At 42.0% G+C, this 144,179-nt stretch overlaps 1 protein-coding gene and 1 long non-coding RNA gene across 3 annotated transcripts; one reads left to right on the top strand and one right to left on the bottom strand.

Moving 5' to 3' along the window:
* Positions 1-29,276: 29,276 nt before the first annotated feature.
* Positions 29,277-107,481, top strand: ELOVL6 (ELOVL fatty acid elongase 6). 2 transcript variants are annotated; one of them, XM_027893309.1, is made up of 4 exons: positions 29,277-29,553; positions 80,804-80,935; positions 103,006-103,157; positions 105,073-107,481. In XM_027893309.1, the coding sequence occupies exons 1-4, from the start codon at positions 29,465-29,467 to the stop codon at positions 105,495-105,497; spliced, it is 798 nt and encodes a 265-aa protein (XP_027749110.1). In that variant the 5' UTR covers positions 29,277-29,464; the 3' UTR covers positions 105,498-107,481. The 2 variants fall into 2 exon arrangements, with proteins under 2 accessions (XP_027749110.1, XP_027749111.1); XM_027893310.1 differs by lacking the exon at positions 29,277-29,553 and adding an exon at positions 74,707-74,783.
* Positions 107,482-128,944: 21,463 nt separating this feature from the next.
* LOC114062170 lies at positions 128,945-132,135 on the bottom strand. Its single transcript, XR_003572318.1, has 3 exons — positions 132,055-132,135; positions 131,861-131,929; positions 128,945-129,032 (listed from the first exon to the last, which is right to left on the bottom strand). It is a non-coding gene; the product is annotated as an uncharacterized LOC114062170 (long non-coding RNA).
* Between the last annotated feature and the right edge of the window lie 12,044 nt (positions 132,136-144,179).

A 144,179-nucleotide genomic window follows, 5' to 3' on the forward strand; every position in this document is an offset into this window, starting at 1 on the left:
AGGGGTCAGCACCTTGCACTTGGCCTTGTTGATCCTCACAAGGTTCATATGGGTCCAGGTCCATCTGCATGACATCTCATTCTTCAGGCATGTCAACCATAGTACTCAGGTTGGTGTTGTGAATCTTAACTTAATTCAATCTCTTTAATCTTTATTGAGCTGAGACTAGATCTCATTAAAATACCTAAAAGATATTGACTGTAGTTTTGTCCATAAAGAACAGCTCCCTTTCTCTTAAAATGTGATAGTACAGTGAATTTTCTCAAGTGGAACTTAAGTTCCATTCTAAGATAGATTCTTTTGGGCAGGCAGAGGGAGATTTGAGATTTCTGCAAATGTGATAAAACTGTTCCTGAGAACATAGTTTAGTGCTAAAACACAAGCTGAGCTAGAAAAATAGTATTTTTTACAACTAGTGAGAATTAAACTTTAATTAAATGAAACAGAGTTAATTGCCAAGTGTAATATACAACATTAAATTAGTAACACATCTGGCAAGGATATTCTGAAGTATCTTTGCAATTTTCAACTATCTAAATTGTTATTTCATTATCAAGAGGGCTCAGCAAGATAAAAAGAAGTGACATATGACCAGAAAGCTGAAAGAAAAAAGAGTAAAGGTGAAAAGAGATAGGAAAGAAAAATGAGTTACGCAGCAGCAAAAGAAGAGAAGGAAGCCTCCACCCATTCAGCTGACTACACAGCAGCTTGAAAAAATACATTCAAGGTGTGAAAGACAGCCTGCTATTGGCATCAGCAGTGGCCTTTAAAGACATGAGGGAGAAAGCAGAAGAGCTGTCGTGCATCATCCCTTTCTGTACCAATTCATATTTGCTGCTGGGGACAGCCCAGCTGGCAGTGGAAACCACTTCGGTGGCAAAGAGTTGCTGCTGCGTCTCGTGCCTCTGCCCCTCGTGCTGTGCAATGGTGACTGTGTGACCCTGGGTGTGCTGGAATGAGTGACTTCACTACCACTGAGTGTAAAGTTACTTTCTCCCACGTTTCACCAGGCTCACACAAGTGGAGTTTGTTTGAAGCTTATGGTAAAAATAGGCCATTGCAGGAAACAGCTATTATGTCAACTCTAAGATACTATTTTTGGATCCTAAAACTCTCAGAGTTTCCAAAAAGTATATGAGAGAAGAAGGAGATAATCCTGGTGCTGCAGGATGTGATCAATTTTGCCATCACAGAACTTTCTTCTTATCAACGTCTTTGATAACCTTATTTACAAGATAGTAGTAAAAGTGAATGTTCAGTGTGTGGTTTGAATTCCAGCACTGTCAAGGCATTACTTTTTTTAGCAGACTTGCAGCTACTTTTCAAGTGTTAGCATCAGAGATTCAAGGCAAGTGCCAGTAAGCAGATATTCAAAACGCATACTGGTGTCTTTTGCAGGCTCTGCAAAGGCAGATGTAGCAGTATCAGACACTGATGTGTGCAGAGGTGACCACAGCAGCTCCTGTTGCCCTGCTCTGGGGCCTTCCTTGAGCAGGTCTGCCAGCTCCTGCTCCCATCCACCCTGTCCTTCCTGTTTTGGGGCAGTGGCTGTCCCCTTATTATGTGCTTCTGCTGTCCCACACCATGGGACTGTCAGAGATGCAACTGTGCTACATCTGGAGTTTTGGAGGAAGCCGGGGCGGGTGAGCAAACTTCAACTCCAGCACTTTCATTTAGGGGCATTATCACCTCTTATCTCTAAGCTATATTAAATCTAAGGGCCTCTCTGTCTTATCTGCTGCCAATAAAAAGGGAGTCCAGATATTCTGGCAAGGTTTATAGGCAGGCTGTAGGATAAAATCTGAAGAAATACAGACGAAAAAAGACTATAGACATCATATTACTAGTCCCTTTTTTATTAAGTTGCTTTACTGGAGAAAATGGGTTTTTTTAGGTAATTCTTTTCATTGTCTCATGGACAACAGCATTGCAGGCAGACAGTGGTAGTTGTAAATGCCATCCTCTTCCTTCCACAGATTTAGCAGAAAGGCAGCATGTCTGTTAGGCAAGCACAATAGAAGAAATTGCTAAGATGGCTTTGAAACATTCATTAAGATTGCAGAAACTGGAAGGGCAATGCTTCCACAGGTTCTTTAGCACTATATTACTGCTTCACTCAAATAAATTCATAAATTTAAGTCTGCTCCTGCATCTTGTGCTCAGTGATTGTACCAGAAGGTCTTTGCTACCTGTCTACGTCCATTTTTAGCAGCTGAGAAGTACCTTTCTATTTTGAGTTGGGTTTTCAAGTGGGAAACAGTCTCAAGAGAAACTTCAACCATCTGAAAGAGCAATAAGTTACTTAGTAGTCATGAGATGCTGCTGGGAAGAAAAGTAATCCCCACCATTTAAATATTCAAAACACAGCCCTGCAGTTTTGATCAGAAAACAATCTTTAAATTTTGATTGTGCTTCCATCCAGAGGCACGATTTTGGTCACAAGGGAGGGCTGCAGTTTTGTGTTAGCAGAAGGCAGTTTGAAACAATGCCAAATATTTTACCACACTATTTCCCATTGCTTTTTAATAGGTCTCCATAGGTTTGATATAATAGGGTTGCTGAAATCACCCATGCATTTAGCCAGTCCTATAAACCCATTCAAGGAAACAGCAGACCAGATGTAACTTTTCATACCTTTTGCACTTAGTTGTCTAATAGTAAATAGAATTTGCCACCTATTTTTATCTGATTATATAAACCAAGCTTGCTAGTACAGCTAGGCACTGATTTAAAGCTGAGATAGTCAAGGTCACAAATCCACCCTTTCCTTGTGCGGTCTGTCAGAGGTTGAAGCATATTTATGGGAAAGTGTGGGAGGAAGTTTGTGCATTTCCAGTGACTTGCTCAGACTGTCAGTCAAGGTGCTTTGAACACAAAATTAGTTTTATGTTACTTTTAATCCCATTAATTTCTGCCATGGCAGAAGTGTTTGTTTCTCAGATAAGCTTTTGAAACAAGCAGTTATACCGAGGGGAAGACATGAGGTGCTTGCATTTTTTTGAGACCATTGACCTTCCAGGTTCCCTGTCAGTCACACCAATGGAAGTGCGCAAGGAATTAACCTTGGTTCAAATTTCCATCATACTTCACAGACCTGTTTTTAAATGAAACCTGGAAGTTACTTTGCCCCAAATATCTGTATGACCTGGAAAAAGCAAATGCACCTTCTAACTGATTATGGATAAAATGTTATGATAAGCATCTCTGAAGTTTTTTTTAAAGAGCAGGACTGATAGTCAACTTTCAAATGGAAAGAGCTGGCTGAGTCATACCAGCTTTGATGCCAAGTTCTGCAATGGAAGGAGAAGATACTATTAGTTTCAAAGTATTACTACTTTATTCCTTAATTTACAATACTATGCACATGGGCAAAATTCACGTTCCCCACTAGGACTATATAATAAGAGTCAAGACAGTTTTGTCAGGACAGTGGAGTAGGAACTGTAAGAGCAAAAGAGCCCTTTGCATACTTGAAGCAGCTTGTAAATGTCCAAGTGACCTAAAGCAAAGAAGGTCAGTTGTACCACAGAGCATGTTCACTCTGGGAAAAGAAGAAAAGTGTAGTTGATTTAATTTTAATTAAAAATATTTAACTAACCAATGGTTAATAGTTGTTTACAGTGCACTTAAAACACTATAGGGAGACATTGGAACGAAACAGCATTTAGCTGTGTCTAGTGCAGAGTGGTCTAATGTGATATTCTTCAGCTATATACAGTATCTAGCTGAAAATTGGGAATTTTCAAATATCAGTGTTCAATTTGGGAGAGGAAAAGTAGTCAACAATTCCAGCAATGTAATTTCCCTTTCATTACTCAATCTTGTAATATATTTTAAATTCAGTTAGTATCATATTCTATCTTTAAAACACAAGCAAATATTTGGAGCAGCTCCAAAATGCCCATCTGTAGTCAGCAGAAATGTTAAGTTCCAGACACCATTTGTTTGGTATCACCCAGAGATAATCAGTACTAGCACTCTCAGGGACAGCTATAGGCACTGTCCTACAAGAGCAGCTAATTCAATTGCAGCCCCAATTCTGACTGTTAAATTCAGCTGTCTGCATTAACTGTGAGGAAAAATACCTAATTTTTGAGTGCAAGTTGGAGTACAATATCTACCCTGTGATATTCACTTTAAATTTTTTTTCTGGAAATGGAAATTGATCAAATGACAACAAAACTCGGCTTTTTGTTTAAGAAATTGCTATATATGGAGTTGTAAAGTGCTGGGCATATATATTTCTAAATTGCTAAGGAAGTGTGCTTGAAAGAGCATGTAGGAAGGGGCTGGGATCGCCCTTGGCATACTGCCCTTGGCAAGGCACAGATGGAGCTCCATGACTCAGCTTCCTTCTTCTGCTGAAAAGATAGGACAAGTCCTTGGTAAATCCTAAGTGCTATTCTCGCTGTGCCGAGACAGCTCCAAAGACAAATTCAGTTTGGTAGTACACGCAGTCTTCTGCCCAGAGCACAGTCCTCTTTCCCTACCTACTCACACAGGAGATGCAGCGCTGTTGTGTAACTGTCACCATGTTTTTCCCACACAGCTACTGCCAAGGCAAAAATCGCTACTTATCCTAAGATATAGATTTAGTCCTATAGACTAAAACTGCAACCTGTAACCCAGGGATCTTCCTGCCCCTTAGACTCCTTGAACTGTTTGCTGAAAATGAAATATGTACTCTGTATGGACACGGACATTTATGACTGGTGATACCAAGTCTTCAGAGAGAAACATTATGCAAGCAGATGGCAACTGCTTTCAGTTGCCTTTAACCAGGAGACAAAAGGGACCAGCTGGAATCTTACTAGTGCTTGAACAGAAAAGGCAGCCACTCATTGACACTTCCCTGTGCCACCCAGTTTCCAGAAAAATTATTTTTATTGTCTGTTCTGCAGTGCAAATTTCCAGCCAGGAGCTACAGCCCAGCATGTAGAAAGGTTTTATTGGAAGGGACTGATCCTGATGTTGTCACTGGCTGTGAGTAGAGAAGTTGACTTCCATATAGTAATATGAAAGGGAGCATCTAAATCATGGATTAATTCTTAGCCAGGCATCCCATTGACAGTGGTGAAGTACTGATGAGTCTTCTACACTGAAATGTGCAGTAGTTCAAAAGTAGCCAGTACATGCCCTGTGAAAACTGAACGGCAGCCCATTTTTTTATATGTTACACAGGAGTCTCAATTTTTTTTCTGATGATTTAGTGCTGTTTTCAAACTGCTATGGCTAGTTACAATATGAAAAAAAATACATGGAAAGTGGGATTAGCTGGAATTCAAGCATACAGGTTATTTCCATTCTTTTTTTGAATTTGGAAAGCCCTCTGTCCCAGTTTAAATGGGACAAGGGTCTTTTGCTGAGGATGGATTAGGAGGAAAAGACCCAAACTTCTTTTTCTAAGCAATTATAAATCTGAAATTAAGAGGCTCTGATTGAAGGAAAACAAATTATGGAAAAGGGAAAACAAAAAAATAACATCCCTTTATTAAAAGGTATGTGTGTATTAACAGGAACACGGAAAAAAAAAACAAGTAAAAAAACCAAGCAATACTCCTATACCCACCAAGAATCCCCTTCAAGAACAAAACCGATAAACCGGCAAAAGGAAAATTTAAATAGTTCAATTTTTAGCACCCTTTGGTGCAGTTCCAGGCACAGTCAGCAGGGGGGCGCCGTCGGGTCACTGGAGATGCAAAATTCCTAATGTCCTGTACCATTCACCAGGTGGCGCTGTTGTGTTACTGAAGGTGCAGAACTTGTAGTGTCCTATAGTAGTCACCAGGCAGTGCTGTGAGATCCTTGGCTGCCGCCAGGTGGGGAGGGGGGGAGAAGGGGATGGAAAAACAACAGCAATAAAACAGAAAGTTCTCCCAATGGAAGAAAACTCACGAACTTCAGCTGATTAGGGTCCATTGTAAGCGGGGCCTGCAGCCAGCAACAGCTGAGCTGAGAGCAGCAGCAAAAACTCCTTTCCGACAGGAAAGAGACAAAGAAACCCGGCAGTGTCTGCAGCCTGCAGCAGCTCCCCTCCAGGCCAAGAGACTGAGCTGACCCCCAGCCTCTCCTCCCAACCTCCTTCCAGCCACACACCAGTAGCCCCCCCCCCCAACTCCTCCCCCTTCGTTGCTAGGAGACTAATCTCTCAGCCATCAGTGCACCAGGCCGATTCTTTTGTTCACCTAATGGCCCATTCACAGGGCACACACGGCAGGGGGAAACGAAAGAAAAATTCCTTGCTAACATCAGAACTATGACACCCTCTCTCTTCCCCAAGCATCATGTATGCCAGGGCCAGCGTGGAAGCAAATCCTAAGCCCTTTCCTTTCTGCTTGCAGTCATTAGAAGGACTGCAAGCAATAATTTGGTCTCCATTGAAGTACAAATTTTAAAGTAATTGAACAGATAATTTTGGAAAATTGCTGGTAGAAGAAGATATATGTGTGCAAGAGAATATTGTCAGTGTCTACTTGACTGCTGTCTGGGGAGCAGACTTCTGCTCTACTCTATCAGAACTTGTGAAGCAGGGGCTGGAGTGCTGTGCTCTTCTCTAAAGCCTCTGTGTATTGTGTGCACATCATCACTTGCATAGCCAATGCCCGACTGACCACCAGATGGCCTTTGCAGAAGCAAAAAGTTAAGGTCGAGATTTTTATTTCTGATTTGAAGGTAGACACTCTTTCCAGTCCTGTATAATCAGATTCTCTGTGCACCAGCTGATTTCCTAAGGCATAATGTATTTAGATGTGCAGAAAATTGCTTATGGTATTATCCTCAAAGCACTACAAAGGTAAGCAACAATCCTCAGTATCCTTCTTGTAGAGAGACAGAATAAAGACATGAATTGTTAATCACACAGGTTCTCCATTCATTCCCAACAGGCACTGCAGGGTAATGGTGCCTCCAGCTGGCTCAGGATGGCTTAGTTTGCAAAAGAGCAGATAACATCTGTCTGCTGTACGCACAACATCAGGGACTGCAGAAAGTGCTGCAAAATGGGCTGGAGAAGCTGGATGAGCAACAGAGTGGTTACTTCCATGCTGTGTTTCAGTGCTGCAGCAGTAGCTAACCTAAAGAGTTTCTAACTTAGTACATTTGCACTATTCTGTCATTGCGGCAGTGGTGCCTGCCCAAATGGCAGGGGTGGGAGTAAAAACCAGCTCTTCTGAGTCACTGTCAGGAAGCTAAAAACTGAGCTGTGCATTGGTAATGGTAATGATACTGCACCTCAACCTTTACCTCTGCTGTATGTGGAAAATAAGAGTGTATTCAGGACTACACTGGAAGGAGTTACTTACACATATGGCATCATGGAATCATTAGGGTTGGAAAAGATCTACAAGACCATTGAATCCAACCTTTGACCAAACAACTATATCAACTAGAACGTAATGTTGTCTGTGAACTTACTGAGGGAGCACATGATCCCCTTGTCCAGCTCATCAGTAAAGATTTTAAACAGGGGTGGGCCCAATACTGAGCTTCAGGGAACCCCACTAGTCACCGGCGGCCAGCTGGATGTAACTCCACTCCCCACCACTCTCTGGGCCCAGCCACACAGCAGCTTTTAACCCAGCAAAGAGTGCACCTGTCCAAGCTGTGGGCTGTCAGCTTTTCCAGGAGAATGCCGTGGGAGGCAGTATCAAAGGCTTTACTGAAGTAAAAGTCAAGAACAGGGGTTTTACTTATACAAAGCAATCACGCGCTTTTTGCTAGGTGACAGATCAAAACCATGGGAGGTGTTTATGTTTTTTCCCAGCTCAGTTTGGAGCCTTGATTTGGCACAAAATTAGAACATACCTCATTCAGATCTTTGGGCAGCCAGAAAAATTCACCTTTGGTTTCTGACCCAGCCACAGTTCTCCTCATTTTGTTTCCTTCCCGAAGCCAAGTTTCAATTAGCGCATTATGGGCAGAGACTCGGGCCCCATATGACAGCGTTTAGCTCAGTGTGAAACCACAGGGGATTGCTGAGCGACCAGGACTGCTAAATAGTCCTTGGGAACTAGTGCAGAAAGAATAATTGAGGAGCAAATGAGGAGTTTGTGTGGCTCGCGTTCACACAGGCACACACAAGCCTGTTCTCAGTTGCAGTAGCTGAAGTTGTTCCTACTAACAAGTCTCAGCAGAAACCGTCTGGTTTTATAGTGGACAAAGGGTGTTTGTGCAATGTCAAATAGTTGAAATGTAACATGTTTGGGTAATTTTTTCCCCTCATTTTCAGTGTACTGTAAGTTATGTGAAAACAATCTCTTATAAATCTCCATTACATAATGCTGTTTTAAAACATTCTTAAGCTCCATGAAAAAAAGTCTCTTTTAATTACATGATCAATTTCTTCCCTTATTGTGCTTTTTTTTTTGCATACTAATACCTTTCTTTCTACCACATTATCTTCATGGGAGAATAAAGAATAGCACTATTTACTGTTCTAGGATTACAGTTTCATAAATAAAACATATAGTGAGAATCACCACGTCTAAATAGGATTAGTATTATTTTTCTACTTATTTTTTAGGTGGATTATTTTTATATAATTTATTCTCACCCTTCTTTTCTGTAGCAGCAAAACAGCTTTAAGCTCCTAACCCTCTTCTTCTCTTCCCTGGCCTGCTGAATATTTTCTTAACACAGAAGCTGCTGAATAAAGCCAGGGTTCAGGAACCTTTTTTTTTTTTTTTTTTTTAACTGGAGCTGTAAACTTAAAAGTCTATATGTCTCTTCCATCCTTTGCTTGTGCATCCCACCAGGAAATATGCACTAAATGAAGCAGTTCAAGTGCGGAAAAGTGCTGAATTTCTAGGTGTTTTACAGGCTCTGCCTAGGGCAGGCTGATGCAGGGCTCCACACACACTTGGCTGCAGGGAGAGCTGGGTCATAAGCAGCTGGAAGAGGGTCCTTGCTAGGCTGGATGAGGGTCCTTCCTAGGCGTTGGCCCTAGCTGTGCAGATGAATGCTTTAGAGAGTGCAGCTTGAAGCCTTCATCTCATTTTAAATCCAGGCTGGTGGTAAAACATTTGACATACTCCAAGCAGAAATATTCTCTGAAGATAAGGGCCACAACTACCTCCCATCTCACCAAATCCCCAAGGAGTGGGTGCCTCCACCTTTCACACTGCAGGTCTCCTCTTGGAAAGGGTGTATGAGGACTCAGAGTCGCCACTGAGCTTTGTGCAAGAACCAGACTAAAGGGGCTGCTGGTAGCTGCTTTTGCAAGCATGATACACAAGCAAAAGTACCAGTTTGATTGCTCCACAAAGAGAAATACAGATGCAACTGGGATACTACTGCTTCCAGAGATAGGTGGCAGCTGAGAGAAATCTTGAGGGCACCAACCTGAAACAGGAGGTCATTAGTTATAGTTTCGTTAGACAGCCTCACTGCGTTCACAAACAAGCCTGAGACACTTTATTCAAAAACTTTGTTCAAAATATCCATTAAAATGAGAGAAAGAAGCTATTTTTCTTCCTCAGCAACAGGAGTTTTAAATGAGCTGGCTGAGGACCTCGGTATTTGTAGAACGAATTTTAAATAACTCTTTAGAGACAGAGGCCTCTACCATGCTATGCCAATGTTTACAATCAGAAGATGGCATGACTCACATGCTTTTGACTGCTATTTCTTATTCTGACATTCATTCTGGGTGAAATATTTTAGATGGGATATAATAAGAAAATAGAGGAGAGAATTAATGGGCTTATAATTATTACTTCTTACTCTTTATTAAAGAGCTTAAATGGATGCTTTCATATTTGAAATAGATTGCTAGATAAAGATGGGATAAATTTGGCTAGCATTAGGGATATAATGTGCTCAGACATCTGGTAAGAGTTTGATTAGATTTTATGTGATATTTTTAAGTAAATAAGATTGCAGCAAAATTACCCTAGCACATCTAAAAAAATAAGATGGGTACCAGGTCTTCAGTACACATAAGCAAGTAACCATGAGCAAGCATATGTGCTTTTAGAGTGGTCAGCTGGTAACTGCTTCTTGGTCATTGACTAAGTGCCAAAAACCAGAGGTTTACAGTGACAGCAATGTTGGGCTTAAAAGCCATACAGAACAATGTGGTTCTCTGAATAAACTGAGAATAAGCTAAACAATGTAGGTCTTAACCTGAAGTTTACGAGCTGATCTGGGTGCAATTTATAATAAAAATGAGGTGACAAAATCTTCCTGTGTCCCAGAAAGCAGCATCTCTGTAAAGGATTAAAAGAGTAATTTGACCTGGTGGGGTAATAAGCTTCTCCCTGACAGGGTAGTGTCTAATGCAGTTCTTGGATGTATAAACAGAGGTAGCTCAAATAGCAATGGAGCGACGATATTTGTGTTTGGCACTGGAGAGTGCACTAATGGCATCCTGTGTCCAGTTATGTCATCTGCAATTTGAGAAGGATATCAGCAAACTGAAATGGGTTCAGAGGAGAGTTAAGAGAACAGTTAAGAAGCTGGGAAACATTTATTACGGGCAGAAAATCCATGGTCTAGGAGCTCCCATAAGAGCTTACAAAGGAGGAAAACTTTGGTGATGGCTTTCTGCAGTCTTGAAGCCAGAGAAATGGGACTAGAAATAAGGCACAAGACTAAACAGTGAGGCTTTCATTAAAATGTATGATAGCAATTTGTAAAACTATTTTTTATCTTACAGTTACACTGTAATGAGAGTAAACATGGGGGAGTGCTGCTCGAGAGCCATCCCTGTTGGCCTCAAGAGCCACAAATCTGAGAAAACTATTGAGAGTATCTCAAACAATAAGTGAGTTAAAATTGCATGATCATCCACACAGACACAAATAAAAGCATGAAATCAGGGTCTTACCTAAAATCAAATCTTTACACTGCTTTGAATATTGAGATAATTGTTCTAAACTGCTCAAATGTACATAGAAAACAGGCTCCTTACAGAACACTGGCTAACAAGAGAGATGTGAGAAAGTTCCAGAGTTCGAGGCTGAAATGAAAAAGGAATCCAATGTTGCAAGTGAAAAGGTCTGGTTGGGCAAATAGCATGTGTAAGGCATGGAGAAATGAGAGTAGCAGAGAAGCCAAGTTGCTCCCTACCATGCAGGGAGGTCTGAGAAGAGTGGGGTTTTACACAAACACATGAGGGTGAAATGAATCCTGAAAGGAAAATGGATGAGGTAGGGATTTGTGTTAGGCTCGTTTCTTATGCAGGTGTTCTCATTTATGTGAGAGTAAGGGAAACTGCAGATGATGTGAAAGTATAAGTAACTGCCCTGGAGGAAATGGAAAATAAGAGACAAAGGCTGTAAAGGATAAAAACATGGGCACAGAATAACAGTGTGAGATTCATGGTGAAGATATATAAATTAACTCACTGAGGCAGAGGAAAAGATAGAAATAATCTAAACAAAGGAAAAATCATACAGAGCAGTTATGCTTGAAGATAAGAAACTTGTAAAGATGGGAGTACAGAGCCAGTGAAATGACTCTGCAGTGTGACATGGTAGCTTAAAAGATGACATTAGTTCTGGATTTCAGATATAAAAACACAAGCTCGGAGTCTACACTCTACCTGTAGGATGGTCTGCTCCCAGTTTCCAAGCACAGCATCAGGTGAAGATGCCCCTCTAAGGTTCTGCTCTCCTCAAAGAAAAATACCATGCTGCAATTGCAATATCAGTAATACAAGGCAATTTGGGAGTCACTGAAATTAGTTCAAGAAGGATCTAGTTGTGGGTCAAAGTACACCTGGATCAGAAATTTAGCTGAGGTATTTTGACATCTGTCAGGCTTCAGCCAAACTCCTGTTTGCATATTGAAAAGTGATGCAGATTGAATTGAGGCATGTTGCTCAAGAAGTTATGGAGAAAATTAATCTGAAGCTGATCTGGAAGTTTGGGTCTTCCTTGGTTGTCAGACTGGGAATTTCCCTAGAAAACTTCTAACAATATTTTCACCAGCTTAGATACAGCACTAGCACAACTGTACCGCAAAGAAAAATGTTTCAAAGGCAAGGAGATGGATTAGATGACCCACTAGGCATTTTCCATCTTTAACTTGTGATGACTTTATGAAAGCACTTTGTCAGCCCTTCACTAACTACTGTGTACTTAGGTCTGATCTGTCTTGTCAGACTATCGTTGGGGAAGTTAGATTTCTCTATAAATTCCAATCTGAGCCTCTCTGAAATCTAAAAATAGAATAGTTGAGAATGTACAGCCTGAATTATGGATCAAATGTGTCATTGCCGAAACCAAGGACAAGATGTGTGACATTAAATTGATGTAAAAGAAAAACTACTTGACTATTTCTGTACTCACGGAGTGCATTTTTCATACACAGAGCTCTGTGAAGACATTAGCTAATTAATCATCACAGGATGTCAGGGGATCATTACTCACACCTCCATTTTTTAGATGAAATAGAAGGTTTAGAGAATCTTTCCATATTACAACTGGAGTCAGAAATATGAATATCTTGCCCATTGCCCCATGCTGAAGTCTCCAGTCCATACTGCCACCTAATGCCTGTCTAATACACGTGAAAAAATGCAGCAGGTGCTTTGAAAAGCAAATTAACTAGACATTTTCAAACTATTTATAATGTTAAATAGTTGAAAAAGTATATGATATATACATTGATTTCAGGGAGGGAAAAGGAGAATGTGTGATATGAGGCTGTGGTAATTGCATGTAGAAACATTGCATGTTTCCTCCTATGAGAGGCTGCAGGCAGCCTTCCTGTGCTGGATTGGTACAAATGAGACTCCTAGCAGCACAGTGCACAGCTCAGGTTCCCCCTAGCTTCTCAACATTACCAGTGTGTCACCCTGGTTGGGGTAAGCAGTGCCTGGGAGGAGTTTCCTTGTCACTTAGGGGTTTGGGGATTGATATACCCCATCATTGCTGAGGCAAGCATTGGCTCCATCCTTCTGGTAGAGGGGGAAAACTAGGCCAGCCTGTGAATTGCAAGTCTTCTCAGAGACCTCAGGAGCCCGGGAACCCCAAGCCGTCATTTGTGATTACAGCAGCTGCTTTGTCCTACATACTGATGAGGCCACAAACTTGTCATGGGACCACAACGCAGAATTGCTGCTCCCTCCATAGCGGTAACTTCTATCGCATCATCAGTCACAATTTCATCAGTTTTCAGATCTGCCACAAACAGTTACGGGAGCTATTATTCACAAATTCAGCCACAGCACGGCAATATTCGTAGCTCACAGGCCTCTGTGTGCTGCCCCTGGATTGTTTGCAGCTGCTGAAGCAGACAGACACATCCACACTGGCTCTGGACCAGTAGCAGACAGTTTGCACAGCCATCGACTGCAAGATGCAAGTGTCCTTAATACCAAAAGATGCAGCGTACTGGTTGTGCTGAGTTAACATTCCTAATGTACCTACACTTGAGACTGGCTAAGGAGACGGGCTTGTAACTACAGCATGCAATTAGCCATTGCCCAGAGGCAGCATAAAGAAACTGTACCTCTTTTCCCTCATATTCTCTAACAGTTAGAAAATTCCATTAACAGTAATATTTGCATGGTCTTGCTACTCGTTGAGCAATTTTCCTGTAACTATTAGGGGTTTTTAAGTACTAGTTTAAATAAATCCTGGTATTTTATTGTCCCAACAGTGCTAACAGCATCGCTACTGGAAGAAAATAACAAGGCAAAATGAACTGTTTTTTTCATTTTGTTGCCATTGTTATGGAGGTGAAATTCTCTTTTGCTGTGGTTGAATAACCTTGAAATGGGGGGGATGGGGGGGGGGGAAATCAGGTCTATACAAGCACCCTGTGTTTTCATATAGAATATGCTGAATGTAGGGGATTCCTGACAAGCAAAGGAAGCTTTCATAGTGAAGGCCAAGCTTTTACCATTGGAGAATATTTCTAATTCCCTTTCTGACCATCATTCAGAAATCCTTTATTAATGTGTAAACTTGTCCAAAACAACAAATCTATGTAGAGAAGCATGTTTCTCTGCCTTTGAGGATTTGGAGATTGCACAGTTCGGTTTTGCCCTAGTTCAAGTGGAAAAAACAATTTGAGTCCCTCATGTCAGCACTTGAAGGCATCTTTACTCTTGACTAATGTTGTCTGCATAGCAAACATTACTAGAGCCTCCAGTCCTAGAAGTATATAAATTTTTTTTCCTGCCAGGGGTCTGTATGCCAGGCAGACTAGCTTACCTGGCATCTTTTCCCCAGGGAAGAGAGCTGCCAAGTGACTGGGAAGTGGGACAAGCACGAAACCTTCTGTAGAGATCTTGTTTGTTTTCTTTCTTTCTTTCTAAATTCACTGGCACAGACACAGATTTGCAAAGCATTTCAGGTTCAGTTAATTCGGCAACTTAGAGTGAAAAGAGAATTTTCTCCGTTCTGCCTTCCTGCAGTGGCTCTAATCTTACCAGAAGATGGCTAAAATTACTGAATATTAACTCTCATTACAAAATGTCAAAGAGAAAAATTTTTAGCCTAATTTTTAAAAGGTAATAACTGCAAACTCTCCCTCCGGAGTGCACATAGTCCAAGAAATTAGGTTATTTTCCTGTTTCAGTATCTTCCAAAATAGGCCAAATTCAGCTTGGGAGGAAGTAATTATATTTTACTACAGAAGAATCCATGTTTCTGGAAGGTCAGGTTTTTTTTCCGCAGGAAAGCTTGTATTACTATTATTATTATTATTGTTGTTGTTGTTGTTGTTGTAGGTCAGTGGGGTTTTTTTCAAGGAAACCTTGTATGATTATTGTTGTTATCATAATTGTTATTGTTATTTTTCTTAATTCTGTATGACAGTTCCACTATGCTACGTAATGTAAAAGCACTAAAGAAAAAATACCCCCTACCTCAAAGAAAGTAGATCCTGACCAGACAAGAGCAAAGCAAGGAAAGGAAGGGAAAGGAGATGAGGGAAATCAAAGTTCTTGCATAGAATCATGGGTATAGGCCTTATCACTTCTTATTGGTCATCTAAGTTTCCCCCACTGCCACTCGAGTTTAAAAAGCAGATGTTTTTGATGGCACCCACCCACCTCTCAGAGTGGCACAGTGAAGACGACTGCGTGTCAGCGCTCTGTGTCAGGTTTGCAAGTGCATTCCCAAGCAGCCAATTAAAGCAGACAAGATGGGTACCAAAGGAAAAAATAAATATTCATCAGCTGCCACCTCATTATGGAATCCAAGTGCTTGTCTCCTGTCAGGATCACTGAAAGATTTTTGCAAATGCACAAAGTGAATAAATTGTGTCTGTGAGATTGCAGTTACCATTGCTCCCGAGGAAGCACTGTGCACCTTGCTAGCTTGCTTTCTACATGTAATGGTTAAAGCCACAAGTAAGGATTGTGCAAAATTCAGAGATACTAAATCTAGAACATGGACTCTTACAATATCAAAGGTGCTGCTGCTCTCCACATTTCTTGGCAGATATCCTCCTTGGCCAACTGTTTCCATTCAGCTGTTTACTAGACATGAGGTGGGCTGAATTCAGAAAGAAGCAAAATCCTGGTTTTGCCTAAGAGTGCAGACACAATTTCTTGCCTGCACAGTCAGGTAGATATAGTAGTCACCCAGATGCTGAGACTTAGTTATGTTAAAACCCACATAATTCTCCCTCAGAAGAAGGGTATTAATCCTATGCCTAGGCATCAGACTTCAATTTAGATTATTTATTAGGGATCATCCATAATTAGCATAAGGGTACATGCTAGGCTTTATCACCAAAGTTATGTTCATAATGTTTTTGTATAATAGAAGTACTATGCTTTTGTTTGTTTGGTTGGTTGGTTAGTTTTGTCTTGTTTTGTTGCTGTTGCTAAAACCAGTACATAACAGCGTTATTTGTACTGAAATAGCAACTGTGATGGGTAGACCTCCCCTCTCCCTACTGAGCAGATGATGGGACAGAGGACATCTTGGACTGTGATTTCTACCTTTAAATGCTACTGTTTTGTTCTAATAGGCAGGTTAGGAAGAATGTGTATTTCTGAGTCTGATAAAAGAAGCTGAGATCAAAGGGTTGATCATTTTCTTCTTAGTGGCATTGTTGTAACTAATTAAATTACCTGGGAATGCAATGATAATAGGTACAGAAAATGGATTAGAAATGTTACCAGAATACCTTAAAGAAATTAAAATTTTAAAAAAGTATTTCAGCAACACACTGATTGTCCCTTACAAAGTCTCACACAACAGTTAGTGCACAGTACAGTGCAAAGTACAGGAGGAGGGAGGGATTACCACAGCGACCAGTTTCCATTAAGTAATAAAACCTAACAACTGAAGGTGTTTGCCTCAACTTCACCTTTGATAAGCCTAGATAATGTCAGTAAAGTCTCTTACTAAACTTCAAGTTTCTCAGGTTATTTTAGGGGGCAACAGAAGGGAAAGTCTTGCCTTTGTAAGTTGTTGGTTTAAATATAATCCCAGTTGCTAGTGACCAGAGCACATCACTGTGTGACAGTTGCTTGGTGATATGAATGTCCAGATCCCAGAGGTCGCCATAACTGGCTTTGCTTGCATTTGCAAGGAAGGGCTGTAGCTGCATTTCCACTTCTGGAGGCCAATATGATCATGCACACGGCTTTTGATACTTCTTATCTGGAGGCTCTCAAAGACACAGTGCATCGCTGAAGGGGAATTGCTGGTGCAATAGCAAAGCATGTTTTCCCACATACTCTTTTAACTCTGACTCCTTATAACCATAACCTTTACAGACTGAGTATCCCAAAATAATGAAGTAGGAATAGAAGACTACCTCTACTCTATCAGCTCCAGGGTGTTTTCACGTCGCTTTTAAAAGCCTAGCACCTTCCACAGCAAACCTCTGTTCTGTAAAATGTGAGTTGCTGTTTTTTCTGGCAGAGCTGAGAGAGTTGTTGGCATCCAAGCTGCACAGGAGAACTCCTGATTGTTCTGCTTGTCAACTGCAATGCCAGGATCATTTCCTGCACGCTTCAGTGCACATCTCACAAATTACAGCTGTACCTGTATGCAGGTTCAATTAGGTACGTTCGTGTACAGGGGAGCTGAGCCATTTCAGTGCTGGCTCTGGCAGTATCTCTTCCCAGCACTCTGACGTGGAAAGAAAGAGTAAAAGGACTACTTGTCACAAGAGAAAGCAGAACAGCCAGAAAGGAAACCTACAGTAAAAGTGGTCAGTGCTTCCCACTGTATTATCTACAGCACAGGTTGAAAGATCCAGGCTAGTACCAGGGGCCTGAGATGTGCACAGGCAACTGGAAAAGCAGAACAGGAGTGCCAGTGACGTCGTGATGAACACAGGCCAGACCTGTAGGGCCAGAGAGAAGTTGGGAACAGAAGCAATGAGCTTGAAGCTGGTCGTTAATCATCTGTTTGATGGTTTGTTTGTTTTCTTTTTCCCACCCCCCAAATTAAATGGAACAACAAATTAATATTTCTCTAGTTTTCTGGTAACTGAATCCTTTAATTCTAGTCTTGAGCTGAAAAAAGCAATTAAAAAAAACCTTTTCAGAATGAAAATTTGAACCTTTAGGTTTCAAAGGCATTGAGATGAAATTTTGGCTTATCCGAAAATACATTACAAGGGGCAGAGGGGAGCACAGGATCTAACCTAAATCAGCTGAATGCATGTGAGCACCCCGAGACTGAATACTTTATTATACTTAACTACATTTGCTGACAAAATTTAATCCAGATTTGTTTTTTCTTTTTGTTTAATAATTAAAGTTTATGGTACAACTGTACTCATGCTGTGGCCTAGACAGTTACCACATATCTATGCCTGATATAATATTACTTCTACCAAATTTGTACTCCTTTTTTTATTTTTTATTTCTTACTATTTAAATGAAAATTGTTACTGATCTGAAATACTTTTGGATGATGAAAAAAGACGTTATAAAAATGACACATTGCATGTTTGAAGATTTGATTTCAGTAGGTACATATGAGTTTGGACAAATTAAACAAATCTTGTCAGAAGATCCCTGAAATATTTTTATCTAGGGTGTGAGAGATGCTTATAATCTAGAGAGCAGGATTTGCCCTTGTTTTCCACAGTTAAGGTCCTAATGCCACTTGTACTTATGAATTATTTGAATAAAGGAGATATCAACCAGTTCTTAACATCTGACTAAGGTATTTGCCAGTATTTGTCAGCCAGGATCTGAAAATGTGAACATAGTGAAGAAACAGATGTCGAAGTAAGAAGGTGATTGTTATGGCCAGCAGGAGTACAGGGGCTACAGATGTGCTATAGAAGTCTGAAACCTGAATTTTCATCATCATAGTCCTCCGTACTTTGACTCACTCTTCCCTGCAGCTTGAGCTACAGCACAGCTTTTTGCAGAGGGTTTGTCCTGTTAGAAAAGGAGAGTGGTGACTTTCCAGGCTGGAACCGTAGATGAATGCCTTTGGAAAGGCAGGAGGAAAACTGTCCTTAGTTTCAGCTGTCAAAAATGAAAAGCCTGTCTATGCTAGTCATGATATATGAAGGTATACACAGCGCTGAATTGATCTCTGATCCTACTTCATTTCAGTGTTACAAACAGGTTACAATATACAAAATGCTGTTTTGTTGTGCATTACATTGCCTTTTACAAAATACCTAGGAGATATTTTACATTGAAGGCTAATTACCTTTATTATTAAATGTATGGTAAAGTAAGTTGCATAGTTGTTTAAAACACAGACATAGAAAAGAAATACACAAAACCAGTGTTGACAAAGTTGAACGAATATAATTTTTTAATAATTTTTTAACACTCTCCCGAGAATAATTCCCCTTTTACTTCTGTTTCCTTTCTCACCTCTCTTCATAGATCTCAGTAGTTTTTGTCCCTGCTATTTGTCTTCTAGTTCAGAGCATGGCTTCCCTGCAGAGAAAACACAGATGAAAAGAGTTTTGCCCTTGATTTCAAAAGGGACTTGATTTGACTCGAGGTCGACTTCCTGGCCATCACAACAGAAGAGTAAGGGCTGAAACACAAAGACTAGGAGCTTTTATGGAAATTCAGGGCTTTATTCTAAGTGCATTCAGGTATAGCGTTTCACAGAAAATTTCCAAAGGACCAGCCAGACGATAAAAATCAAAAGTACAGTCTCACAGCCAGTCTGACCACTTTGCCTGTGACTGAAAATGATGAGCATCTCCTTTGAGCAGTGCTGATCCCTACAAGTGCACTAGCCCTTTGAGGTTAAATGTAGTCTGTGTGAAAGTCAGTCATTAATATCGCTGGAATTATGGCAAAGATGTATTTATGCCAAAATGCTTAGAAAAATCTGTGGTGTAGTACAAAATGCCAAGCCCAATTGAAAGGTTTTGGGGCATGTGTGTGCAGATGGGTAGAAAGATGTGATTTCTTTCTGCTCTGCTTGGTATTTGTTTTTTATTCTATTAAATTTTTGGAGTAGTAATTTATTCCATGCAGTTTGTAGTGCTGTTTGTCATCTCTATTCCCTCAACTATTCCAAAAACGAGGTTTACCGGTTTTGGGTGAATTGAGAGGTGACAAGTTTCAGGTCAATAAATCAGGAAATTAAATGAAACTGGAAAGCCTGTAGAAGGAAATCACAAGGAAAAACTCCCAAAGGACTGCTATTATCCAAGGATTTATGAACAAATATGGAAAAAAATATGCCTGTGTTTACCATTTATCCGAGGAAAACACTGACTGTGAGCTACATAAGCTGTGAACAGGACAAGGTATGTTTGTCTAGACACCAACCACGGTATGGACATATACAGTACTTTCTTCGGGGCTCCTGAGGGAACGTTTTAAGCAGTCCACAGCAAGACAGTGTGGAAGCTTTTGTTTAGAGATGCCAGAATGCTAATAATATTTTCCAGTATTGCTCTGCAATTGGATTGAAATCTCTCCCATCACTATGCGTAGATCACAGTAATTGTGTGTGTGCATGAATATTAACTTTGTTGGAGTACGATTTCCCAACCTACGAGTCTCCCCTCAAAAATGCTCAGCTATTCTAAGGCAAAATCAAGGTGATCTCATAACCCTTCTTGTACTTGAGAGAAGAAACTATCCCCAAAATGCAGATCATGTGTACCAGTGAAGGCATCTCAGAATGAATAAGTCAGTAGCACATGTTTTATTATTCATTTTGGTCTCTAGGGGGTCTTCGTAAAAGCATTAAATGAAAACATGATTTGGGCTGTTTGCACTGGATGTGAAGGTGAAATAGAGTCCTTCCCTACATTGCTGTCAGCAGAGGAAAAAGCTGTGATGGAGTTAATAGCAGAATTGGACCAGTTGAGGTCAACTGCCCTACCGCTGCTGATTTCCACCCAGCTAAAATGGTTGATCGTCAGTAAAAATCTGTCCCAGTAATTCTGGTCTTTCCCCAAATCTGTCTCTTATTAGCAAATGAGTTTCATGAAATACCTTCATCCATTTTGTGCCTATCTTCCTACCTAACCATTCTCCAGAGGACATCCTTCAGTAGAACACATTTCACTAAGTTAATTCCCCTAAGGTTTATAAATAATAAGTAGCATAAGCAGAGCATCTTATTTGCTGTATTTGCTTCATTTAACTCCGTATGAGTTGTATTTCCCTGAACAGAAGGAAATAGCTTGGAACTACCTAACAATACTCAGGACAGTATAAAAGATGGTACTGAGTAATGAACTCAGCACAGCTCAAATATCCAGGGAAGCTGTGACAAAAGCCTCCCACAGACCACAGCTTACAGACCCAACCTCCAAATTACCTCTTGGTGCAACAGTCTTGATTCTCCCTGCCAAATAGAGGAGGAAGCACCACAAAAAGCAAGGTCAGCAGCTGGACCCACTTGTCAGGGTTTCCCATTCCCAAGACTGGAATGCCTCTATATTAAGTGCAGGAGAGAGATGGAGTGGGCACTGGGGAAGAAAGCCTGCTAACAGGCTGGAAATTCCTGTATAGACTGTAGGAATTAATTAAACTCCCTCTAGAGCAGAGAGGATCCAACAGTGAGATTTCCTGTGCCCTAGACCTAAAATTTACCTGGAAGCAGGACACCAGAGCTCAGGTATCTGACCTCTAGGGTTTTTTCAGTGTCCATCCCACATCCAACGGTGACACCTTGCAACCAACGGGGCCTTAAAACCTGCGTGAGAGAGCCCCATCCCTGAGACAGCAGATTGGAGTAGCACAGCATACCCGGCCCTCAAGGGCACACGCTAGTGGGAGGGCAGCTGTGGATGACTTACTTGGATTTTAGCACTGTCTGGCCCCTTTGCCAAAGCCTGGTTTTGGGTCTGGTCCGTACCCAGCAGTGTCCCAAACGCAGGCTCCAGCAGAGGGCACAGCCACCCAGCGCAAGCGGGGAGTTGGGGCAGTGGCAGAGGCAGCAGCAGTCGCAGGATGTTCCTGGGAGACCAGATGTTCCAGCACTCAGCAGGGCTGGTTCCTGCCGACCCCAGCTGCATACTAAAAGGAGCCGGGGTCCTTTAAAAACACCCTGGTCCCTGCCACTTTCAAGAGAGGTGCAGCGTCCACTTTTGGCACTAGGGGACATGAGTGCCTAATCTGTGCAGGTGAAAGGAAGGTAGCACAGCCAGAATGTTGCTTTTTTTGCAATATTATGTTTGATCTTATATTGGATATGCGCATCAGGCCAGCTTCCTAAGCTGGCAGCTGAGGGTTACCATTTCTTCCCACTGATATGGTACTGGATTTAGGGGTAACTGATGCAAGGTCAGAATTTATGACTGAGATGAGAATTTGGCCCTCATTGTCTATTTGCAAAAAACTTTCCACTATTTTGGGGGTTACCTGGTCAGCAGTGTGCTTGCTTTGCAGGAAACAGAAAACCCTCTGGCTCTAACCCATAAGCTGATAATTTTTGTCTAGATTTTGTGCCTAGTTCAACAGTGGGGCAGAGGTGGAGATGGGGGCATGGAGATCTTTATTCTGAGCTGGGATAACTCTGATCCCTTTTCCCTCCCTTAGCCTGCACAGCATTTCAAAGGGGCCAAGAGGAGGAAGGGCATTCCTCCTTTTGAGCCAATATGTGCAGAGAGTCTGATATAGTTCCTTCAGTTACAAATCAGGAGATGAGCTTTCGTTATGCGAGGGAGAGCTCAGGGACCGCTTCTTCCTCGAAAGCCTCCCAATGTTCATTTTAGCTCTGTGTTCTCCCCAGTCAGGGCTCTCCCTCTGCGGCATGACTAAAAGCACACTTGAGTTCTCTGTTTGTCTCAGGAGATCATCATGGCAAGTGCAATCCTCATATTATACAACATGAAAACAATTAACACCTAGTTACAGCACTATGGCATCTAGGTCTTTCTTCACTGATGGCCAAAAATCACAGACAAGCATTTATGCTATGAACAGTATGGATATGGCACATTCTAATTTCGTGGACTATGTATGTAACAGACAAGCAACATAACAATTATGCTTTGTACATAAAATAACATTTTTCTTCTAAGGCTCTCCCAACTTTTAACACTCAGTAATGACTTTAGCCTTGCTGTATCCCCTGTGATGGGCGAGTCGTTGGTTTTGCTCTTCAGAGAGAAAATGAAGCAGAGAAGTGACTAGTCAGAAGCATGTTGGAAACTCTGTCACTGACCCATTTAAGCTCAATGAATAGAAACCTTTAAGTTCACAGTTTGAGGATATAGCCATAAACCATGTTTGTGCATGCCTGCTTCTGGGGCCTGACTGAACTCCAGCAATTATTCTGCTGATGTCTGTAATTAAGAATCAGAACTTGAACTTCTGGAGCCTATGCCACGAGTTTCTGGTGACACACATTATACTCATGGGAAGTAAGTGATGAAATTTCCTGTCTTCTGAGTGATGGTTTGAACAGATGAGGTGCTCAGATAAGAAAGGCACTAGTTCACTATCCTTCCTAAGGAAGCTCATGAAGAGCAAAGAATCTTCCTTTGGTCAGTTCCCCATGGGGATCAGTGGTCGTACCTGACCTATGTATATTCAAACTTTCATCCATATGAGCATGCTGGAAAACTGATCTCTCTTTTTTGGATTGTCCTGGAAAAGGGAGAGGGAAATGACTGGAAAAAGAAGTATGAGATCAAAGACAGTGGTATACTTCTGTATCTTCCTGTGGGAAGGCAATTTTTATCCCTGGAAAGAACTTTCCCAATATCTGTACACTTAAAAAGGCTGCAAAAAAATTATTGTTCTAGATTTTACCACCCTCTTTTTTTTTTTTTTTTTAATATAGTCAATAATATTTACACGGATATATTCCATTCCTACTTTATACTCATATGACAACTTATGTATGGCCCTAATACCAGAACTATGAAACCTCTCATTTCCAAATCAGGATCTAAACCTCATTTTAAGCAGAGCCCTCTTCCACATTGAGCACGAGTCATCCAACCTGAGGAAACCTGAACTTGCCCTTTTCTGGTCAGAATAGTTGGCCATATAATAACCTATTTCAGGCACTCTGCTTCTGTTAGTGAGAAGTTGTTTCTGTTGTAAGCTTACAGTCCGTACCATCACACACGGGTTTACTCTCGGACAACACCCGGCTGTAACAATATGCGTTTCCCAGGTTACAGGTTGGTAGACAGATGACCACTGACACAGTAAAACAAGAAGAAAAACAAGCAGATAGATGAAACCAAAAAACAACCCGTCTGCTCAAGGATATATAAAACCCAAAGAGAACTAACACTTCACACTTTAGCACCCTTGCCATACTCAGTAGGTGGTCTTTCTTCCCCTGGGCTGAATGCACCATTTCAAGAGTTGGCCACTACAACCTGCTGGCTTGCTTGGCCCCTTTGAGAGAGTGGAAGGGACCATCCCAGCTTCAGCTCCAACATCAGCCATGCTACTCACTCTCTCCATGAGCCAGACTGACCCTTCAGGGAGCCAACACAATTCACTACATGAGTTATCAACCTTTTTTATTTTGGATGACTTTAACATCCACTGTAGTGAGCTGAATCAGCTGATGGAGTGACCAGGGGAGTGTCAGGGCTGCAGAGGAGTGCATGACCAACTGGAGAGCAGGGAGCAGAAACTCCCCTTCTGTGGCAAGTAGGCTGGCACAGCCCATCGACCCACTAAGTGTCTCCCTGCTAGTGTGGCAATCAGTTGGAGTGCAGAGAGCAGGATGACCTGTTAATTTGGAACACTCCCCAAATAGCATTCATCCTCCAAAGGACTGGCATTCCTGTGGCTCTTCTGTTGGAATGCAAACAGCTTGTGGCACACAGGCATGGTTATGTACCCAACTGCAGATGTCTGCTTCCACAGCTTGGTGGGCTAGGGTATCCCCCATTCCTGGGGTTGGTAGATGGGGCTTGGGATTTAGGGGAACAGCTGCTGGAGGCCAGGAAGAGCATTGAAGGATGTCTGAAATAGCAGTACCACACACCCATCTCTGAAAATTAGTTGAGAGTGAAGTGACTAATACTAGAGTCCTCACTGATGACACAACACAGCTCCAACTACACTGATAAAACTGTCTGGGAAATGGGGTACTCCAAGGCTGGAGTAGCAGTGGTAGAGCCTGCTCACAGACTTCCTCATACCTCTGAAATAGTGACAGCAGATTTTATATACAGTTGGGTAGAAAAGCTTACCGTTGACCCCACTAAATTCCTACAAAAATCCTGGTAGCTTTATTATCATCTTAATTTGTTCCTCTTTCTTCATGTATTCAATCTAATGCTATCGCAGATCACTTTTTATGCCAACAAAAAGCACTTATGAAGCAAAAAAAATACCTGTGCAGAAGATGTACAAAGATGTATTTAAAAATTAAAGGCAGCCCTTTAAAAAGAGATCCTTTGTGCAACTGTGAAACTAATTTCCTATGAAACATTTTTTTCTTGTACTCTAAAGTGCACGCATCTCTAAACTGCAAAATAAAATTCTTTTATATACTATTTTTGCACAGATTCCAGATGGCACAGAGCAAGTGACTTTGCTATGCAGATCTAAAGATTTTAGAGGAGGTGACTATAAAGATTTATCAGTTTTTGTTCCCCTTTCCTCATTGACTGCAGGATTTAGTCTCACTGATAAAGTGAATGAACAAGAGAAAAACTCAGCAATCATTTCCCATTGTCAGTCTTGAAGAATTAGCCTAGGCATCATTTGAGTGGTTTATTTTTTTGATAAATCCCTAAAAGAGCATACAATCAAAATTTGCACAGTTAAATGCCCCATTGTTACATTGAAGAGTGAGAACTTCTTTTTCTCCTTTCTAATCAGTGAGCCTCTGTGCATACCTGCAGCAAGAAGATTATGAAGCATAACTGATGACTGAGTCCTGTCCTTCATTTTCCTGCATGGCATTTGTGTTGCACATTCAAATTTGATTTAGTAACAGTAGAAAACAATAGTAACCTTAACTGGAATAGTTAAACAATAATTAACAGGAATTAATCCTGTTATTGCCTTTCTCTTACAAAGAAAGCGCCCAAGTGATGGTTTACATCTTCAAATAGGCAGCAAGTGGGCTGAGCACTCTTTTGAAATCCTATCACTGACTCCATTACCTCAGACAGCAAGTGTGCCACCACATCTAATCCCTGCTGAGGTCAGCAGGACTTTCCAGAGCCACTGCAAGATACAGCACAAAACCCTGTGGCAGAATCACTGTCTGTATGTAGTGCAAGCTGAAAAAGTTGGGATAGAGCCCATAAGCCATTTGGCAATACCACTGTTGCATTACCAGTTTTGTTTTTTTTTTAAGACGGGAGGGAACTGATTTGTTAAGAAGAGATAGCATTATCAGTTGCGTTGGCTTTAGAAGCAGCTAAACCTGCACAGAGCAGAAGCAGATGAAGAGTCCAGGCCTGCTTGATGACACTTTCCTAATCAAAGTTGGCAGGCAATCTCACTGCTAGAGGGTGAAATTGAGAAGAGAAAAACCCAACCACATGATTTTCAGGGTGCCCAGTACTTGGCTCTACAGCCACTTTATCAAAGTGCCTGTCAGCTTTTTGCCCACTTTCCAAGATCATGAAATATGCAGGAATAGGCTTTCAAGAAATCCAAAGTATAAAAAAGCATGTAAAGTTAAGGTTGAAGTACACACACTTGTTGCTGTGTTTATATCTTTCCACTCATCACCCAAAATATACACATGCCCACACATAATACACACGTGTAATAACAGCACTAAACACATGAAGCTTTCTGCTTCTGTGGCTCTTTTGTACTGTAATGTAAAATTAAAATAATCTTTAGAACGTGATTGCACAAACCCCATTATTTCAACCACCTTTTCAATTTTTACCTTAGTTCAATTAAAAAGTAATACATAGGAATGTGATGAAAATATATGGATTAGCCTCAAATACCATAAGTCAGCTCCTATTCCAACCCCTACCACAGACCTTTAGCATGACCTCAGCATGCAAACTTAGGTAGCTCAATACAGGCATCCAGCTCCAAAATGATGTGCCTGTATTTGAACTATTCTGCCTTTCACTTCTGCATCTTGCCTCCTTGCCTTACAAAACAAATTATTTTTGTTGAGCTCTGAGCAATGAAAGCCAATTTATTTCCTCTCACATTTACTGATATCATCCTGATATCATGATTTGCAGGCCTGAGTTGCCAGGTAGACTTGGGCTGCCAATAAACATTCCTTGGCTATTTTTTGTGTATTGCCCTCCACCTGATGAAACCTCTCTCTTTGTTAGGACAAGTCAAGACCACCTAGTAGTCCCAGGGAGATCCCTTATTCATTCTTGATATAACTCCCTTTACCTTATCCAAGAGCATCACCCAATTGCTTCTAGATTACAACGTATATCAGAGAACCCTGTTTTCCATGCCTTCCATTACTTGTATGTTATTTTGCTTTCAAGTATGGCAAAATCACAGAGAGATAAACCTTTTAATCCATTAATTGATACAGCTGGAAATAAGCTTTTGAGCACACAGGCCTCCTTCAAGTCCTTGTGTATTTTAGTAACTGATGTTATGTTTAAATCACAGTGTCAACTCTCATTGCCACTTACCATACCTTATGTTGACTTGTCAGCAGTATAGCATCTCATTTTCCAGCAGCTGCTAAGAGTTTAGTTGAGACTCAGCTATACATCAGTACAACAAACTATTCAAAATTACTTCTTACAGCAATAGAAGCCTAATGTTTTTTGCAATAAATTAATACTGTGACAGGGTGGAAAAATATTTGCTTGGTAGCAGAAATGATAATGGTAAGGTGCCCAACCTGGTTAGAGAGTTATTTGTAAATCCTGAATGAACCTGCTTTCATTATTCAACCAAAGGGGTCTGGGTAAATGGAAATGGCACTAACATATATCTGGTAGAAAATGTACCATTTAGCTGCTACGCTTCCTACAGAGCCTTAGGAGAGATGCTAAATAAAGGGAATAAAAAGTAATGCTCAATAACTATCCACTTACTGAGTGAGATAGGCACCCCATAAAAACCTCAGCAATATAGAGGTATGCACATGAATGTGCACAGAGGGACTAAGACTGTCTCTTGAAAATTTATCATTCTCCCCACATGCTTTCTCCTGAGAGGTATTCACTACTTCAAGTTCGTGCTTTTATGTGAGAATTAACTAAAAGTCTTCAAAAAAGTTCATAAAAGTTATTTCCCCTTAAAATAGATCTCACATTTTTGTTTATTTTTCTGAACTGCAACTGATACAATCAGCTAGAAGCACAGCTTACGAATTCCTCAAGGCCAACAAGGGTTTTATATGCTCTTCCATTGTTCATGCAGATTTTGACAACAACCCCCAAGCATGGGCATTAGCTTGCATATAGTCACATGTTAGAGGAAATTTTCAGATAGCCCCCACAAGACCAGGACAGGAGAGAGGTAGGATTCAGTGTGGATTGTTTAACCTACGTAGAAGTCCTACATGAGCTATAGGAAACCTGGAAAAGTCCCTGGTGAGCTTTTGAGACTCACATGAATCCCAGTAGGGTTTAGCGTTTCCAGGTTATTAATGTATTTCCTGAAACTGTTACAGTTGATTTTCAAGTGTTGCTGTGACTTAACCTCTACGTGATGTCTTGCACAGTCAGCACTCCAGAACGAACACTGAATGCCACATGGGTGATTTGCAAGTCTGGATGGCAGCTGAACTCCTAGGTATACAGAAACCCTGGGGGCAATTGACAAACTCATCTGAAACCCTACGGCCATCCTAACCCTAAAGGAGCCCTTGCCATAGCATTTTATAACCTTCAGCTTCATCCTCTGCACCTCATCAGCTCTGGCACCAACTTTAGAAAGCCACCAGTGTAATGGAGCGGATCTCTTCCCGTCTGGCTAACGTGCTGAAAAACATGATTCTGAAGAGCACGGTAGTCAAAATGCAAGCAGGATCACCAGACTGGTTAACTGCTGATTTCCCACAGCTTTAGGACTCTCTTTTTTTATTTTTATTTTTTATTTATTTTCTGAGTGCTTGGCCTTAGTATTAAAGACTCCCATGTCAGTGAGAACTAAAATCCAGGAGAGTAAAGAGCAGGCTGACCTATGCCAGATCTGCTCAATTACAGCTGACTTTTTTGACACGAAAGCAGTTTGCCTCCTGCCTTCAGACTGCAAGCTCAGTGGGGGCTGGGACCACTATTTTAGGTCAGCTTGTACTGTAACGCACATCCAGGGTGCTGGAGTCGGAAGAACTCAACTAGACACATCAGCAAGTGGCAAATGAGACAGGAAGGCAAAATTAAGGCTACATAAACACCATGTGACCCAGCTGTGAGATGAGCTCAGCAGGTGATAGTTAGACTCGGGGTCTCTGCCCCATGTTCCACCAGCTCCGTGCATACCGTAACATCCAAAAGTGTGTCTGCGCACAGCAGGGAGCTCGAGGCAGCTTGTCTGTGGGACAGTGCCCCCCACATGGGGACACCCAGCTGCAACCCCTTCCCCTGCAGCACGCCGGGCCCCGGACAGAGTCCAGTCCCGCGGGGTGGCAGCAGCCACAGCAGGTGCACTGGGATCTAAATGCAAAAAGGACGTGTAGGGAGTGTGTGTAGGCTTCTTTTGGAGGAGTATATGCGTCTGCCCTTCTGCCCAAATCTCAATTCATGCTTCTTTAGTTCCCGGGCGGCCGGGGAGGGCGAGCAGGTCGTTGCGGCATGGATTCGGCCCAGGGGTGGGGGCTTCTTATTTTTGTAGTTATTTTTGACGGCCTGGGGCAGCAGCAGGGGGGAGAGGGAGGTGTCCCTCTCCGCCAGGAGCGCAGCCCCGCAGAGGAGCGGTGCGGGCTGTGCGCGGGGCGGAGAAGGGCGGGTACCCCGGGCGGTGGCGGTGGCGGGCGGGCACTAAGACCGCGCCGCCCCCGGGCGCTGCGCGGCGGCCGCAGAAGAGGAGGAGACCGGCGGGCCCGGGAGGAGAGGCGCGGAGGGGAGCGGAGCTATGCTAAACCCGGGGTACCGCTGAGGCGGGGCGGGCCAGGCCAGAGGCGGGGGCTCTCCGGCGGCGGGCGCGCAGGGGCCCGGCTCCCGAGGCGGCGGCAGGCAGCATCTCGGCGCGGGGAGCGGCTCCGCAGCCACCGGGCCAATGAACATGTCAGTGTTGACTTTGCAGGAATACGAATTCGAGAAGCAGTTCAACGAGCATGCGGCCATCCAGTGGATGCAGGAAAACTGGTGAGTGCCGCCCCCGGGCCCCGCCGCCCGCCCGGATCGGGGAGGCGCTGAGCCCATCCGGGTGCGCGGGTTGTGCCCGGCCGGCGCGGTGCGGCTGGGCTCGGCGGGGCTCTGCTCTGCGCCGCCGTGCGCGGGCACACGGGCGCTGCCGCCGGCGCTACCTGCGCGCCCGGGCGGGGACCGACCCGCCGGGTTACACAAGGCCGGGGCGTCCCGCCGCCGGCGCCGTGCGATGCGGGCCCCGAGCCCCGCCGCCGCCGCCCCGGCCCGGCCCGGCGGCGCAGAGCCGCACACGTGCCCCGGCTCTGCCCTCGGCCTCCCCTGCCTCCATCCCTGCCTGTCCCTCCCCGTCCCTGCCGCTCGCCGCGCTGCGCCCCCGTTCAAACAAGTTGCGCGTTTGCCCGCGTTCCCCGTGGAGCCCCTTTCTCTTCCCCTTCCCCTCCCCCAGCTCCTAATAAAACTTCATTTGCAGCCATGCGGCTATTAACTTTCCCGGCGTGTTCATGTGGCCGGGGAGCCGGGGCGAGCCCAGCCGCGGCGGGACAGGGGCTGCGCAGAGACCTGTCGGGGCTTCCCGGGTCGCGGCGAGCCGGAGCGTGACGGACCCGCAAAGGGACACACGCACGCTCACAGCTCGGGCCGCCGAAGGGGAGTGGCTGTGCCGGGAGCCTGCTCTCTGCCCGGCGCTGCCGCGGGAGCATCCCTGGGCCCTGGCTGTTAGCGTGCTGACAGGGATGGAGGGAGAGCCCCAGCTGCCCCTGCCTCCTCCGTGGAGTCCACTGGCCTGTTCTCGGGACCGGAATCTCCCTCTCCCATCACACCTGCCCACATCTTGCCCCAGTCCTCGCCCTAGCTTGCACTGGCCTTGTGTTCAAGGCTTGCCCAGGCTCACCTGCGCCTTACTGCTGCACCATCCTTGACCAGCCTCGCCTGGTGCCCAGTCTTGCCCTTTCTGCTGCTCCTGTAGTCTGTCTCCCAAGCTAGCCCCTAACTTTCTGATTGCCGGCATGCCCTCCCTTGGCAGTGCTGCCTGCCCTTTTGGGCTTCCAAGTGAGGACCTTACCCATGCCACCCTCATGTGACAATGACAGGATAAGACTGTCTCTGGGCCCAGGATTTGGTGTCCACATTTGCAGGGCAGATTGGTCCGAAATTGTAGGTGGATGTCAGCCAGGGATTTGCTAGAAGACTCTAGTGACTGGTGTGGGTACTTTTAAGGGCAGTATAATTAAAATGACTGCTTAAGTGCATGTATGTTTCCCTCTGTTCTCCTCCAGGTGAGCTCATTAGCTCTTGAAGAGTGCCTAGTGTCACTCATGTTTCAGGAAAAGGGAGACCACATAGATATTCTTGGGCTGGGAGTGTTGGATGCTTCCCATTCTGTCCGTGTTCCAGAAGAAAATTGGCATCAGAATAGAGCAAGCTGGTAAAAGAGGATGGAGGGGGTGATACATGAGTGTATATAATAGCCAAATAACTCAGGAGAGGTGCAGTTTAGATTAAAGAACATGACTAGCAACCACCACTCCTACATCTTCTTCTTGGTTCTCCTGTGCTTCATGATATGACCTTGGGAACATTACATAACTTCTTCCAGGCCTCAGTTTCCCCAGCAGGAAAAGACCAGGGGAGTTGGGGATAATAATGTTGAAATGCCCTTATGAGACGCTTTAGTGACTTACGTAATGTTTGCCGAGTGCCTTGAAGATGTCAGGTACTATATAAATGCTAAGCAGTGTTATTAAAATATCCCTGGCAGTTTCATGTGCTGCAGAAGTCGCCAGCTGGACTCCGTAACGCTGGGCTCCCACTTCCCAGATTCAGAGGAGGAGACTGTCAGTGTTACGCTGCTGCTGTACAGCAAAAGAAATGTGGTCATCCGTGTGCACATGCGTTCCCGTCTAGTTTCCCCTTCTCTAAGGGAACTGATGAATTAATACCTTTGATTCACATGACAGTAAAGGAGGGTGATCTGCTTGTGACCTGGGAATGTTTCTGGAAATGAAATGGAGCTGTGCCCTCTGAGGTCTCTGTTGTGGCAGGCTTTTCCTGAAAATGCTGAGGACGACTTCCGAATTTCAGGTTATTGTGAATTTTTATCTTCAGGAAATGCACTTGCTTAGTGAGACAGGTCCTGTTCAAGCACTTGAGTTTTGCAGAGAGCTTAACTGGTAAAATACAGCAGCTAAGGGCTACACAAGAAGGCTTCCTTACAGCCTGTCAGGGTGACTCAATAGGTTTGTGTATGCAAACATCAATGGCAGTACATGGCTTCTACACTTTGTAGGAGTAGCCTTAATGTACGCATCATTAACGTAAGAGCATTCTACGATGAGGTTGTTAAGTAGTAGCTTGCAGGGATAAACATGTTTTTTCATTCTTTGGACAGCAAGATGGACTAAGGAAACACTATGACAGGATTTCACTCTGTAATCACTATTTAAATTAGGATGCAATACTATTACAGTGTCCAGCACAGAGTGAAATAAATTCTTTAGGTGTGGCATTTATTATTTTACTTCATCTCAGAAACATTTCCTGATACCTTATAAAACAAAAAAAAAAAGGCTGGGGGATCTTAGGGGGGATGAAGTGGTTCTAAGGAGTTGACCCTGACTTTTGGATTAATTGATGCGTCTTTGGAGCCTGACTACATTGCATATGAAAATGTAGCCTAGTTTGAGGATGGACATGAATTCTTTTACATACCTTCTGACTTCTGAGCTGGTTAAAGCACCAACAAGCCCTTTTAATTAAAACTGCGTAAGGCTAAAGCTGGAAAAGCTTGAATGCAAAGCCCAGGGGTTGTGGCATGCCCCTAGGTACTGGTATGGTTGGTCAGGAAGGATCATGGTACAAGGAATCAAGTGTCTGGGTCAGCCAAGGCTTGTCCCTCCTTTTCCTCAGTCCTCTGAGTCTACTCCCAAGCTCCATCATTACCTGGGGAAAGTGCATGTCCTCTGCCCTCTCCAGTCGCTGGCACCCAGGCTTTTCTTCAGCATACCTTCATCCTAGGGCTTGTCTCTTCACTGCAGTCTGCCCCTGGAAATCATCCCTCTGAGTCTGATGTGAATGGAGCCCATCTGATGGTGTACTGGTCTAATGGCAGAATGAGGACCTCCTTGCGTCATTCCAGATGTTTCTGTTTCACTGTATGGAGGACCCCATCCTGCAAATTGCATCACACTGAGACTTCTTTAAAGCTTGGTCCTGGATTAGCGGTGCTGTAAAGAGGACACAGAGGAAAAATGTGTTTCTTTTTCCTCTGTGTTTTGACACAGAGAAAAAATGAACAGTCTGTTGTCTGATACCTATAAGCTGATGCATTTCATGCCTCTCTGAGTGCTTGGCTTTATGTTTATGCACGTCTTTATGGTATAGCCCCCAGACTGCCGGATTCTCCTGCATGGAGAGTGAGCAAAGTTGGTGGCTGCAAAGACAGACCTCAGGCCTGCTGGTCTCTGATGTTAAGAGCTGCCGATTAGTTGTTTTCCCTAAACAAGCAATGGCCGGTTTTCAGGAGGTTAAAGAACTAACAGGTCCATTTACTGTCATGAAACTTCTTACACTTTATGCTGCAGGAAAGCTGTTTTTGATACAAGTTTGTGCTATCGAGTATCTTTCAATATAAAATGCAGTATCACTTTAAGATGCACTATCATATTCTGCTGAAACCATGGGAGGTTTGATTTAAGCATGACCAGGATTAAGTCAGATGTTTATTACAATAATTACTTAAAATGATTTCTCAAATCAAACACTCCCAGCACCTCCTCCCAAACTTCTTCAAACAGGAAAGTGGTATGAAGTAAATAGTCTGCAGAGGTTTTTTTTTTTTTCCTTAAACTGCTGTATGAGAATTAATGCAGCTTTAGTTCTTTATCTCTCATAGGTAAGTATATTATTATTTTTGCAGAAAATTCACAGTTCTGTCAGGCAGGCAGAAAAGAGGGTTGTAGTGCCAAGATCCTGATTCCCAGCTGCAGCCAGTGAGGCAGCAAAAACTGTCTGGTGCTTAGGAAAGCCGAAGTGACAGAAATGCCTGGATGGAGCGGTGACCGCTGGAGTCCTTCTCCGTCGTGCTGCAGAGCACCAGGTTCAGGCATCAGCACGAAGTGACAGTCGTTCCTGTTATAATTGTCTGGCCAATAATAATTATCTTCAGATGTCTGCTGACGAGGGGCTCGCCAATGGGGAGCCGGGAGGCCTGTGCTGACTGCGCCGAGATTATCTGGGCGAGGTGACGTCACGCCAGGGCTTGCCTAAAATCACAGAAACTTTTCGGCTGCTGCTCTGCCGGCTGCTGCGGCGCTCGGGCCATCCCTGCCCTGGTACTCATGCCCTCCCGCCAGCTGCTGCTCCGGCAGGCTCTCCTCGATCCTCTCTCTTCTGCCTCTCCTGTTTTTCTCCCTGAAAAGCCACGGTTTAACCCTTGACAGTCGGCAGTGTGCTTGCAGGAGCTGAGTAGGAGTGGAGGAGGATGAGCAGGATGAAAGCGAAACTGGTTGTTGCCTAAAGATGCTGTGGGGCTCTGCTGCAGGAACAGACTGGTTTTGTTATCATTAACAAAAGTAATGATTAAGTAAGGAGAGAAGCAGTGTATAAGGACTGCTGGGCATGTTTTGGTTTTTAAAGGGCTCTGGCAACTCAAACTCGATTCTGAAATTAACTTTGTGAACCTTAGATGAGTATACATGTTTGTGTATTTGAAAGAAAACATCCGTACAGAAGGTTATTTTTAACATTTTGTTGCCAAAACTTTTATGTGGCAGAGGCAGACAGTGCAGCCAGTGCTGAAAGCAATTTATCCTTTGGTGTGATTCTCTTTCAATCAAAACTGCAGATAGATGTGGAAGGGAAGATGGTCAGCTAATTTGGATTTGTAAATGCACTTGCCTTTTAATAATTCACAGAAGCATCGTCCTAGACAGGTTTGTTTCCTAAATGCAGGACAAGCTCTCCTCATCCACTTTAGCTGCTCTTACTTCATGCAGAAATCAAGAGTGAGAGGCTGTGAGCGTATCTCTCCAGGCATATGTGCATAGCAGCCAAAAATGATGTAAATTACCTTTTTTTTTTTTTTTTTTCCCTTGAGCTCTTGCTAGATGCCAGGTGAAGGATGTGGAGAGGGATGCTGCAGTCACCCTGTCCTTTCCTTGCTGTGCTGCAGCAAGGACTCAAAGGGAAGATGTATGAGTTGCTCTTTTCAATGGAGAGACTGTTTTATTTGAGCAGAATTCAGCTGGCCCAAGAATTTAGCCTGCCTCCAATGTCATTCTCCAGAGGGGATTTTTGCTGCTTTCTTGTGCAAACGGGCCACCAGTGCACAGCAGCTTTGGTGCTGCAGAGATTACCCACCTCTTTGCCTTCATCCCACAGGCCTATCTGAGCAAAAGACTGATGGAGTATTGTAGGGCTTTGGCTCCTTGAAAATACAAGAACAGAGTCTGTGTGGAATAACAGTAGGTGTCCTTTCAGAGTTCAGGTATTTTCAGTCTAAGTGTGGGCTTGGGGAAAAAAAAAAAAAAAAAAAAAAAAAAAGAAAAATCATGTGGGCCCAAAAATGTCATCCTGAAGATAAATACATCAATGCCTTTTGAATTCAGCCTACTACTAAAACATAGACCTTGGCCTTTTGCTTACTCTTTCCCTAGGATATGAACACATCTGTCATCATGTTGCTTCAGTAACTGTAAGCCTCTGAGAGTGAAGACATCTTTTCTACTATGTGAAACACCGTGTGCTTCTGGGAATAATACTTCTGTAATAATGGAGCAAGGAGTAATTTAGGAGCTTGCCATCATTTTTAGAAGTAAATATGGGCATTTGAGAACATTTTAGTTTAGGATGAGATGTAGGATTCTGATTTATTTTAGCTCTCTTGAAAAAGTAGCTCATATCCTCAACTAAGCATGCATTGTGAAACAGAAGGGTGTTTGTAACAAGCACAGGCTGAGTAGCAAGTGGTGGTGTGAACCCTTGGAAGCAGCGTGCTTCTTGTCGGTGGGCAGAGGAGTGATGGGAAGAAGCTGATTTCCCCCAGAGACTGGAGTGTAGAGTGCCCAGCTCCCTCCCTCCTCCTCTGAACGCCCTGGCCCTTCTGAGTCTCATAGAGTTTTTTGCTTCACCTTGAGGAAATAGCAGTTTATATGCCAGCACGTGAGTTGCTGTTGGCTGTTCTGCTGTCAGGTTACGTGTGCTTCTAAGCCCTTTCTGAGCACGGCAACAGCATTCTTGTTCCAATTACTGAGTTTTAGTCATATCTGGATGATGAGCCACTGTTATTAAGTTGATGTTTTTTCCTCCTGCTAGTTACGTGTTCATTGTCCCTTGCAACTTAGAAACATTAAAAAAATGTCTTCTTTAAAATCAGTGACTAAAATTTACATGACTACAACTTCCATGTTCTTTGCCTCCCCTACATGGGCACAGTCTGGTTGTCCATAGTCTGGTAAAAGAAGTGCTGTAGACAGGCTACAATAACTTGTTAGATCTCTTTCTTTTAATGGACTCCATGCTGGTAGTTACTGCCTTTAAATGGGCTTAGGGAAAGGAGGGAATCACTGTTTGTAACTCAGAGTATGATCTGCAAAGCCTTACATAGCTGGCCTTTTCCCTGACCCCCCTGTAAAAGTGCAATGAGCATTCATGTCCAGTACATCTCCTGCTCCTTTAAAAAGTCAAATGTGGTCACATTCCCACTGGTCTCAGCAGAGAAAGGTCTTTCAGAATATTTAACTCTCAAGTTTATGCACTGTGTTTCAGCTGCCTATAGTGGTATTCTGAATAAAAGGATGTTTTGTACTTTTTTCTTCCGTTATGTCATTGCACAGTCTCTACCCCTTGCTGCAGAGTCTATCCCAAGCCCTTTTCAGCTGACTTTGATGTTCTTACTCTTTGGAATAAATATGGAGATAAAAAGGGGGAAAAAATTTAAGGGAAAGGCTTACAGAGCTGGTAATGTTGGAGGGTACAGAGCTGGGGTTTGTGGGTTTTTTTGTTGTTGTTTTGTTGTTGTTGTTGTTGGTTTTTTTGCTTTGAGGGTGAACTTTTGTTGGTGTTCATGGAGCTTTTCACAGATTTGAGAATGATTCTGTAGCACAGGGTCCGCTGGGACTGCACAAGTCAAGATGATGTAAAACGCTTTTTGGAAAGCTTAATTAAGAGTTCAAATACTCCTTTTTTATTGGAAATGGGCAGAGGTTAAAACATATTATTAATTATTTTTAAATGTAAATTAGCATAATCTAAAATATAAAATAAACTTTTCACTGACTCAGACTATATCAATGTGAGATGTTTGTGTAACCACATTACGCACATACCCAGTACTTTTTTTTCTTACCAACCATTTTGTCAGCCCACTTGAGCCCTGTCCCAGGTTGAAGTAGAAGGGGGTTGCCTTCTATTGTGCTGCCCCATCCCTACCCAAAGCACTCTAGACAGCTCTTACTACAAGCCGTGCTGTTCCTGTTCATGCCACGGCATCACATCCCCTGGGGCTCCCTTGGTTTGCTGGGTAAGGCTGGTGCAGCCTGGTGGGGAGCTCCGCAGGGACACCCCAGTTAGTGTTTTGCAAGCTGGTAACAGAAGGGGAAACAACCAGACTGTGGTCAGACCGGGGCTAATAAAAGGAGAAAATTGTATCAGTTCTTGTGTGTGCTTATTCTTGCTTTCAGATCCAAAGTAGCCAGGGTACCTGATACTGCCCTTCATGGTGTGCCCTGTACTGTGTGCTTCATTGCAAAGTCAATTGCAAGTCTTGTTGACTTTTGTGAGGAGGTCTTACCCTTTGATTGCTGTCAGTTCTAGTTACAGGAACAAGGAACAAGGTGGAAGGATTCCAAAAGCAACATGACCTCGGTATGGCTAGAGAAGGGACCCAGGTCCTAGAGAGAGGACATGGCATGAAGTGATGGGCAGATCTTAACATTTGCTGAGCAGTCCTTGACCTCCTGTGGGGAGGAGCTGGTATTTGGAGTAGGGAAGAAAAGGAGGAGATGCAAGTTAGTGGTTTGCCTCATGCCAGCGGACTTGGGACTTTGCAGAGCACGTGTAGTGGTTTATTCAGTGCATGGCATGCAGGGGGCTGATACACCTCTGAGGATGTGGGGAGTCTGACTTCAAACCAAATGCAGCCATAGCCACCTTGTAGAAGTTAGGCATCAGTAAGGTGCTTGAGTCCAATGGTTTCAATGGAAATCAAGGACCTGTGTCATCTGCAAAAAGGACTCTGTTCCTCAGTTCCTCATCTGTAACATAGGTAAAATTCCTCTCTGGGGATATTCAAAGTTGATTTTCTACCGTGTCGAAAAGGTGATCTTGATGTGGCAAGACTCATATGAATAACTACATTAAAACAACACAGAAAACATAGCTGTCTTGCACTATTACTATGAGGCTTTATACTTGTACTAGCACTGAAGAATAGTTTATTCTTGCCAAGGATATGGGACAAAGTTTGTCTCCTTCATTAGGGTAACCGAGGACTGAGAAGAGCTGCTGTAATGTTAGAGGCAAGGCAGTTGGTACTATGTGATGAAACTGCAAAAGTCCCGGCCATTTTTAATTGCAAATTTATGAAAGGAATTGTCCTTCAAATAGTCCAAGAAAACTTCAGACTATTCAGCATCTAATGATAACTTTTAAATAGAATTTTTAAAATTTGTTGGTAATTAATTTCAGTATACAAAGTCTGCAAAAAGAGTGAAAAATTTGACATCATCCAGGTTGTGAGCTCCTCAAATTGCATGTGTTGATTTTGATGTCTGATGTCCTCACTTACCCCTGGACATAAAACTTAGGTCAGTCAAGAGTGTTATTAAGGACAGATGTCTGCCCTATATGTCTTGAGCCATCAGTAGTATAAATACACCTGGAAAGAGCAATCACAGGGAGTGCCAATTAATGTTTTAAGGAGAAGAAACAATGGGCCAAGCTAATTTCAGAAAAAGTACCAGAATGCTATTATTGAGGAATCTGATCTTCTGACTAATAAAGATGGTTTTCTTTTTTGGTTTTTTTTTTTCTTCTTCTTTTTTTAAAATTCATTTAGAGCCATTAAGAGCTACTTAAGGTGACAGTAAAATCCCTTAAGTATAAGCAAAAGCAGGATGCCAAAGTTCTTGCACTGTGCCTTTCAAATACTGGGTTTATTAACAAATGTTTATGAAGTCTGGCTTTTTCCTTATGTAATTTTCCTTTTAGCTCTAATTGGGAATTTCCTCTCTAGGTCTCCTGATGTGCATCTTCTGAATGCAGGTCCTCTGTAAACATTAATGGGAATTTTCTTGTTTCCAACATATGACATCTCCAGGCAGCTAAAAGCCCTGGGTTTTCCTTTTTGTTCTCCCTGGAGGAGCTGACTGTCCAACTTGTTTTCAGTGTCTTTGCAGGTCACAACCAAGTGAAACATTGGTTATTAGCAGGAAATTATTTAGACTCCTTACATTTCACCTCCTTCCTTCTTGGTTCTTCATCCTCCTGATTTTGGCAGTCAAGCGGAAAACTCCAAGCTATTTTGTACACCACACTGATGTCTAGATTGTCTTGTCTACCTCGATTTTCACAAAGACTTTTGCTCTGTTGATACAGTAACTCTGGAGCTGCCCCATCCCATGTTACACCTCATCCCCTCTCCCAAGTGTGGACAGGGATCCGGCCAGTGTGCTCAGGCATCTTCTGTGCTCAGGCAGCTGGCCCAAACCCAGCAAAACCCACTGGTGATTTCACTGCCTTTGCTGGGCAAAAGCAGAAGCTGTGAGGATGTGCTAAGTGGAACTGCTGATGAGACTGTGCAGCATTGATTGCAGACTCATGATGAAACAGGGTACTTAACAGGTAGAAGGATTTCAAGGTGCATAATGTTGTCGTTATATTATTTTGTGAGGACATTTCCCTGTTACAGTTTTTCATAAGATATTGCTGTTGGCCACTGTCTTAAACAAGATACTAATACAACCTAATACCACCTCTGGTCTGACCTGATCTCTCCTGTGTGCTTAAATATCCTTTTTTGATCACATGACTGATAAAGAAAACACTATTTTTAGTCACACAAGGACTGTCTGGAAGTGACATTCTCTCTTGCAACGGCAGTGTACACAGGCAATCAGTTTATTTTGTTACATCATTATTTGTTATTTTAGAACTCTGTAAATACTGTGGAGTTAAATACATTATTTTTAAATCTTGCTTGGGAACCTGATGCTTGGCAGGATTCCTTCTGGGCAAAGCACTGCCTGTGGACGCAGTAAAAAACTCTCGTCTTGCCTCTAACAGCTTTTGGGTTTAGTTTAAGACTAGTAGCCCAGGCAGACAAAACTTATTACTTTTGAGAAGGTTTAGATAAATTATCGCATGTACTATGAGAGCCAGATCTGTGCAGCTACATTGCCACCATCTCTGCAACCCCAGTGGGGAGTTTTGCTTCTGTCCCAGCAGAGGGAGGATGGCTCCAGACAGCCAAACACCATGAAGAAAAGTCATCCTATAGCACTGGAAGGAATCCTCAGCTAATGTGTCCTTGTTCACTGACTTCTAGTATTGTGTCTGAAATGTACATTTTTCGTTTTTAACAAATTCACGAGCTCTCCAGCATTTTTCAAGAGCTCTCCTCCTATATCAACATGTAGACCATAGACAAATTTAAAAATTTATTTTGAAAGGTAGGATCAACACCACATATTCCTGTTGGAACAGTTGGAGCCAGACTGTTACAAGGCTGTTGTACCCAGGATGCTTACCCTTGTTAGAAAATGAAAGAAAACTGCTGAAAGAAACATTTTGAAAACCTATCCCTCGATGTTCATGAGAGGTAGTCCTTGTGTAATGGTTCCCCTGCATGAAGATGGTAGTTAGAGTGGGTGCCCTTTTCCAGATTCCTTCATGCATGTCATTTGATGCTGCTCAGGATGTTTGCATGTCTGAGATCCTGGTATTTGGTGATTATGGACAGTTTATGTTAGTGTTCACTCATCCAGTCCTTGGAGCACCTTGCAGGCACTGGTGATGGCATTTGTCTGACCTTGTATGCCTGCATGTAAGGTGTCTGAGTCATCTCATACGGAAATCGGGAGCTGAGAGAAATAACTTTTGTTCTAAAACCACTCCTTTCTCTTTAACAAATGTAGAGAGACTCCAGGGAGCTAAGTGGACCATAGCTATTTCTCGCAGTCGTTCCTTCCTTCCTTCACCACCGTGCTTATTCTTCTTTTTTCAGATGCCTGTTTGATTTTTACTTGTTATCACCCTTTGCCCCTCCCTCTTTTGTTTTCTGTATGTCTTTTCCCGTTTAGGACCATTCAGGTCAGCAGCACAGGTGGCTGTATGCTTCTGTAAAACAACCTGCAGGGTGGGACGCAGCTGGCCCGTGTTTGGTGTTGGACTGGTGGAGCTGAGCCGTACAGACCGGGCCCTGAGCTGTCTCTGGATGAGCAGAAAAAGGGCTGCATCAGGGTAGGACCACTGCCACCTTTTGATTAAGTCACTTGGTTCTTGATTTCTAGAAAAGGGCAATAATAACTGAAGAAGAGTGCTTACTTGTAGGTTTCCACAGCACCCATCGTATCCTGATATAAAAGGACCGTCTATTTTGAAAGCCGCTTTCCAGTCACCAAATGGAAAAATCCTGAATAAAGTCTACAGTAAAAATTCTGTTGCCTTCAGTGTAAGAGATTTAGTTCCTAGACTTGTATGGCCAAATGTAAGGTAGCATCTGGTATGTAAAATGATTATGACAATTCACATATTTTGAAATGATCATTACTGTAAATGGAATAATTAGGAAAGATGCTAGAAGAAAATGAAGAGAAAAGAAATTGTGTTTGCATTTTGGAAAAATACACATCAGGCTGATAATGTGGGCAATCTAGAGATTAGAGAGAAATTGTAATTGTAAGAGCTACCACAGGTTTTCATTGTGGGGTGAACAAACAGAGCTCTTCCCTGTGCTTTCTGTAGTAGTATGCCCTTGACTGAGAAGAAAAATGGACTAGGGTAACAAAAAAAGGATCTGTTAGAATCTATCAGGTGTCAGCATTAAAGCTGGGAATGCAGATTTTGAGCTCAGGCTTTCCAAATGCTCTTCTTGGCTTGGCAGTCCCCGTGACTTCAGCTGTTGTGGTGTCATGGAGCATCTTCCCTAATGAAATGCTGGTGGCTCCAGGGTAGGCATGCCAAGTATGTAAGATACTGAGGGTGGTCCTTTGATGTATCTCAATGAACTGTTGGAAGTACTGTGAGCAGTTTTCAATTGCTTCCCTTAAAATGGCATATAGGATTGAGGGAGGCTTTTGACAGACCACAGGTATCTTGCTTACAATTATGTTCCAACATTTTGTTTTCATAGGCTGTGTCCTGATGACCTTAGTTACTGTCCATATTTGTTGCAGACAGAGAGTTAGGCCCCCTTTCCATTAAACTAGATAGTGTTGTAGCTGTTTACAGGGGACATGAATTTGATTTTAGACATCTTTAGCCCATTTACCTTGTTCAGATTTTCAAGAATTAAGCTTGACTTGATGGAGTTTCAAGTAGCTCTTCTGTTGTTAAAAAAGCTGTACATCTTGAAAGAGGGACACTTGTGTTCACTGTATTACTGTGGAGAGTTACAGTATTTTAGTATCTTTTTTCCCTTTGCTAAGGTCCAGACAGAATTCCAGAGTCACATTCTTGGTGAGTTAGATGCTTTAATGACAGAAAGTTCTATAATGTAACCATTCTAAGAACAGGAAAGTGATGAATCTGCACCACCAGCTCTGAGAGCTGCCTGAAGTCATTGCAAATCGAAGTCTTACCAAATGAAAATGGCCAGTTTCTCTGACTTTTGACTGAGGTCTCTCTTCTTAGCTCCCAGGTCCTATGTGACATTTAAAGAAAACAAGACTTCGGTTCCTAACACTGTTGAGAGTCTCTCATTGCGTGTAAAGACATAGGCTTGGTACCATGTGCATTTTACCTGGCTACTGGATCAAATGCTACGTCTTGAATGTCAGCCAGCAGATGAGGCAAGAGGGACAGCCTCCCTGTCACCCAGGTTGCACAAGGGGGTGATGTCAGGGTGGGTTACCTTGGGTTTGCTGGCACTGGAGTGTCTTCCCAGGGCTGAACTTTTGCCCCATGCCACGCAGATGCGACCACTGCTACAGCTGGGTGAACTGAGCTGCATGTCATGGCTTCTCCTGGGACCATGATCTCCTGCAGTGGAGCCGAAGGGACCAGCAGAGGCAGAAAATTGTCACACTGCTCCACCTGCCTTACCTGGAGGTTTCTGAGAGCAGTCCCGGAGACAGTAGAGCATGGAGGTGATGTGTCCTAAATAGTACCCATGATGGCTTATATACAGAGGTATTCATGGCTCGTGTGCCCAAAATGTTGCACCCATGCAGTCATAGCTGTTTCCTTCTAGCTGCATGAGTAGGGACTCTTAAGTTGTGAATTAGACAAACGTCCCTCTCAAATTGGATCTTGCAGTCTGCTGTGATAACAACCTGTGGTATGGTCCTTAGACTATCCTGCTCGACCTGCTTCATTCAAAGAGTGGATAAGGCACCCATCTTCAGGCTTCCTGCAGACTTTTTGCAAAAATACTGGTGAAGCGGGTGCAAATGCAGGATCTGGCTGTGGAGTGAATGGTAATATATGGGGCGTCACTAGAAAGCGTGAAGATTAAACTGAAAAGGGCTTGTTTCACAGAGACTGGCTTACATGCAGTCCTTTCTGTGCAAGTGCTCCTCTTCCAGAATGAAACCACCCATATCCAGTGTTGAACCAGTTAATGTTAGCAATGGGTAAGGGTGCCTTCTCCTCTGCTCTGAGGTAGTGGCTGCACATTGCAGGAAGCCTTACAGAACAGGAGGGAGAAAGATGTCATTTTAAGTCAGGCTGCATTGACTCATAGGAGACATTCTGAAGGTTATGGATATATGTTAAGCAGGTATTAAATAGCCTTGGCTTTATAAATATCATTTACAAAAGCAAGTATCCTTCAGGGCACCAGAGTGTATAAGAATATGAGTTAATTAGAGTCTGCGTTTTCAAAGCAGCGGAACAACAGGATTTAGATCAGAGGAACTGCAAATAACTTTGCTGGTGACTTGAAATCCAGTGATTTTTGTAAAACTTCCCGGCCTCGTGCCTTGCTTTTTCTTCTCCCGTACTGCTTTCTGCAGCTGTGTCCATTGGACTTGGTGTAGTGGTTTGTGATCTGTGTGACTCCAGAGAGGGGTGGTGCAGCCCCACTGTCCGATGGCTGTTTGCAGAGGGGCAGGTTCACTCGGTGGTGGGGACAGGTCACAGCACTGCTCAGAGGCACTCAGTGACTTGTTTTGCAGAGAAATGCGTGCTGGCAGGAGGAAGAGCCAGACCACAGGCTAATTTGTAAACAGGCTCAGTGGAGCATTTCATGGCCTGCAAAGTGACCAGGCTAATCCTGGCAACCTGCAGCCTTTATCATGACACCTGACACAGCAGGACAGCCAGCCTCCTCAGATTTACCAGATTTCCATGCTCACACGTCTCCGTCTTTCTAAACATGGCACAGATTTTTTCCTTTCTCAGGCTTAAGATGGGGAGCTGGGAGGGGGAGAGCTGGGCAGCAGTGGAAGAAATCTACATTAAGCCTTCACAAAACCAGTATGAAAATGCAAGGGGTCTCCTTAAGGAAAGGACCCTCACACTGGGGTGGTGCGTTGTTCAGGTTACCGAGGCTGTGACTTTGCAGCGTGAGCAGCCTCGTGGTGCATTCAGAAATGCTTGCCTGACTAACGTATTGCTTACATTTGCTGACTCATTCTTGCACCGCCTTTTTCTTTCTTGTTCCCTGGATGTGTTGATTTTTATCTCTGTTACTAGGGCTGTGCCCCAGACACTGTATAATCAGCGTGTTTGTGTTTGGCTCCTATGTGGGTGGGAGGTATCTACATTTGGATACAAATGTTAATATAATTCACCCGCAAGTGAATAATAGCAACAAAATACAGGGGTCTGAACCCCCCTGGCGTGGGAGGGAGGTCAGTGACACACTGCTCTTGGGGCAGGGCCATCCCCAGAATCATTGCCTGGCATTTCGCACCACCACCTGTGTTCAGTCTTGCTCTGTCTTCAGGTCCTGCTCACCAATACTGTTTTGGCTGATTAATTTAAATTCAGACTCATAAAATATTCTGAATTGGAAGGGACACACAAGGATCACCAAATCCAACTCTTTAGTGAATGGCCTGTAGGCAGCTTTGTGCTTTTCACCTGTAGAAGATGCTAACACAGGCAGCCTGTGTCTGGAAGAGCTTTCAAAGTGGGAGCCATACCCAGGCATGGCTAAGAACCACAGCAGAATTGTTGGGTCCCCTCTGTCCTGCTTTTCTAGGGGAAGTGTGGGTGTTCAAAGGCCCTGCTTTCCACATGCACTGGTTTGTAGGGTGCTCCTGGAAGGGCTTCTTTGGCTGCTCCTCTCCAGCTGTGCTGCAGCAGCCCTGTGTTCTCGCAGCCCAGCTTGCTTTCCCACTTTGCTCTTTCACCCGGAACCATTAAGTATCTTGCCGCTTCAAAGAATGCCTGTTCTTCATGTGCAGTGCTCATGTACTTCTGGAGGTACAGCTCATTTCAGACATGTCTTCTCAAATACCAGTGATCCTAAGCGATGGTCCTAAAATGTTTGAAGATCCAGGTTAGTATGCAAGGACAAGGATGTCTTCAGGTTTTCTCCCTTTAGAGCCCAGGCTCCTAAACTTTGTGTGTGAGTATCACAGATGGTTGCAACTATCTTGTCTTCTGAACAGGCCACCATTTATTTTTCTTGTCCAGCTTGTTTAGGTCTAGTTTGAAGCCCATCTCATTAAGCTGCCATCACATAACACCCCGTCTCCTGTTTTAATCACATGATGTCCAGTATTTTCACAGTAGTCCACATGTGAGGATTGACACTGCATGGCCAATTGCCAGGAAACTAATTAGCAGACAGTTTCTTCCCTCATGGTCCAAAGAGCATTATGTGTGCATTCCCAGGAGATCATACCACAGAATCACCTTGCAGCAGCATTGCTGTAAACGAAATATGCTTTTTCCCTCTGTGCCTTTTCATACTTACTACTTTTGTGTTAGATTGGGAGCAGACAGGCAGCGCTCCCCAACATCATCAAACAGAATCCAGCTTCAGTGTTGAAATTACAGCCTCCGTGCGCTGGTTCTGCACAGCAGCAGCTGAACAGAGGCAATCTTCTGAGTGCCTGGACACTTGAAGGAACTTCAGCCTGGAAAAGGCTGCCTTTTTGGTTCTTTTTAGGCATGATTGCTTTTTTCAAGTTAAATAGTATTTATAGGATTCCTTTTTGCAGGTTTCAGTATTCCACATTCAGTGAGATCAGTGATATTTCGCATTTGCAAACAGAAATTTCAGAAAAATCTTGGCATTTTTGACTGTGACTTTTGTAAGTGCTGGAGGGCATTAAAGATGCAGCTTCTCTGGTGTCTTCTGTTAGCTGTTCCTTCATAGTGGAAATGACTGTCAGCTTCTTGAATCAAGCTCTGAAAGCCCTCCAGGCATTTCAGTGGCAATGCTAAGGACTTGTGACCAGCCTTACTCACCTTAGAATTTACATTTTTGTTATTGATTTTGAATCCGTAATGGACCAAATATATATTCAAATAATATCAGGACTTTATGTGCTTGTACACACACCTTTGTAGGCTTATTAATGCATTTCTCTCAATCCCTTTGGCAGCAGAGTGCTGGCTACAGTTTGCTTTCACTTGGAGGGCATGCAATACACCTGAAATCAACTGCCCCAGTGGTGAAAATACAGCCCTGCCATTTGCCATGGACTTACCTAGACTGCACTGGAGCAGGATGAATCTCTGGAACACCTGCAGTACAGTGATGATATTGTGTGGGGCAGTAAAGCTGATTCAGTTTTGGGGAGAGGGAAGAAAATTGCCCAAATCCTTCTGAAAGCCACTAATTTTTACTGACTCTTAAAAGCAGTGCCTGGCACCTTGAACCCATGCGGTGAGAACATATTGATTTATTTTACCCAAGTGAACAGAAATCAGTCCCAGAACAGACAATAATAAGAGAACTTTAATAAAGAGGCCTTATCTTTATCAGTGGTAGCACATATTCTGTTGAGATACGCTCTACTGAAATATATCTTCATTTCTATCGCCTAAGGTGTGCAATAAGCTTTTTCTTCAGCATGATACACTCTCACAGGACTGGGTGAGCACTTGTAGTGGAACAGATGAACTCTTCTCCACCTCCAGACTGCAGCACCTGCTCCCAGTAACATTTTTATGTCCCCTTGTGCAGCTGGATGATGAATTTCTGCGATGAAAAGCTGCTTCAGTGCAGAGTCTAAAATGGAAACCAGGACTTTACCACCCAGGTTTCAAGCGCCCTTTATCAGAGAGTTGAGAAGAAGGCTTCACTGCCTTACCAGAGTTCCCTGTAGGCCGGAAACCCTAAGCCTACTCCCACCCTGGTTGGTGGACCCTTCAGCTTTGAGCCATATCCTCTCCTCAGCCCAAAGCTGAGCACTTGACTTTTTCTGTAAGAAATAGAAAGAGGTTTGTATCCTCTGGAAGATGCTTTGGGCTGCGGGCAGAGTAAAGGAAATATCCATATATTAGTTATATGGATGGATAGATCAGATTTTCCAGCTGTTTATTTTACAAGCATTTTGAGACATCTCAGTGCAGTTAGATGTTATTAAGTCCAAGTTGTTAAGTTAATTTTAATTACTTTATTAGGCCTTTAGCATTCATGTTTAATCTAATACTACTTATTGGCCTACACGGTATGTTGATACTTTTTAAAGCTTCAGATTTGGCAGGACTCTGAAAGAGTTCTTGTATTTCCCAGATACTTGGAGGGATTTCTTTCTGCTGCTGTTAACCAGCATAGACTTCATTTCTGCATTTGGACTGAAATTTAAAGCCATCTGCAGAAAGGAGCCTGCTGTCATTGTAAGCGTCATCACTGGCTGATTTTTAAAATGGTGCCTATTTGTGTCTGCCAGGGAGAGGCATTGGGTGGAAGACTGATGGAGAGAGAAAGAAACAGATTTGGTTTGGTTCAAATGAGGCATAAAACATTGTACCAGCCAAGAAGGTCTGAGAAGCTGCCCAACAGACCATGCGACCTTGTTCACTGAAGTGAAGCCTAGCACAAGATGCTTTAGCCCTCTTCAGATTCCCTGGGAAAAACATCCTGCTGGCTACAGCACAATAGAATAAGTATCAGCCACCACTTTTTTCTGTGTTGTTTCAACATCTTTTCTTTTGTCATAGAAGTGCTTTTTCACCAATTCAATTTTACATTTCAGAGTTTCTGGACTACATTAGCGTTTAATCTCCCTTCTTCTAGTTGGCAATTTCTATCCTGATCTGCAGTGATTAAAAAGTAATTTAGCTAGGATTTGGTGGTACTTCAGGATTCAGGCATTTTTATCTTGTAAGTCAGGTTTTAAACTAAACACACATTATATGTACACCTGCTTTATTTAAAAAAAGTTTCATTCAGTGTTTCGTTTTTCATGTAAAGACTATTGATGATTTCCTGGTTCATTCAGAATTGCAGATGTAAAACTGTAGCTACACAATGAGTGAGTATCTTCCTATTGACTGTTCATCTCTTCAAAGGGGGCACCTTTTGTGACCGGTATCAAAAAAGTACTAAAGCAATTTTTAAGTCTCTACCTGGGCTGCTATGTTTTTGCTGTTGTGTTTCAGGAAGCAAACCCAGCCCTGCCACATTTTGCTGAGGCAAAGCTTCCGCTAATGCCATAGGACAAGTTTTTTCCTATACCATGACCAGATGTAAAAGAATGCTAAGGTAAAAAGATAAGAGATTCAAGGGTATATAAATACCTGATTCTCTTCCAGAGATTATCCTTATGCAATTTTCTTAAATATTTTTTCAAGCTTCTCTATGTCTTGTTTTCTTTAGCGTATGTTGTCACTAAATGTCTGCTGACCTTCCTTGCGCTTCCTTGCGTTCACTGTTTAATAACTCAAGGTAATGTGTGCAAATCCTGGAATTTATATATTTGACTAATTTATGAGTAATTCCTTCTCAATGTCTGTTTAAATCTGCCTGAGCCTTAAGCAATGCTGATGTCGATACCCTACAGATGTATTGCAGTTATATTGCAGGTACTTGGATATGATAAATTTTATTTATTAACTCTTCTCCAATTATGACAAAGTACCAAGTAGAGGCAATGATTTGGGTGTATAAGAAGGGTGTGGACCTGTTGGAATGAGTCCAGACGAGACCTCGAAGATGATCAGAAGGCTGGAGCACCTCTCCTGTGAAGACAGGCTGAGAGAGTTGGGCGTGTTCGGCCTGGGAAAGAGAAGGCTCTGGCAAGACATAATAGCACCTTCCAGTACCTGAAGGGGGCCTCTAAGAAAGATGGAGAGGAACTTCTTACAAGGGCATATAGTGATAGGACGAGATAGAACGGCTTCAAACTGAGTGTAGATTTAGATTGGATATAAGAAAGACATTCTTCACTGTGAGGGTGGTGAGGCACTGGAACAGGTTGTGCATGTCCCATCCCTGGAATTGTTCAAGGCCGTATTGGATGGGGCTCTGAGCAGCACAGTCTAGTGGAACATGTCCCTGCTCATGGCATGGGGATTGGAAATAGATGATCTTTAAGGTTACTTCCCACCCAAATCATTCTGTGATTCTATGATTTTCCATCAGATAAGTGTACTTTTTAAAGAAGTTGTACTTAACCTGCAAATACTCTCTCGATTTTGTTGTGTTTGGTTTCTGGGTTTTGTTACAAGTGCACTTTAATTAGCATTCCTCTACATTCTTCTTGGCTGCTTATTAGTTCATGAAAGGCTACACAGCACTTTCACTGGTTAAGTTCAGTGGTTAAGCATGTATGATGAAACCCATCAAATATTACCAAAGCTGTAGTCTTTGGTTCCTGATGTCAGTGCTCTGTCCCTATGGCTTTCATGACTTGCCTCTCACTTTCTCATGTTGTGATCTGTTTAGCTTAAGACATCTTTTGATCTCTGTCTTGTAAACAAAGGCAATAACCACTTCTGTAAAGTGGCCAGGGCTTTGTAGAGAGAATTGCCCTGTTGTGCCATTAGGCACTGCTTAGTGAAATAGCTTATCCCAGTACACATTGAAATGGGAATCCTGTGTCTAACCCAGGTTAGACAAATAACTATGTTTTGACTCCACTGAACGTTTATCCAGTAGGCTGCAGTCACCCTAATGTCAAACATTGTTCTACACGTGAGTAGAAAATAGTAGCATTCTTGAGTAGCATCTCAATTTTATGGCACTGCTCAAAAGCAGATGAGTGTTGCTTTGTAAAGACTTACTGCACCCTCAACCACTGACACATGGGGATAAACCCCTGTTACCATTTCACTATGCATTGTGTGTACTCTTGTGTTTTACAATATCACATTTTATTTGGTACCAGCCTGGACTGTGGTCCTGCATGAGGTAGTACCCTTTCTCTCACTCTGGTAGCTGCTTCCAGTTCACCTCAGAATGAAGATCCAGCAAGTCTGCATGCACAAAGTGAAAGATTCAGGCCCAGGTTTAAACTATACTAGAGTTTTTGAATATTCAAAATCTCTGATTTTGATTTTTTATTCATTTCCTGCAGTAAGTGTGAACTAGGTCTAAAATTCCACCAGGCTGTACGTTTTAAAGTTCAGATGTGTTCATTTCACTGAATCCAGAGAAGGTTTCAAACCTTCCAGGGTTACTTTTTCCAAATATAGAACAACCACTGTTACTATTCTTTTATATATAATTCTGTTCTGTAACTTTTTCAGTTATGGTGTTGCTTGGATAGCCATCCTAAGTGTGGTAAGAGGTTAATTTGGGAGACCTAATTCTTAAACTTGTGTCATTTTAGCAGTGTGGTCTGGAATATAGTAGCAGAATTTTCAGCCTTATACTTTAGTCCTTTTCTGCCAGTGGATTCATAAGCCAGGACTAAGTTTTAAGTTAAGTAAGTAGGAAATAAAGTATCAAATCCAGACTTCCAGAATCAAAAAGCACCAGACCATTTCACATTTTAATGAGATGTGAAATGTTTTCACCTGGAGGAAAAAGCTCTCCAAAGAAAGATCGCTTTTGTCTTTAGGTTATTCTGCGGGTAGAGTCATATTTTTTCTACTAACAGCTAATGTCTAATACAGTTACTGTTTGGTTATAAAAGAACAATTTTGCTTGAGGCACCACAGCTTTCTTCTCTTGCTTAGTATATCTACTTTCTGCTCTCCGTGGATGAGACCATAACAGCTGTCCTACTATACAATAGATGTAGCAGACCAAATACAGGCACAGTAGTCCTTTCCCGAAATAAAGGTTTTCCGACGGATCAAACAAGGCAAAATTAGGTAGCCGAGTTCCTGAGAGCATTGAAACTTCAACATGTGATGTGTGTGAATCTGGGTGCTCAGCATGGGACTTCACATCACAGTTAACTGTGGGGACAGATTCCGTATTTCAATGGTAACCTTTTAGAAGGTGATAAAGTAATATCTGAAGTTTAGCATAAGCTGTTCCTCAGTAACAAAGGGTAATGCAGTAACCTGCACAGGTTGGTGTGACCAGACTAGAGCATTTGACACAGCATTACAATAATGCTGTTTCTTACCACCTATTACCAGTAGAAGAATAGTGGACAGCCCCAACTGCAAACTCACACAGACCCTGCATGCTCTTTCCCCAGTCCCGTGCTTGCAGAACTGTGTAGAGATCCATCTGTTCTTCTGTGCACTTCAGTGTCTTTGTGGGGAGAGAAAAATCACAGGTTTACCATGTTTTTAAGCTCAGTCACAGTCTTCACAGAAGGCAAATTTTGAAGTCATTTTAGAAGATCATAATGAATGAATCAGCCTGCCCTGTACTTTTTAGTTGTTCTTAGGATTATCACATAATTCTATATTAGATTTAGTTCAATTTGGTACAGTTTAGGCAGTTAAAATAGCTGGAAAGTAAGCAAAAAGACTGGAGAATGAGTCCGGGAAACTTCCTGTTCAACATCTCAAAGGCTTAGAAAATTAGCTTATTTTCAAGGAACTTCAAGCTGCCATTTCCTGTAAGGCCAAAACGAATTTACTGTATTCTGTCTAATCTTTCTGGATCACTCCTCATAGCTCCCAAGTGTAAAGGTGACTAAGCATAAATTTGCTTAATGGTGAGTAGAAAAGGGCCTTGTATTTTTAAACCTCTTCCTTGGGAGTCCAAGATGGAGAGAATTTGAAAGAGAACATTATGGTCTGGACCTTTCTTTGCTGACCTGATTAACCTGGGGATCTCTTAGCAATTATAGGATTTGCCTTTATAGAGTCCCTTCAGTGCTGGGTTTCATGTAAACAGGAAACAATTGGAGATGAAATATTGTACTCTATTTCCATTGCATTTCCTGTGCAAAACTATGGGCTGAGCCATTTGGGAATTTCCCTCTTAATTACACCCTTGGTTGTGAGAGGTGTGTTGATTGAGGTTCAGCGAGACCAAGCACTGGATCCTACACTTCGGCCACAACAACCCCATGCAGCACCACAGGCTGGGGAGAAGATTGGTTGGAAAGTGGCCCTGTGAAAAATGACCTGTGGGTGCTGGTTTTACAGTGGCTGGAACGTGGGCCAGCAGTGTAGCAGTGTGCCCAGGTGGCCAAGAAGGCCATTGGTGTCCTGGCTTGGATCAGCAATAGTGTGACCAGCAGGACCAAGGCAGTGATTGTCTCTCTGTGCTTGGCACTGGCGAGGCCACACCTCAAGTGCTGCGTCCAGTTCTGGGCCCCCTCGCTGCAAGAAAGACACTGAGGTGCTGGAGCGAGTCCAGAGAAAGGCAACAGAACTGGTGAAGGGTCTAGAGAGTAAGTCACGTGAGGAGTGGCTGAGGGAGCTGGGGTTGTTTAGCCTAGAGAAAAAGTGCTCAGGGTTGACCTTATTGCTCTCTACAACCACCTGAAAGGAGGTCACAGCCAGATGGGGGGGTTGGTTTCCTGTCCCAGGCAGCCAGTGACAGGACGAGAGGAAATGTCCTCAAGCTGCATCAGGAAAGGTTCAGGTTGGACATCGGGAGGAATTTCTTCACAGAAAGGGTTGTCAAGCTTTGGAACAGGCTGCACAGGGAGGTGGTAGAGTCACCATCCCTGGAAGTGTATAAGAAAAGACTGGACGTGGCACTTCATCCCATGGTCTAGTTGACTTGGTGGTGTTTGGTCAAAGGTTGGACTCAGTAGTCTCAGAGGTCTTTTCCAATCTAATTGATTCTGTAATTCCGTGATTGACTTTACCTGATGCCCGCACACACACACCTGCCAGGATCTGATTCAGGCAGATTGCCTTGTGTAATAAAAGGTGTTTCAACTCAGTTTGCTCAAAAAAAACCTGAGGGCTGGATTCAGTTCTCAGTTATGCAAGAGGAGTTGCAGAGAGATTGTGCCCCTCTTGCTAGCTGTGGGAGGAATATGGCATGGTATGAGCTTGGCACCGTCCTCCTTTCAGGCATTCCCAGGTTAGTATCATCATGATTATGGCTTGTGCTGGTTGCAGGTAGCCACACTGCATGATTGGGGAATGCAAACTGCCTGCCCCTTCCCTTTGGTCACACAGGAAGTTGTGTATGATGCACAAATAAACATTACCATGTATAATCCTCTGAGCTCTGTGGGATGAGCTGCACTGCTTGCCTTGGGGCTTCCTGTTTGTTGTCATGTCACTATAGTAATGATGTACCTTCAAATCAGAAGAGAAGAAGAGCATCTGAGGCAGGCAAGTCCTTTGAAAATTTAGTTAGTGCCAGCAAAATGAAACCAGAGCATCAGGGTATCTGTAAACCCTTGAAAGTTCAAGGAATTTGTGCATAATTAATAGCAGTAACCAAAGCAGAGCAGCAGGTGAACACTTATCTCGGCTTTCTTTTGGCAAACGTATGTCCCTTCTCTTGACTGAGAAGTGAGACCAGATGCACATTTCAGTGCTGTCAAACTCTACTCAAGATGCCACTGCTAAGTTTAATTATTGGTGAAGGTCCCGAAGTTGTATCGTACTTTCGTTTGGCCTCAGAGGTACATTAGCTCTGAGGCATCCAGTGGAGGACTTTGACTGCATATACAGAAACCTGAAAGCTTCTGCAATTGCCTAAGATGGCCAAGATCTTTCCAGAACTGTGTAGTGCTAATTGAGAGCAAGGCACAGGCAACTGTTCTCAAAATACTCCTGTAAGTCTGCAATTACAAACTATAGGGTTTTGTGATACTTGCTGGATTATTTGTCTGGGTTATCCAGAATATGTGAATGTGCTGTATGGATGGATGCGTGCCTACATGAAAACTTTTGAAAGGCAATTTTTATGGAGAAAGACTGAAATTACACAATATGGGGATGACTGCCAAAACATTCTTGATAAGCCACAGAAAGTTAAGTAAGACATAAATACATGTTCTAACTTAAAATCAGGTTTTTTATGTTTGTTTGGCTGGTGATACATGTGCTGTTTGGCAGGATGATTTTTCTTGGTATGATTAAGGTGTGTGCATGAAGATACAGTGATTGGGCTTAGAAGTTTCTGTGTGAAGTGCCAGTTTGCTTCTGCCCCATAAATTTTCATTAAAAAGAATATTATTATCATCCAACATGAAACATGATATTGAATTGATAGTATATCTATAGCTGTAGGAAAGAATACCTTTTGAATCTATGCACATAGTGCAGAATTCATCTTTTTACATAGTAGTATTGAAGGAATGGTATTTGAATTGCAGCCTAGAATAATTACAGGAAACCAGGCAATTACATTTGTGCATCTCATATTTCAGAAGTTGGGTTTCTTAAATGTATTTGCTGAATAAATGTCACCTCGCTGGAACTTGCGCAACCAGGTGATTTGTTCACTTGCACAATCAAGAGCAATTCAAACACGCAAGAGGACAAAGATAAACTTGGTTTTGTAATGGTAACGCCAAAGGCCTTTATTTTTGTGCAATTAAAATTTCACCTTAAAATTGCGTAGTGAGTTGTTTGAATAGCACTTCCTTTGATTCTTCAGCCATCTTATCCCGAGAAGGACATGTAGAACATGTGTTAAGCAGGTGCTGCGCTGCAGTTTGTTTGGGGCACTTCTGGGCCTTGGTGCTCACTTCTGATGAGGCAGTGGTTAAGGTCTTAGGTGATGCTTTTAGTTGTAGCCATCCCAAGTTTTTCTTCTTTGATATTTCTTCCCAAGGGCTGGGAGTGACCTCCAGTCAAACATTTGTGGATAGCTTAACCATTTTGCAGTTTGTCTTGTGCTGCTCAGCCTCTGAGTGCTTTGGTTTGTTTTTTTTTTTTATAGCCAAGAAGGAGGAAATTCCAGCTCCTCTTGATTGTTTTTAATCTTTGGAGAAGCGCCTTGTAGAGAAATCAAGTGCACACAGCCAGTGTTTAAGGGTACACCTGGTGTGCTTGGAGGTCCAATGATTTGAAACATCTCTTTTGGAGAATATGCTGGTGCAGCTCTTACTGTTATAAACAGGTCAGGTGTTTCCTCGCACGGAACATGCTTGAGTGCATGTCCAAAGAGACAAACATGAAATAAAGGCAAAAAAATTATTTTGGATATTGAAAAAAATTTCATGCATGTATCCAACGTGGACAGTGTTATTGTGAAGATTGGAAAAGTGAAAGAACTCACAGATGATGCAAGGGCCAGAGAAGATGCCCTCTGAGGAAAACTGCAAACGTTTATCTGGTGATTTAACCCAAAATCATCATGTTAGCACCAGAAGGGAAAGAAAATAACTGAGCACTGAAGAGTTCTTCCATCTTGTAAAGGGAGAATGAACAAGGGTCTGTGCCTGAGATGTGAAGCCCTGTGCACGGCAATTGTGAGTAGTAATAAGTCTGATTCTGCATTAGAGCAAATTAGTAACCTACATAATGTGACTACTGTAAAACCTTTTGACACCTGAGAAGATTTTGCTCTTTTCTTTAATGTTTTCTGTCAGTTCTTCTTCTATCAGTTCAGATAGTTACAGCTTTAGAAAAAAGCATATATTGTTATCAGTCCCTAGGTAGAAGCTTCAGTGTAGCGTTTCTAGAATTTCAGTAGTGAAACAAGGCTAAAAACTTACATTGCTCTAACTGCCACGTCCAGTTCTTCATTTGTACCACTTCATGTGTTACTGGTGTTGATAGGGGCATCTCTGGGAGTTAAGGCTCTTTGTCACATAAACAGCTGCTGGAGACAAGATGCATCCTTTTCTTTACTTTTGCTCCTGTGCTCACAGGGTCAGCTTAAAGGTGTGTTCAGTCTCTTGCCTGCATAGTTTTATTACACGCTGTGGATGTAACAATACTTATAAATACCATTGCCTTTCATTTCCCTCTGGATTATCATGTTCATTTACTTATACCTTTGACCAAATTAATCACCCAGAAAGTGGAGCTCTGAAAATGAGGAATCCAAAAATAATGAGGGCAATGAGCTTTGGTTTTGGGTAACAAACCATTTTTTTTTCTGAAAAGCAGAAGGCGTTGTCAGTGAGTAAAGCTAGAGGAAGACACAATATTTGATCATGTACTGCTGCTCAGAGTTGCCACTTGGATTTCAGAAACCAAACTTTCAGATAAAATAGAACTAAATACTTGAAAAGAAAATGATTAAACCTTTGCGAACTAAGTTTGCATCAACATGTAATTTTCTGCCCGATAGCTTAAACTGAATTGAGTGCTGCCTAGTTTTTCTTCCATAAGGCACCAGCTCTGAGAGTTTAATGATAGCAATTTAAACGCATAATTTGCTGATTCCTTTGTGGGCAAACACAAAAGAGGTAGACTGGGGTCATCATGTCTGAATGCTGTCTGCCATCAAAGGTGTGATGGGCTGAGTCTGAGAAAGCAGGTTTTAGGTTTGCTAAAACTAAATGCCCTCTTCTCCCAGAACTTCCCAATATCAGTATGCACACAGTATGTATATAGAACGTATGTATTGTTTTTTCACAGTGTAAGAGACACAGATAGTAAGGTCCAGATAGTAAATTTTGCGAGCTCATCTTTCCTAAAGGCCTGTGTTATTAGAAAGCCCATTATTGGCTTCTTCTGGAGTAGAGGCAGAACAGTTCATGTTGGCCAGAGGAGAGGAGCCTGCCTCTTATGTAAAAGACATTGCCACGGTCCGGCTCAGCTCCAGGCCATCCCTGCGGGTGCTCTGATCTAGCAGCAAGTGACCTCATGCTCTCTGCAGGGACACAGTGACTCAGTAGCAGACAGATCCCATATAGACACCACAGCGCTCATTGGCGAGCACTCAAACACAGCAGCCAACGGGCATTTGAACATAGTATCTGCATCTGAGAAAAGGAATCAGAGGCAAAGAAGAAAACTACCCTAGAGTGCTAGAAATTAAAAAAAAAACCACAACCAAACAACCAGCAACCAAAACCAAATGCCACATCAACCTTAGCACTACATTGATTTGCTTACTTAGAGATGTCTGTGTCTGTCTCTCAGTCTATCTTTCTAGTAATCTCCTCCAGTGATACTTGGTATGTATGTCTGAGTTTTGAAAGACTAGGATTGCTTTTTTAATAAGAAACTAATAAAATCACAATGTTAGTTAGTCAATTGTTGTGGAAGCAGGCTGCTTATTTTAGTTTATTGTAGGAGTAAAATGTGCTGTTAGGTCAGCAGAGACTAGCTAAGCCTTGTAAAGCTGCTTACATTGTATTAGAGAACCTGTAAAGTAAGGGGAGGCTCAGTATTTCTTCTTCAAAGTTATTTCAGGAATGTCACTATGAAGTGCACAAGATCCCACTTCAGAAGAATCACAAATACTTAAAAAAAAGAAAATAATCATTGCAACCAGTAAAAAGATCTGTCAGTGGTACAACAATGCCATAGCTTGCTGTTTGAGGAAAACTATAAATACAGAGTAAAGTGCCCCATTTCTAGGGAATCAAAGCTTTGTATTCAGGCAGTGCTATTAGAAATGCACCTTCTTCCTGCTGAGTCTCTGAATTCAGACAAAATTGGTTTTGCTACACTGAGGTAATCCTTCTGTTGCCTTTGCTTCGTAATATCAGTAGTTGCCATCCAATCTGTTTAGATTAAGTATTAAAGCCAATAAACAAATAATTTGAATGTGATTGTAGTTAAGATGACAAAACTGATGGTGTGGCTTCATAGATAAAAGTACTAGCCACTCATCAAAAAACTGTAGTTTGTCAAAGTTTTTTTGGTTGGAGCCTTTTTTAGTGTTGAGGGTTTTACTGAGAGAGTTTGTTCATGTGCAATCAGGAATACACAAGGGCCATAGAGGTGACTCCATATCCCAGCTGGAGAAGAACAGGTGAAAGCACGGAGCAGTTGGGTTATTACTGAAGGTTGCACGTGTAACTTGGGCAGGAGCCATGTTTGTTTATGTGGTGTGGGGTTTGGAGGATTCTTAACTAGTTAATTAATTATTTGTTTGGATCTTATGCATGACATTCATTACTGTGCTGCACATATTTGTGTGAAAACTGGAAGTGGTGGGAAAGGAGTGCTTTGTGAACAGGCAAGTAACTATGGAGTTAAGGCTACAGGATGCAATGTGAAAGTTTCCCTTTGAAATGTGCAAGAAGTGAGATGATTAACCTTGGGTATCTACTCCGTCTGGAGATTTTCAAAGTGACTAATGGTTATAATATCTCCCCAGTAGGTTCCTAGTCAGAAACACCATATGAGAGTCTGCTAAAGGTACTAAGCAGCTTCACTCTGAAAGCCAGACTGACTGCCAGGATTTTGGCATCTGAAAGCTGCAGGCATGTATAGTCACTGTCCCCTGTGACATCTTAGACAACACTACTCAATAATTTGTTCTTGGCTGTTTCATGTATTGTCAGTTGCTGATGCCCAGTCATATATATATGTAAATGTAAATATGTGACAACTGCCCAGTTAGATGAGTGACTGATTTTTACCCAAGCTGCAGTCCTTTAAAAAAAGTGTAAGCTGGAATTACTATCTTATATGATATGACTGAAAGCTAAGTCTTGATCGTTATTTTTAAAGATTAATGGAATAACAGGCCCCTGCAAGCATTTCATTTATCCTACATCTGCACAAATGGACATTTGAAGACCATAGCCCATAACTACAACTGAAAGAGCGCACCATCATAGTACCGAATCCACAGAGGCCTGGGTGCCACAGAGCAGTTTTAATTTCATTTTCCATGGCCAAAAGAATGGCTAGGGTTTTTGAGATCTCCCACCAGTAATCTCTTGCTGCAGAAGATAATCTGCTCCAAATAAAACTATATTCTTAGGAACTAAAGAAGGGGAAAGCTAAGGTAAGCAAGGGAGTTGCTTTTATTGCATACATTGCCTATTGTTTTAAAAAATCAATGCTTTAGGAGGGTGCTTGTTCAGGATTCATTATGCATCTGTGTTGTGACTCAATGTAAAGGCAACGCAAGGGAATGTTAGATGGCAATGCGAGGCAACGTGGTGCTGAAGGTATCATCCTGTTAGTGAGACACATAACCTCTGTCAAACCCGTGTGCAGTCATAAGAGAAGGGTTGCCAGCTTGAGTGCAGTGATTGAATTTCTGTTTGAGTAATTATGTTGTACCTACCCTTCCTAAAGTTCCCTGTGAAAACTTAATAAGTCCTAGTTCTTTTAAGTCCTTGAGTAAATAATTTTATTGCATGTGCATGTCACATTATTTACTGTCTGCGAAGAGGTAGCAATATTTTTTAAGGCTTGCACTGGTGGGCTGTCAAGATGAATTTATTAATTTTGGAATGTGCTTATGTATGGGCTGAATTATATCAGTACCCAAACAAAAGAGCATAATTTTTTAAAAGCGTGGATGCAATGTGTTGGCCACTACTGAAAGTCATGTTTAACCTTTTGGTTTGCTGGATTGGCAAGAGGGAACAATATACCAGGAATAGCATGGTTCGCCTTTGAAATGCTTTTCTGAACCTAATGAATGATTGGCTAAAACTTGGAAAGACCAAGTATGATCTTTTACAGGTTTAGTATTTATTTATTTTTCCTGTTCTCTTTACAAGTGTGCTTAAAGCAAACAATCTGCGACAGTGAGTCAGAGAGTCTAATTGTATCTTACACAGAAAATCCCCAAGCTTTTTCAACTCAAATTGTTTCTCGTCTGCTTTCATTGAATTCATTGCTGGTGAAGGATGATGGGTGAACAGTCCTAACAACTGAAATTTTCTGACCGAAGCTGTGTGAAAGTAGCACACTGCAGTGACCTTTCTCTGCTTTGCTTTTCTGCTGAGAGCAAATTATAAGGCTGTTTCTTGCTAAGCTTGGGCTTAATGCTACCAGCTCGTCTCACGCAGATTATCAAATAGTCTTCAGGTAGTAATGACCTTTGGTCATGGTGGACACGGGCCAGATCTGAACAAGCAAACTGTAAAAGGATCTATATCCCATTACTGAACCACTCTCTGGTCTTACTCATTAACATTTTAGTGGCAAAAGTTCAAATGAGTTATTTCATTAATAGTCATGAAACTAATTACATTGAAGTGCATCTGTCAGTGGTAAAGGCAACTGACTTCTGTGCTTCTGAATAAATTCAGTCTGTGTTGGGAAATGTTATTCTGCTTCTAAATGAGAGAAATACATTGCAAATCATGAAGAGGTATTAAAAAGGAGAATGCAAATGTGTCCTAAATGTGATGTGCTTGATGCTGCAGTTCTCTAATTCAATCAATTAATTAAATGAATAATCAGAAGTGTGTTTGAGTAGAGAAAGGGTCTTGGGCAATATTTTGTGCCTTTTTGTCTCCCTCAGGCGCCAAAAGCTCTGCAAAATAAGAAAGGTTGTAGGAAAGGAGGGTTGTCATTGACTTGGATGAAATCAAACACAACCCAGTATCAAGACTAGCTTGGTTACGTAGAGATGAGACCTGAGCATACCAAGGAATTCTGACCAGAGCCCGCAAGGTTCAAGTGATTTCAGTAGGAATTTGGCATCTGATTGTGACTAAGGACATGGTCAGTTTTATTTTGCTCAAGATCACAGGTAGGTTTGTGATTGAGCAGCTCTAGTTTCCTGAGTTCTAACCTAGCAGCCCAACACTGCAATGACTCTAGTTTGCTCAGAGTATGTGAATTTTTCCACCACATAATTTCCATACCCAGTATAGCATGTCAGGTCAGTTCCTTTCCCATGTCTTCCTGAACCTGCATGTGCTCCACAGGCAGCATGGAGGTGTGGAGGTCAAAGCATACACTTTGGAGGTATCTGCTGCCTTCAGGAATGAAAAGCAAAGTTGTCCTTATCATGTGGTCATTTATGGTTCCCCTACAGTCACAGATTGGGAACTGGCTGGTTTGACCCCCAAAGAGTGAGGTCTTTGCTAAGGATCATCCAAGAACACTATATTTGTGATCGAAGACCCTATAAGAAGTTAATTGCTCTACAGTCTAAGATTTATTTTTCTCTTTCCTAGAGTGAGCAAGTTGAGGAGGAGAGAGAAAAGGGAAGAAGCATTAAATATGTTTCTGCTAATTCTTGCCATTGGACAGCATTCCCCCACAGAAGGGACTCAAAAGAAAGGATAGGAATATGGCCAAATCTATTTTTGTAGCACAGACTTCTGTCTGTAAAATGGCCCTAGCCTGTTATGGGGTGAAGTATAAGGGTGTGAGAAGAATGTGAGCAGTAACAAGGTAACACAGGCATTTAAGGTAGATGAACCACTTTATATAGTAATTTATGGCCTGAAGTCAGCTGCCTTTACCAACAGTCCACTGTTAGGAAATGTACTGTTTATGGGTAGTTATTACTGTGAATCTATGCATATTAACATGTCTTTATGTGACTCATAATGCTGTGATATTTTTCACAGGTATAAGAAGTTAGGGGAAAAGGATAGTTTTCCCTCTTGGTTTTATTATCTGTGATCTTTGTGTTGTTCTAGGCTCTAGAAAACACAGTTGTGTTACAGATGCATTGCAGGGGGTGGGAGTCTCCAAAGTTTAAGACGATGATGCAGACATAGAAAATATATATTTATTTTATTCATAAGTATATATTTATTTTATATCTGGACACCTAAACTGAGATTCTTCAAATGACCTAAAATGAAGTTCATGAGGTGGTACTTTGTGTACTGTATCCAATGAATTATTGTAAACCAAAGATGAAGCTCGGTTACCTTTGCTCCAGTAAGTTCTGGTTGTATTTCTGTTCTTCAGACATACTCTAGAGAAACCTGCACTAGAGTAAGTGTAAGGGAGTTGTACAACGCAGATTCACAATGCAGACAGCCTGGCACCAGTGCAAATACGGTCGTGTAGTACTGGCACGAGTGCCAATGAAATGAACTCTAATGGGCTCAGCTGGGTTGGGCAGGCCAAAAATTAATAGAAAGAGACAAACTGGGTTTTTTTATTTGGTAGAGTGCAACTTACTCTTACTTTGTATGGAATGTTCCTCAGCAGCCTGCGGACTTCTCAGTTTGTCTCAAGAAGAAGCTAAGCTGCAGAGGGACCAGGGATGTCACCACCTGTGTTCAGTGAGTGGGAGTCACAAAAGGATAATCCCCCAGGAAGCATGAAGGCAAGGCTGCAGTGATATCTATCCCCCTCTGACTCCCAGCAAATGTCTGTTGTGAGGATGCAGAGATTGTAAATGTCTTGAAATGACTCCTGCAGTTGGCCACAGCAGGAACACCGTCAGACATGTAGTTCCGCTCTCGAGAAACCTTTGTTTAACTCACTCTTGGAAGCTGGGCCACGCGAATTTTTCAGATGAGGAATAGCTTTTTCAAATGTTTCCTTTTCACTTAGTAAGCGATAATGATATAGTCAACACACCCATATAGGGAGTGGCACTCTTGCCAACCAAGTCAGAAAAAGGCAGAGCTGAACACCTTGGAGGTACTGCAGGGAACCCCAGGGAAAGGGAACAGACATTCAGTGCACCTGTTCCTGCAAAGAGGTCGCAGAGAAGGAGAGATCACTGAAAGCTGATCTGTCCCTTAAGAAAGGTTGCTTACTCAAGAAAAAATATTGGATTAGGGCCTTGGGGGAATAAGAAATCAAGTAAGATTGTTAAAGCTGTTGAGTTTTGCTGTTTGGCTTAGGGGTGGAAAATTACAAAAACAAGAGTCCACCAATTAATATGCAACCTCTCCAAGGTGCTCTGAAATGTAGGAAATTTTCCATTATTGCCTCAGAGCTCTAGCTGAGACCTAACTGTTTCTCTGGCAGTAAGAGAGAAGTGCAGTTTCTCCTTGCTTCTATGAAGCTTCACCACATAATTTGGCAGTGTCTGGCCTCTTCACTCTGTTATTTCCCACTGGACCTGTGCAGATAAAGAGGACAGGATACAACTATGTTTGTTATTTTACAGGCAGTAGAGCAGCTTTGCCTGCAGAATTTATGTTTGGCTTCGAGTTGCTGAGCTGTATTTCTCAGCTGTAGAAATGGATGCTTTCTGCCAGCTTATGCCCTAAGCAAGGGTTGTTCCCTGCCCTCACTACCCAGTAAGTTGCACTAACCTAAGAGTGTGTCCAAAGAAGGGTAATGAAGTTGGTGACACAAGTCCTGTGAGGAAGGTTGAGGGAGATGAGGTTGTTTAGCCTAGAGAAAAAGAGGCTCGGGAGTGGATCTTCTCACTCTATACAACTAACATGAAAGAATGTTGTAGCGAGGTGTGGGATGGTCTTTTTTCACAGAATCACAGAGTGCGTTGCATTGGAAGGGACCCCAGGAAATCATCTAGTCCAGCCTCCGTGCTCAGGCAGGGTCCCCTAGCACACATTACTGAGGACTGTGTCCGGATGGCTTTTGAGTATCTCCAGAGAAGGAGACTCCACAACCTCTCTGGCTAACCTGTTCCAGTGTTCAGTCACCCTCATAGTAAAGAAGTTCTTTCTCATGTTCAGATGGAACTTCCTGTGTTCCAGTTTCTGCTCACTGTGTCTCATCCTGTTGCTTGACACCACTGAGAGGAGTCTGGCTCCATCCTCTTGACATTCTTTCCAAGTAACAGTTGATAGGACAAGACAACATGGCCTCAAGTTGTGCCACTGGAGATTTATATGGGATATTAGGAAAAATTTCTTCACAGAAAGGGTTGTCAGGCACTGGAGCATGCTGCCCAGGGGAGTGATTGAGTCACTGTCTTTGGTGGCTTTTAAAAGACATGCAGATATGGCACTTAAAGACGTGGTTTAGTGGTGAACTTGGCAGTGCTGGGTCAACTTGATGGTCTTAAAGGTCTTTTTTGACCTAAAACGTTCTGTGATTCTGTTTTTTCTTGATGCGTGCATGGCCGTGGCTAGACAATTACGTGGAAAAGCACATTTACAACTGGGAGCAAACACCAGCTTGGCAGCCCTTTGTCCCTGGTTACAGGTTGATTAGTGCAGGTCTCTCCACGTCACTTCAGCTGTGACCTGGGCTGACTTGACCTGGAGTGGGAGAGTAACTCAGTTAATTCCCCTTCAGCCCTTTTGGCGTCTGCTGCAACAATAGCTGAGCTGCCAAGTGCCATCAGTGCAGTGCAGTGCTGTCCTTCAGGAGGTCTCTTGGAAAGGGGATTGAAACTACAAAAGGCTTGTCAGCATCAGCTGGTAAAAACTTCTGGTTACCAAGACTTCAGCTCAGATAAATATTGTTATCTCTAAGAGCCAGGCTCCCTTTCTGTCTCCTTTCTGCACACACAGTGTAGGGCCAAACCCTGAAATCTTTATCCTCTTCTTATTCTGTAGTGATACCACTACAGAATAATGCCACTGATCCAAAGCAAGCCAGGAAAAAAAGTGGTCTTATTACAAGTGACGTATTTGCTAGAAATGGGCTAGCAAATAGTTTACTTTTTAGTTCCCAGGAACACAGTATTGTCAGCCAAATCAACACACTGATGCAGCAAAGCATTTCAGCAAAACAGGTGAAAAGAAGGAAGAGGAATCTGTGCATGGGTGCTGTTTGGTGAGCTTTTCTGAGTGAGGTGTTTAAACATTTGGCTGAGTTGCCTTCTGAACTGGAGTCCTTTAAACTGTAGCTACAGGGATGTGGTGTGCTGAGTAAAGCTGGGCTTGGCTTGGGGAGGTGTGGGAGCCTGGTAAACGTCAGTTCTTCATCGTTCTGCTGCAAGGGAGGCAAGCACATGGGGGAAGGGAAGCACAGGCCAGTAAAAGACTACACTTCTGCTATGAGTCAGCCCCAAAGGAATCTTAATTTTAATTTATTTGTTTTGGGTTGAGCTGCCAGCTTTTATCGGTGCAGCCAAAACCCCTGGGTCTACAGAGCACTGTGCTGGAGGAAGGCTGGATACCTTGACAGGGACCACGTTGGGATCCCTGCTGATCCCACTGCTGGAGCAGCTACAGCCACTCCAGCCAATATCAGGGTCCAGACTAATGAGACATTTTCCAAGCCACCTCACAGCTCCTGGTCACTGAGTCAGAGGGGTTTAAAGACAGCCCTGGGCTTCAGGGCCCTGGGGATAGAGACCATCCTTTGCCACTGGGCTACAAGGATGCAGAAGTGATGCAAAAGAGGATACAGCAGCTGGGTTGACTCTCACTATATGGCTGTGCAAGGGCAGATCTCTCTGCCTCTTAATGCTTTCAGAATTATTTTTCCTTCATTCCTTCTCTGAATTACCCTTCCTTGCTGATAACTCTGCAGCTCTCCTCAGGAGGTGGCTTGTAGGAAGTTGCCTGCTCAGAGGAGGGCTGTATATTGTTGTTTCGTTGCTTTGGTGCTGTGCAGGAGACTCAGTCAGAGTTTCACTGTGTACATCTTGCTCAACACGTCCCAGCCTTGCAGCCTGGGGGTATTTGCGTTGGCACTGCAAGTGCCGGAAGGCAAGGGAGAAGCTTTTGCAAATTAAAGGTGCCAGGTTTATGTGCTTCTGTTTGCATCTTCTCTTTTGTAGGGTAGAGGTGAAACTTGTCTGCCACCTTCACATGTCACACCCTCCTGTACCAAGCACCATTGAGCTTTTCCTCTCCTGGATCTGTGTTCTCAGGGATGGCTTTCAGTACAATAATCCAGGAAGTGATGGGCTGCAGGCAGGAGTACCTAAGCCCAGTTTTATTTTGTAAGGGATCTGAAGGGTCATGCAGCCCCTCACCTAGTCTTTAATTATTTTCTTCTCCCAAACTTGCCAAGCCCCATCTTTGAAGCAGGCAAAAGTTTTTGCACTTGGAAAGCAGAGTATCACAGAGTTTGGATGTCCTGATGACTGGGAGTCATCTTCCTGCTTACACTTAGGGCTGGCGTCTGCGGGTTTGTTCTGGTGCCAAGAAAAGTGGAGCGATTATGTACCTTCCTCACCTTCCTCCTTACATGAGAGCAAACTCAACCTGCCAGGTTCCTTTAACAGGCATGCAGTAGGGCAGACTTGTGTGAGCCTATGTAAGGCATCAAAAGATCTTTAAAAATAAAATAAAAATTAATGCATGTGTGGTTAGCACAGGCTGAGGATCAAGATAGTCTTTCCGACCTTGTGAGATCAGCCACCCGCTGTGTTTGTTGTGATAGATTTGCCCCAACCTGCGTGCTAAGAGACTGTTTCTCATTGTTATTTTGTTAGTGTTTATCATTTAATATGAATGCAGAAATCCTGAATCATTTAAGACACTTGCTTGTTCCCCTTCTCCCTGCCAAATTAAAGATGGCTGAAAAGTAAAACTAGAGCAGAGAAAGCAAAGCCTTTTCCCAGTATTAAAAATGAAAATGAATTGCGAAAGGCAGCTGCGTTTTGGTTTGGGGTTTTTGTTGTTTTGGGTTTTTTTAATGCAGGGAAGCATATTTCCTTTTCATTTGTTAATTATAAAAGAAAATTCACTAAGGTGAGTCTTGTTAAGCAAGTCTGGCATTGAGGAGAGAAAGAAAGAAAGAAAGAAAGCAAAAGGACCTACCTTCATTCCGTATTTATATCTGAATTTAGTTTACTTCAGTTTTTTGTTGCCATGTTTTTCCTCCATTTTTTTTTGACCAGTATTGACAGCTTCAGAAAGGACAGCAGAGCCCTTTATTTTTTCCCCAAGCGTACCATGGAAACAACAATTTAGAAAGTTCACAAGGTTTGCTGGGAAACCAATGAAACAGTCAAGGATCTTTTCTTGTGTGAAGGAGCCGTAGTCCTGCAGGGTACATGGAGCCTCAGATGCCAAGAGTTTTCCAGGATCGCTCATGCTGTCCAAAATGCATTAGCATACAAGAATAAGCAATGCCAGGACATGATGTGACAGTATTCTGTCACTTTTCAGTTATATTGACTGCAGGATGATTAAATTTAGTACCAGGAATTTCACATGTTAATTTTGGATGCAGGATATATGCCAGGTGGCTTTTTAGTGTGCCACCCCTATAGTTTAAACAACTGCATGGTTTAAAATGCTTCAGAATACTGTGGTGAGGAAGAGAAGGAGCTCCTTGAGAACATTTTTGCCTTGATCTTTTGAATAACTGCAGCCACTGAATTCACATAGGCCCATCATTAGCTGCTTTCTCTTGGTCTCAAGGAGCTCCCAAACTTTTGCTTGTTGATACATCCTGTCATTAGTAGGTTTTAGGAGGTCTAATAGAACCAATTTATGAGCCTTCTCAGAAAGTCTGAGCACTAAATTTCTCCAAATAATTTGAATATAGTTTTACTCAAAGTTTATGGTATTTCTGTAAATGCAAATGTAGCATTGTGGTTGGGTTAAACTGAAATTAAATGGTGCCACATTATCACCTGTTTTGTGAATAAATCCATTTTCTTTAATTATTATTTAAGAGGATCATTTGCATGTTACCAGTAGTAGTAGTGTCGGTAGTATTTGGTTTTTATCTGTAGTGCTGGTATTATTTAACAGGAGTGAGTGGGGAGTAGAAGTGGGGTTTATTCTTCTGCCATCCAAGCAAGCAGCTACATCTGAGACATGAATAAAGTGTTTTATAGTGCTATAGGGAATTTCATGTATATCAGCACAATGTTTAAACAGACAGAAGAAGAAAGAAGCACAAGCCGATTTAAGTAATAGGACTGGTAGTGTTGTGACTAAAGTCTAGTTAGATCCACGATCTGGTTTGTAGCCATGTTAATATCCTTGTTTTATTCAGGGTAAAAGCTGCCAGGGGTGGGGCAGGATGGGTGGAGTGGCAGCTGTAACACAGAACCAGCGCTTTTCAGAAATCTGGATGAGAAGTGCAAAGTTGTATTTATAAGAATTCAGTACCCCAAAAGAACAAACTTCTACAACTGCAGGTTTGATATATCTTTGAACAAGTCACCAGTGTCCCATGAGATTGCTAAACATCTAAGTGGGGAAATGTTGATTCTTTTGGCTGGTAGACGGATAGAAGGACAAAAACATAAACTGTAGGCTGAATTGAATAATTTGCAATGAATCATAAACTGAATGTGTTCTTATTTGGCCAAGGCTGTTGTACCAATGGGACTGAAACTGCTGAGCTGAAATGTATTTTGAACATGGATGTTGTGCCTTCTTGGCAAAGGACAGAGGACTCGAATATTTTTCTTCAGAGATTTCTCTCTACCACTCATCTCTCTGCACTTGCAGAATCACCTCTGTGATTCAGGCTAGTGGGAAGGACCAAAGTGAAGGGCTGCACTGGACATCCACGTGAGCCGGTGCACCCCTGCACTGTGCTGACCATGTGGAGATAGAAGCTCAGAGACCCAAAGAAGCAAAGCAGAGGTCATGACCAAGACCATTGCCCTGGCTCTCAGTGCAGGGGCAAATTGACCTCAACACAGCAATACCGCAGCCAGCATGCAGGCAAACACAGGGGCTGTGTTTGTCAGTGGGCTGTGTTTGTCAGTTGGTGCAGGTCAAGGTCTCTAAATATTTTTGTTTTCAGTGGGCCAGAATCCCAGTGAGCTGGAGAAACCAAATAAAATAGAAAATCCCTTGCAATGGGACAGCGGGGGGATCACTGGCGTAGGTCCCTAAAACATAAGTAAACTCTTGTCCCTTGATGTTTTCAATTCCAAGACTCTCTGCCATTTGGAAAACATGCTGGAATGAAATGTTGGTCCAGATGCAGAGTAATTCTTGAAGTCTTTGATATGCATTTATAGTGTGCTTTCACTCATGAATCTCAAAGCAGGCTACAGCTAAAGAAGAAACAAAACTAAAAGCAGTAAACATCAGTAAACTGCCGTTTGTTCTAGAGTATCGTGGAAGTGGAAGAACTTGCTGAATACACAGCATTGCAACTTTTTATCTGGGCACTTAGATTAACTGGGTGGAAAATACGCCATTGCATTAATCATTACCAACCTCAAAGAGACAGCGTTTAACTTCCCCGAGGAGAGAGGCTCGTAAAAGCAAGCTATTGTTATTATGTACTTAATGCCCAGAAACTGGAGTGCCCCGCCCATGCAGACTGTGGTAGGCACTTGGATCACGTGGGCTCAGCAAGAAGGCACTGAAGATGCCCGGTCTTGGCAGGTGTGAGTTGTGTGATGGAGCCACCAGGTGCAGTGAGAGTGCCCAGTGCCTCAGCAATTCTTTTGGTTTAGCTGCTGGCAAGGGCTTTGGTGGGAGAGTTGCAAAGCACTGCAGCACCTGGGGCATCGTCCGAGAAAACAGTATCTTTGGGAAAGTCACTTTGTTCCTCCTCTCTCTTGCCTACCAGATGCTGCACACAGGGGCCAAGGGACTCTTGTGTTCCCTTTGCAAAGGGAATAGAGCATCCTTGAACCAGATACTGATGTAAACATGTTCATGTATCATCTGATCATAACACGGCAGAAACAGTGGGCAGATACAAGAGGCAGATTTACTGCTGATCTTACAACAACTGCAAGAAAAAAAGGTGGTAAGCATAGGTCATGAGAATAGAGGGTATTCTATATTAACTGTGATACAGAAATTAATTTAGGAGTAGCCTGGCTTTTTGCTAGAACAGATTTTTTTTTTTTTGTTACCTCTTTATATACCAACCATAAGTTAGCAAATCTGCCATGGAGAGAAATTTGAGCGAAATCCACAAGTTACAGAGGTAATCAGTGGTGGACAATCCAATTAGGAAAAAGAATAGGAAGTGGAGTATGTTTAGAGAAGTAAAACAGATTTTGGTTGTATGACCTTTGGGGACAAACAAAGGTCAGGTATGTTACTCGATTTCTCTGCCTTCATGAGAGCCTGCCTCCTGTTTGAAAATAATCTGAAGCAGTATCACTGACATGCTAACTGGCTTTATTATTCATTTAAGATAATGTAAGATAATATTTTTCTCCTTTTTGCCCCTAATGATCATAGCCATTAAGTTCTATCTGTTGATATATGTGAATTGTTTAAAAATGTGTTCGTATTTATGGCCTTGCTTTGCTCCATTTGTCCACGTGTCCAGAATAGCTGGATGTCAATCCCTGCTCACTCCTGGTAATGCTCCTTTTCCTTCTCGTGAGGTCATGTATGCAGCCGCTTCCCCCAGAGTCAAGATTCATCACCTTATTTGTCTGTGATTTCTTTACTTTTGGCATCTCCTGTCTTTCAGCAGGTCCCCTGTGACCAAGATTTAGCAGAGACTAGGGCAAGCAATTCTCTTGTATATATAACACTTTAATGTTGTACTTGCTAATCCTTTAGTAACCTGTTCTTCTTATACTGCGATGGAAAGTGAAATACTGCTAAGCAGTTTAGTATCCCATCTGATTAGGTGAGGGGGTGGCTGAGGGCAGAATGCAGTCAGCCAAACCTTCAGAGCTGGAAGCCAGAAGACCCAAACTCCTGAGTTTAGGAGACTGGCAGGTCCTGCCACCTCGAGAGAGAGACAAAGGGGCCTGTGCCAAGCATGAAGCTGTAGGCACATGTGGAAAGGCAGAACAAACTGTCACAAACATATTGCTGACAGGATAGAGATAAGCTACAGTAATGCCATGTACTTTGTACTGCTTTGTGCCACTCCTGCTGGTTTATTCTGATTGTTTCAGGCTAGTTTAGGACTGCAAGTGGGATGTCTGCAGGAACAGCCAAAAAACAGCCAGGCTATGATATTTAGCTGAGGAGTGGGTGTTGGTGACTGTATAGTTTTTGCTATGTTCCTTTCTCTCATTTTTTTCCACTACAGGTTTAGGAATGTCATCCTGCCTCTTAAATTTTGTCTACATCAGATCCTGAAAATTCTGCCAGTGATCAGAAAATTACTTATACTGGTTTATTGCTTGCAGTATTTCTCATTGTGTTTAACGTACTCCTCAAAGAATTTTATTTGGATTCAGGCCAGTTTGCCTCTACCTTTGAAAGGGTCTGACTGATTTCAAGTGAAACAATTCTGGATTTAATGGAGAAGCTATAGGTTATGGTTAATGACATAGGAATTGTGACAGGTTGAAAGTACTGGGAAATTTATTAGTAGATTATTCTGGGGACTGAAGCTGCCACTGGGAATGAAAAGAAAGAAATTTTTACAAAAGTAGTGGTAAGGTTTATCTCATGATTGCCATTTGTTAATGGTTACTTAGTCAGCTAATGCTACCTTCTCTGCCAGTGGACTTGTTGGACAAGTGGCAAAGCATCATGTTGAAAGAAGGTAGCAACACATAAACCTGCCTCCTAGCTACTCTGAACTGCTTCCTTTTGCAAGTTTAGAGCTCCGCTGAAACACCTTTGTATCTGTTCTGACCTGATTCCCAATTGATTAAGAAGGTAAATGGCTGTTGGGTAGAGCTCTTTGTTTTAAAGAGGTAGTTGAAAATACTATGACAAGATTGCCCTATTTTTTTCTGGTTTCCTATCAGTCACGAGTTAGGTCCAGGTTCACCACAGCATTTCCTTTAGCATCCTTTGTCACTTGCTCTCTCAGCAATAGATAGAGGTCAGACGTCCTTGAAGATTTTATTAGATACATCAAGCAGTGCTTGACATCATGCATCAAAAAGTACTGTGGGACCAATCAGAGAAGTTGTTCTCCACATGGCCTGATTTTTCTTCAGTAAGGGGTACTGGAAGATATTCTTTCATTTGCTTCTCTACCCAAATGTCCTTTTCTATAAATTTGATTTGCTTCCTTCTCTTCCATAGGGCACCTGAGCATTCACAGGGTCTTTGAAAGCAAGACATTTTATTCCACATCTCCATTACTGCAATGTCACTGGTACCAGCATCCCCGTTTAATCAAATAGGCCACCGATTGTATTCCTGACTTGCTCTGATCTGTCTATATGATTTTAGGTCTTTAGATGGGTAAGAGAAGGGTGGTAGGTATATATCGTATATTATTATGCTTTTCAGGCACTCCCTCAGTTTGATTTCCTCCGGGATAATTTAATTGTTTTCCAGCAGTGAAAGTGTTATGGAGTGATGTTTTCCAGGTGGTCACCAAGCCCTAGCTGTAAGGGATTACTTGTACTTTTTGCTGCCTTGTTTCTAAAATTGTGCTGTGCTCCACAGGAAAATCATGCATGTCTGTTTTGGCTGTGAACACTCTCAGGAAAATTAGAACAGTTTTTATTTGTTTGTGTTTTGCAATCCACTGACAGTTGTATCAACATCATTTCCTGAGGATGTATTGCAGAAGGCTGGAAAGGAGCAACGTCTGCTGGAATGTCTTGTAGGGCAGATAGGTAGAAGAATAACACACTGGTTGCAATCCCTGCATTTTCCATGTTTTCATTTTGAATGACTACTACTTTTTTTACTTGAATATTTTTTGAGATCAAACAGACATTATTTCCAAGACTGCTTAGAAGTTGCATTTGCAATAGTAGAGAGACCTGAGCATGCCACTGTGATGGATAGGCTTTCTGTAAGTGCAAAGGTAACTTCACTAAAGTATTCTTATTGATCTGTTACTTGTTGTGTTGTGTCATGCTAAACAAACAAATATCTATCTGCTAAGCACTTTTTAAAAAAGCAGCACAGCACTTGTCTATTTAAATAACATTTATGAGTTTCTTCAGGGAGCTTCCTGGAGCTGAAGGACTTATGTACTTGATGTACTCCTTTAAGTGTAAAGTTATTAAATGTTGTAGTCATTGATTGATTTGATCAGATAAAGTAGATCAAAGGAGTAAGGTAGTTGGAGATTAGTTATTTTCATGCTATGGAGATTAGTTATTTTCATGCTATGTCTGTATGACGTACTTCCACCAGCATCTTCATTAACTGCTTTCAGATGAGATGTAGGAACAAACAGAATGACTTCAACTTGGAGAAATGTAGGTTAGTAGTCCCCAAGTTCACTTGCAGTTGTGTTTACTAGCTCCAGGTTTTTACGGTGGAGGCCAGGGGTTTACATTTACATTGATGAAATTAGAAGTGAAAGTACTGTAGCTTTTCATCAGAACTCCAGTGCCCATGACCTACATTAGCTTCTCTGCTTTCTGCCATCTCTTCTCTGACTGCCTGAAAGCCTCAGCAAAGCCTGCAAAAACCCATGGTGGGTCCAAGGGGACATTGGGACATCCTACTTTGTTATAACCCCAAGCCTTTGTCTTAAGAAGTAGATATGTTGTCAGAGTGATATGAATGGATTTAGGCAAAGCTCCCAGTAGAGAAAGAGTTTCTCTGACTACACTGACCTGCTGTAAAGGCTATTAACAGGGACAGGGATGGTCATAATTTTCCCAGTAGGCTCCTATGACTCCTCTTGGGCTAGATTCAACTCCTACCTCTGAGTGTAAATCTTGGGAGGGTGGTGCAAAAGTGGTTGTTACATATGATCAGTGTCAGTAACAGCAAGGTCAGATGCTGGCCCATCCCTGGGGATGAGTGGGGGTATTGAAGGTGGGGTGACGCAGGCTTTGGCTCAGGCTGAACCGTGTCACCTGGGGTGCCAGCTAGGTAGGAGGTTATGGTGGGGCTCATCCCAGCAATCCAACCCACTGCTGTCTGTGCAAGGTGAAAATTCAAGGGGTGATTGTTGTCACTGCCAGCACACTATTACCTGCTATCTCCACACTGGGTGTGTCCCCATTCAAAGCATAATTTAGAAGTGGAGGAAATGTGGGGCAGAGCCAGAGATGAAGACGATTTTCCGTCAGTGATAACAAAATTTTGGCAGCTTGGTTTCAAAACCCAAAGTTCTGGAGCTTGTTTGGTTTTGGTTTTGTTTTTTTTTTCTGAAGTACTTTCTATTTGAGAGATTCTTTTCTCTTGTGATGATTTTCACCTCAGCTTATGAGGTTTTTATGGGTTTATGGTTTGTTCCATCAAGCCTATATAAGGCTTATAAAGAGCAAGGGACTTTATATGCTTCAGAGCTGAGTCTGCCTCTTCTATCTGAAAAAAAAAATTTAAAAAGTTCCCAAATTTTAACTTTGTTTTCTCACCCTTATGCTTCTCTTACATTTTCCCACTCACAGAAAAAACAAGAAAAATTTGCTGCTGTTTTTGTCCCTAGATGCACACATTTTAAGTACTTGGCTAATACTCTGTAACGTGTATATTCTGCGAACATGAGTGTTGCAAACTACTGACAAACACATTTTACTAGAGCAAAGTCAACCATCAGGGAGGTGCAGGACATGAGCCACCTTCTCCCATGCCTCCACTCTGCCATGCCCTTGTTTCTCATCTGTAATTTTAAGGCTGTTTCCTGCCCTGCCAACACAAGAGTGCTTCCCTGTTCCTGGGTCTGATTCAGTGCAGTGTGGGCAGAGGCTCAGGTGGGCACAGCCGCTTGTTTCCCTGGGAGGGCAGCAAGGTGAGCGGTGGGGAACTGATACCATCTCCGCTGGACCAGAATGGCCTATGACCTGGTGATATACAGCACAAAAATAATTACTCTACTCTTAAGAAGCTGCTGCCCCTGCAGCTCTCATCCTTCTCGCTCGGACCTGGGCAGTGAGGGACCTGGGCTTTAGGCTGTGTCTCGGCTCAGTTGTTAGCACTCATGGAGCAAGGAGTGCACATGCAGGTCTTGCTCATCCTCCATCCTTTTCAGCCAAGTCGAGCTTCGGACAGTTCCCACAGCAGTCCTTCTGGCAGCCTCCCAGCACCGTGTTCCTTTCCTTTCTGTGGCTTAAGGAGTTTGGGCAATGACGCAAGTACTGTAGATCAGTAATGACATGACTTGGGTGCGGGGAACAGGATTCTAGAGAGAAGGCAGATGTGGGGGAATAACAGTCCCTCGCGAGTATGTCTTCTGAGGGCCCTGACTCCTCTTCCCTTGCTCCCAGCAGGGAGAGGAGTGTCTGGAGAGCTGCTCCGGCACTGGGGGAAGCACAGACCTGCGCATCCAACAGTACCTGTCATGAGGAGGCTGAAATGGTCTTTTGAGAGGCAGTCTTTAGAAATCAAGGGATCAGATGATCGGTATGAGATACATCCCTGTTTACTCTCTGATAGCTTGTTACGTCAAAGACCATCATAAGTGAGTCACCTACACGTGTGTGTGACTGTCGTCATTGCTGCACTAAATATAAATGTCAAAGGATATTGGGCTGTAGGAATAAAGCAGAGGGTGTTGGCATGTGTATATCCTCTTCTGTGTGTCCTTCTCTCTCCCATTATCAAGGCTGGTATGGTCAGTGGGAAATAGCTGCAGAAACTCAAACTAAAGCCAGGAGTACAGATTATATTTTCATATGCAGATCTGAACATATCCACACATTGGATCTCTTCTTGCTGGTTCTGTCAAAATTATATCAGTGTAGAGAGAGAGAGAAAGGTTTGTTTTGACAGCATTTCTGAGGTAGAAACACCGAGAGACTGAGAAGCATTTTCACACCCTTTTTTTTTATACAGAATCTGTTATTTTTAAATAAGCAGCAGAGAGAATGTAACTTTGCAAGGCTGCCAGCCATGCCTGTAATCTGCAGACATGGATATGCCATGTGATTCCCATGGGTTCAGGTTAAACCACTTTAGTTATAGACTCTCAAGTTAGCAGCTTCAATTATAAACGCAAGTGATTGTTGTTGTTTTCTGCTGAAAGCTGGGAGAAACCAGTAGGAAAATTCCCGTATATTTCATACAACCAAACATTCCTTTTTTTCTTTTTTTTTTCAATAAGCCTATTTTTTTACATCAATAAAATGGTGATGAAGAAGGCCAAAAGAAGAACATCAGGAACCTGAAATTGCACAATTAATTACTTGCCAGAAGCACTCTGCTTTGGCAATTGCAGAAGATTTTTTTTTTTACCTGTTGTTCTCTCTTTACAGCATATGGAGAAGTTGTAGTGAATTTAAAAAAAAATGAGCTTGGCATGTGCATTAATTCATGATTAAAAAAAAAAGTTTAAAAAATCCTATAGAAGGTAAAAATGGGGGGCTAATACTGCTTCATTTGACTACTCATCTTCTAAATGTAGGTTATCTCTTATGGAGATAATCCTATATTACATGATAGAAGATAGTTAAAAGATCTGTGATAAGGTTATCCTTTCAGAATTTCTATAAGGATTTTTCCTTAATGATTAAGGAAAATCCTATGGAAATAGTCAATTTTATAACATATACATATGTCTGTTTCAGTTTACTCATTAACATCAGAGAACTCTACAATAATGACTCAGTCTGCTATTTTCAGGGGGGAAAATGGCAACATTGCATCTGGGCTGAAACCACCTCCTTCAGCAGCACTGCAGTATTCAAGGCTATTTCACTTTGCATCAGAGGCACCGGGCTGTCTCACGCTGCTGTACATGAGGCTCACTCTCAGGCCTCTTATTTTAGGATACTGTGGTAGTTTTGGTATTTTCAGTGTTTTATAAATAACGTGCTTCAAGGGGAGTCAGGATTTCTTACTCCTGAGCCTTTTTTTTTCCTCTCTGGATTATTCCCAGTGTTGTGTTTTCCTGCCTGAGGCTTGGGTGGCTGATCTGCCCCTGTCACTCGTTTTTACCTGATTGGACTTTCTCGGATGGGTCTCCCTGTCTGGAAAAGAGGATAAGCTTTGTTCCTGGTGGGTTGTGTTTCCTCTGTCTTCCTTTATCAGCCCCAGTTTCTGCTTTCCTCTTCTCAATTATACTTCTTTTCCTTTTCTTCTTTCCTGTCTCCATTCTTCTGCCATAGGTGTGCCCATGGATGCAGGAAGCATCCTTCCAGGGGCTTCAGGAGAGAAAGGACTTCAGGCCTCCTTCCCTTCCATGCTGTCCCAACTTCACATCTGTGTCATGGCTGCCAGCTGCCCTTATTTGCTGCCATGCTTGCCATTTGTCCTTCCTCTTCTTTCTCCCATCTTATCTGTCCCTTTGCCTCATGATACAGGCACCTTTGTGCTACTGATCTGGAAGATCTGTCTCACATCTCCAGCCTGTAGCCCCAGGCTCTTGCCTCCCTTTCTAATACTAACCCACAGACCAAGTAGAGCCTTTTATAAGTTCTCCAGAAACCTATAAAGGGGGAAAGAGCTGGCAACTTTCATCAGGGAAACACAGAGTTGTATTCGGTAGAGATAGTACTTAGTCCCTGAAGTCTGAAAATGTAGGAAGGTGGGAGACAACTGTGAGAAGCAAAAATGCCAGAAAAATGTGGAGGATTTGGCAGCCCTCTTTTTATGTCTACTGTGTTACCCTGCAGAACAGAATGGAAGACAAACCTATGAATGTGCTAATGTTGAAGTTACTGGATGCGAGTCTGCTACTGAATTACTTTGGGGAATTTTATTCTTTTAGTCTCAAGGTTAATTTTTTTGGTCATTGTTCTGCTCTATTTAGTTTCTCTTCATATAACAGAAATTAAAATTTACAGTGCTCCAGAACAACTCCTAACCTCTGCTTTAAAAATACTTGTTTGATATTACTCTCCTTTGGCTAAAATCTTATCAGATATAATTCAGTGCTGTCAGATTGCCATTGCTTTGTGTCACCATCCCAGGAACCAGACTATAGTCGTGAACCTTTGGGAAAATCAGTCATCAAAACTCTGGTAGGAAACTAGTTAATACCAGTGTAATGCAGTTAATCAGATATCTTGAGAGTACATACCTCTGTAACCCTTTGAAACTCTATCACCTGGCTGCCTAATTCTTTCAATCACTGTTATGCTGCAAAGAGGGGAAAATTCAAAGTCCTTTGAATGCAAAAAGTTAGCAAAAGTTATCAGCAGGTGTCAAAACAGAATGATGGAGATAATACTACTGTGTCCCTCCTTGTCTAAAACTGCTTACTCTGAAGCTGCTCTCTGTGGTTCAGATCATGCATGCAGTCAAATCTTCTCTTGTCTGCCACTGCTGATACAAAGCTGTGTACTGGAGGAATACAATTTACCATCATTGTAAATAATACTGAACAAAACTGTTAAAAGTGATCTAAAATGTATCTGTTCTAATTAGTGTAATGTAACTATTGACTTCATCAAACTGACAGAACTCACAAAAAATAGTTTCAGTAATAAGAAGCAAAATGAAATGTTATGTGCTGTAAATATATAGATTATCTGGCTCAGGAAGAAGGAAGTCAAACGGAACACAGACCTGAGCTACAAACTCAATCAAACTGGTCTTTTTTTCTTGAACTAGAACTGAAATCAAACCATTACTTTGAAGTCTTGGCTGTATATGATCCAGAAATTAATTGCTTCTTGTCTGCCCTCCTGCAAAGTTATCTCTAGCTACTTCTCTCAAATCCTGATGCCCTCCCATGCCAGCCTGTGTAGCCTGTTCCCTGTTGGCAGTTGCATGGCAGCACTGTATTGCAGTCTTCTCCCCTGCTCTACTTAAAATGTCATCCTGCACTAATGGGAATGTCATCATGCACTACTCGAGCTGTCATCCTTCACTGCTCTTGGCTGCTTTGGAGTTCCATGCATGGATCATGCCTCTGGCGTGAGGGACTCTCACTGCAGTGTTGTGAGGTGGGGGGTTTACACCTCCCTCATGGCGTGGGGCTGCCGGGTCCCTCCTGTGTGGCCTCTGCTTGTGACCTGGCTCAAGCAGCTGTGCGTGTGTGTGCGTATCTCCATACCTGGTCATGTGCACTGCTGTCTGTCTGCACTGAGCACTGTAAGCTCAGACTTCTGGGGGATTTAAGGGGCAGAAATATGGAGAGCAGGCATCTCTCCTGATGCCCAGGGGCAGCCAGGACAGGACTGCAAACTGCGGGTACAGCCCATCAGACTCCCTTTGCCTTCCCTCGCCCATGGCCAGATTGACAATGGGCTGCTCTGCACACTGCTGCTGAAAAGGTTGTGAGGGAAGGAGATGAGAATGCAGTCCATCCTTATACCAACAGCCTGCTTCTATCTTATAACCCATAAATATTATCTAAACAGTTAGGAGGTTTGATACTAGCAGGTTTGAGGTGGTTCGTCATTACCCAGCCTAGTTAACAAATATTTACTGATGTCTAGACAAGCTAAACTGCAATCATACGATCAAATGTGGTGATTCTGCCCCTTCCCTGACTGTGTAATTCAAGCCCAGAGAAGTGAAAATGAATGCTTTTTTTTTTTCTGTATTATGAGATGAATAAGGGCTTTGTGGTTTTCTGAATCTGGTTGTGATAACCATTGCTGTGGCAATTAGACTCTCTCAACGCAAAAGATGAGAGGTTGCTAGACCTGTGGTCATCCTGATCTTCCTGGGGGTTTTGCCAGCATGAATGCTAAAGCTCCCTCAGGAAGCCACAGGCACCAGGTCCTCCCTTCTCAGTGCAGAGCACTAGGTGGATTTTCATGCGGTTACCTTTTGTCTTGCAACAAAGAGCTATAAACACACCAGCAGAAACTGAGGAGTTTCTAACTGGGCAGAAAACGGCATGCTGCTGAATCCACACTGATACATCTCAGTCTCCTTGGACTTAGTTTTTACTTAGCTTTCAAACTTATATAAAATTCATTTATCTGGAGTGAAGGCTGCATGTGCTTTCTTTGTATTTCCGATGAGATGTGTTTTTCTGAACCTTGCAGGAAGACCCGTGTCCATTGATGGTCTCGTGTTCCTTGTACCAGTTCCCTTGAGCAGGTGCAGGCACACGCTGTGCTGTGCCACACCGTGCTGTACGTGTTGCTTGGCCTTCAGGACTGTGCTGTGCTGTATATATTACTGGCTGTGGGTACTCTCAGCTGGCTAATCATACTTGGAAGAGCTGGGAGGTGGCACCTACTTGGTACCAGTAGTGACACCACAGCACGTACTTGTCTTTATCTTTAGGTGAAGCAACACACTCTCATTTAAACGTCCAGTTGAAAATCCTATAAAAAATCTTTAAGACCACAATCTGGGTGAACATTGTCACCAACGGGAAGCATGGGCAGCATGCCATGACCTGATCACAGGTCTCTCTGCTACTCCTGTATCTTGGGGTTCCAGCATGGGAAGGAATAAAAGGTCTTGTACCTTGCTGCTGCCTTTTCTGGGATGTTTATGAAGTAGTTACATTTCTTGAGAGTGTTTGTCATTCTTTTTTGGTAGTCCAGAAAGAACCAGAACCTCCTGGTGCAAAATCGTAGTCCATCAATATTTGTGAATGTAATTATAGATTTTGTGGAGAAAATTCTGTGCTTGAATAGATGCCCATCCAGTTAGGCTACCATTAATGCTGTACATAAATTAAGTCTTAGTCAGTGTAATACTGTGCTGTGCGGGAAGGAATCCCAGGCTGACTCTATTTTTGACCTCTGATGGTTGATTTACAGTGACTTATAGCAGCAGAGTTCAAATGTTTGGTGATTATTGCTGAGCTGGACTACTATCAGGCAGTTTTAAAAATAAAACTTGCAATTTGAATAGTATCACTGGAGTTCCTTAACAAAACCCTGCCTGACCTTTCAGCAAGTGCACTGGATTTCCTGAACTGGCACACACAGGCAGGGCTTTTTGCTGCAGGGCGATGCTACCCAGCATGGTCACTGCTGCTTAATGGGGCTATTGACCTCTCCTTGCTGGTTCTCTGCTTTTCACGAGGCTCATCATGTTGTGTTGCAGTGCTCATGATCTTTAAGGGTCTTCTTGGAGAGAACAATGTGTAACTAAATTGCCAGGTAGCAAGGATCCTGCAGGAAACAAAAATTCATATGAAAAAGATAAATGACGCACAAAATGTGATCAGTTGATTCAAGTTGGGACTTGCAGAAGTGTGTCTGGGCTCTGTAATATCTATTCTATTCCTCACAGAAGTTCAGTCATTAGAAACTGGGGAAGAATGGAAGCCAAATTTGGGTGTTGTTTTTCAGAACTTCCCCAGGGTCACCTGTGCCTGCACCTGGCTCTGACTCTATATGTAGGCATGTAGACTCATACAGAAATAATAAGCTCAGGTGGGAATGCAGGAATGTCTTCAAAATAGTTTCCTTTCAAGGAAATGCACAAGCCCTTAGCAGTGATGTGATTCTGCTGTGTACCTAAACTAATTCAACCCTTGACAGGTATTTTTTGGTTTTGTTTTGCAGGAAGAAATCGTTCCTCTTTTCAGCTCTGTATGCTGCCTTTATATTTGGTGGTCGGCACCTAATGAACAAACGAGCAAAATTTGAACTGAGGAAACCGCTAGTGCTCTGGTCTCTCAGCCTCGCCGTCTTCAGGTAGGCACTTCTTCACGCCAACTGCCTTTGACATCACTCCACGAAGGGGCTTTGGGGTTCTTCACGTACAACAGCACTGCTGGTGCGACAATAGGCTCACCCAGAAATGGCATTTCTTTAGCTCTGCTGTTCAGGGTTGTATCCTGATCCACTCCTCACCATTGAAATGGTTCCCCCTTGACTTGCCAGATCATACAGCGTTTGAAGAGGAGAGAAATCAATAACCCTCTTGAAGAACAAAGGTGAAAATAAAGGAGTACATGAGAAAAAACGCTTATCGTTGCAATAAATTTACCATGCAAGCTACAAGTGGAAATAAACACATTAAGATGTTAGGCTTGTTCTCAGTAGTGGTATTACATTTTTATGCATTTATATATGGAATATTTAGTCAAGACTCTGATCTCCATTACAGTAAACCTAAAGTCACTGCTTTGATGACAGGTAAATTAGGCCACTGTAATTGAAATCGGAATCTGGCTTCTGGTTATTCCATCACAAATTGCTTGTGAGTGCAGCAAAAAGGTGGCTCCACAGGGAAAGGCTATTTTTTAGTGATGTACATCTCTCTGGCTATGTGTCACCCACTCTGGCTGTGATACCATATCACTGTGTATGGGCAATGTCAGGTTCAAATTCTTGATAGTTTTTGAAGTCAGGAATACAGCTGACCAACCTGAATTCCATTTTAGCTGCTTAATATGCTAATTTTTAATGAGGTTGAAGATAAATGAATGAACAAAAAAACGCTTATAAAAATAGCCCTTGCAAACAAATGAACTTTTGGTACAATTTACTAGTAACATTACACAAGTGACCCAAGGATTATCCTCCATTTCAGTGCCTGTTTGGACTGTAAGTTATAGCTCACTCAACAGCATAGAGACCATTTACAAACCATTATCAAACACTGATACCTGTATCTTTTCCTAATTTCAGTGTAATAATTACTGAATATATTAATTCACAAGTACATAAAACAGGTTTGCTTACTGAGCAGCTGTGAATGGTGCCTGATTTTTCACAGGATGGGAATGGTTTGAGCTGAGAGGTTTTACAGAGTGAAATAAAGCAGGAATGGAAAAGTTTGGCTTTTTTCATGGCTTTTCCATTTTGTCTCCAAAATTATATCACCTTGAGACTTCCCAAAACTCTGACAGGGGAAAATAAATTGTATTTCTAACAGCTAGGACATGCTAATAATAGAAGACCTTTATTTTCAATTGGTTTTAATTGTTCCTCAACACCTTCAAAATATCTCAGAGCAGAAAAAATATTCAGCAATCTAGATAAGTTTGAGAGCAAGTTCTAACACTGTGAAAATTTGTAATTTTCATCTGGTTGCAGATGCTCTACTTCTGGCTGCGTTTAACATCATGTTGCGTTAAGGTCCTGAAAGCAATTGTCATCTTTTGTTCCAGTAATGGCTGAATTTCAGCAGCTGTTGAATTGGTTCCTAGATAGCATTTCATTTAGGGGATCAGTTTGTGAAGTGGCTTGTAGCCAGCAGGATCCCAAAATGCACATTCTGATGGCACTTTCTCATTGTATGTAGACAGTAGAAACTATCTGGCTTACACTGGCTTTGTAGTTTAACTCCCAGTCTGGGAGGAGGTGAAGCATGATTTCAGAACTGTCCTTTGCATAAGATGTGCAGAGCAAATTTAAAACTCATGTTATTTTGAAGTGGGTCTGTGGCTGACATTTGCATGTTGAGGTTTTTAAAACGATTTCACTAGTTAATTTCATCCCAAAGTCATAAGTGATCAATGCAGTGATCAAGGAATAGCATGGATTTACTGTCCAGATGGACTTTGAAATCAACATATTCAAAACTTTCTAATTGTAGTTTCCCATCATAATCATATGAAATAGCTAACTCGTGGCCAGCATGAGCTGCTGAGTGATGCTGGGTGATATAAAAACTGTGGACTTCATGTTTTAAAGCTACAAGTTGCCAGGATCAATCTACCATAGAGAGTGCAGGCACTTGAGTTGAGCTCTACTCAAGCAGATGAGAAGCATTGGCCAGAAGGGCACAGTTAGAAAGGATTCAACACTGCAGGGTTTGCTTCCTTCTTCAGCTCAAATAGCACAATTCAGGGACAAATGTTCCCCAAGCACTGCAGAACTTGCCCTTTCCTCTGTGTCAGGAAATGAGACAGCAGGGTGGAGAGGGGAGAGCTTAATATGAGTGTGAGATGTTTGGCCTACACAGATGCACTGTGCATTTAACATGCTGGATTTGCTAGTGGGTATCAGTTGATTACAAAAATGTTATGACTATGTTTTGCTCTTCTGAGGCGCTGAGTAGTATGAAGAGGAGTGAAATAGGGAAGGGGGAAAAACAACTCCAAATGCTTGCAGTAAGACAGAGGCTGAAACCTTTGTAGCTTCCATAGCAACATGCAATGCCATTCAAACCCCCTTGACTTTTGCCTGGAAAACAGAGGAAATGCCAAAGAAATCATTAAAACCTGTCATGAAGCCTTCTTATAAGTGTTCACTGGAAGATCCATTACCTGGTGCTTCAGCACCACTGTGCTTTCTAGGACTGTTTATCACTCCCAGCTTTACAGACTCTCTTAGCAAGAAGCACTTTGAATGCTGTAAACTTTTCAGGTAACTTGGATCTGTTTTTTTTTCTGGATCCTTGCATAACTAGGTGTTCCATTTATATGCTTGGCTTGAAAGATATTCCTGCTTCCTCCAAAGGTCAATTCAGATAACTTTAGATGCCAATGTTCCACCTGTAAACTTATTATGGATCCAGGAAAATGCTCCTTAACTCTAAAAATACTTCCTCTTTGGCTTTCTGGGATGCTAAAATAATAAGATTTTTACAATACGTTGCAGAAATTCTAAGTAATTTATTTATCTGCCATAAGTGGTTGTACTGAGGAAAGAAAAACCTGCCTGGAGAGCCCTCAGTATTCTGCCTCAAGGTCAGTGTGAGGCTTTTTTCTGGACTACTTGTTTATCTCCCTTCTAGCACTCCTACCATTTTACCTGCTTCAAATGTCCTCAGAAATAGTAACACTTAGCAGAGGCTGAAAAGATGTGTTTTGGTCTTGAAAAAAAAGAGGAAATTGCCTGCCAGGCAATCACATGGTCCTTCTTCAGAATGTATCCTGTATGCTTTGCTCTTGCCAAGATCATTTAAATGTGGTAGCAGCTACAGTAGGAAACTTGCCACGCTTATAAATAAACAAAACAACTACACCACCCTGCTGAGCTTGCTGAGCATTCAGGAGCCCGGTCAAGAGTGAGTTTTGTGTCAACACTGGCAACCAGCAGGATTTCTGAGGAAAAAAAAAAAAGCAGCTTCATTTCCCTTTGAAAGTGTTGACTAGTTTTGAACATTTTGTCTCTGAAACAGGTTACCACTTCTCAGTCAAAACTTCTGTAGGAGCAATGACAGTAAATCTTGTTTTTCACTTGGAAATCACTGTGAAAACATGATCTTCTGGAAATCTTTTGCTGAGAAATTAGTTTGAGAGATTTTTCCTGGGTTGTGGGGTTGGTTTGGTTTTTTAGTCCCTAGCAGGTTTGTTGAGTTGCTTCAGGCATTGAAGACTTGTTGTCTGAAATGTTTCCAGTCTTTTATTTTGTTCTGTTTCATTCTACACTTTAATTAAGTGATTTTGCTTTGCCTGGTTATGTACTGAGGTCGTGGGGGAGCAGTCCTGTGCTGCTCTGTGTCAGTGGGAACCCAGTGTTAGAAAGCTGACACAACAGGTCTCCCTTCAGTCCTATAAAACCTCAAGGAAACCATTGCTGATTCACCTGTATAATCAAAGTGATGGTCAGCCCTGTATTTCTGAATATTTCCTCAGGTTAAAAAACTGCAATCAAACCTGAATTGCCAGTTTTTATATTCATGACATTTTGAGCATGAAGTTAAGGCCATTCATTGCGTGTTTTACTTGGAGTGTATCAAGAGTGTCTTGCTGGCATCTGTAGAAATCAGCAAAGCTGAGGCCAGGATTCATGGAAGGATACAAAATTATTCATGTTTTCATTACATCTCAGATGGATTTTTGTAATTCCTTTAATAGTCTGTGTATGGGTAGCATCTCTATCGAAGAGCTTAAACATGTTTGCCTCATCGTCACACGAGACCAGCAGCATGGCAGCATTTTCATGTGCTCTCCATCCTTCAGGGGCTGACAGCAGAAGTTTCAGGGTCAAGGCACTAACTAATAATAGTAAAAGGTTGTTTTCCTTAGGGAGTACTGTCATATCAGTAGGGGAGGCAAAGAAGCTAAAACATCTAATGTGATGCAATCATTTGTAGGCAGAGCCTAAGCCTGACCGTGGCTGGTGGGTGCAGTGAGAGGAGGAATATCTCTTCATCGAGCCAAACCACACCACCGCAAAGCGATTGTCATCACCTGAGATTGCTTAGATTCTAATTCAAACCCAGCTATGCTTTGTAGCAGTGGTGGAAAGGAGTTGGTATCAATACAGAGTTTCCAAATGTCTTTCTTCTCTCAAAGTCATAGAAATTATTATCAAATGTAGCTAAAAGGTCACTAGAACTGCCTGCCACAAAGCTAAACAGAGCCTCAAAAGCGAAGTATTCCAACAGCAATAGGTCTTATACTTGAAAGTCAAAACCAAACAGTCTCACTAAAAGAAAGTGACTCACTTTGCTTTTATGGGACTGCTGTTAACTGTTTCGTTACTGGAAGCACAGCAGCATGCTGTAAAGGCTTTGCCTTGTTCCACAGAAGGCTCCTGACGAGGCAGTCTAACAGATGTGTTTATGTGAGGAATTCAGTTCTGAGCGGAATTGAATGGAAAAGGCTACACATATGTTTAAAGAAACTATTTCAGTTGCTTGGATTTGTGACTCTGAAATACATTCTAGTTATCATGTTTATAACTAGGAAAAGTGATGAAAGATGATTGAGATTTATGTCCTGTTGCAAGAGCTGCTATTGACAGATACTTGCCATGGAGATTAAACACAACTTAATTTCATATGTTGCTGAGCAACCCATCAAAATCTTAAAATACTCTGAAATTTCATAAGGTCCCGACAGAACATTCAAAGATAAAATTAATTACTGAAAAGAGGAATGTTTACCAAATAACATTAAAATTAATAAGCAGCATTTCAGGTGAATTAATAATCTTCTCGCTTATAAATTTAAAAGCAATTGAACTCCAAGTGAAACATTCCCTATATTTGTGAAGCATTTCTCAGAACCCAAATCAGTAAAAGGCTTAGTGTATACATACTTATCAGTTTATTTCTATAGGACCATGTTCATCTTTATATGCTTACCTGATTTTCTTACGTAACAGATAAAGAAACATCTTTTTAATTACCATTTTGGAGTAGAAGTTGAAAGTTGGGTGAACAGAAGGAATTTGGAATGCTTTGAGAGAAGACAAAAATCCCTTGTGTGAGATTTAACAGCTGAAGGAGAAAAGTTTCTTTTTCATAAACTTAACTGTAATCCCAGTAGTAGAACAAACAGTGCTATGTAGAGTGAATTCAAACAGTGCAAAGCAAGTGCTAGCTGGCATTAAAAAAATAGTATAGAGGTGATAAAAATATAAAGACTAAAATTAATAAAAATATATAGACAAGACCAATAAAGTACTGTCAAGAAGATGCATCTCCAATATCTACCTTATTTATTATAACTATCCCTATATCCAGAATTGTAACTAATGTTATACGAAAAAATGTCGTGCCTATTCTCTTCTAAAATCTCACTCCTTCATTAGCTCTGCTCTTATCGCTGTGGACTCTGTTGTGTCCATCAAAGTAATTTTGAATGTGAATTGGTTTTACCTAGTCAGGCCTGACTAAAAGTAAACTAAGGAGTCACTGTGAGACATGGCTGATTCCAGTTTACTGAGACCTTCCTGATTCCAGGAGATATGGAAAGGATTGGCTAAAAATTATTATGAAAATCTTTTTTTTCAGTGCTAAGCTTGGCTTCCTTTCTTTAAAACTTCCTTTTCTCTCACTTAGCTTGCTTATCTTTATTGTTGGAAAATGACCATCTTAGCAAAGTGAATTCAGTACATTATTTGGAAAACCATTGTGCTCATTTTGCCCCTGTTCCTTCCCCTCTCTCACGATCAGTGGGTGTGTTGACACTCAGCGTGTCATCTTGAATTACACCTTTCTCCTGAGATCAGCCTGTCCCAGCCTATAGGAGCCCTTGCTGGCCACCACTTAGCACAGATGGTACTCAAAACAGAGCCCCTGGGAGTGAGGTTTGTCTCTCAATTTTAAATGGGGAGCAGACTGAAAAGTGTATTTGAGGAATACAGAACATCTGTCTGGTGGCTTAAGAATGGAACTGCTTTGGAGATAAAGCAGTTAATTCAAAAGGAATCAAACCTCCCTTCTCTCTCCCTGTGGCAGCACTTCTGCATTTTACTCAACCTCAATACTTGGTTCATGAGCGTGGTAAAAGAACCTCCTCCGTGCAGAAATCCCTGGGGAACTGAAACCTCCGTGTATTTTTCTTCTGAGTAAGTCCCCAACAGCTTGTGCTTGTTGGAGACAGTGGGAATAAAACACTGAGAGGTGTTAACTTGCATGACCTGTCAAATCCAACAGTTCATGCGCGGACGAGCTGTTAATAAACACTGCCAAACCCAACACTGCTTGCACACAGGGCTCGGCTGCATACGGGTGTTGAGCTGTGGTTTAGCAGAGTCACTGTTTTCTGACAAGTTTAACTACTTCCAAACAAATGTGTGTCCTCATGCCTGTACCATTCAGCATCTTCCTTAGGTTACTGAATAAAAAATCTGTGTTTATTATTTACGAACTGTAGGCAGGTCCCTGAGATCTGAACCTCTCTAGGTGCTCGCAGGAGTACTGCCCTGGAGATTGGAAAAAGGTCAGTGGCTCCAGGCCTGCAGTTGGTATTAAATTTATGGATCTGAGCAGCTCATTACAGCTGTATTATAGCTGTTAGCTTCTTCAAGCCTTCTTTATTCTGTCAAATGCTAGTCTTTTCCTGTAACTTGAATTTTGCTTACTTTGTTATCTGCCAGTTTTACAGCTTTACTGATGGCTGGCTCCATTGGTTGGCTTGATTCTCTGCTAAATCTTTTACTTTATTACTGTTTGGCTTTATTTGCGTAGGATAATTTCAAACTCCTGAATACATACATTTCAGTGCAATACATGACAGTTACTCTGCCAGGTTGATACATTTGATCCCATAAGTATCTTTAATTTATCCTGCAGAACTAGATAATGCCACTTTTTTCGGATTATCATTTAAATCTCTGCAATACTACACTTATTCTAAAATTGCCTTGAGATAATGTTGTATGCTGAGAATAATTTCAGTAGAGACACAGGAACAAGTGCAAATGCCCCTGAAGCATTCATTAAGGATTGCTTAAGAGATACACTGTGCTTATGAATCCTCATGGGCTACTTTAGAAATCCTCAGATGGATTCCTTAATTCATATGAGATTTTGCACCACATGCAAGGCTTAAGTTGAAAATTGGGTTTTTTTTCTTTTTATTAATTTAACCACAGTCCAGACTTGCTGAAATAAATGTCTAAGAACTAGAAAATGTTTTATGACAGAAAACCATCTCACCAGGTATACAGCCTTCACAGGGTTCCAGGGAACTTCAGCTACAACAGAAGTCCAAATATTATTTAGTGATGGAATAGTGACTTATTGCTTAAGAAGTAACAGCTCTCATCAAGAAACTATTCCTGCAAGTTCCTAACCTCCACATACCAGATAATCAGGGAGCAGTGTCAGGTAGCAGCACACTGAGGAGGGCAAGACCAGATGATAGGTGATTACTATTGATTAGCTTGTAAGTGACTCTTGGGAAGTCAGAGGAGATGCAGGGATACATGGGTAGAGCTGAAAAATTGTTTTTCATTCACTTAATATAACAGTTATATGTTTTTTCAGCAGTGTTTGATTACAGGGATGCCCCTGTAAGCAGCTGATGCTATTCTCTCATGTTCCTAGGGTAATGATTGAGTGCAGCTGCCCTTCAGCCTGACCATTGCTCCTTGCTTATCTCTAGCAAAACCCAACGGGCCTTGTGTAGCTACCAAGTACTCTGTAAGACTCTGCATGCGAGTATAACTCCTTTTACCTTCACCAATTATCTTCTCTGTTTTACAGACTACTGGTTGGGATCTGGCCCTGGCATTTGTTTTTCTGCTATGCTTTGTAAGCAGTGCAGGTTCTTCCACCAGCTCACAAAACTTCACTTTATTGATTTTTTTTTTTTTTTTGTACTCTGCTCTCAGGATTGTCTTAATATAGCTATTTGCAATCATAGGGAAGGCAGGTCTAGGGGATCAAATTGCATTTCCTGGAGAGGGAATTCAGGCTCCGTGAGAAGGGACTGGAAGGCAGTAGCTGTGGTAGATTGATTTTTATCCACACATATAAATAAGTCTTACAAATAGTAGTTGCAGCAGTTGGCAGAATTTGTTGAGCTTTCCACTTTAACAAGGGAGTATCAGATGGATTTTTCTCTGCTGTGGTGTTAATGTGATTAAAATCTCCAGATGACAGTGTCCATTGATTGGGGGCCCTGCGGAGATGTCACTGTTTGGGTATGCTCACTGAGGTCCCTGGGGAGAGAAAGAAATAAGTCTAGTTTTCTTTGCACTTTTGTCAATAAAACAGACAAAGAAATGGTTTGGGGAGCCAAGTGAGCTGTGACTAAGAAATCTGCCAGTGAGAGGGAAGGGCTGAAGGGAGTGGACCCACATGGAAGGATTTATTACTGAGGAGAAAAAAAAGGCTGATGCAAGGCACACAGTATCTGCCCTCACTCAGAAACCACAGAGCAAGCTGTCACTTTAATGGACCTCATTACCCTCCCAAAAAATTTATCGCATAGGATACTAAACACCACCCAGGCATGTATGCATGTGCTTATGGGTATATAAACCTGCACAAATGATGTATTATTTCTTAGAGCCATGTAAAATATTTGCACAATTTTTAAATCACTCTGAGCTGGCCTGACATCAGGTTTTGGTCCCAACTGAAAACTCAAATTATTTGCATTTAAAAAGTTGCTAGAAAGGCATCTGGGTCAGATACAGAAGAGGTCTGAAAAGTAAGGTTTGTGAGCTTGGTTCAGTGATGGGAGTCTTTTTTAGAGATGGAAGGGGAATTCTTTCAAATTTTACTTTGGGATTTTGATAGGACTGAGCCCAAACCTCAAAGTAAGCGTGCATTTATGCAAAGAAAAATTCTTCTACCAAAAAGAGTGATTAAAAACTGCAAAGATCAGCAAGAGTTCTGCTCACATTCATGGTACTGAGAGCCAGAGCATCCCATTATAGAACACATCCAGTACTGCTAACAATCAGATTTTAGGATAAGCAAGCACCACACTGAAAAACAACATATTATTGCTCATCTTCCTCTTTTCTTACCTTTTTTTTTTTTTTTTTTTTGACAATGCTGTGGCTTGGACTCCACCTTGAATGAGTCTCTACCACCTTCAAATTGGGCAAAGGACTGTGTGGGTGAGCTGCAATATCCATCTGTTCTCCTTCCCAGTTAGGAGATGGGCAGGGAAGGAGGCTGAGGAGCAGCTGGGCACCAAGGCATCAGAAGGATGGGGCTTGTTAAATTCTTGGTGTTCTCATACCCTTGCAGAGATGGTAACTATTCGCGTAAGTATGTTCTGGAGGAACCCGGTTCTGTTACTGAGAGCAGTGGATTATAGAGACAGAATTGGTAGTAAACATAATGGTACTTAATACGGCATTGGTATGGTTCCTGCTGCATTCTCGACTGCAGCATAAGTGTATTTCCAAGATTTTGAGTCAGTCCTGGGATTTTCTGTCGCTCTGTAAAGGAACCATGTTTGAAACAAGATCCAGCAGAGACGCAAACCACTGTCTTAAATGCCTTTTCAATGTCTTCCCAGAGCAGAGTAGCTGCATGGTGGCACATTTTGAACTCTCTAGTGCCAAGGCTGGCTGGAAAAGTTCCGGCCTTCCGCAGTCTTTGTTTTCCCCGCTGTGTGATTAAGAGCAATGAAATCGTGTTGTTAAAAAAAAAAAAGTGGAGGAGAGACTATTTTATCTGCATCATTCACCAGTCCAGTTAGACAGCATGGCCATGCAACCAGCCAGAGCAGCACAGCTGGGCAGGCAGCAGGGCAGTGGAGGCAGCACCCTGCCTGCAGGGTGAGTGGTGGGGTAGCTCCAGTGCAAGAGGGCCAGCAGAGCTCACTGTGGGATGCATGGGTACAGGAGCTCAGAGCAGATGCCCACTGCTAGTTATCACATACACCTCCTCAAAGAAAGTGAACGTTTTCAAATAATGCATTCCCTCTCCTTTCTCAACTGGAGAGGTAAAATTTTAAGTGAGAACAAAGGCATTAGTCATTACAAGCTTTAGGGGAGTTTGGGAAGTTAAAAACATTTCCTAGTCTAAAACATTTGTCAAAATTGTGCTCTTAGTTAGAATGGTTTAGTCATTATAAAAATTATAGATACCTTGCAGCCTTTCAGACACATGGGCTGAAGAGGATATGTTCTTTTTAAAGAATAAGATTAACATAAGTGCTCTTAAATGACTGGTAATTTTTGAAAACTTGCTTTTAAAGGTGTTCAGTTACCATAGGAAAAAAGTATATTGTGAGACCAAGGTGCTTTTCCCATAATTTTCTCCTGTTCCTGCCCATTGCAAGAGAATAAATAATGGTCCCAAATAAGTCCATATAAATACTAGACTGGGGAGGACACAGGGAGTTCTTGTGCTTTCTATTATCTGCTAGCAACTGAATTGTAGTAACTGAGCACATGATTGTCTAAACACAGTTAACATGGGGTAAAATATGACAGTACAAACCTCCTTCTCTGCTTTTACAGTTTTACACTAAAATTACTAAATCTAGAATGAGCATGTAAATAGTTACTTTAGTATTTCAGCACCAGAGAAGACTCAGTAACATATTTTCACATCTGTGCCCCAACTTAGTTTTCTTAAAGGAAAAAATGAGAAAATTATAGCCAGTGTGATTTTTTTTTCCCAGTGAAATGCATACAATATGAGCAGAAAGAAGTTCAGCTTAGCTTCTCAGTAATGTTATGATAGTACTAAATCCCTGCAAAAACAAGCATTGCAGTCCTCTGCAAGACTGACTTAGAAATAGTTAGATTTTTTCATTTTACAGTGAGAATTTAGGGTTCTGTTTTTGTCCATGGTTGGCTCACTGGTTATGTCTTCAGCCTGTTCCTTCAAAGACTTAGGTGGATAGATGCCTTTCAAAATGAATTTCCCACAGAATCAATTGCTACTGAATAGTATTAAAAGTGCATTTTTGTAGTTTTATCAACTGAAGTCATTAGAAAAAGAGAATAGGAGTTTTTGAGAGTATTGGCATGAATTTTCTACCTCACTAGCATGGCTTTTGTACCTGTTCATGTTGCAAGGAGTTAGGCACCCCCGCATCATGGATTCTGATCTGTGCCTGATTTTCTTCTGGAGTCCACCGGTGCGAGTAAGGGGATCATCGAGGAGCATTAATGCAAGCAATTGCAACACTTAGAACAACTGCAAAAATTCCAAAAGGGAGAAAATCCAAATATTTTCTCCCGTGTTTTAGGTCAGTTGCTGTGGTCTGATCTTACGCAAACTCAAGAGGTGTGACAGTGGAGGAGAGATGCAAGCAGGGACGCTCTTAAAACTCACTCATTCTCTGTGGCTTTTGTCCAGCTTTATCAGGCCAAATCCACACTGGTATTTGCCTAACATATCAAGGGAAAAGAGAGGGAAAGCAAGAGTCTGACTGAGTCTTAGGACTGGTCTTCTGGTTAGGTCAAAAAGTTTTCGAGCTCTTAGTGTTTCTAGGACAGCACAGGTTTGTAAACTTGTACTGTATGTCTCTGCCTACCAACCTGGATTTTTAGGTCTTGAAAGTGTGCTGCCAAAATATCAAATGTGCAGACAATGAAGTGTGTTGTTACGAAGTGTACCAACAGCTTTTATGCCTATAAACTATTTATCTTGAAAGATATGGGTGTACCTTAGGTAATTAAGATGGAGGGTCTGGGACTTGAAGGTTTAAAAAGTGAAAAGAAAATCTGTAGTAGGTTAAAGAGCTATTCCTCCTGAAGAAAATTCCTCCTACTGGAGCGTGTTTACTATTAATTCAGTAATACTGTTTTCACTGATAACAGAGTGAGGGCAGACCTCTTTCTGCTTACATCAAACAGACCTCATGGGTAGGGCACTGAACCACAGCTCGTGACGTTGCACATCATTTCTCATCACAACTCAGACACAGGTTTTTGACAGGACAGTTAAATTTCAGTTTACCTCGCTTCTCTGTCTCTGAAATGGGTCTTATGCTTAACCACCTCATGAGGTTGTCACATAAGTAAAGGCCCTTAGGTTCTGTGAGGTATTCACAAACACAATGCTAAGGGCCTTGGAGATGTCAACACAGACAGAAGTCTGAAGGAAGTTAGGTCTGAACCTGAAGAGACCCCATCTTATAAACAGCTTTATACTTAACAGTTCTTCACAGAGGAACATCTGACCTAAAGCAGTTGCTGGCCTGAATATTATTGAGATGTTGCTAACTCTGGGACAGCCCAAGCTGGAGGTGATACGTCACTTGGCTGTTGGAAAGCAGAGGAAACCAAAATTTTGGTGTGACAAGAAGAAGGTCTGCGACGGGGAGAGAATGGAGGTGACCTTTTCATCTTAAGTGGATTCAGTGAGGAGACAGAGTCTTCTGGGGAGGTCCCTGAATTGGTTCTGGGAGGTAAAACAGAAAAGTGCTTTACAAGTGTTTATAACAACAGTCTTTCTGCAGGAAGAGGTCTCTCTTTCCATCACTAACCTTTTTGTTGCTTGAAAGCACTTCAGAAATGTTGAAATATGATGAAACAACAGCCTAATTGCATTAATTTTCTTTGCCATGTCTTATGAAAATAACAGTTGGTTTGAGTTCATCAGCTCTAATTTGATCAAGTGTCTCTCTAGGATTTCAAGGTACCTCACTGTTAAGAAGTCCTTTCTTTAAATGCTTATAAAATAATTTAAAAATATTACATTTAGATTTAAGAGGGACCAAATCCATAGTCAGTACTATTCTTTTTCAGACTTCATCACTTACATGAATACTATATTGCTGTGTATCCTTCACTCACCAAGAGACTGCTTAATTTAATTTGGAAAATGAAACCCTCTTTCACAAACCTAGCAAAATATTCTTAATAACCAGGTGCAGACTTACAAAGCTGGTTCTTCTAGTCAGTTATTAATGCAAATGAATATTTCATATAGGCTGTCCCTGTGTCACATTGACCATTTAGGATGCTGGGTGCCAGATCCTTTCCCAGGTTGCTTTTCTGTGAGATTAGAGCACATGTCGTATTGCATGACGTGTAGCCACAGGTCTCATTAACTCTGTGAAATCAAAATAAGAGCCATTAATTTAATTTAGATCACTGAACAACAGCCAAATTATATCTTTCAGTCATTATCCACATTTCATTTATACTTAATGATTGGCTTCTTAGTGTATGGTTTCTCACCGTACAGTGCAAATATCATGATTTAGCAATCAAAGATAAGCCTAAAGCAACTGTATGGTTTCTACATGTATCTAAGTACAAGAAGATGCAGAATTTTATGGTAATTCATGGAACTTACGTAACTTCAGTCTTATTGAATATTATCTAGGAAAACTAAGACAGGAGTCACATCTGAGATAACATTTAAGTAGTCTGACAACCTTCTTAGTAAAACTATATATAAAGATTTTCATAGGCTTAATTGATTCCTCCTTTCTTTCAGAAAATTTATTCCATCTGAAAAATCCAACTTTTTTTTTTAATACCGCATCCTCATGTGTTGCACATTACCCAGTGAAGGTGGTGCTGCTCCTCCCCTCCACCTGCAGAGCTGGTTAAGTGTGGATGAAAGTGTACCTCATTGGAAAGAAATCACAAGAGTTAAGAGGTGATTCATGTAAAAAAAAAAAGAAAAAAGGAGTGGAACAGCTGCAATGAAATCTAGCCAGTCCACAAACTCCTCCCAGAGCAGCTTGGGTATCAGAAAGCAGATCAAAACAGTTGCAAATCATGGTGGGTTGCGCTGCTCCTTTGCTACAATCCTGCTCAGGTCAAACCACCAGAAAGTGGGGCCCAGAGGATCCACATTCACTGCCTGTGATACCCTGTAAACATGTGCCTGTGGAGGTGCAAGTTTAAGGAAAGTTGATTAGCCAGGAAACGTATTTATCACTCGCCCATTGCTTCAGTGTTCTGGAAGGTTGGTGTGAGACCAGGTTTCACCAGTCCTCTCCATGTGGTGGAAGGAGTGCTGTCTCTGTCAGGCAGACTCTTAAGGAGGCTACTCTCATGGTTTTAATTCGATTCCCAGCCTCAAAACAGTCTGACATGTCTACTCACAAAAGATTTTGGAACAATAGGCTTTGAATAAGGCACCCAAGCACCAGTAAAAGTTAGGAGACTGTTGGTCCATAATTCTAGTCTGCACAAACCAGACCCTAATATCCTTTTCTGATTTGATACCACCCAGATAAACACTTTAACTTGGACATTCCCTTCTGGTTTGGCTCAACTTTAAAAAGAAACTACCCTCTCTATAGCCATAACCTGGGAGAACTGGAAAAAAATGCAGTTTCATTATTTTTTACAGATAATGAGGGCAGGCTCCCATAAACCTTCTGTTTAGATGCTAAAGTTATGTTTGACTGTCTTCTCTTTTTTCCCTAAAGGTTAGCAAGTTTCCCAGAGTACTTTGCTCCTAGGGGACCTGAAACAACCACAAAATGTAAGGACAGATTCTAGATTAGGAGCAGGCCAATGGTTCTTCCATCTTTCCCACTGGTTTAATAATCTCTACAACAATAGAAATGCAGCAATCACACTGTGATCCGACTACCTCACCTGTCTACACAGATATTAGTTTATATGTCTTCCTATAATACAGCTGTACGTATATATATATGTATATATATATATGTGTGTGTGTATTCATATGTATTTAGTGTGTGGTCACCATACAAATGTATGTTCCCAGAACTCCTGCTCTGTTTGCTAGGTAGGATCTATTCTCCTGTGCTTTCTCCCTGGAATGGGCCATTTCCCAACATTGGTCTGCCAGCTTTATCTGAAGTCACTTGGAAGAAAATAATACTGTGGCAAGCATGGAAAAAACCATTCCCTCTGCTGGTTTGCAAGACGAGTGGCCCCCCTCGAATACCTGCATCTTCCAGGGGTGCCTCAGTATCTTTTGAGTCAGCCAAAAACTATCATTCCTTCTCATGTGGCCAAAGCAGGGTTTTATGGGGGACAGATAGAAATTCCCCTCAAACAGCTTAATTTGCAGCAACAAAATACATGAATTTCTTAAGAAATCGGTCACCTAGCCCTGTCCCTGCTTTGTTATCTGCGTGCTGTACATCATTGATGGGCTGGTAGTCTGGGACCAGGTAAGAGTGATTGGAGAGAAGCTCACCTGTACCAGGCAGAGAGGAAAAGCTCTATATATAACTTCCAGAGAACTGCAAAACAAACCTACCAATGGTGTTGAAAAATTGCTTTGTTACAAACTTATTTTTAGGAACGAGTTGAAAAGAACAGCAAGGAAATGGCTGAAGGATGTGAAATATTCTTTCCCATGGAGATGCACCCACCTTAGTATATGCTGCTTGGTAATACCAGAAGTTTCTGACTTTCTTTGCTCATGGGAGTTTCTTTATGGATTTGACAACTGTCTTGTTGGGAAGTTCAGTGATGTTTGATGAAGCTGCATTTCTTTTCAAGAAACTTTGTTCTGAGAGTTGTTTCTCTTACATGTGCTTCCTCCCTGCATTTCCCCAGTATCAGTTCATATTTTACATGTTTTCTGTTGCTTGGCTAAGCACAGAAATATTCTGCTGCCCCTTTTTACAGTAACTGCTGTCCTAGGTGTGCTCTTGGACTACCCTGCCGCTTGGGCCTGTCAGACCAAGGGGTTGCTGTGCTTCCTGTGCTCGTGTGCCTCAGCATTAGCAGCACAACTCATTCCTCTTTTCTGAGGACTGGGGGTTTTACATCAGAAGGGCACAGAAAGGTCATTTTGTTACATTAGGAGACCAGCTCTTCAGCAGCAGAAGGGAAACGTGGTATGACCACTGAGACACTGATGCTGAACAGAACAGGAAGTTGAACATGGTTTGATTTGTCGTGAAGGAAGGTGTAGGAAGCTCCACATTCTTCACCTGCTGCCCTTTAGAAGTTTCTTTTCAATTCGAAGTACTTCCTCTGTAAATATTTCACATGCTAAAATGAAAAAAAGAAGAGTCAACAAAAACTAAAGAACCTGCTTCCTTATTGCCATTCCAGTATAAGCCGGATGCAGTCAGGGGGCTCTGACTTGCATATGTGGCCATCTCAGCTACTCAGTGTGGCTTTAACAGAGGAGGACCATGTTTTTGCCACCTCTTTGTGCTCCCAGGGCACAGAATCACCTGCTGGGACTCCTGTTAGTCACCATCTAAGTAGGCTGAGGCAGAATTAAGATTTCTTCTCCTTTGTAGCTGGGCCCCAGGCTGGGAGCTGGAGCCGGACCTGTGGGAGCTCTGGCTGGGTGCATGGCCGGCTCGCTGCTGGACTAGCCCAGCACGCCCGAGGCAGAGGATAGTCAGACACCTCAGAGGCTAGTTAAACCAGCTGGGCGCCAGTGGTTTGGGCCACGTTGAGCAGCCTGTGGACCTGGGTTGGGAGGGCGCTGCTTGAAGTCCTTACCAGCCCTTAATTTTGTGCAGCCCAGCTGGGTCTTGCTGTCACAGCCTCCCTGCTGGTGCTGGGTACAGGATGGCATGCTTTTGAATAAATACTCCACTTCTGATCTCTAGCTTGTAGCTAACATATTTTTCATTCACCATAGCTATAGTCAAAACTTTTATCCCCTTCAGTGCCATCTTTATCTAATTCTGCATATACAGATTGCATGGTTTATTTAGTTGATTTGAGTTCTTTTAAAAGATGCAAACCAGAGCAGAGACTTTCCACTCTGTGATTAGCCTTTAGGACATGGTACTGTATTCTGTGCTGAACTTTTAAATTTTTTTTATGTGAAAGTCACATTCTCTGAAGAGTTCTGCAGTGTTGATCCTGGACTGGGATGTCCAGAGGTGTCAGGAGCCAAGTGCAGAGATGGGTCTGCATAGAAAGCAGCTCTAGCAAAAGTGGGCAGTGACCATTGGAAGAGGAGCTGAGCCTGCTACAATGGCAGCTGGGGTCAGACTGAAGTCTTGAGCTGCCCTCTTGGGCTTTTGAGAAACAAGTACTTCATTCCCTCCTGGCAATTAAGATGGAGACAGCAGAAAGCAGCAATAGGCTTCAGCCACTAACGCCTGCACTGTCTTCCTATCAGCCACTCCCCAGCCCTCAGTTTCCCTCCTTAATGCTGTGCCTAACCTGTGCATGGAATGTGTTTTGAGGCCCTCTGTATTGGGTTTGTATGGACAAGTTTAGGTAGCAGGAGGACTACAGGGGTGTCTTCTGTGAGAAACTGCTCAAAGCTCCCTCCATGAATGCCAGCCAGCTCCGAGACATACCCAGGGCTGGCCAAGGCCAACCTATCAGCAATGGTGATAGCACCTCTAGGATAACATATTTAAGAACCACAAAAGTTGCTGCTCAAGAGCAATTGCAGGTGGAGAGAGGAGTGAGAATATGTGGGAGAAACAGCCCTGCAGACACCACGGTCAGTGCAGGAGAGGGAGGAGGTGCTCCAGGTGCTGGAGTGGAGGTTACCCTGTAGTTCATGGTGAGGCAGCTGTGCCCCTGCAGCCCATGGAGGTCCATAGTGGAGCAGAAATCCACTTGTAGCCCATGGAAGACCCCAGCAGAGCAGGTGGAAGCCCAAAGGAGGCTGTAACCCTGTGGGAAGCCTGTGCTGGAGCATACTCCCAGTCAGACCTGTAGACCTGTGGAGAGAGGAGCCCACACTGGAGCAGGTTTGCTATCAGGAAACCTCACACCACAGGGGAACCACACTGGAGTAACCTGTTCCTGAAGGACTGCACCCCATGCAAGGGACCCACACTGGAGCAGTTCATGAAGAGCTGCAGCTCTCAGGAAGGACTCAACGTTGGAGAAGTTTGTGGAGGATTGTCACCTGTGGGAAGGATCCCACACTGGAACAGGGGAAGTGGCAGCACATCTCATAACAGGAAGAAGTGGCAGTGACAACGCATGATGAACTGACCACAACCCCTGTTCCTCATCCCCTCCTCCCTGACCCTCTGAGGAGAGGAGGTAGAGAATTCAGGAGTAAAGTTACAGGCAGGAAGAAGGCAGGGCGGGAGCAGGGACGGATATTTTTAAGGTTTAGTTTTTATTTCTCGTTATCCTGTGCTGATTTGACTGATGATAAAATCATTTCCCCAAGTCAACTCTCTTTTGCCCATGATGGTAACTGGTGAGTGATCCCTCCCTGCCCTTATCCTGACCCAGGAACCTTTTGATGTATTTTCTTTCCCCTGTCCACAGGAGGGACTAATAGAGCATCTTTGGAGGGCACTTGGCATCCAGTCAGAGTCAATCCACCAACCCTTGTTTGAAAACAAGTTTGAGAGGGAAAAGTATTAGTTTTTATTTTACTCATGGATATATTTTGATCATACTATGGACAGTAAAATATCAATTGGGCATTTGTTAATCTACAAGAGAAGTCACTGCCCAAAGGGAGGACAATGTAGGACATTTTGAGTCTGAATAGATGAGAAAGCAGCATTAGCTTGTGCAGTTTGTTTCTGATCAGTCTCTCTAGTTGCAAAAGACTGTAATTGTACAGTAATTCACTGCTACCTTATTTCTAAAATCCCTGCAGATGATTCCCACCAGACAGACTGCTTTGGTAAGCAGTTCATTTCAATGCCTCACAAAAGCTGCAGCAGAGAGCAGGGCGACGACAGAATGAAGCAGAAGTGATTTACTGAGCAAGCAATGTCATCACTCTGCTGCACATCATGTCTTTGCAAGATCGAAATTTGTTGGTTGATCTTACCTTACAGAACAAACAAGATTAAGTGGCAGAGACACAAAAAGCAGTCCTGGCTCTCTGAGTCCAAGACACGTTTGCAGTTGTGCATTAGACCTTTTTCTGTCTCTGGTGGTGCGCACTTGTTGTCAAGGTAGTGTTTTGGCATGCAGCACATCTCATAACTGCTACCTGCTCATGGTGTCTATTTAGGTAATTGAATCAGTTACTTCTAGTTTGCTATCCTGCTTACTCATAAAGCATTCCCTTTTGAGTTACACAAAGAGGTAACTTGGTTTCTACTGATGAAAAATTCAGATTGGTCTGACTCACGCTGTGTAGAGCAGTAACTGGAGTCACTTCTGGAGTCATAGAACTAGAGGAAGGCACCGCCCTCTGGAATTATAGAAAAGTAATGTGTGAGTGTGAATGAAAGTGTGTATATGTGCAGGTGCACTCCAAGGAGAACTCCGCAGTTCTTGCTTAACAGAAAGACAGGAAGAACTGCATCAATATAATCTCAAGGACAGCAAAGGGAGACACTGTAATCCCCACTGGGTACAGGCTCTTTGGCTCTGTTATCAGTCCAGATTAGATCTCTGGGTGTCCATACTCAATCACAGTTAGAGCAGTGTTTGCCTGTTGCTCGAACAAGTGCTCTTCTCATCTGGGTTTGTGTTCAAGGCACAGAATTCTCTTTAGTTTTAAAACTTTATTAATAAATTATTTTTTAAAAAGGCAGTGTAGCTTCTTTACAAGAAAAGGCATATTGCTTGCAGCTATTTGATTTCATAATTTAAAGTTTCCTTTTTTCCCCCATTTTAATGTCAGCAGTGAGGTATTTGCTAATGGGAGAACCAGCATATCATTAGGTATTCTGTCTGATCTTCCTCCACCCAGTTTTGCCACCACCCAAAACATAAGAGCAAGCCGCAGCATGCCCTGGCTAGCCTGAGGAGTTCACTGCCTCAGGAAGTGATCAGATCATATCTCTGTCAGGATCTCCTGTCTTCTTGGGAATGAGAAATACAACTCCTGAGAAAAAAGAAATAAATCTGCCAAAGAGAAGACACAGAATGAGTTGCACCTCATTTCAAAACTCCTCCTGCAGGTTTTGGCACTCTGCTGACTTAAAAGAACTGATGCTTGAAAGATGTAAGAAAAGTGTGCTGAGAGCGCGTTTCTGAAAGGAAACAACCCTTCATGGAAAGGATACACTATGGGCTGCATAGATGCTAAGAATACTGCACTGTGTTTTCTGCACACAGGGGTGGATAAACATGAGAGACTGCAGTAGCTGCCCTGCCTAAGCCTGGGAATGCAGACATTGCTTTGGGCAGCGCTAATGGGAAACCCAGGCTCAGCATACCTGTACCATGCACATAGCTCAAGAGGATTCATCTGGCAATAGAGCCCATGAGCAGCTACCACTATGCAAATAGCAAATAATAATAGTAGCTTCATAAGTGCTCACATTTGTATGAATTTCCTGATGGCACAGTGAAACCCCATGCAATGATTGCCTCTAAAGATAATGGTGGGGGAGCCAAGATGTAGCATTTCTTCCTGGGCGTGAACTGGCTGCAGAGCCCCATCTGCGATGCCACTGACAGCCCGAGGAGCACCAGACAGTGTGGTACTCTACTTGGTTGCAGTGGACAGGGGAGAGCAAGTTGCATTGTTGCTTAGCAGTAGTCAGATTTGACTGGGTATGTCAATGCTGCAGATTTGAAAATCTAAATACTTCGGGCAAATTATATAGAAGTTCAAGTCAGCAGTTTTTATGTTCAGCAGGCTTACTGGAACTTTCTAGTCAGACCAAGTGCCATAAGGACTGCCACAGACCTCAACTTTTGAGGCCGCCTTGATGTTTTTAATACACATTTTTTAAATACTGACTTCAGAAGACAAGGACAAGTAGCAGAGAATCTGTAACTTCAGAGGAACTGTTCCTTATTTGACATACTTTGCATAAATGGTAGCTTGCATTGCCCTCGTGTTTATGCATAAGTTTTAGGTGGCTTGTTCTGCCAGCTGCCAGGCTATAGTTGTGAAAGACAACTAAGCAGAGCAGGGTAGGTCAAGGTCACAAAGAAGTTAGAGGGGAGATACGATGGAGCTGGGTAAAGGGACGAGGACATACCATGTAGACATAAAGATATACTCAATCTCAAATGAGATTGGGTCTATTTTTCTCCCTTTTTTTTTTTAATTCTACTTCGTTCACCTAGTATTCATTAACACCTATGAAGGGCCAACAAGCTACAATGGTAGACAACAGGCAAGCATGTTCTTGCTGTAAAAGTGAGTCAGTTTGTTCTGCAGAGCTCCTTACTGCTGAGAAAGAACCTTTGTTCCTTACATCAGCTGGATGTCAACCTATCCCCTCTATAATTGCACTAATTAATATAATTGCAAATCTCTCAATGTTTCTCATTTACAGAACACTGTTACCTTGCATCTCGCTTTGATGGGGTGAGGGTGAATCTGCTGTTTATGGCTTGATTCAACCAGTGGTTTCCTCTGTTAGCAGTGACCTGTTAAGAGGTGAAGTGTGAAGTCAATCATGTGCACCAAAACACCAGCCCTGACTGAGATGCCCCATCAAAATCTGTGTGTCCTACCTGGGTTTGCCTGTGCTTAAGCTCCTGTGGGTATAAAAAACACAAGGAGACACAAGAGAAAACCTCTGAGGAAACCAGACGAGGGAATTTGTCCTGGTTATTATGATGATACAGCAGCATCGAAACTCTGCATGTTGTTTTGAGCCGAAGTAGGTGTTTCCCTGCTCCTGAAAACTAAAGGATCGTTCCTGTAGTAATGAAATAAAAAACATTGATGTTACCATTCCAGACTTTCACCAGGGGATACAGCTGCAGGCCAGTTTGCAAGTCTGAGTTCAAAATAAATTCCTAGAAGCCAGAAGAGTTGTTTCAGCTTTTAGGCTGTGTAAAACTTATTATTTCAGCACATTTATGGCCTTTTTCCTGTAATGATTTGAAGTGATGGCATGTAGATTTCAAATGTTCACTTAACTTTCTTATTTTCTCTTTTTGTTTTAAAGTATATTCGGTGCTGTTCGAACTGGTGCTTATATGCTGTACATTTTGATGACCAAAGGCCTGAAACAGTCAGTGTGTGACCAGAGTTTTTACATTGGACCTGTCAGCAAATTCTGGGCATATGCATTTGTGCTAAGCAAAGCACCCGAACTAGGTGAGTACCCTCTCTCTCTTTCTCTCACTGTGTATATTTAGAGCAGAAATGTCCATGCAGGAAGCACAAGAGGGGTCTCAGTGCTGTCAAAATCTCATTTAAGTCTTAGAAAAACTGAGTAAACATAAACAAAGCCCAAACTGCGTATTTTAGTCTCTAGAGATTCATTCCAACCTGGCTGAAGTTAGAGCAATGTGCAGTGAATAAGACCATTCCCAACCCAGGAATAAACTGCAGTGATTATACACAGCAGGGCAGTCAAAAGGTAAAAGCAATCTGGTACATACTTCTTCCTGAGCTACTTGTGGGTAAATAGGAGTACCATAATCGTCAGTCACTGACCCCACAGGTACAGAAGTGAAGGGTGGGCTGTAGCAGCTGTGTCAGCAAGCAGCTTTGAGTCAGGTTCTGCCTCCGTTCTGTAGCATTCATGCTTTAATACACAGCTAAGTATACAATTCGGAACAGTAAGGTGCTTCCTCCCTAAGCGTTGAAAGCTGTGGCTGTCTGCTTCCTTGAATAGAAACAAATTTCCCATAATATCTCTAGCTTTTTCAGTCCTGATTCTTACGAATTTCTGTATCTCCAACAGCTTTTCTGGTAAGGATATCTATGATAAACATGCCAAAGGCAACTTAATAGTCCGTCTTAATGTGTTCTCATTCACAACTTAGTGTAAGAAAGGATTGCTTTAATGGAAAGGAGGAGGCAATGATTTAGCAGCCCTCCAGCTTTCCTTTTGGACGATGCCCTTACTGAACCTCAAAGGGCTGCAGCTCTCACTGTATTCAGGTGTACAGCGAAAATAAGACTTAACCTTTCAGCAGATAATTTGATTCAGAAAATTAGAGGGCAGCAATTCATCAGCATGGAAACTAGAAAGAGGCTGACACCAGTTACATTGCTGTGTCAGAATCCCTTGTTTTCCTGCTGCTAAATCACTGCAAACCCACAGAAATGCAGTTGTTAAAACTGGGAAACATCAGCTAGAAGTGCATGGCAACAATAAATTGAACATATGATTAGTTATTAAAATGTGAATCAACATCTTGCAGCTAATGAAGTAAACAGTAGCATTATGGCTCATTATAGACCTTGTGCAGACAGTGCAGTTTTGCTTTCACCCATGACTAATATTCATGATATAGATTTCCTTGGATACATAAAAATCAAAATTTGTCCCCAGATTCAAATCTCAGGGATTTTTTTGGAAACACTGCGTCTATAACAATCCAATTGAGATGCTCATTGCAATCACGAAAATGAGAAGGAAGAAAAAAAGCAGGAAAGAGGAATAAAATTTACTTTTCGACAATAGTAAGATATATTTGCTGAAGAGGATATGCATTTCAACAAAACTCAGTTTTCTTTCCGTAAGCATCTCTGCCTGACAATGACATACCTTTAAGCATTGTAGGTTGCGTATGCTCTAAAGGCTCTTCTGATTTTAACTAGCTTAAGTTTCCATGTAGACATTTGAATCAGAGGACAGTGTGCTGCTTCCTCTTCAGGTTTTCTGTTCTCTACTGAACTGCATTTCTCTTCCAGTGACAGTATATAATGGGCAGTCTCACAGTTAGAGATGATGCACATACATCCGCCTACCTCACTTCAGACTTTCGTGGATTATGTTTGCAGCAAAGGGCTGTCGTGTAAACCTATGGAGTTTTCAAATGGGGATTATTCACACAGGAAAATGTAGATACACTGGTTTTCTAAAGATTGCATAAAGATTAGGAGCCAAACTGGCTCTCGGATCAGACAGCCTCTCAGATCTGGAGCTGAGGTGGTTTTTCTTGCTCCAAAATAGTGTATGCTCCAGCAACAGTAAAGGGAAGAGAGCATTAATTATGGAATTGTTTGATATGTTTCTCATTTCTTCTTTTTTGTGTGTGTGTGTTTTGTTTTGTTACAGGTGATACTATATTCATTATTCTTAGGAAACAGAAGCTCATCTTCTTACACTGGTACCATCACATTACTGTGTTACTTTATTCTTGGTATTCCTACAAGGACATGGTGGCTGGCGGTGGCTGGTTCATGACCATGAACTATGGAGTACACGCCGTTATGTACTCTTACTATGCCTTGCGGGCTGCTGGCTTCAGAGTCTCACGCAAGTTTGCCATGTTCATCACCTTGTCGCAGATCACTCAGATGTTGATCGGTTGCGTGATCAATTACCTGGTCTTCTCCTGGATGCAGCAGGGCCAGTGCCATTCCCACGTGCAGAACATCATCTGGTCCTCTCTCATGTACCTCAGCTACTTTGTGCTCTTCTGCCATTTTTTCTTTGAGGCCTATATCGGCAAAACCAGAAAAGAAAGGAAGGTTGACTAGGGGTAGGAACGAGAAGCCATAGCTCAGGGTCATCAAGAAAAAAAAAAATTATAAGAAAAAAAAGGCACAAGGAAACATATATGTATGGTGCAGCTAAAACTTGGCAGCTTAGGGAAAGTTAGCTTGGTTTAACCCAGTAAGTTTATGATCCTATCATGGTGAGGACTCACTGAATTCTACTCTATCTCAAAGGACTGCTGATGAAAGACAACTTCCTTCTTGTACCTGTCTGCTCTAGAAAAGAAAGGAGGAAAGAAAGACGGGGAAAAAAAGAAAAGAAGAAAGAAGAAAGAGAAGAAAAGAAGAAAAGAGAAATGGAATACTGTTGGGGGGAGGAAAAAAGTATGTTTAATAAGCAGTGTGTTTCCCCAGGGTGGAGGAGAGATTTATATTTAAAAAAAAAAATATTTCTAAATCCTTTCTAATAATTTCTTAGTGTTAAACTTGAACAAAACAAAGGAGAAGTGACAAAAAAAAAATCTGTCTATGATAACAGTAAGATTGCAGAATTAAAATCTTTTCCATAGAAGGTTGATACCTTTAGCCAAAATGAAGCTGAAAAGAATGTTTCCTGCATGGAAACTTGCTGAACTCCACACTGTGGTCATGAATGAAAAAGAGAAGAGATTGATTTCTCTGCTATGTACTCTGTAAGGAGAGCAGATCTGGGACACAGAGTCACCTCCCTCAGAAGGTGGAAAGGAGCAGTACTTCTACAAGAGTTTAATGTGAAAAGATGCACTGTTGCAATACATATCTCAGAGAGTGCATTTTCCAAGTGCATTTTTCAGTTAAAGGCAAGGAATTTCTACAGCAGGATAAGTCATAGAGGGTTAAATCAATCAATAAATATTTGCTAAATTAACAGGGGCTAATAGCAGAGGGATGTTCAGGAAGGAGAGGGAGACAACTCCCCCTCACATGATTTTTAGGAATTATCCGCTACTCTTAATTTAGCCTGCAGCAACACTGAATTAAATGGGGGAAATTGGAAGCAATCCTAGTTAGCGAGAAGAGAGTGATACATCTGCCCACTGTTTTCAGAACAGAGCCCTGTGGTACAATACGGATTCCGTGTTGCAAGGGTGCCTGCCTGGGTTGGAAGAGGTGGCAGGACTGCACGACATTGGGTATCACTGTGCTTCTGCATCTGCCTCCTGGGCAGTGCAAAGATGTTTAAAGTGCCCTCCTCTGGTCATGTGGAGATACTACTACAAAACATACTTGGAATAGGTTTTTCTTGAGATTTGTATAGGAAAAATTAGTCTAAATGAAGTAATTTTGCTGCAACAGCTTGACTCTAAAGTCCAGAGAGAATTATCCTTCATTAAATGTATATCTCTGCAGAATCTGTACTGTAACATCAGACTGACCACTTAAGAGGACATACTTTCTTCTCTGAAGTCAGCTACAGATATAAGGAGAAACATGTTTCACTCTGAACCTTAGAGAGTTAGTTGAGAACAGCCATATTCTTTCAAAGGCAAGTAGATTGCATTATCTGTGATATTTCAGTCCTTACAAAGCCAAATAAAATGTGTAAAAGTTCCTAGTATTTCAAAGACGCAAGTATGTAAACTTGATGTTAAATGTGTTAATGTAGTCTTCTAAATTGTAACAGCTAGGTAGTTTAACTAAAAAATTAGAAGAACTAGATCAACAAAATAGGGACTGCTGTTCTGCATAGGATATACACACACCTATAACTACACCCATATACACATTCTGTGAATTGTCAACAAGAAAAAGCAGCCCAGTGGCAGAGAATCACATTTCCTGGCTAATGCAAAAGATTGTCATTATCTTTCTTGCTTTAATTTGAGATTGTACAGTACAAAAGGGTTTTCTTAATTATGATTTTTAGCTTTAATTGTGCTGTCATTCATGAAAAAGAGCTGCTTTAGTATCCTGTTAAGAGATGACAAGGGCTTTCGGTGTCTCATTATATACAAAAGAAAAACAAATAAAGTTACATTCCATATTATGTGAATGGTCTTACAAATCAAAAGCCTATTCAGGCTAAAATCATAATTATAACAAGCAGAAAATGAGTTTACATTTGTGTTATTTAAGTTATTGATGTGCTGACGTTATTTTACGGTACAAAACATAGCAAAATGTGATATGCAGTAATGAAGCTATGATATTCATTAATAGGACTACTGTATATGTGGAAATATTAGACAAAACCAATTAAATGTGTAAACCATTTTGTTATACAGCTTGGGAGTAGATAATTATAATGCTGAATAAGCCTTTTTCCTCATGTTTAATTTTGCCCTGGCTAAAAAGCAGGTTAAGAAGACCGGTTAAGAGTGGAAAAGGCAAAATTAAAGTCAAGCTGCAATTAGCTGATAAGCATTGGTAGAAGTCCACCATCGTGCCATTTAGACCCTCAGTCCTGTGTGTCTTGAGTCCCTCAAATAGAGCAAGGGGGGGTGGAAGTGGTCCAGTGTCTGGAGCTGAAGCTGGAGCAGAAGTCTTGGACTCTGTGAAGTCAGTGGAGGCTTTGCTTTGAACGGAGCTGGTGTGCCTGACTGTCTTTTATCTGAGCAGAGGGGAACTGTGCGCATCTCCTGCTACTTTGAGGCTTATGGCTCATGACTTAAAAACCCCATAAACTTCATCTACAAGTAGTGACATCACAGCATGGCAGGGACTTGTGGCCTCAGTGTAACACAGGCAGAAAACAGGGTGGGTTGCAAACAACAACCTACCGTGTTTCATACTCTTGTTTTCCTTAATGGCATAAAAAACCCCCACACCTCTCCGTGCTGGATGTCAATGCTGGCAGTTCTGACACTGACTTCATTGGAGCAAGAACTTCACCTGCTCCTTCCACATCCTCCCAAAGCCCTCATGGGTACCTCTGCACCCTTCCCAGCACCTGCTCCTCAGTATGCCCACTGCCCTACCAGCCGAGGCTGGGTGGGTGAGGGCCAGCTTCCTTGCTGCCTGGGAAGCAGCTCCAGTGCAGACACCACCCCAAGTGACCTCCTCAACAGGCAGTGCAGATGTACCCCTGATGTGCAGGGGTTACTCAGCACCAAATTTAGTGGGCGTCTTGGCAGGGGACTAGGCTGCAGACAAGTGTATGTGTAGGGAAGGAGCAGCAAGATCAGACACGTAAGATACAGCGGTAGATTAGAGTACATTTATTGTCACTCTGGGAATTGGCTGTTTCAATGCCATTTGCTTCAGATGACATCACACATGCATTTACACAGGTCCTATGGCCTTACTATTCCATCGGGCTTTTCCTCTGAGGTTTTCCACTGAAGTCAAAGTTGTAACTGGCATTAAAGAATTTGAGGATAAGACAAAAGCAAGTTACATTTTTTTCTTACTTTTTCCCCTCTAAAACATACATGCATAATATTTAGATGTCACATTTAACCCACTGACATGTACTTAAACACTGAGCCAGTCTACCCTAATGTAGTAACACCTCAGCAATACTCTAGCTGTTCCAACCTTTGAGCCACGAGATAATTGGGTCCTATTTATTTCTGCTGGTTTGAGCCTTGGAGTTGTGTTTTCAAGTTTGTTTGCCCAGTACCAGAACCCTTTTCTCTCTAATTATTTTAAAGAAAGCTGTAATTCTGTTGCATTCACACATGCTGTGGGGAACTCAAGCTCTATATAAATTTACCAAGCATTATGGGACCTGTGACAGCCACAAGATATGCTGGAAATGCTGTTTTGGGATCCACTATTGAAGTCAGAAAAGTTACACTGGTGATAAGGTCACTCTGCCAGTATCAAAGTTTGTGTTTTATGTGCCTGTGATGAGAAGGAAACCCCTTGTTCTTGCAGACCTTCTGTAATTCAGTCACAAATGATTTATGTCTGGGCTCACTGATAACACACAACTAGGAACAGCTGTCTCCAAAAGAGACCTCTCACCAGAATCTCACAGTAAAATAATGCAAGATAAGGGCCAAAGTGTGCAAAAGGAGTCATTCAAAAGAGCCAAGCAGGGTAGCAGGCATACAACTTTCAGGAGAGACAAGAAGGGAGACCTATTCCATATGCCAGGGCAAAGTACTTCCAGGCTGAATTGTCACTCCTTTCTGAGATGAGGAAAGGCAACATGGAAGAAGGGTGGGCTGCAATAGTGCCAGGCACCCAGGATGGGGTGGCCAGAGGAATAAGGCTTGTGTGTAGGGGTTCCTTCTGTAGAAGTTAATTAGGAAGTGGCTCCTTCAGTGTAAACATGGGTCTATGGATTTGTTTGTAGGAACATCCATGGTCTAATAATTTTTTAAGTCCTGGGTGTATTTTATTTTTCTCTCCTGAGAATAAAAATCTGTGACATTTTAGTTTAAAGCCATGATACCTCAGGGATAAATATTCAGGTGGCTTCAGGCAACAAAGACCATAAGAGACAAGTTATTATGACCATGAAAGAGCATTGTAAGCAGTGCGAGATATAGTGCACTAGTGCTGTAATATCTCTAGTAGTTGTAGTCTATCCTATGCTTCAGAACCAGTAGCAGAAGTGTAACATATACAAATCATATACACGCTCATACTTAAAGTAATAGAGATGGCTTTGATCAAGGAAGAAATCAAAGAGGATTTCAGGCTATACCGCCTACATTCAAGACTTGTTCCAGTGCCTACTGAAAGTGAGATTGTTGGTGAGATGTCCAGTGACTTCAGGGAGCTTTGCTTCAGCCTACTGGAGCCCACTTGCAGAGGGTGATGCAAGACCTAAATTCCCTTGTTTGCTTAATTGTGACATGAACCACCTGGGGCATTACTCAGGCGACATGGGTCTTCAGTCAGATTTTTCAGCCTAGCGTCAATGAGCCTTCTGAAAGGGAAGAACTTTGAATTGTTGGTGATTTTTCACTGGTTTATTTCAATACATTTTCCATTCCATTTATTTTATTAAAAGCAAGCAAAAGGACAAGTCCCTGATCCTGCGATCAGCAATGCTCCATTGCAGTCCATGCAGCAAAACATGAGCACAGAAACCTTTTGCTTACAGGGGTAAAGGCAGGACCAGGATCTTGTTACTGACTTAATTTCTAGCAGAGCAAACACCACAGGGTAGGACTTGATTTCTTAAATTAAATCAACTTTACCAACATAAATAACATTGGATCTGCACATTAATTTGACAGCTAAGGGGAACCAGGGCCCTCCCCAGGTCATCATAATAATAAAGTGCTGCATGAAGAGGAGTTAGAGTGTATTTCCCAATGGGTATAAAATAATACTCCCCTGAAAGAGTGACCTTCCTGAGAAATCTCACATCTGTCCAGTCCTGGACAGCTTCAAACAGGCTTATCTACTGAAAAAACCCAGCTCTGATTGACTTATCTGCTTTCTCTAAAGGGCCACTACATGCTTGAGGCTTTTTGGAGCCTTAAAGCTTAAGCTAGATTTATATTCAGAAAAAAAAACAACCTTAAATATGTGTACAATAACTAGAAGAGAATAGTATGATAAATATCTTTATTTTACCATTTTCAAATGGCTATTTCATTACATAAAAGGAAGTTTTTATTTTTATTTTTTGGGGTATATTGATATTCCAAATAAAATTTTAACTTTTGGTTCAAATAAAGTGTCTCTGTGTTTTATTAATCCATAACATCCGTTTCATTCTCCATATTGCTACCAAGTCAGCTATTGAAAAAGAGAAGCGGTTCTCCAGGTATGAGACTACAGCGTCACATTGTCACTTCCCAGCAAGTCTCTACCTAAGTTCATGTCTTTGTGTACCACACAGCAGCATCATATGGTTTTTTTCTGTATGTGTATGTCACAGGCACCTGTATGATAGAGGAGGAAACCAAAGTGTAAATAAATGTTTGGACTGCAGCAGATCCCTGCTGAAACCCCACCACTCCCCCCTTGGACAGGCTTACAGCCCCACAACAGAGAACAGGTTTCTGAGCAAAGACAGCACAAGCTGGAGGCAGATGGAAGAGGGTAAAGCAGAGTGGGAAGCTCACAATGGGGATGCATGGGTCTGTGAGAGACCCCGATGACCTTCCTGAGGACTGGTTTGGGAATCAGGCCAAGGAGCAGCCTGGAAGTGGAGAAGCAAGAAGAGGGAATTGGATATACATCCCAGAAGTGCTGCCTACCATGTTCAGTATCATCCCAGGGAGAGTGGAAGAGCAAATGCAGCCGAGCAGAGGGGGATTTCCAAGGTAGGTGCAGCTCTGCTGTTGGGAAGAATTCCAGTAACTAGAGAGAAAAAAAAAGTAGAATGTGGGGAATATAGGATTTTTTCAGGCTTATAGCAGAAACTACATTTCCTTGGCTCCACTACTCACCTCTCTGCTTCTGGCAACTACCTGTGACCCAGGCTAGCTTACAGCTATAGCTGAGGTAGGACTGGAGATTAAGCATGTAAATAAATCCTTTTATTAAGATTCTGTGGAAAGCAAAGAAGTACACTGCCAGTAAGTTTGGCAAGGCTATGCGTAGGGAGGGTCACTGTCTGTTGTCCCAAGCAGAAAAATTACCTCTTCTTTCTAGTTCCCTTTGCCAAGCTGCCGTGACTTGCAATGACCTTGTGCTGGAAGTCCCCAGCAGAACTGGTCATCCTGACATCCCATAAAGCATGGGCTGCTGCTTTCCCAGAAAGATGATACCAGATGAAAGAAATTGTGCCATGCTTGTCCTTTAGCACTGTGTGGCCAGGTGCACGTCCATCACCACCTCACTCCAGCAGCTCTCTGGTGCCATCCCAGCAAGAAGAAATGTTTTTGAGTCCAGAAAAGATGCCAGGCATGAGTTGACCCCATGCAGGAACACAGCCACAGCAGTGGAGAGCAGCAAAGCCATAGCTTACTCTCTCCTGCCGGCTTGTCCAGGGAGTCCAGTACAGCCTCACCTTCGGCTACACTCTGTCCCTCACGCATAGCAATTGCCTCAGAGACAAAGCTGAAACACTTGACAAAGCTGACAGGAAGTCCATGCAAGCAAACACAGATTCTGCAGTGACCCTGGACTTGGCCAAAGAGTTTCTTCAGTGTTGGCCACGTTCCTTAATGTGAAAATGCCGAATAAACATTCCTTATCCGTTCTCCTTCAAGCAGTTTGGTGACCTCTGTGCTCCCTCTGAGTGATGTGCCCACAAAATTGCTGGCAGAAAAACCCATGTAAATGCCTTCAGCTGTGCCTGCTCTGCCACCCTCCAGCCCTTCAGAGGCTAAGAGCTTGGTAGGGAGCAAACCCTTGCTTCAGTGCCACTAGCACCTCCACACAGCAGATGACCAAAAAAAAGAAATTGGCACTAAGCTTTCCACATCCTGTTTTGCACCTCCAATAGGAATGAAATTGCAGAGTGTAGTGCCACCTGTTCAGATCAGGCTGGTTTAGGAACGTTAGTGCAACTCACCATTAATAGGAATACTGCCCTTTAATGTAAAATTATTAATGAAGTGCTAACACTTAACTGTGTCAGGTACAGTGTCAAATGATGCAGAAATTTAGTTTTACCTGTTAAAAGTGAGCCATGAGGCTTCATGTGTATTTTGCATCTAACTCATCTAACCATATAAGTGGTAGTAAGTCATGTTATAATAAAGGAATCAGTAATAGAAAATACCAATTTTGGATTGTTATATAGAATAATTTACTTTTGCTAAAAGGGCCTTAAAGGTCACACATAAACCACTTTTTTTTTTTTTTGGTCAGTATTTTTTCCTTCAAAATTAAAAAAATACCAGGGATCCCACGTTTGTTCAGAATGATGATGATGGCACTTGCATACAAATGGTGGCACTAGTACTGTTAAAAGCATTTAAATGCTTTTCCCTAAGTATTCATTAGATGGCAAAATTCAGTTGGCAAAGGCTTTACTGTTCACCTTCTCTGCTTTTTTCTTTCAACATAGCTTTATAAGGCAAACTGAGCACACAAAGGCTGATGGCCATTCAGGGTCTCTATCTGTAAGACAGGTGAGATCACAGCTGTGTGAGGGCATGCTGCCTGCTTGGGAACATTATTGCTGTTTTATAATGGAGCCCATGTCTAGGGAGATAAAAGCAGTTCAGGCCTGTTATCACTTCAGAGGGTTATGCATTTCATGAAGGCAACTCCGTGCCATTTCAGAGTTTAACTCAGAACTATTGGCGTCTAACAGTTTTAGGCTGTAAGTATGTTAAATAACTTCCAGCATAGCCCGTGAAACTGCTGCTTTAGGTAAAGCTTTTGCAAGCCCCAAGCAAATATCACCTCCTTTGTCCCACATCTGGCACCCAGCATGATTGTGCCCATATGCAAAAGCTAGAGAGAGAGAATCTGCAGATGTGCTGGGCCTGGCATCCTGCAGTTGTGAGAAATACCCATCGCAGGGGTCCCTGGCCCTGGCTGTGGGCAGCAAGTCTCCCTCAGAGGGGATGCCAGTGCTCCCAGGGAGCTTGGAGAACACTTAGTCAGCCTTGGCCAGTGGTCTGACTGCAAGATGTAGTCTGGGAGCCACTCTTTGTGGGACTTCTGCCCCTTGGCTTACCCCATGCAGCTGTTTTTTTTAGACCGGCAGTAGAGAGCCTTGACCCACCCATGCAGAGTGCCTGAAGCTGCTAAATGCAATTTGAATATGTGGCTGCTGACACTCCTAGTATGTTGAGCATAGGATAGATAGTCATATTCTTCACAGGGCTAATTTAAAACAGAAAAGGATGGTATATACAGGCAACTTGGCCTCTGTTTTGCTGCTTTTAGCTGATGGGGCATTCAAGAGAAAACTGGGAAAACCTCAGAGACTCCAGCCTAACATCTTGGTCCTAGCTGAGGTCCCACCCCACTTTCACAGCCAGCCTTGTCAGTACGACACAATCCAGTGCAATACATCAGGGGGGCCAGGAGGAAAATTTGCATGAGTTAAAACATTTTTAAGTATGCACTACACCCAAGAAACAAACTTCCAGAATATCTGATCCTATGCAATAGATGTCTCTTTGAGAGGACACTTTTGAGCTGATATTTCTCTGCTTGATCCTAGACTTGTTTGAATTAAATCAAGTAAAACCTGTTCCTTAAAGCAAAAGAAGAACATCAGAAATGAGATGTGGCAGCTGTCCAGGACCACTCCACACAGCATATAATGTTGGTGGCTTGTTCAGATTTGCATACAGAGGCTGGGAACCCCTGGCTTGCTTGCTCAGTGTGAGGAGGTGCTGCTGCTTCCCATTTGTACCAAACTTTGCCAGAAGCCTTTGGATCTGAAAGATGATAACACCAAAATTCACTGTCTCGTTACAGTAAATCCATGGCACATGAAGAAAGCTTCTAAAATTATGAATGAATTAAGAAGTCAAAGCTTGCTGTGTGATGTGACAATAGTAGCTGAAGACATAGCAATTGCAGCGCACAGAGTGGTGTTAGCCGCCTGCAGCCCCTACTTCCATGCCATGTTTACAGGTGGGATGAGTGAAAAAAGTTCGAATAAAGGAAGTCGATGGCTGGACTCTAAGGATGCTTATTGATTACATTTACACTGCTGAAATTGAGTTACAGTAGAAAATGTGCAGTGTCTTTGAACAGAAGAGGGGGTTTTTGTTTGGTTTTTTTTTGTTTTGTTTTGTTTTGATTTGATTTGATTTGGGGTTTTTTGTGGGTTTTTGTTTTTATTTTATTTTATTTTTTTTTTTTTGTCCAGAGAAGAACAATCAGGCTGGTGAAGGGATTTGAACACAAGTCCTATGAGGAAAAGCTGAGGGAGCTGGGGTTGTTTAGGCTGGAGAAAAGAAGGCTCAGGGGAGACCTCATCACTCTAGAGACAACTACCTGAAAAAAGGTTGTAGCCAGATGGGGATTGGTCTCTTCTCCCAGGCAGCCATCAGTAAGACAAGAGGGCGTGGTCTCAAGCTCTGCCAGGGGAGGTTTAGGTTAGATATTAGGAAGCAATTCTTTACAGAAAGGGTAATCAGGCATTGGAATGGGCTGCCCAGGGAGGTGGTGGATTGTCCATCCCTGGAGGTATTTAAGAAGAGATTGGATATGGCACTTAGTGCCATAGTCAAGTAAATGTGGTGGTAGTGGATCAAGGGTTGACTTGATGATCTCAGAGGTCCTTTCCAACCCGTCTGATTCTATGATTCTATGATTCTATGAGGTCAGATAGAAATCCCTTGCAGACAACTATCAAGGTCTTAAACAGCCTTAGCATTGGGTTGCTTTCTTCCATGCAACTGTAAGCAGTTTTGACCTTCATTTGCAAAATTACCCATCCCTGCTGCTGTAGGAGCACTCTGGCACCCAGGGGCTGCTCTCTTCTTTAGCCGCCTTGACAAAATATTACTTACTCCGTGCTCTGCAAGCCCAGGGTGTGGCCTCTGTGCATCAGTGAGTGAGACAAAGGGCTTTCCTCTGAGCAGAGGAAATGATTCATTTGTAGCAGGGAAGAAGGTAGCTTTTGTGTTAAAGTTGTGAACTGCCCTGGACGGCAGCCCGAATGCCAGTAGCAGGTCGTCTATGCTGCCTGTGGGACTGGTGTAGTCTCCAGGTCACATGCACAAAATGGCATGGCTCAGAGAAAGCAAGCTTGGCAAGGTAATATTGCATGGGAGCCTCTGAAACTGGCTGCCCAGGGCTGCGGGACGTGCATCGCTCCTTGGCAGGGAGAGGTTTCCCATCTTTCAAAGGAGTGAACTTCAGTTGTGTACGGTTTCATTAAGTCCAAACTGTACAACGGTTTCCAGAAAAAATAATTTTTATTTTTTATTTTCTTTCTTTTTTTTTTTCACTTTCTCATACTCCTCTGTGTATGACAGTGATAGTACGAGGCACCAGGAGCTAACTTTGCTGCTCAAATTCTGTCAAAATCTAGAAAACTCATGAAAAGTATGTGTGCATTTATACATATAAAATACCAATATTTTAAATGCAGAGGTCTCATAGGTGAATATTTGATGTATAGAACTTGTTGGAGTTATTTTCTTAAAAGGTAACCACTGAATTTCTTCTTAAAATCAGGAGATTTTGAAAGGAACACATAACTTTCATTATGAATAACACCTCACTGCTTGAAAATATCCCATGCAAACCTTGAACTTGCAGTGCTATGAAATGGCAACCAACTCTAAAGTGAGTTTATAGAACACAGTTTTGTTCCTGACGCTGCCTTCAAAAAGAGCTTGTATAATTCCACATGCAGCATATACTTGCCAGTCCTTCAAGAATTTATTTTTCTAGTGGGAAAGTTCTCAGTAGTTAAAAGGCCACGGTGCTGGTCAGATGCCTGCAGAGTGAAGTGTGGTATCAGACATCAACAAGTTGGCAATTTTGCAGCTGTCACTTTTTAATTTTGAAGTTAAGCAATAATGCTGGAAGCAAACTGTTCTTTACTCCTACTGATAAGCTTAATGCTACAGTATGGCAGACACTCCAGGTATCTACAAGACACCTCTTTGTTTCATCATTTGTTACTCCTTTTCTTGGCATGTTCCAATTAGATGCCTTTCATTGGTTCCAAAGAGTAACATAATATTATCCACTGACTTTCATAATTCTTTACAAGAGCTGCAAGCGTGAAACATCCAGTCCTGATTGCTGTTCTGTTGAGCTATTCCAAGTTACGCTTCCCTGCCTGTGCCTACTGATGGCAGTAGTCATAAATTGTGCAAGAGTAGTACAAATAGTCCTTCTTTATTTCACAGAGACTGTTTGTACTGTTAAGTAATATATACCTTACAGGGATTGCAACTCTGTAGAGGAAGGAATAGTTAGAATAAAAAAGTAAAGTTAAACTATAAACCTTTAACTGCAAAAAGAAGCAATCATTAAAGAGTGACTCGTCAGTCCTTCTACATTTACAGCTTGAGTACTGTTATAATTATTATTAACTGGGAATGCTTCCAAAACAAATACAAATAAATCCATGAGAAAATATTTTTGTATTTTAACTAAAGCTAGTCTCTACAGTGGTCATGTCAATGACCATGAATGGGAGCCAGTGTTTTTCTTAGAAATAAATATTTCATCAGCAGGACTGTCACAAATCGTAAATGTGCAGTAATTATTGCATCAGGGCTTCTTCAAGTTGTTTCCAAAGACAGAAAATTAAAATATTGATGCTGTAATTAGAGGGTAGTACATAATTAGGAGATTTGTGTGACCTACTCTATAGGCATGAACCATCTTCTAACAAAGTTCTCGCCACTCATTGCTTTACTCATGTTTCAGTTGAATATGGATATCCTCACTTAGCCTAACAGCTCTCCCTTTGGAGACGAGCTAGAAGACGGCACAAGACACAAGAAATGCCTTGAAGGGCCTCTCTTGGTTTATGAGAGACCATGCTGGTATTATCAGGTTCTGCTCTGCAGTACAAAATGACCACAGATGCACAGTCCATGTGCAGATTATCTGCTGACCTGCCTTTCTCTGTTCCTTCCAATCCCTCAAAAAATGGGATTTGAGAGGCAAAGGCACTGTGTATGTTGCAATCTGCATTTTCACACACTGAGCAAAGGGGAGAGTGGGCTCTGCAGTGGCCTGCAATCCTACATCTGGATTGTACCTGGTTGGCCAGTGACTGTTGCTCTTCACAAGTTCCTTCTCTCCGGAGATGGTGTTTTGGGGAATGAGGGGGTATTTGACTTCTCTCTGTTAGTTGGACCTGGAAACCATAAAAGCATTTTTTTTCGCCTTAAAACTTTCTGGAATCTGCCATTTCAGGAAAAATACTTCACAGCTTTCATCACAAGCTTGGGTCCCAAGCTACTAGGTTTTCGATTTTCTGGGCTTAAACTTAAAGGGAAGTTTAATTTTGTTCTTGTGCTAACTCCTCTTCCCATTCCTCTGGCACCAGGATTTAAAGGAAACTTTAAAAAAATTATCTTTGTTTAAAATTGAAGGGAAAACAATCGCTACTCCTGCTTGGAACAACCTTTATTCCCATGCAGAGATCCATACAAGAGAGAGCATGACTGGGTGAGAAGATAACAAGTGGGGTGACAGATCTGTAGACAAAGGCACTCACTTCAAATGCAAAGTGTGTGGAAGAAGTTGGCCTCTAGGACTTCTTTTTCTGAATTGCTTTCCAACTAAGAAATGCCGTGCCCTTTCCAGCATCAACTTCCTTTTTGCCACACAGCATGAAGGTGCAGCTGGGCACCTGACAGCCATGAGGGCGGCTGTGGGCTGGAATAGCAGCCCTCAGTTTTAACAGCCAGTACCTTTTCTTCCTAGAAATACATTTGTTACTGAACTCTTGGCTAAAAGCAGAGAGCACCAGTCCTAAAATCACAGCGTGCCTAGACTTTTGCTATTGCAACTCAGGAGAGGAAGAAAGTGCTCCGGCCAAACTCGAGAGGTAGTTATTTCAAAAGAGTCAGGAGTCTGGGAGGTGCAGCTAGAGAGGGAAATTAATAGCTTGAGCAGGCCAGCCTGCAAAGGGAGATCAACCAAGCCAGTGCACAAGCCTCTGGAGTAGGTAACAAATGGGCTTTAATATGTAATTTCTTACTCTCTCTTTCATAATACTCAGATACATACAAGATTACCTTATGCTCTGGAAGGGGATTGTTGTATGGTTGTGTTTGTACAAGCTCTCAAGTACATAAAGGGATATTCATGTGAAAAGTTAACCCTGGTGGAAGGAAACATGCAGATACGCCCTGGGAACACAACAGAGAGGAAGGGGTGTTTTCTCTTAAGTATTCTTTTTCTTCCTTCACATGTAAGCCTATTTGAGGTTTTCTGGAATTTGAAGGAAAGGAAAAAAAGAAGTTTCCATCAGGAGACTGTGTGGCAATGAACCTGTACTGTGGAGGGTGTAGATGAGATGTGTAATTCTGAGTGTGCATCCACCATGAATCATTCTGTGATCTGAGCAAAGCCTACAGTTAGGTACGTGCAAAACCTGGGAGAGAAAATGACTGAGAGAGTACCTGACTTCTTAGAGCTGCACAGCTTCCAGAGGAAAAATACCTGTTTGACAACCATGTCAGTCAATATAATAAGGCAAAAAACCTCACATTCCAAAAAATTCCGTCTTTCCAGATTAGAGAACTGCAAACAAGTGACTAACAAATATATGTGCCAACATATATATCATTGGAAGAAAGTGAATGTCTCTGGGGCATTCTTTAATCATCCCTTAATGTAGCCCTTAAGAGGACCACAGTAGATATTTTGACAGGGAAGAAATCTTTTATCTTGCCAAGAAAATGAAAACCAAGAACCAGCAGATGCTGCATGATGCAGTTCTGGACTCCTGCCTTGCACTGCCTGAATGGGGATTCAGGATGGGCAGCTCTGGGCTGAGAAGCACTGGGAATGGGCAGGGCATGAAGTATAAACCTCTGCACTTGCGCTAAGAAGAGCCCATAGGCTTCCTTTCTTTCCTAGTGAGATAAGGGTTACGCAAGCAGTGATAAAAGTTACATGGAGCAGCTGAAGGTTCTTCGCAGGGAAGGTGGGAAGCACTTATCTAGGCTGCATCTCTCCATGTAGACACGGACTCTCACAGGTGGTACAGACACAGCCCTGCATCAGAAACAGGACCTGCTGTGGAGTCAGGCTGCACAGCATTCCCAGCACCTGCCCAGCTGGTCCGAAGCTGGGCCACAACCCTGCTCTATTATAGACGTCATGCCATGCTGTACTGCAAAATGCAAAAGAAATCACAACAGCAATTTGGATACTCCACGGGACACCAACCTGAGTGCAGAGATCCTGCTAAAAATAATGTGGGTCTGGAAAGTGACTTCTGGTCTGAAATGAAAGACTCCTGAATTTGCTAATCAGGCTGCTTCACTACCTAGTAAAACACCAGTCGCTTGAATGAAAATTTGCAGTCTTCAAATTTAAAAAAAAAAAAAAAAAAAAAAAAAAAAAAAAAAAAAAAAAAAAGTCAAGTTTCTTCTCCTGCCTGCAGACTTTTATTAATGGAGTTCTCAGACATTCTGCTGGAAAAAAAGTTGACTAAACTGATTTTCCTCTCTAAATCCTCATGTAGCAGAAAAAGGTGACAGGCACTGAATGTGACAAATCCATAGATAGGGAACCAGCTAAGTACTGGCTCAGTGCCGCTTGTCCTGCAGTTTCCCTAGCACTTCTGATTTAAATTTTTTTACACACATTAAATAGCTGCTTCCTGCTGGACAGTTAAAATTTGTTTCTTGGAAAACCAGAGACAATTTGCAATGGAGCGACTCACTCAGCAGTCTGGACTGACGATCTGTTTTTCCTGCATAAATGACCACAGTTCACATTCCTGCTTCCATAATAATATGTTGTACATAAAAGGGAAGGACTGTGCATGCAGAAGCTGTGAAGAAAACCTGCTCTGCTCACTGTGTCTTCCAGTAGTAGACTGGGGGTTTTTCTGACTGATAAGAAAAGCCTTCTCTTACCAATCCTGATATGAGCACAAGTCCTATGAGGAGAGGCTGAGGGAGCTGGGGTTGTTCAGTCTGGAGAAGAGAAGGCTTAGAGGTGACCTCATCACTCTCTTCAACTACCTGAAGGGAGGTTGTAGCCAGGTGGGGGTTGGTCTCTTCTCCCAGGCAACCAACAACAGGACAAGGGGACATGGGCTCAAGCTCTGCCAGGGGAGGATTAGGTTAGATGTTAGGAAGAAATTCTTTACAGAGAGGGTAATCAAGCATTGGAACAGCCGACCCAGAGCGGTGGTGGATTCACCATCCCTGGAGGTTTTTAAGCAGAGATTGGATGTGGCCCTTAGTGCCATGATATAGTAATTGGAGTTGGATCAGGGGTTGGACTTGATGATCTTGGAGGTCTTTTCCAACCCAATCTATTCTATGATTCTATGATTCTATGAATCAAGTAGAGCAGGATCTAGAAGTGGTATTTCCCACACCTCTGGGAAAGCCCTGCCCGACAGCCGTGCCCTCGCCCTATGTGGTTGCACCAAGTAACCCTGTGTTGCCTTCCTTTGACAGAGGGAGCAGACAGGTGGGAGAATGATGAATTTCTCTCTGCTGGATCACCTGGCAGAGCTCTGGCAGTGGGAAGCATCTCTAGTGCATCCTTGGCCCACTAAGGAAAAGGGTAGTACGATATGGATGCAAGCATGGGCTACTTGCCCATAAGGGGACAGACAAAACCATTCTCCAGAGACAAACATAGCTCTATGATTTCTTTGGCAGCATTCAGAGCACCAGAAGGTCAACTGCAAGACAAGATAACCTGTATCATCTTAGAGCTAACAGCATGGAAAGACAACATTCTCTCATCTGATCTGCAGGTGTGTCAGAGTCAGATCCCTCTATGGCTCCTACTAATACTGTGCATTTCAGATGCACATCCTCACTCCCACCTGTTGTCCCTTTCATCCTAGATTCCTTCTCACTCCTCTTGTCCATTGTCTCAGGAATGCAGACCATGATTGCACATACATGGCAGACGGGTCAACTCACTGCGTCTCTTCTTTCATCTGATGCACAGAACAACATTTCAGACAGGACTTGTGCTTTGGAGTTAATCCTCTACATCTACAAAATATGAGCTAGCCCCAGGCTTCTCTCTGCATTAAATGTGGTGTTTATGTGATTTGGGGGAGTGTGTAAAAGAATAGGAGGTACTCACAGAAATAATGGAGGCTAGCCAACCAGTCAGTGGGGAACTGCTCACCCATTGCAAACTGGCAAAGATGGCAGCATGCCCTTGAGAAAATTCAAAAAATTACTTTGAGGCAAAAAGCTAATTTTCTTTCCATTCACTAAGTCTTCATCGTCACTCTTCTCTTGAAAGTTGTTTACAGCAAAACTTTTTGATATTTCATTGATTAGTATTACATACTGCTGTTAATAAGGTCTTAAGAAACTTTTTCCTTGAAGGATCTATCCAGAAAGTCAACAGCCTAAAGGAATGGATTAGCCCTTAAGAAATGGTAAAGCCAGAAGTGGTCTAAAATTCCTGTAGACTGTAACCCTGCTCACCCAGAGGCAAGACAGATGCACCAAGACTGGAATGAATATGGAGATGGGTGGTGTGACGAGCAAACAGAGGCTCTGACCAGAACTTGGTCTTCAAGTGAGCATGAGTTCATCTCACAGCAGGGAACCAACTAGCACAATTTGCTACCCAGTGCTTCATATTGCTTTCTGTGGCAGGGCAGAGCAGTTATGCAATGATGTAAGGAATTTTAGCAGGATTAAGTAGCTTTTCTCTGAATTGAGAGAGTAATCTTTGATCCTTCCCTCTGAAGAAATGATCAGCCCAAGCATGGTGTCTACAGAGTAGCACGAATGGCTTGCATTGCTGTTAGGCAATACATCAACCAAGAGATCAGCCTTCTGAGAAGTTAAACACTTGATTTCTGCAGGTCTGTGCTTTGCCACTAAAAGAACTGTCATAATCAATTTTTTTTGCTTCAACTCACAGTGCCAGGAGACCTTTCAGCATTTTCTTTCCTTCTCATTTTCCTTCTTCTCCTTTCTGAGGAGTCTTTGTTTGTCTCACACAGCTTGCAAAGTTGTTAAGGCCAGAACAAAGTAGAGCAAATCAATCATTTCTTCATCTTTAATGAGGTGATCAAAGAAAGAATGAACATACACAATCAAAGTGAAGCGAATGCTCAGAGGTTTCAACAAGGCAGACTCTTGTTTGGGAGTAGAAACCACTATTTCTCTCTCTTATGATGCAGTTATTGATTTTCCATGAATCTAACATAAAGAATATTGAAACAAACATTTCTTTCCTAATAGTCTGACTACCACATGGAATTTCAGCAGCTACTTTAAATTAAATTAAAAAATTAATTAATAAATTAAAAGTCTATAATCTTGATCAAAAAAATAGCTTAAAATGACAATGTTAAAAAATGTGGAAAGAATCCTTATTCTAAGACTATTCACTCAATTACTGTTTACACTGTGAAGATCTTGCCATGGAGCAAGATCAAAGATTATCACTAGAATTAAATTAATTGCTTAAACTACAATATCTATGTGTTAAACACTGCAGACTAGGTGTGCTTTGTTATAATTTTATTTTTAATCCAGAGAAAAAGAGTGAGGAAGAAGAGGCGATCTGACTCCCAGGCCTATCCACTATCCTGCTAATACCCCTAGCACGTGGGTTTTGCTAGGAGTAGGGGCTCAGTGGGTAATCTGGGACAGTGGCAATGGGGGCTTCTCTTCAGTTTTAATCCAACCAGGAGTACAAACTCAGCAATGCTACACAGCAGGGCTGCACCAGCTTAGCCAGGTTCTGAGCAAGCATTGGGCAGTTGAAGTTCTTCCTCCAACAGTTTCTTTGCTCTCGGTGCCAGGCTGGCAGAGTTTTAGTCAGTAGGGACTGTCTGGCCCTAGGCACGGTCTACCTAGAAAACTTTGAGGTGCTGAAGATGACGTGTGCATGCCTGCATAATAAATATCTGCATTAAACTAAAATTTGCAAGCCTCACCTAAGCTGTAGAGCTGGTTGGGCTCCGCTTTGAGATGGTCAGATTTTTAGCTGCCCACTGCTCAAATATAGGCTGTCTGGTTTTCCATCAAATTTTGAGGGTAGGCTGTTCTCATAGTTGTGTAGCAGCTGTGCTTTGAACATATTTTTACCTCTTGTCAGTGTACCAAGCCATAACACCACATGAGCTCCTCTGTTAATGCACTGTGGTATAATTTTTCCCTTAGAGTATCAAACCACAAAAACAGCTTATAGGAAATCTTGGCAAAGTTATTCCCATTTGTCCAAACACAGCAACTATTCAATGTGATAAAGAGCAAACAAGGGTCAGTGTTTTGCTACTCTTCCCAAGTTGAAAATTAGCTCTGTATGATTAGCTATTTATGTATCAGCTGAGATTTGAATTTTTTTTCATAGTGATATCCTTCCTTTAATTCTTTATAAACTCATTCTGGGGATAGGCAGAAATTTTGCAGAGGAAGCAGTAATTTTTATTATATTCCCGTGGTTTTCAGTCAAAATGATTTGGCACAGTGGGATGTGTTGCTCCATGCTATTAAGTAATTTCAAAACTTTGTGAAATATCATTCACAACGCTTCTTCTGAACCATGCAAACCACAGAGCATCTCTTTCTCTCGAGATGAATAGGAAACTAATCCTGTTTTAAACACACACATGTATGTAAGTTGCAATGTTGTTTTTCATCTTATGCCATGCACAAAGGTTTTTCTTTAGGGGACATTTTTCACTACTCACACTCATATATTTCTTGATCATATTTCTGATTATTCATAAACCAGAATGCCCTGACTCTTTCAGTGATGCTGGTTTTGCAAAACTGCCGTTTTGAGGAAGGTCATTCAGAAAGTTTTGTTCTGAAACAGACATCTGGTTTGACCTTTTCAGGCTCATCTGTTATATTTCAAAGCAATCACAGAATGAGTGAAGGATTTATAGCACACATTGTTTCAAGGTTAGACATAGGGTAGTGGTAAGAGGTAAGGCAGGCAAGGCTGTGATATGGTGTTTCCACAAGTATTGAAGAATGCATTAATAAGATATAATATGATAACAGAATACAATATTAGCATAAAGGTAGTTGTTCTTATCATGGATTTTTATTGCAACCCTCAATGGGTTTTCCTCAATTACCTTTTCCAAGCTACACGAGTTGTACAAGGTGCAACTAGGAAACAGAAAACTCATGCCTACCAAGTTGTATGGTCAGTAATTAAGCTGTAAAAGTTCATTTTCTAAAAATGAACAGGTGAGGTTTATTCCAGAGGATTAGATATGACCAAGTAAGTGTACTCAACTTGCAGAAAGCAGACAAAAGAAGTCCTCAAGCAGCTACTAGGCAAAATGGTATTAAAAGCATAATCAATCTTTCTGTCATATATAGCAAATTATAACAGAAAAACTGTAATTCTATAAAAATCAACTGTTATTTTTTTCAGTGGTCACCCTTGGCCAGAGATAGTGGCAGAATTCATATGGATTTTCAACAGCAAGCCAAAGTATAGGATTAGGTGTCTTTATTTTTTTAACGTAGTGGGGTACCTTGTGTCTTCCCACTGAGATTTATCCTGGAGGTAAAGGATTTAACCACTACCACAATTTAGATAACATGGGACTACGCCTGAAGAATAGGCTCCAATATTAAATTACCATGCATGGTCTTTGTGCATCACTGAAAATTCACTGTGTTAAAAAAGCATACTTAATGAATAAAGCTCAGTTTCTTAGTCACATGGGACGTTTTGGAGTTATGCTACTTGTTATTGGACATGCCTGAGAAGGCAGGAAAAATTTGAGTCTGAAAAAAAAGAAGCTGAGAGAAGCACTGTCAGATTTTAATTACTTGAACCAACTATGCTGTGCTAACTTGTTATTCTTTGTGGCTGGGCTTTAATTCATACAAATATGGATTCCACTCTGCCATGGGGATTCAAATGCTTAAAAGGATACCAAAGAACTCAAATTGCTCAAGTGTTTTTCCCAAGCCAGCTCATTCTCTCTTCATTTAGACATCATATCCTTTCTCCACCATGAAAGCAGATCAAAAACTTAAACTATATCACCTGCATTGCCTTGCATGAATCCCTCCGTCCTGCAGAATCCTGGGTCCAAAGTCTCAGATAGTTTCCTGGATTTTTCCATCGGTATATGGACCTCGTGATGAAAATTTTTGCCAAACTGATAATAAATCTAATTTACAGAAATGTTCAGGAAAAAGCTGTCACTCTGAAAGAGAGTTGCGGGGAGACGTTCTCATGAAAGGCAGATTTCACCTTCCTATCAACTCCTAGACATTGCAGCAGTTATGTCCTTCCTACAATGCCCTTGGTACAGCTTTAAGGATGTCCCACACCTTTCTCCTTCCTTTCGTCCTACTTGGTTGCTAAAACACATTTTTCTTAACCCTTGTCTGTTAAATTATTCTTTCTTCTTCTTGAATATTATTTGACAATATTCTATTTGAGGATGAAGTGCGAGTTGCAAACCAGTTCAAATTATAAGGCTGCATTTACAGCAAGAAAAAACCCCACAAAACCAAACCAGCAAGTACAAAAAAATTACCACAATTAAGATGTTGAGATGAGTCTGCTGGAGTGCTTACTGCTGTATATGAAGCAGCTTATAGAAATCTCAGAAGATGAATAGCTTACAAACAGCAACAGATTAAAATATACATTGCACAAGGACATACAAAGCCAGCAGAAGTCACATCTGGATTTCAACAGTTAGGGTTGCTCCACAGTAGAAGCCACCTTAACAGAACTTTCATTTCTCACTCTGCACCTAAGATTATTTATATCAAACCTTCAACAATGCTGGAAATATCTGAAAATACATTATTTATTATTTTTGGTCACAACTAAGATATGCCTCTGCATGAAAGGAAATAGCAACACTATCTGACTAGAGAGGGAGCCAGGAGCTTCTGTAAAGCATGATTTTGGGATGTATAAATGAAATCTGAGAAAGGTAATGTACCCACTGTGGGGCTGGCTGCAAGGAGTAGGACTTAGTGGTCAAAACTAAGGTCATAGGCTTCTCTTATTCACTGAGGCCCTGCTTGCACAAACGACCAATTTTTATTTTATGGAGTTTTAATTTTCTATGTGTAGGGAACTAACTTAACAATCAAACAAGACATTTCAGAACCACAAATAGAGTATTTTCTAAGTTATAGAGGGTCAATTCTAGGTGTTGTATAAAGGTAGTTCTAAAATATTTTGAAGTTTTATATCATTGCTTCCTCCAAGATCATATCACTGCTGCTACATTTCATCAGCAGGAGCATGTTTTATTGCAATTATTGAAACATCCTCTGATTGGGAAGGTGGACAACAAGGGAACATTTTGTTAACAGACATAACAATACTGCACCAGCTGTCTCGGGATGACTGGTCCAGGCACAAATAAAATGTGAAATGTCTCCTGCATCACAAATTTAATCTAATAAACCCTTCACTGTGTTTACATACTAAATGCTGTAATTGGATTCTGGTCAGACTGCTGTTTCCTGCTGCAGGAGCATTTGCACCTGGGTGTTGGTAACCGCACACACAAAGCTGTCTCTCGTCTGTGTAAAAGCCCCCTCTGCTGGACCAGCCTGACATGTAAACAAAACATAAAACTAGCAGATCGTTCCACTTCCTCCCCCAAAAAATGGACCATTCAGTGAAGCAATTCTCCATCAACTGTCCCTTCTGCAGGGAGCCCTTTTCCCAACTGATGCAATATGAGTCACAGAAGTTGTTTTCTAAAATGCATCATGGTTTGATGAACACATACTTTATCTATCCCACACATGAGGTGGACAGAAGTCCTTTCCTCCACAGTGTGGAGGACTGCCAAGTTTCAGGCTGTTTCCTGATGTCATGCTCCATGCCAAAGAAGTTCTTATCTGACGAAGGGATATGTCAGCCCCCTAGAGATATCTTGTATTGCCAGTCATTTCATCTTTGTGTAGATGATCCTCCTAATATTGAGGAATGTCTAAACTGGGCGAGATGTCAGAAAGGCGGAGAATAAAACCGAAGTGTCCCAGTGAGTTGAGCAGGCTACTCTGACACCTTAAAATCACCCAGCATCAGAGAAGTCCTAGATTAAAACTAAATATTATTATTTTCCTAAACATGATGTTGAAGAGTTATTTACTCCATTCAGAGAGAGCTACAGAAAAATACATCCATAGCATACCAGCTTCCTTTCTCTGATTTAGCTAAGTACTGTGTATGTTCCCTTCACTCAAGAGCCACTGTAGACAAAGCAACTCCACAGTTACATTTTTTATGTTCTCATGGCTATCTGATTCTTTAGACAAGCTCCATCATTATGAGTTGCCTTCTTTCAGGTGGATCTTGACTCCCAGAAAAGCTTCCCAATTGCCACTTCTCCTTACTGGTGTCACACCCAGTATAAAAGCTGCATCTAGAGATGACCCTTGTCCTGGTGCTCAATAATGGATGAGGACATCAGTTATTATGTTTTTTTCAAGGACCTGCTGCCTACATCAAGAGTAACTTTTGACCTGCAGGAAGCAGAATAGCTGTAGGTGCTTTCTGGAGAAAATTAGATGCTGTTACTACCTGACTTCATAGTAAACCAAGTTATGCTATACTGTCAGTGTGAATTTTCCTGTCAGTACTTCCACTTAAGCAGTTAACGACAGCACAAATCTATGAGTTCAGCATGTAGCCTGGCAAAACAAAGTCATTTATACAACCTATGTGAGGTTCTTTCTGGTGGCTGGTGAGAGGAGTTTTGTGATTCAGAACTAACAAAATGGATTATCTTCACCATGCAGTGTTTTACACCATGTGCTGAAAGTGGCATTTAACACAAACCTGTAAGTGAGAGGCACTGATGCAGCCACTCACCCCGCCTTGATGGAGACTAAACATGACAGCAACTCAAATAAACACAGGGGCTATCATTAGTTTGCAGTAAATCTCTCCTACACGTGGCTTGCTGGAGCTATATGACAGCATCTCAGAAAGATGAAAGAGGAAGCATCCCCAGTGAGCAAAGGGAAGAACTGGAAAGAGAAGGTCCATTATTTTCTGGAACTTGTGTTCCATGTGAGTAAACTGTGAGATACTGAGACAGCTTTCTGTTCAAATATGTTTCTGTCACAGTGGACAAAAATTACTTTCTCTTCCTGATTCCACAACCTGAAGAATGAGAATAATATTACTATCCTGCTTTAGCAGACCTTCTCAAGAATAAACGCTCTGAGACTGCGAGAGATCAGGTACAGTGATGTCCTGAAAGAGATGAACACAGGGTATTCTTTTCAGGCCTTGTGCTCCAAACGTGAACATCCTACCCTTCTGAGACAAAAGAAGAAGCACTGTTTGCTGCTTTGCTGTTGTAGTCACTGTCTCTTCCTGATGGTCAGTCTTTGAATCCACATGGAAATCAAACAGACCAGTAAAACCTACTTCAAAATGTACTTCTAAAACTCACTGACTTTTTAACCACCCCTTCCCCCCCACCAGTCTTGGTCAATAGTGTTAGCTAGCACAACATTTACCAAGTTTCCTCTTTAAATTCCTTGAAACAGGAGACAAAAGGAAAATTAGGCAGAAGAGGGTATGACCAAAGCTTTCACAACACATTTCCTTGACATCCAGAGGATTTGCTGAGGTCTGAAACAGTGAAGTTAACCTTACCTTGTTGTCTTCTCCTTCTCCCTATACGCTCTATAAATTTGGCTCTTTCCTCCCCTCCAGACAGTTTCCTCCTTGGAGCAAAACTGTGTCAAAAGGATCTCATCCCGAGTCACTATCTCCATTCAACCATGAAGAAATAGCTCTTTTCCATTTCCTACTTGAATTTTAAACCTCACAGTTACTGCTCTGTGTAATTTTTGGTCAGTTTAAATTTTATCTTTCATCAACAACTGGAGCTGGAACAACTGATTATCAATAAATAACACATCCCATGATGTAAGGGTCTCTTTCCATCTGCAGAATATCTGAGACCAATTGTAATTTCCTCAAATGCATTTTGCTTTCTACCATTGCCAAATTAATTATTTTGTTCTGTAGAACTCTAGTTGCAAACACCATCCTGCAAACATCTGCAACTGTTTAATTTACCAATTATTTCAGTAAGTACATATATAATTATCTACCAAGTCAGTTTGTAAAGAAATACTTAATGTTCCAGGCTGAGGTTTGCTCAGCTATTATTGGTCATGACTGGGATTGGTTCCAGCCCTTGGCTGAGAGAGCAAAAATAACTGTATAGCTGATATAAATTTCTGTATCACTGAATACTTTTACATTTAGAGTCTGAACGTAACTCCTCTCAGATATTTTCCAGATAAAGTTTTTTACCAGAGAACAGACAAAACCAGACATAAAACTAGCTGCCAAAATTCACTCAAATGTTAATTCATAGCGAACATATTTTTGCAGTACCAACTTTCAAACGTACTCCTATACACCCTAGACCAGCAACAAGGCCTCCCATTGATAGTGCTAAGGTCAAAAGCTTTATGATTAAATTACAGTGTTTATAGCACCCTCCTTCAGAGAGAATAGGAAGCCTTGTTAACAGGTTCATAAATCAAGGTGTGAAGATTAACCCAGTCATCCAGGCATATATGTCATTACTGAAAATATATGTTTTTAGAACATAGTAAATAATGAGATTAGTGTTTACTGTTATGTGCTGGATACAGACTGGAGTAATCTTTCCCCGATATACTACAGGATATATAATAGATCCTGAAAACCTATCAGCATTCTACTTCAATATAGCTTTTATTTTTCTGAGTTGGGTTAAACAGTTCCTGGATTCCTGATTATATCAAGTAGTGAACAAAACTAACACATGAAGGAACCAGCTCTCCATGTTACCACGCTACAGAACTTGCATTCGCACTTATCTCCAGTGACAGCCCCTCTGGGTATACACTCATTTCTGTCCTTTGCTTTAAATGCTACAACTTCTTTTCTTTAAATGTACTTACTTTTGAATGGAAGACTAAACAAGGACTGTTATATCCTAATTTAATCCATGTAAAACCCCACGTCTAAAGGGTTTGGACAATAAAGTTAAACGAAAGAAGATGTTAACACTGAGTGTAAACGCCCAAAACCAAACTCCAGCACACAATTCTCTTACAAATAAAAACTACATGACATGACTCCAATGGAGTTTAGAGCCCAATTCCTGAGCTGTCTGCAAGATACTCAGAAATCCAGGGACACTGAACCCCTTGGCAATTTAAAAAGACAGTTTTATTTTTTCAGAGTTACAGTTAACTCTTGGTTGTCCGTGGACAGATTATACAGGTTGCAGCTCAGTGGTATCCTACTTTCCCAAAAAAGCCTTTGGTCACCGCACAGAGCCCAGCACGAACCTTCAAATTTTCCTGCAGAAGAATTTCTTTCTAAACCAAACTCCCCAATTCTCTTTTTTTTCTTCAGTTACACATTTCTGTGTAGAAATTAAATCAGTTCTCTATCTCTTCATCTTCATATTGTCACATCAAAAGAATGTCTATTTAGTTTCTATTCCTCTTGTGCACATTCTATCAAATTTCTTCCCAATTTATAGTTTGGGGAGAACGTAACGCAAAGCAATTTGCTGCAGATAACTCCTTTCTCAAAAATAAAAAAAGAGACACAAATTCCCTCCCATATTCAAGGCTGTTGCTGTGCATTTTCTCGAACATATAGTCATCATTGTCAAATTCTCCCAACATGCCCCCAAAAGCCTTGATATGAGCTTTGGGAGAAACACTGCACAGGTTTTGTATACAAATTATTTCACACCTCTTCTTAATGGCACTGTCTGGCAGCAGTACAGGTTGGGCTTTTAATAATACTTTATTTTACAGCTCTAAAAGAAAAGTTCCCTGGGTTTGTAACTTGCGTTTGTGGATTTCAACACGCTAGTTGTCAGTACCAGGAATACTTACTGGGAAAAATGAAAGAGAAAACAAGGGAGAAAACAGCGTGTAGTGTAAAGCCAATGGGAAACTCACCTGAGATCCCACTACCTTTATAGTGATCCATCCATCTGCTGTCTTGGAACAATGTTTCTCATGCTTGAGCTGCAAAAATTAGAGAGGTAAACTAGGAACCAGCAACAGGATCTAGAAAGCAAATAGACACCTTCTCAATAACAGGAGTTTATAAATTATTTTCCTTCTGATTCACCAAGCTCATAGAAAACCACCTGCTGGAAGACAGCCTGTACCATTCCCTTGCCAAACAGTTCCCCACAGGCTATGATCCTGCAATTCCATCCCTATCAGCTCCCTTGGGCTTCCTCAGATTTGCTTCAAGAAGCTGAAAAGAGCTTGGAGAGGCTTGGAGAACCCCACTCAGAATCAGCAAGCTGCTGCTGAACTCTATGACTTTGCTCATGTTCTCTGGCACAAGTGCTGCTTGCATGGTCTGGGTATCGTGTTGCCCTGATGATTCATGCAGGGACCTGGTGGAGGCTGTCACAGCTCCTTCCTTTCCTGTGCACCTAGGTTTCCATCACTCAGACACCAGGTGCCAGCAGAAGAGAGACGTGCAGGTCTCATTCAGCAGTGGTGACAGGTTTGGCCAAGGTAAGCAGGTGACCTGGGAGCTGAGAAGCTATCCCAGGTGAGACACAAATTCCAGTATCCTGAGATACTTTTTTTCTACTATGTCAACTTATGGAAACTGGCCCAACCAGAAGCCACTGAAAGTGATGAAAAAAATGCACCAGGAAGTTTGCAGAATCAGCAAGATCTTTGAAAGTGTTTGGCATTTTAACTTTAGGTGTGAGAACACTGAGAGCAAGGAGAGAAGGACAGAGGTGGGTTGATGCTGACACCATCCATGCGGGTGCTGCTGAGCCACAGGTGTTGGCATCCACCCACCTTTAGTAAATGCAGCCACAGAGATGATGTTGTACAGGTGGATGTAAGTGCCTTTCCCACTCACTAAACTTAGTCTCTCCATGCCTCTGGTGCCCTGTTCAGAAATAAAAATAATGTTTCTCTCCAGCCAGGATTCATTAATGTCAGTGAAGCACTTCAGAGTTCAGATGGAATTGTTTTCTCTATAGACATGGCCAATGTTATTATAAACTGAGCTACCATTCCTTTAAGAAACATAACTGAAATACATTTAGTCATGTAGAAAGTCTGCTGGGGGATCTCTATACTTCAGAGAGCAAAGGCTATGAGCTGGCTCTGCTCCATTTATGTAAGTCCTGCTCCATTAATTTTAGTCTCACTTTAGTTGGACAAGGTATATAATTTTTCCAAGATAGCACTGGACATGCAAACCAAAATTTTACTTTCCGAATTTTAACAATAACAGTCCCTTTTGCCAGAAGTCCTTTATAAATGCACACTAAAAAACCCAATAGATTAAAAAGAGCTGTAGCCCATGATAATTATTAGCATTTTATAGCTTTTCATACTTTCAAAGCAATATGCACAAGTTACCCAATTAATCCCAGCTCTCTGGGATTCTCTTGCTCCATTGCACTGGCCAGCTCTATGCCCACCTACATGGGCTCAGCAGCCCATGCCAGGAAGAAGATGGATGGTACAGTATTGTGTATGCTGGCCGGCTGCCTTGAGCCCACCTGGCCACCCATGGTATTCCATCGAGCCACCTTTCTTAGCAAGTTTTTCCAGTCACAGCCACCCACCAGGACCTGCCCCTCTCTGGGCTGCAAAGCAGCACCGTAGCTAAGCTCAACAGCAGTTTGCAGGACACAGAGAATGGGCAAAACCTTGTCCAAGCCTCGGTCTCAGCAAGCAGGGCAGGATGGGATTGTGTGTCCCCCCAGTGCCCTATCCCCAGTTTACAGGTGAAGATGCCTCTGAGACCCAAAACTGCAAGGTGACCCCATGTGCTCAAAGCAGTGGAGGAACGCCTGGTTCCCTCTAAGTTGCCCAGGGCCTCGCTGGGGCACAGAAGACCCTTGAATCTCCAGCAAAGCCTCATTTGAAATTCAGACTCTATGAGACCACCCACAGTCTCCCCAAGGCGTTTGCCACTCTCACCTATCACTAAACACAAAGTTTCTTTTCCTAATGCAAGGACAATCACAAAGTGGCTAAGCCAAACAAAGCTCAAGCATGCCCTCCTTTCCTCTGTGGAGAGGGTAAAAGTGAAGGTTTCTCCCTTCTCTCGACAGACACTTTTGGGCAGCTAAGTGGTTTAATGCACATGGCTGAACCACAGGGACTGTCCCCGTGGGAGAAGTGAAAGCAAAAGATTTAAGCCTAAATCTTGGCAAAGGAGATTTGTCCTGCCAATGAAAACTTGCATTGCATAAAATATTTGATCTCTGGTTGGGTCTTTGCATCAAATACACACACAGAGCTAGAGATATTTTTTTTTCCTTTTGAAGAGAAATTGTTTCAATAACTGAATTGAAAACCCATCAAGATCAAGGGCCAAATTACCTTTGGTGTTCACAGAATCAGGCCTTCATGACATGATTTGTGTTAATCCATGAAAATGGTGCATGTTTTAATGAAAGAAATCAGCTTAAGTAGGAACAGAGTGAGATCTCTAAAGATTCCTTAAATATGGGTCCCCAGATTCCTGTTTTGTGTCTTCTCACATTTAGAACATCGTGATATTTCACAGCCTTCTGCTTTAATCTTCTGACAGCCAATATAGTATAGTACTGTGGTTTTGGGGTGGACAGTTGTCAGTGTTTGGGCTTTTTAATTATATCTAAATAAATTTTAACTGTATCAGAATCTAGGAATGTCTAGAAAAGGTATTTAAACATCCTCACTCATAAACAACTTAAGCTGCACTAAATTCAGATCTTCAAATTAAAACCTGAAAGATTCCAGGGATAGTTTCAGTTTTGGCTGCCTCCCTGACCTATCCTACAGAGCAGATCCCAAACACAGAGGTAGAATTTCTGCATACCAGGGTACATCACTTGCTAGAAGCAACCCAAACACCTTGCACACACTATTTCAGAAGTAAGCCCAAATCGTCACGTAGGTTTGATGATGTAGTGCTGTGCAGGGGTTTGAAGTTGCAATCACAAAAGGATCAAAATGTGTCCTTTGGTCCATCTCCAGAAGAAATGACATTAGGTGAGTTACACCAATGGGTCTTGAACAGGTAGCCTGAAGAAGATAAATGTGCACATAATTGAAATATTTTAACTGATTTTTACTCTTTTACTTACTAAACACTGATTTTTAAATTAGTGTTTATGCAAGCAATTTTACACCCTGCTCTATCCTTTTTCCCAAACCAGCAGGACAAAACTTGATTTAAAATGCTAGAAAGAAGTCTCATTTTCTCTTGCTTATGGCAGAGCTACATTGCTGTACTCTTCTTCCAATTCAGTCTTCGCATTTTAATTTCTTGAGAGTGACTTTTTCTGAATATACAGTATGTAGCCTGGCTGTTTAGAAAAACAAAATCATAGAATCATAAAATATAATGAGCTGGAATCAACTTCTGCCTTTCTCTCTCTCTTTCTCCCATTCTGTCTTCTCAATGGACCAACCAAAACCCCTCCGCTTAAGACTCTGAACCTGCCTGCAGCACCACTGAAGAAACTGCTGGCAGCCCAGAGAGATGAACACCCACATAAACCTCTCCAGGGCTGGGGACTGAGCTCTCTGCAGCTCCTGGTCTTCTACAGCTCAGCCTGGCAGTGACCGTAAGAGGCAAGGCGAGTGATGAATGGAGGCTGACAGGAGCATCTCTCCATCACTTTGCTGGGGGCTGTGCACTGGTCTCAGCAGGATGCTCAGCCCCTACCGTGCAGAAGGCCCCTGGAGAGCTGTTTCTGCAGGCCAGGAGTCTCCCCGCTGAACGATGCTCTGTTCTTAACAGGGCCTCGCATGTAACACTAGAAAGTGCTTGTCAGCCCTTGCCTCGCGCAAAGCATTTCATGCCTCACACTTTCCTTCAGGATGTTTCTTACTCCTTGTCGCTGGTGGTAGGTGCAGCCCCACCACTTCAAGAGACTGTTTAGCAGACACCATGGGGCAAGTCTAGAGGAAAATCATGAAAAATTGATTTTTGTAGCTCAAAAGCAGGTCTGTCCAACTAAAGCCTGACAGTAGATTTGCCTACTAGAGAGTGCAAGAGCTCTTCATTGCAAGTGTATGTGCAATGTGACACTGTGCTCAGCTGTGGTTTTCCTCCAATACTCTCTTTTAAGTTGTCACAGATATTTGCAAAACCAAAGGAGACAGGAGTCGGACCTGCAGGTACCGTCCTGGTTCAATGGGTCCAGGTCTGGTTGACAGGACTTACCCATTTACAGCAAGTCTATAAAAACACAGGGCAATTCAGCCTGCCTCTAGCTGCACTTCATGTGATCTATAGATACACATTATATGTAGTTAATCGCACTTACAAGAGCTTCATATTCATTACTCAGTGATATAAAAAATATTTTTTTTATCTATTAAATCTTCACTATCTGCAATTATTCCCCAGGGCACAATAGATAGTGAGTCAGCAGGCACAGATTTAATTATCAGCTTTTACTGTAAGATGATGATGTTTATTGATATCACTATCAGACAGACACTGAAATGAAGCAGATGTTAATCTGAGGTTAAGCTCCAGCAGGCGCCTAGCAGTCTGACCAAAGGGACTGATGTTCATCAGATAATAAAAGAGGAGACCTCCCTCCCTTCCTCCCTCTGTTTCTCCAGAGGCCTGCACAGATGTACAGCCTTGTTTTGCAAATTCCTCCTTGCACCATTTCCAAACCCCTCTAACGAGCTGTTTGCCCCTTATTGCAGAGTTTTCATTCAGATCTAGCAGACAGTTTAATCCAGCATTCTATTTTGCTTATATAGGAACTTCATGGTTGGGTTTGGTTTATTTTTCTTCATCATGCCCTAAAGGCTGATGCCACAGAAGTTGAAAACAGAAGTGAAGTGGTCACAAAGTTGATGTGACATCACAACTGTGAGCAGAAAGTCTGTTACTGATTCCCATCACAGCAGTGACTACCTTAAGTAAATCTCTAGCAAGGTAAAACACTGCTCTCAAATTCAAATGATACAATGCAATGGAGAGGGACCTTCTGTGGGGAAGGAGAGGATGACAAAGTTAACAGCAGCTTTCTGCATTTCTCAGAATGCCATCACTTTCTACTGCTGAGAGCAATGATGTGACAGCCTATATACTAATAAAAATATGTTAGACCTGACACTCACTGAATTATATTAATGTTTAACATTAGAATCTGCAAAATGACTACTGAGCTGGTGCAAATGATCATGCAGAAAAGTAATTTTCATAGGTCTTTTAGTGGTACACTTTTTTCCTACCAAGAACGTGTCTGCCACTTTCAGCAGAAGATGAGTTGAAAAAACTCCACGTTCCACTTTCTACATAGACACTAGTGCTGCAGACGCTACAGCAATACCATACTTTGTATTTTTATTATTGCCATTTGTGGATCATTGTGGGCATTATCAAGCCACACCATGCTGCAGCAGCATCCAGACTCTTCTGCTCTGCTTCCAGCCCAGCAATGGCATCATCCAGCCTCATGCCCAGCCTGCCAGACTAAGTGAGTGATCTTGCTCTGGCCCTGACTTGAGTAGACATGGGCAAGTCTCTGGGCACAGGACTGCAGGGCATGACACAAGCAGGCTTTGCACAGTAGGGATGTCTCATGTGTCCAAAGAGCTGATTGCCTGTCTCAAGAGGTACAAAGCAGAGACACAGAAATAAAGCACCACATTGACCAGCCTCAAAGAGCAGTTAAGTGGTGAAGCTGGAATCAGAACAGAAAGTTGCTACATTGCATTGATTCATGCAGTCCCTCAGACCATATTTAATCTGCAAAGGTCAAAGTCAGAAAGAGTCTGACTGAACATGAAGATCCTCTCCTTGAGGTCCTTCTCTTATCAGAACACCAGCTTGATACCTGGATGCAGGACCCTCAAAGAGCCGAGAGTGCTACACTAATGTAATGAAAAAGGGCTGCTTTAAGTTACTAGGAAGAGAGATTCAATACCCCTGGAGACTTGGCAAAATTAATGAGATGGGGGAGCAATGGTCTTTTTTTTTTTTTCAATTAAAAAGAGAAAAAGAAGGAGAGAGACCAATCCTTGGAATTTCAGCATGTGAGAACAGATCATTTGCAAGAATCATATTCAATCTCTGTGCCTAGCTGAAGGGGATTTGTGGTTTCATTTCAGGCCCTTTTGGACTGTTTTTCATGTCAAAATTACATATTTGCTATATTTTGTCGCTCTTTCAGGATTTACTGAAACAAAGGAAACATTTGAATGAGATTTGAGACAACTTCTTTCTCACCCGTCAGGATGGTAATCCCCAACCTTCAGATAAATGCAGGCATGTGGTTTCCAGTATTCTCACTCCATACATCTTCACAAACACCAAATAGATCTAAAGTAAAAGGACGTGTTTTTCCCCATAGATCAAAAGGTTATAGTGATGGACCTTGCCCAGGATGATCCAGACTTTCATCCATATAATGCCTTCATTTGCACTCCCTGTGGAAATACAGACACCCTGGCACAGAAATCAGGAGAAAGATTGAAGATACCAACCCATTCCAGCACTACCAATCTCAGCCGTACCAGTAGTAACTGGAACAAAAACATAATGCCTTATTTAGGAATTACTCTTTACAGGTGAACCACTGCAACAGTATGACCACTGTAACTCTGAAATGAGGTGAACACTCCATGGTGGTGTTTTGTCCTGACTCTCGTTCCTAAAGAAAAATGCTGTTTGATGTTTTGTGACAGTTCTTTTCCTCCAATATTTTGGAGTAGGCACTATAGAAAAAACACTATAGCTCTAATATCTGCTATTTAATGAAACCTTGTGTGTTTGAAATCTGCCTTCTTGGGTTCGTCTTCATACTGGAGTTGGGGAAATATCAGTGAAAGCAGAGGGAGTGAATCCAGCAAAACAGAAAAAAAAAAGACAAAGGTGGACATAGAAAGCCAGCCCCACACCATACCTCCAACCCCAATAAAGGACAACTTAATCTGTGTATATGTATTCACATGAGGAATTTTTGTCAGTACAACTGTTTCAGTCACAAATCACACCTCAGTATTCTGGTCACTGTCTGTACAGTAGGTCCAACCCTTGCCTTACTGCAGAGGCAATAGTTTCCTCTGCTATAAAATGTAATACAGGGTGAAAACTTGGGGCACCAAGCTCGAGTAGCCGTAACACAACCAAAGCCTCCTTATTTCCTGTATGAGCTATTGGGTCTGGCACTGGCTTGAACGGGTCTGTGGCACTGGCATTAACAAGTCAGGCAGGGGAAACAACAACTAGAATGACAGCTGCCTACTTGGCTCCACCCCTTACTGGCCCAGGAGAGCATCTCTCAGTACTTTTGCCTTTCTTGCTGCATGGCTGGATACCCTTCCCAGAGCAAGGAGTCAGAGGGGGGCAGGAGCGGGGAAGAAAGGGGAAAAAATGCTTTACATGGGATTTTTCCATTGGAGAAGGATGTGGATGTGCAATTAATTCTTTCCAGAAAGGCAAACATTGAGCTAGACAAGATTGTCTTCGAAATCCCATTGACACACCAATACATTTGGTATGTAATATAGGAAAGTCTGTATGACATACTGTGATGTTTCTTTCTGACATAAATGGACAGAAGTTATGCATAATGCAAAGCCCTAAATGCTGACAGACATTTGCAAGAATGTTTACATTTATTTTTCATAGCCTCAAGAAATCGATCTGTAAAGACCTCCCATGAGAGACTGCATTTGGCCCTGAAATATTGTCCTTAGAGACTGTGTTTCTATCTTCCATCTGACACATTTTACAGAGGGTATCAGCATATGGATTTGCACCTCAGCTGTGTCATGAGCAAAGAATTGCTATTGTTTTAATATACTATGCTGGGACATTTAAACATTGATATTGTGAGGTACTGCTTTACAATTCCCATGAGATTTGTTGTAAAGCACACATTTATGAAACAAAATATTGCTGTATTCACCCATAAAACTCTGTGTTATAACAGTGCTCAGCATCTGGTTTTAATCAGAAGTCAGGAAATTCACTGTTCTAGCTTGAACTCCATCCTTCCCTAAACTCACTGAGTTTAACTTCTGCACACATCTCAGATGTGAACAGGTTTCATTAAAGTCTTGCTGCCCCTACTGAAAGATAAGCACAACAGGCATGTGGGTTTGGACTTAAGTGACATTATCAGGGGCATTTCAACTTTTTGAGTCTTTCTGATGGAACAGCTTGAACAGTGGTAGTGAAGTAGGACAAAGAGACAACACAGAACATCATTGCTAATAGTCTACACAATGGTGTTAATGCTGTGAACCAGGCACGTTTGAACTCAACTTTCAAATTTAAGCTCTGTTTGAAAATGGTTCAATACTTTCGGGATTCTGTTTACATGAATTTAATGCTTCCTTTCTCTAAAACCACATCAGGGATTTTGCCAACAAACTACAATCAGGATTGAGCACCAGAATTAATTTTTCTAGTGTAAATCTTTTCTAAATCATTTTGTTCTTGATAAAAGCAGAAATCCATAGGAGGAAAGAAAATAAATGAGTGTAATGCACATAAACAAAGTGCTTGAATTAATGTTGTACAAACAGTTTTGAATATACTATTTAATAATTTTCAATTGATCAGCTTTGCTAGTAAATAAATGGATTTTCATTTATGGAGGAGTTCTAAAATATATCTAGTATTCTCTTGTTCATTTCAACCTTTGTTTTTGAGGTTTTTCTCTGCTCCTCCAGCTAAGTCATGCCCTCAGCTACAAGTTTGATTAAAAATTGGGCCCCAAAGCCCTTCCCAAGAAAATAAATGGAGTATGAAAGTATAAGAAGAAAGCTGAATGAATGCGAACACTCTTAAAATCTAAAAACAAATTGAGAGTTCTACAATACCAGATGCTCCAGCAGCATTCACCAGCTAGGTGAAAGGTTCCTTTCATCTGTGATCCTGTACATTCTCATGACTCCTCTGAAGCTCAGGCAAACTCTTGTGATCTGCAAAGTTCTGCAAGAAAAAAACAGAAAGGCTTGAAGGGAAAAAAAAAAACCCACAAAAATTAAACAAACAAACAAACAAAACCACAAACACACACCAAAACAAAGAAAAACCCAAACCACCAAAGCTAAACAAACAAACAAACAAAACAAAAAACCAAAAACAAACCAACTTACCACAGAAAAAAACCCCCCAAACCTAAACATCTCATAACCTGCAGGATTTAAACTGTGATGGGATATCTTGCAGGGAATTAGCCAGCCTCTCAGTTTTCTCAACACTGATTATAGATGTTCATCAGTAGGGAGACGCTACCTCAAGCTCACAATCCCTTTTTTATCCGGCAGCCAAGAAGGCGAATCATACACTCACAATTATATTTACCTCTTGGAGTTTTAAAGAAAAATATGTCATACTGCTCAGAGTATCAGTAGATGGATGTCACTTTCATCCAACGTCTGAAACACTGAAGCAATTCACTGTTGTGTCCCTTTCACCTGATAGAACGGAAAATTTAAAGCTACACATTTCTGGGAATATCTAAATTCCTTTTTGACAAAGTGTCAATGGACATTGCTTCTTAGCTGTGGTGGTGAAGAAGACGAATGGTTTTCCTGCACAAATCCACGTGCTTCAGTGGGGCTAGGTGGTCACTCGGAAAGACACACGGTGTGTGATAAGTCAATACAGTTCAGTTAGGTAATCAACAAAATGGTGTTGGTATTTGATCCAGATTCTTTTTAGCTTGAGTGCAACAGTGGGCATGTGTGTAAAGCACAATCCAGTGTGAATATGTGTTGCAGATTGGCTCTACCACCTCTCTGCCCAGAAGTATGAACTGAACCTCATCCACAGAGGTAGCTCAGACCTCATTCATCCACAGGCTGGGGCAAAAGTGAGGCTTTGCACCCTTGGAAAGAGTTTTGTTCCTCTGAACACTGCATTCAGCTTTGTGGTATTCCTTTTGTATATTCATTGTTCATTAGTTTAACAACATAATCTGTTCTATTAAATTTTAGTTCAAAATATGCTACTGTAAAGATGGAAACACACAAACATGCATACAGAAGAGCCTCAAAACACTGCACTAGAAATGGTAGTTTCACATGTGGAAGTAATAGGAGGAGAAATGCGTAAGGAAGAACTTACATTAATTTATGTCATATGAGCCATGATCTAAGTTTGTCTTCAGGAAAGGCTGTTCTGATGAACCATTGCCTTTAACCACTGTTTCTTCATTCCCTCTGTCTCTTCTAGACCATTTACAGGATAAATAAACTCCCATTTCATCTTTATGATGAGGAGATTCAAAACGAGCCAACCATTTCTTAAATCATCATTTAAGATGCTTCCTGTCCTTGTGGGCATTTGTTTGACTTTTTTGTATTTGAAGAAGCAGACTGTGGATGCTTGTTAGCTATGCACAGCATGCAGGATAAATGCAAATGCTTGATGGTGTACCAAATATGGCCCTTTGATTTTGCAGATGTGAAGCAGAGGGATACTACCCAGGTTACAAAGCTTTCTAAATGTAAGGCTGAATGACCTGTAATAGAACAATAGATGGTGGGGAAAAAAAGTAGCCAAAATGAAACCAGAAGAAAAAATACACATTAAACTGGGAAAAGGTGAAATGTGAAATCTATCCCTTTTCTATAAACACATGTGGAAAGAATAACACCTAGGCTTTTTATTGTTGGCTTCCCCCCCTCCACCTCCTTTACATTCCAAGAGAAGATCTGCCAACTTTTGGCCGTGTCCGTTTCTCTTCTGTTGTTTGCCAGCATTAGTGCTCTCTAGCACACATTCTTTCCTAAGACTTCAAAACGAGTCATTTGTTAGGTCTAAGTGTTTGAAGAACCCAGCCACCCTTCCCTCCTTTGCTTGGAGCCAGCTGGGTGGTACACAGCGCATTCGCACACCCCGGCTCACACACCACCAGCTTGGCTAAAATCTTTAATTGCAAAGGCTCTTGAACCAGATTTCACACTGCATGCCCTGTGTTATTAGAGATCAGAAGACCCCACACCAATACATTCTAACACTCCCTTTGTCCTAAAATACACAGTGAAGCAAATATACCTGTGTTTTGCTTATTGAAGCTGCTGATGCAGAGCTTCAGTACCTCTGGTTTTTAAAGCATTTCTAAAATCTTAGATCTGGATCTGCTTATCCTTACACATATAAACAGAGGGAGAATTCACCTCTGCACAAAAAGATTAGCACAGTTGAACTGTTTAAAGATTTAAGATGGACTCTACAGTGAACAGGATCTAGACAAAGGGCTGAGTTTTTTAAAAAAAAAAACATAATTAAAAAAATAAATATTGAATAATTTAGGGAGTAAAATACTCACTTTTTGCATACAATAATGTGATAATGGGGTAAGATTCAGATCTGATGTAAAATATGCCAACAAATTGCTAAAGCTGCATCCACTTCAAACAGGTCTTAGTCTGTCTCTGGAGCAGAAAGAAATATAAATCTCAATCAGCTTGATTCAAAGTCCACTGATTTTAATGTTAGCTTTGTTTGTAAGAGTAGCCCTTCTATAGTTACTTCTTTCAAAGATCAAAAAAACCCTGTCACACCAAGAGCTATTAGAATATATGTAACAATTCTTACACCCTGCTCCCTCTTTCCCTGTCTCTCTCTCTTTCTTTCCTTCTCTTTTTTTCCTCTTGTGGAGAGAGTGGAAAAGTTTGCAAGAACCTGCTGAGTTATTTGCCTTGTGTCATCCTGTGAGTAGTGGAGTGAGGAAGCTCCTGAGTGCTCACTACCACTTTCTAAGGTAATTGCATTTTTGAAATTGCATTTTGAGTAAATATTATATGGGATGCAGAAGAAGAGTAGCGAACCACTGGCTGGCTCTGAAGACTTTAGGTTTGGTTTATTATTATATTCAGCCACAAGGTAGGTCAGATCCAGATCCAACTGCCTTAACATTTGACTGTGTTCAGTTCTACGATCACAGTCATTTCTCTATTACAAAATTGGTCTCATAGTGTGTTTTTATATACTTCCTACAATTCATACAGATTACTAGATATGAGAAAAGGAAAAAGGACTATTGTGATTACAACATATAGTAAGCAGTAGTGGGTGCCGTACATCTGTGTTCTGAAGGTGGTGTTAAGCACATTTCTGCATTTAGGCAAACAAAACTTCCTTAGAGGTCAAAAATCATTGTACAGTGATTAAAGATACTGATAAAGCCAAAAAATGGGCATTTAATACTATGTTTAGGCTCTCATTTAGGAGATTTTGTGGAGAAGAGTGTTACTTAAATCTCACTGCTGTTGACCATTGGAGAAATGAGGAAAGATAATATAA

Source organism: Empidonax traillii, unplaced genomic scaffold, assembly GCF_003031625.1.
Source record: "Empidonax traillii isolate 1590-97213 ecotype Southwest subspecies unplaced genomic scaffold, ASM303162v1 scaffold386:size1297806, whole genome shotgun sequence".
In the NCBI taxonomy this organism is placed as follows: domain Eukaryota; kingdom Metazoa; phylum Chordata; class Aves; order Passeriformes; family Tyrannidae; genus Empidonax; species Empidonax traillii.

Excerpts from the sequence above, each read along its gene's own strand:
- ELOVL6 (XM_027893309.1), top strand. The coding sequence starts at position 29,465 with ATGAACATGTCAGTGTTGACTTTGCAGGAATACGAATTCGAGAAGCAG. Across the intron at positions 29,554-80,803 it reads CAGTGGATGCAGGAAAACTG|GAAGAAATCGTTCCTCTTTT; the intron begins GTGAGTGCCGCC and ends TTTGTTTTGCAG. Across the intron at positions 80,936-103,005 it reads CTCAGCCTCGCCGTCTTCAG|TATATTCGGTGCTGTTCGAA; the intron begins GTAGGCACTTCT and ends TTTGTTTTAAAG.